At 36.0% G+C, this 108479-nt stretch overlaps 1 protein-coding gene across 2 annotated transcripts; it reads left to right on the forward strand.

Annotated features, from left to right (window-relative positions):
- The first annotated feature begins 8175 nt into the window (after positions 1 to 8175).
- Positions 8176 to 94252, forward strand: LOC134747029 (leucine-rich repeat-containing protein 24-like). Of its 2 annotated transcripts, none has more exons than XM_063681584.1 (2): positions 8176 to 8300; positions 91925 to 94252. In XM_063681584.1, the coding sequence occupies exon 2, from the start codon at positions 91960 to 91962 to the stop codon at positions 93724 to 93726; it is 1767 nt and encodes a 588-aa protein (XP_063537654.1). In that variant the 5' UTR covers positions 8176 to 8300; positions 91925 to 91959; the 3' UTR covers positions 93727 to 94252. The 2 variants fall into 2 exon arrangements, with proteins under 2 accessions (XP_063537654.1, XP_063537655.1); XM_063681585.1 differs by having other exon boundaries at positions 91929 to 94252.
- The last annotated feature ends 14227 nt before the right edge of the window (positions 94253 to 108479 follow it).

The raw sequence follows: 108479 nt of genomic DNA on the forward strand, positions 1-108479 counted from the left end.
TCCCTCGCTACGCTCAAGATTCTGACTTAGATCACTCGCTTCGGTCGTGATTCAATTACTCGGGACTCAAAATAAACACTCGCAAGAAAAACTAACTCTCCTCTCTTGTTGCACAAATAACTATTGACTGGGACCTTCAACGTCTCCTGAGGATGCCTCGTAGAGAGGCGAAACACCTGTCGAATATTATTCTTTTGGTGGTGGTTTGTTATTTTTATTTGCGTATTTATTTTTGCGGTGGGAGGGTGGGAATATTAATTTCATGTAAAAAAATACGCAAGTATAACGGGTTAGCATTGATTGACTAGCACGTTATCTTTTTGCGGATTAGCAAAGTAATATTTTCGTATTAATTAATATGGATTTCCGCAAACTAACGCCCGATTCTATTCATTAAATAAGTAACTTATTTGTAGCCTGTCGTGTCCTACTGCTGGGCTAAGGCCTCCGACTTATTTATTTGTAAGAAAGGGATAAAACATAAAGTAACTAACTGAGGCTTGTAGTGCATTTATGAATTAGGGACACTCTATCGGGACTAAAATACAATAAAATAACCAATTTCTTCACACCTCGCCCATGAAAACGTTTAAAACTTAAAAGGGAATCGCTGAAACCCATTCGTCTTTTTTACGACTTAGATGCGTTTTCCGATCCACATTCTATTTCAGTTCTTACGTTTATAGAAATAAAGTTAATATTCGATTGGAAATAAGTTTATCTTACAGCGTTTTCGATATATAGAACGCCGGTCTAACAAACGGTTCGAATGTTTTGCTCTACACGGTTTGATGAAGTGATATATCTACGAAAGGATTCCCTACTACCATATATGAGGAAAGAATTTGTTTTTCGCACTTTCACGTTAGACAAAATAAGTCGTGGCATTCATAAAAGTAAAACACATATCGCCACTACAAGTCTGAGTGACACTTACTTTGGGAACGAGGAAATTGTGTTTCTCTTTATATTTACGCGTTAACTTATACTGGCCTGTTTGTTTATCGTCTACTTTCGCATTCTGAATAGAAATCTTATTTCAGGAATTCGCTTTAATATTTACCTACTAGCTTCTACCCACGATGTCGTTCGTCGTGTCATTAACTTTTACATCAAATTACCTGACAATGCTTTGAGTATTTTAAGATTACCCTTTCCAGCTCTTAAGAATTACTTTTTGTCTAACTAAACTATCTTTATCTCTTTGTCTTTATAAAATTATACAAATAAATAATATCTACGAAAACCTGATCACGTGGTAGAATTTTTTTATCTCGTAGAGATTCAAAAAACACATTAACAAAAAGTTGTGTAAAATTGGGCAAGAAAACAAATAATTTTATTAGTAAAAAAACAGTTTTTTTAACTTACATTTTTTGCCATAAATAAAATTTGCCGCGCTACGGTCTACGGCGTAGCAATAAGGCTACAGCGTACGAATATACAGTTTAAATAAAATCTATTACTTTAAAAAATCAGTTCACTAACTAAATAGTACGACAAGTAAATATGACATATTTGAAACATGTTTTGCAACAGGTATAAAAAATATCAAAATTAAAATAAATCATGAACACTAATTATTTTATCTCTTTTATACAATTGTGCTATGATACGTAAACATTTTATTGACATCGACTTATAATAAATTTCACTTGCCCTCGCACTTTTTAAACATTAAACCACCTGTCAAACCGGTGGTCACAGTCTCGTCTCACGTGTCAAACTCGTCCTACCCTACCTAACCCTACCTATGGATGGTATAGAAAGGATGCCAATTTCTTATGGCAGAATTGTTACAAAAGTGACCGCTTTCAGCTTTAAATAATAGTTCCTAATCTCTCGGGTGGCGCTAGTTAGGCTCTGGAACATGAGTATAACATGAACCATATAAGGCAACAAATAACCCGACCAAATTACGAAGGTTGTTTTTGGTAGTATTTCGGTGTATGGTGGCGCCGCCTAATTACTGTTTTTTGATGGACACTTTTGATACATAGAGATTTGGCTCCTTTATATAGTCTCCATGACCCTACCTCTGTCTATCTTTCAACTCTTTTCATTATCCGAGATGCTTAGATGATATAAATAACTAATGTGAATGTTACCACGTGCATATGTTAGTCATTTTGTATTTTCACACCTCGGATTGATATGTTAATAAACACGTTGGTGTGATGAATGCCATATTTTAATAGCATAAATAAGTCAAACAGATTGATATGTTTGACTGACGGTTTCCACGTAGTGCTTTTATCTATAGATATTTATAATATAAATGCGTGTGTCCTGGCTGACAAATTCATCAACGCAGAGACGGAACTACAAAAGCTAGAAAGATGAAATGAGCACACCAGGTTACATTTATACTGTGTACAAGAGATAAGAAGCGATTTTGAGAAATTAAACCCCTAAGGGTGTTAAAAAGGGGGTGAAAGTTTGTATGAGGTTCAAGTTTTATTTTAAGCTAGGAATTAGAAACTTCGGAAAACAGTATTTTATAAAAATCCAAGAATAGTAAGACAATAACAAATACCATTCTGATGTCGTGAAAGTTCGAATAGGTCTGTCAGATTGATTTCTTTGAGTAAATGATTATTTATGAATAAGCAACGTTAACGCCCTTCTATTAGAGATTTCATTCAGGTTCTTACATAGTTCTTACATTAATATCTAACAGCGAACTGACAATTAAATCTAATATGACAGCACTGAGTAGGATTTAAGGACATTAAATTAAATCTACATTTTAACGGGAACTACTGAGAAATTCGCGTTGAAATTATAATTATCCGTCGTTTAATTCTATGGTCATTGTTCTGAAAGTTGAAGCCATGGAGACTGTATAAAGGAGCCAAATCTCTATGTATGAAAAGTGTCCATCAAAAAACAGTAATTAGGCGGCGCCACCATACACCGAAATACTACCAAAAACAACCTACGTAATTTGGTCGGGTTATTTGTTGCCTTATATGGTTCATGTTATACTCATGTCCCAGAGCCAAACTAGCGCCACCGGAGAGATTAGGAACTATTATTTAAAGCTTAACGCGGTCACTTTTACAACAATTCTGCCATAAGAGATTGCGATCCTTTCTATACCATCCATAGTTGAAGCTCGACCGCGACTTGAAGTTAATCAATCTGTCAAATCTTAGGTCTTTGACATTTTCATCTTGGATTAAGCGGGAACGTACAGTCGAGGACAAAGATATGTTAATGCACCCGCGGTCAAACCAGTCCCGGAGGGGTGAGGGCATGACGTGAGCATGCATGACGTCACGAGCGCGGCGAGCACTCGAGCAACTTTATTTTTGATCGAACTCATCAATTCCTTTTTTTGTTGAAAATTACTAAAAAATAACAATTTAATTACAATGTCCGGGACAGGACGGGAGAGGTATTTTTGTTATGCACCTTCATGGGTGCCAACCCAACCCAACCAGCCTATTGCTCCGGCCTTGAGTCCAGGCATTGTAACACACGCTACTGTCGGCGGTCAGAGAGTGGGATGCCACGCCAGTCCGTTGCCCGAGCGCAGGAGGGCCTACCACAAGCCTGTCGTATCGGGGTCGGGGTGACCCGTGACGTAGGTCCTTATTTTGACATGTCTTAAATTTAAATTTATATTTAATTATTGTATACACGTTTTAATTAAATTTAATCATGAAATAAAACTGTGACCCGTTGACCACGAACGCTGTAAAGAGTTCGAAACGTCGGGATGTATTATAAATTCAATATACGCGATATAATCCGTTTTCATAGTTTTATTTCATGAGTAACTATCGCGGTAACCGAAGACAATATTAAATTTAATCATATTTTATTATTAGTTTTAATACTGGAATTTTCTGGAATTAATTAATTTCTTTCATTCATTCATTGTGGTATCGTTTGCAGACGATTCTGCTTAGAACTAAATTAATTTAGTGAAATATAACACTGCATTTTGTACACATATTTGATATGAACGGGTCTACCGCGATATAGTTTCGTTCTTTTTACCATTTTTCTACCACGAACATTTTTATAAACTACCTAATTTCGGGAAGTTTAGTGTTGTTAGGGTTCCGTACACTAAGAATAAAAACGGGACCCTATTACTAAGACTCCACTGTCTGTCCCCCTCTCTGTCTGTCACCAGGCTGTATCTCATTTTCACAGACGATATATTTTTGTTGCCGCTATAACAACAAATACTAAAAAGTACGGAACTCTCGGTGGGTGAGTCCGCCTCGCACTTGTCCGGTTTTATTTACTTTATATCTCCGTTAACGTTTTACTGGGACGTCAGTCATCCGTTACCGCAATAATGTAATTAACTATATCGCAGTAGACCCGTTCATACTTATCATGAAATATGTTAATTTAGTAAAGTTCTACTTTACCCTTTATATTTGAATTCATAAACATATACGTGGGATCCAGCAGTCAATCAATCACATAAGGGGCCGTTCTCAATTTGAATATTTACATTCCCTCTTACCTTTCCCTTTGAACTTTATTGCTTGCGAGATCGAATTGAGTCCTTGAAAGGCACAGTCAAATTTTAGCAGTAAGTATATTTTTAGTACATTTATTTGGTAATCGAGTAAATCATTATTTATATTTTATTTATTTATATGAGCCTAGAGTGTCCCACTGCTGGGCAAAGGCCTCCCTCCCTCTTTCCACGTATCCCGGTCTTGACCCATCAAACCCTTCCTGTCAAAGGCGTCAAGGTCATCTCGCCAACGCCGTCGAGGTTTGCCGCGACCCCGGGTTTGATGTGGGACCCAATTGGTTGTTATTTTAGCCCACAAATCATCCGGCATACGGCAAACGTGTCCCGCCCAGTCCCAGTAAATCATACCCCTTTATTTTTGCTCGACGCAACGTTGGCGCAACTGAGCAGCAATGCCATATTCCATAGCGCTGACTATAGACGTTATCGTGCCATCATCAAAGTCAAAAAAAATCTAATAAAGGTATAAAAAATACACCTACCCACTTCCCTTAGTCTAAGGAGAGACTTCGCCTCCTTATGCGTGTTCTACCGCTTGTACAATGGGCTGTGCTCTGGAGAATTGTTTGACATGATGCCAACGACGGCCGCTTTCTATCACCGCACCGCTCGCCATCGGCAGGGTGTTCATCCTCACACCCTCGCACCTAAATGGTCGCGTACTGTGCGGTTTAAGAGGAATTTCCTCCCGCGTACGCTTTGGCTGCGGAATGAGCTCCCTGCCGAGGTTTTCCCGAGGGTCTACAGTATGGGGTTCTTCAAAAAAGGAGTGTACAGGTTTTTAAAAAGATCGGCCACGCGCGTGTAATATCTCCGGTGTTGCAGGCGTCCATAGGCTACGGTAACTGCTTACCATCAGGCGGGCCGTATGCTTGATTGCCACCGACGTGGTATAAAAAAAAACATCATCATCAATAACTTAAGAGTTATTCTCTTGTCGGTGGAGTATCTCCCAGCTTTCCCTATCCTGCGCCAGCTCTTTGACTTTTTGACACGACATGACCCCTACTTTTTCTTTCACTTGATCTAAAAAGCTGCGTCTGGGTTTTCCTCTACCCCGCTACCTTCCTATCCGCCCCTCCAGGATAGTTTTAAAGAAGTAATCGTGTCGTATTAAGTGTCCAATCATTACCTACCTACCTATATTAAATTTTTTGTACCTTGAAAGTAAGGTTGGTTACAATATCTTGTCGAAAATCTGATATGTTTTTAAACGCTAAACGGTAAACAAAGTCAAATTTAACTGATCTTTCAAGGCGGCTTTGCAAAATAAATATTTGAATTTTTGAATACAACGTTACCCTTACCGGGTTTAAATTATGAAACGGGGTTCAAAGTCCCTATACCAGCACTTACAAATTACCTCCAATTAAATTTTAATCATTATTAAATCGAACGGGGTCCTTATGTTTTGCGTTGTTTGAGTTTAATTCTATTTTCTAATAACAGGGCCGGGGTTCCGGTAAGAAAGGCTTCTTATTCTATCGCTCTTCGTTTTCTGACAAGTCTTATTTCTTTATTGGTCATTGCTCAGTGAACAGTTAAAATTGTGATGTTTTATCGATATTAAAACTCGGTCGCAACGGAGAAGACTACAAATAAACAATTTCATTTCGCTTATAGCTTAGCTGAACAAAATGTAAGGTTCCAATATCAGCCGCTTTAGCTTTTAGCTTATAGAACGGCCGAAATGCTTTTTGTAATTATAGATATTCTTGTTAATAGAAATTGTTTAACGCAAGATTGTTGTTTTAAATTTAATTTGTACACTTTTTAATCAAGAGCAAATGTCAAAAAATCACACGGAATGTAGACTATATTTGCAATGGCACAATCATCATCAAATAAAACTATGAAAACGGATTATATCGCGTATACTGAATTTATTACATCCCGATGTTTCGAACCCTTTACAGCGTTCGTGGTCAACGGGTGACTGAGGAAAAACTACAAAGTGCAAAAATACTAACATACTAAAGTTTTCCGTTTTCATAGTTTTATTTCATGAGTAACTATCGCGGTAATCGAAGACAATATCATCATCATCATGATCTCAGCCGAAAGACGTCCACTGCTGGACAAAGGCCTCCCCCAAGGATCTGCACAACGAACGGTCATTCGCTTGTCTCAACCAACGGTTTCCCGCGACTTTAACCAGATCGTCGGTCTATATAGTCTGGGACCTTCCCACGCTGTGTGGCACAATAATGGCAGATTATTAAGTATTAAGATTAATGTTGGTTCGATAAAAAACACAGCTTTTTTGCCGAGAAATAACACTTTTTTTAGAATAGGTAGATAATTGTTTCTTTAACTATTATGAAATTTTAAAACGACAATTATATCTGCGCTGAAGCGCTGGTGGACTAGCGGTCAGAGCGTGCGACTTTCAATCCGGAGGTCGCGGGTTCAAACCCCGGCTTGTACCAATGAGTTTTTCGGAACTTATGTACGAAATATCATTTGATATTTACCAGCCGCTTTTCGGTGAAGGAAAACATCGTGAGGAAACCGGACTAATCCTAACAAGGCCATGTTCCCCCTCTGGGTTGGAAGGTCAGATGGCAGTCGCTTTCGTAAAAACTAGTGCCTACGTCAATTATTAGGATTAGTTGTCAAGCGGACCCCAGGCTCCCATGAACCGTGGCAAAATGCCGGGATAACGCGAGGAAGATGATGACAATTATGTCTGTTAACAAGTGCGAGTTGAAGCGGCGGTATCATGGTCGAGTTTTCATCGCCTGTCGTGTCATGAGTCACTTTCGCATACATGTTGACATGCGATAAAAACGCGACCATGCTACCGCCGTAGGCATCAATGTACTCAACAACATCCATCTTAATAAACAATAGGTACTACGCTACTACACTGTTAAAATTGTACTGTTCCGTCCGTCAAAACTCATAATGTATTAAACGCATTGTTTATTTCTGATCGACACACGATCCGACAAGCAGACATGAGTATTTGCGTCCCTGTCATTATGTCCTTAAAAGACAGATATAGTCTGCATCTTCTCAAATGATTTTTACGCCTAAGCCGGTAATGTGTTAAGCAAAAGCCACTTTTGCTTTCTACTGAAAGTATCAATTAACTACAATTTCTATAAGAGGATTCGTGTGAAGTGAATACCTAGTTGGTTAACATTATTAAAATTTAAAGCCTTATCTAACTTAATAGTGAAACACGCAAAATTCAGTTGGTAGTATATTTCTTGAATTAAATAACTGATGAATGGGTATAATAGATAATAACCATAAAGAAAAAATAATTGCAATAACTTCTTAATATTATTTGTTTCTTTTATGTTTTATTTCAAACTATTTAACGCTAATTTTAAGTTACTAAAACTTAGGTTGACTGCAGATTTTTTAGCAGATAACTCTTGCAAACAACTAAAGTTCGAGGGTCTATCTCCTCACAGTTGAAAACAATACCTTACCTACATTTTTTTTTAATATTTTTTCACTTTGTATGTAGCTTTTGATAGCACAATTTAAATTCCCTTCCCATTTTAACTTTTAAGCTAACATGTAACATTTTCAACAGGTAGGTAACTTCAAGAATAAAATATATTATATATTAACGACATTACTGTCGAACGCACGTACATAAAATATTTTTATGTCGCGAGGGGAGCGGGGCTCGAGTCTGTTTCATACGCTGTCCGATTGCCGCGGCGCGCGATCGTGTCGCTCCCGTTCTCCCCTCCACGTGTTCAGTGCTGTGTTGAAATGTTGAAACTGTGAATATGTTGGATATACTGTACTAGGAATTGTTCCATGTTCTATGGTGAGTTATTGTTTTTTTTTACGACTGGCTGTTGTTACTCGGAATTGACGTGTTTGAAATGTTGTTTATTTTTAATGTTGGCGGCAAAATGGTTTTACTTTGAAACTTAAATATGGAAAATATTGAAATTAGTACAAAAATAACGGTTAATTTATTTTATTAGTTTTGTGCAAATTTATGTAATATAGTTAACCTTTATTTTTCAATTGATTTTTCATTCTACATTCGTGTTTATTAGGTTAGGCTAATAATGATATATTTTTATTAGATTAAAAATACATGTCAAAACTTAAAATCTGAAACAAAAAACGTATGCACATAAAAGAAAAAAAAATACAAAGATACTAAAACTAAATAAAAAAATATATATATTTTTATTTAGGTAGATGATATCGTAGATAATATATCTAAAATGTAATTCATTTTAAGAAAATAGGTATCAATGAACCACAAGCAAACAAGTAACGAATTAAGATATTTTTGTTTTTAAATAAACTTTGTTGCAAATCGAAATGCTGCGTTCTCTCCAGTATATTTGAGGATTACGTCGACGTAAAATTGGTGAAGCGAAAAAATCTAATTAATTAAATGAGCACTTACTTACACCTTACGTACAGTTAACAAACAAATCTATAAATAAGTTTAAAATTATCTGTGTTAAGAGATGGTAGAGATATTGAGGATTAATAATATTAATCTTTATTGCAACGTGACAAATTTATTTATTAACACAAACACTTAAAAATTAAAAAAACTTATAAATAAAAAAATTGACCTAAGTCGAATTGTCTCGGTAGGGTGCCCAGAAGGCTGGCCGTATTGCCCCGCTGGATAGCAATGCTAATCCGCTGGGCAAAATATTAGCCAGCCCGCTGGTCACCAGAAGCCTCTATGAGGCGCTTTGCCAGCCTCCAATGGACAATTTAATCTTTTGACACAAATTTGAACGACTTGGGGTTGACACTAACTGACTAGCACCTAATGTTTTTCAGAATAGCAGAACCATATTATTGCAGTAATTTTATAAGTTGTCTGGAAGAGATCGCTCTTTAGCGATAAGACCGCCTGTTGTTTACTTAGTAGTAATTTATATGTCTAATTTAAGTCTCATGTTTCTTTTGGAGAGCAATAAAGGACATTCGTATCGTAATTTCTTACAAAGTAACGCTGCATTCAATAAATTAAGAAACATAATAATATTATTTTAAAATCGTTTATGTTACTTATATAAGAGGTAAGTCAAGAACGGAAATTAAATTTTTTTTTTAGAGATGTAAAGCCATAATGATAAACGATGGGTTCCTTTACTTCCATAATTTCATTTTCTAATAAGCATACAGAGGTGATTTAGTACTTTTCCCTTTTTGTTCGCTTTTCTGTACTCATACACAAACAAGCTTCATAAATCAGAGCTTGTAACATGTATTTAATTTTAGCTAATTTAAGCCGTGCAAGATTTATCCATCTGTTTTCCTCTTCCATCTCAATTATGTTTTTTAGGGTTCCGTACCCAAAGGTTAAACGGGACCCTATTACTAAGACTCCGCTGTCCGTCTGTCTGTCACCAGGCTATATCTCATGAACTGCTCTCTGGCTATCTAGACAGTTGAAATTTTCACAGATGATGTATTCCTGTTGCCGCTATAACAACAAATACTAAAAAGTACGGAACCCTCGGTGGGTGAGTTCGACTCGCACTTGTCCGGTTTTTTTCTAAAAACAGTAATATTTACCGCAGTTTAACATTCAGCACCGTTAAACAGAAAAAATAATTAGCCAAGCTCATTGAGTAATTTAAAATTAACTCTTTAATAATAAATAATTTTGCTCAATATGCTAAAACCGATTCTGTAACAGGTACATAGTTTGCAAGTCTCAATGTTTGTGTTAGTAATTAGTATCAAAACTTTTTTAATTTAGCGGTTATACTATATTTCAGTGTATTGTATGCAGACGTTCTTACCTGTGTCGTTTTATGTTTAAATAAGGCTGTTTTTAGCCTGAGCTTTTGAAAAACAGGCGTTCTGTGTACAATTGTAGGTAGGGAATAAAATTCGGACATTTTCATCTTGGCCACTGCCCCTATACAGGTACTTACTCGTAAGTATATAAGTACCTACATAATATACTTATGTACTGGTTCATTTTAGTATTAGTACGACTAAGGAATTACATTTCAGTACCATTTCGTTCCTTGTCACAGTCACAACACAATAGTATGAGGTCCCTTAGCGACATTCAATTCTTTGATTATTCATTATGTACTTACGTATATACCACATGTAGGAAGGTAATAGTTATTTACGATACAAGTGCCGAAAAGAGGAAATTCGAAACGAGTGGCGATAAATTAAAACACGACCGCAGGGAGTGTTTTTAATCGACACGATTTGCGAATGACCTATTCGCACGTGTATCGTACAACGTTTTACAGTACATATGGCCCTTTAACTTTCGACATATGCACGAAAAGTACTCTTTTGCGCACTAGTGCGAGAAAGTAGCACCATATGTACTGTAAAAAAGTTTGCTTGATAGAACATTTAATCTGTAACATAAATCGTCGTGTATACTATGTATATATATAGTCCTCCTCATCGTTTTCGATGACGGCGACCCCAAATAAACATTATGGACGTTGTCTAGCGTGAGCCCTAATGTGGCTGGCCAGGCCGAACTTATTCTTAAATGTTCTATTGCACGCGTGACAATAAAGTTGGCCAGCTGCGTTGATACTATGTACTGTTAAACTGACAGTATTTTCACGCCCCATTTTTAACATGCATCATATAGGTATACACGTATTATACTTACGTGTCATTTTTCCGTACACATGCAATACAAATCAGGTCCCGGGACACGTATTTAATTTAAGCAGTACAGGCTTTATCCATCTGCTTTCCCCCTTCGTCTCAATTTGCTGAATGGCCGCCGCTATGGAGTCTTCCTCATTTATTATTTATTTCGATTGCTACTAAGCTAAGTGTACTTTTTGGCAAAATGTGATGAGTTTTAGTGTGCTTGAGAAAGAACATTGAAGGATATAAGCATTTACCAGTTGTTTAGTTTCAATAGATTTAAAAACAAATCGGCTCAAGAAACTTGGTCATCATACTACGTATCTGTGTATTACATAGATAGAAAAGCTAAGAATGAATTAGTAAGAACATTGGATTTTAATTTCCAGTTGTGACTAAATAGATAACCCAAAATCCGATGTCGTTTTCGTAGTAAATAATAAAAATTATTACGTACCTAGGAATTTTGACTGGAGTGATAGTTGGTGTCACTCGGTGTTAGATTATTATTTTGTGATCGTGTCAGAACCGCATAATAACACACAAATGACAAACTAAAGGGGCCCACTATCAGTCCGTCGGACGATATCGGCCTGTCAGTTAGAACAAGAAATTTACAGTTCCGAACAACTGACAGGCCGATATCGTCTGGTGGACGGCAACTTACAAACACGCCATTAAATTGTACGTTTCTGAAAATATATATTAAAAACTGTATGTTCAGTTAGAAATGTACATGAAAATAAAACCTCTATTGTAGGTATACTTACTAGAGGATAAAATTAGCAAAAAAAAAATAAGCCGGCTTACGACGAGCAGCGGGTAAAAACAGCAGTTATTTGGCTTAACATTTGTACTATAATTAGGACAGCGGGCTTACAGAGTAGTTAAGATCACAAAGGACGCGTTGAGGCCGTCAAGAACTTTGAACTATTTTTCATTGTTACCTAAATTACTTCTCTTTGTTTGCAAAACATGTTCTTTTATCTCTTTGTAACGATAGAATATTCTCATTATTTAGATGGTAACTCAAAAAAAAAACGATTACCTATCTACTTAGTTATAGCCTGTAACTTGTCTAGCAACTACATTTGTACTACAATTAGGACAGCGGGCTTACAGAGTAGTTAAGATCACAAAGGACGCGTTGAGGCCGTCAAGAACTTTGAACTATTTTTCATTGTTACCTAAATTACTTCTCTTTGTTTGCAAAACATGTTCTTTTATCTCTTTGTAACGATAGAATATTCTCATTATTTAGATGGTAACTCAAAAAAAACTATTACCTATCTACTTAGTTATAGCCTGTAACTTGTCTAGCAACTACATTTGTACTACAATTAGGACAGCGGGCTTACAGAGTAGTTAAGATCACAAAGGACGCGTTGAGGCCGTCAAGAACTTTGAACTATTTTTCATTTGTTACCTAAATTACTTCTCTTTGTTTGCAAAACATGTTCTTTTATCTCTTTGTAACGATAGAATATTCTCATTATTTATATAGAGAAGAAAAAAAAACGATTACCTATCTACATAGTTTATAGCCTGTAATTTGTCTAACAACTGTTAGGTTCGCCAACAAACGGTCATGCAATTTGGCGAAAATTATTTTACAGTACATATGGTGCTACTTTCTCGCACTAGTGCGTAAAGAGCACTTTTCGTCCATATGTCGAAAGTTTAAAGGGCCATATGTACTGTAAAACGTTGTACGATACACGTGCGAAAAGGTAATTCGCAACTCGTGTCGATTTAAAACACTCCCGGCGGTCGTGTTTGAATTAATCGCCACTCGTTTCGAATTTTCTCTTTTCCGCACTTGTATCGTAAATAACTATTGTCGGCTAAAACCGCAAGCCTCGTAGTCGTAACTCCATTTGAATGACATAAGAATTTGCAACTTTAGGCAGCAATATTTATAAAGTTGCAAAGTTCTTAACTCCTTTGGGGGAAATAAGTAAGTAAGTAAATATTATTTACTGTGCACCGAAAAGTACACAGTACAAAAAAAAATACACAGAAAGCGAAATACAATCGAAATAAGGAATTTGCAACTTTAACCAACAATCTAAAAAAAAATTTATTCAGTAAGTATCTTAATTAAATTACAATGTCTGATCTGGTGTCTCTGTTTAAATATTATGGAATATTTGTGTTAAGAGAACACAAATAATGTATATTAAATAATACTCGAATTTAAACTATCGTGAGACATATTAACTTAACTAACTTAGCGGTTTCACTCATTATCGAGCGAGTGGCTAAAAATACGTGAGTGAAACCGCTAAGTTAGTAAAGTTAAATAATAGTTTAATTTTTTTTTATCATTTCTAATCTTTGAGAAATCAACTTCATATAAGCCCAGGAATGCACCCTTGAAGTGAACGGAGTTAAAAAAAAAACAAAAGGAAAACACACCGATATAACAGATTCCACTTCACATAGCCCGGCAAAGCTTAACAAACTTCCACTTTCCGGCCGGCTGCACTAGCGCAATCAATAGTCTAACATTACCGTCCTATCTGCTCTATAAACCCTTTATACGACATCCCTTCAGATGTTACAGTTCCTTACTCGAGACGAGTCGTTGGGATCTAAGCCAATTTTTGCGCCTTTGAATTTGGAACTATCTTTTATTTCTTTAAGAGTTCACCGAAAAAAAATCTGGTTGGTGTAACGAGAATTCGGTAGACCCTACAACTCTACAGATAGTAAACACAACTATTAACTATTATATTAACAACAACATTGCCCGAACGAATTGTAATCGCTTCAAATAAAATGGTTGGCTAAACAGAAAAAAATGTTAGGAGAAAGCAAAATTTGTTACAAGAACAAATGTAGCATGATGCCTTCTGGTATTGTAAAAAATATTTTTTTCCGTTTTCAAAACTCGAATTTAATTTGTACTTTTACAAGTAAGCCGGGACTTACGAGGTTATAGCAATGTAAGTAAATTTTCTAACAATAAAAAGTATGGAAGTGCTATTTACGCTCATAATGTGCCCTAGATTTCTGTACAGACTATTTTGGCTCCACCTTTTCATCTTAGCGCCTTCTAGGTTGCATTTAAAAGCAGCGTGGGGTTGACTTTAAGGGCTTATTACACTTTGCTAAATTTAGTGACTAACAAGAGGGACGCCGCTATACTTGAGAAACGATAGAATGTATCTCTTATCGCGTCTCACGTATAGCGGCGTCCCTCTTGTTAGTCACTAAATTTAGCATAGTGTAAGCCCTTTAGCCAACGTACATTTATCCAAGAATTTACGCAGGTTTTAACAAAATCGTCTATTACCTTACCATCCAACCTTAAAGGAAATGTAGGCCTTGTAAGTATTTGTAGGTAGTGTTGCAACCTTGGATACGGTAGGTACACTTATAAAAAAACTCAAATTGCCCAATACGCATATTAGTTCCGAATGTAAAGGTCATTGTAAATGTAAATATTTGTGTTATCCATACTAGTCCATACTAATATTATAAATGCGAAAGTCTGTCTGTCTGTCTGTCTGTGTGTTCCCTCTTCATGCTTAAACCGCTGAATCGATTTAGATGAAATTTGGCATAGAGTTAGGTTGAGTCCCTTAGAAGAACATAGGATAGTTTTTATCCCGAAAATCATCCCTTAAGAAAGTAAAAAGCGGGGTGGAATTGAGATAATTAATGAAGTGTCTGCTAATTTGTGTGCATAATATGCTCAAATTGAATAATTGCTATAAGACTTTCTCCAGGCGCTATTCTTACTTTAGCTGGGGTTACTAAGTCCACGCAGATGAAGTCGCGGGCAAAAGCTAGTACATTATAATAAAACGAACTGACCAACAAGCTAAAGACACCTTACTGTCAAGGAATTTTAGTGAATGTTTAGTTATTTTTGCGCACCTTAGTCACTGATATATGTGATACACTGGATTGCTCGGAAGACCGACTCGTCCGCTTTAAGAATAAAGTGAGGACCGGGACTATTAGCCGGCGTTTTGCAATACAAATAATTCCAAAGAATCACCAACTAGGAAATTGGACTTTCACTGTAACCTTTTAAGGATGAATTTCGATTGAAGCGACGCGACAGTTGAGAATTTATGGTAATTAATGGGATTATCTTTATTGTTTTTTGCAATGGCGCTTAAATGGGTTATTTGGTGAATAAATTGTGAGTATTGTGCCAATTTTACGGGGATATAAAGCTACGCAGAGTCGCTTTAGCGTAAAATGATTTGCAAGTCGAAACGAAAAAAATACGCGTTATTTTGAAAACTTCCTGGTTATCCAAACAATGGGGTATGTGCGTCGACGTTGCTCATATACACGCTGCATAATACAGGGTGGACCTTGGGAGCGTTTTCACATTGTACGAGCCGATATCGGATGCCTACTTCAGCGGTCACGCACCCTATTTGTTATGGATGGTATAGAAAGGATGACAATCTCTTATGGCAGAATGAGGGCTATCGTTTTTTGCTCACCAGTTGGCGCCTCTGTTGATGGAGGTCCAAAAGACTAAAGAACAGCTGTCAGTCATTGAAGTGACAAGTGACATTTGACATTTCGAACTATGGAAAAGACCACCATCTACACTAGTTGCAAAAGTGACCAGCTTTCAGCTGTAAATAATAGTTCCTAATCTCTCCGGTGGCGCTAGGTAGGCTCTGAGACCAAGGAGTATTGTAATATATAGAGACTCTATGACATGAACCATAGAGGTATAATAATGTAGAGATGAAATAGGGGAGCGGCAGCAAATAACACGACCAAATTACGTAGGTTGTTTCTGGTATGTTGTCAGGAATGTTAAAATGTGTTTTTAATTTTGTCGCATTGCGTATGTTCACATCTATATAAAATACTAGGTGTATGATCTAGGTACTTCAGTGTATGGTGGCGCCGCCTATTTACTGTTTTTTACGGTCACTTTTTGATACATGAAGATTCATTTCCTTACCTCTACCTTCCATACTATTTGCGCTATAAACGCGCACTAACAAAAAATATCAGCTGACAGGGGTTTCAACATGTCTGAAATTATCGGAAGTGCCAATCCTATATCGGGTGTGTTTTTTTGCCATGCAGATTTCTTAAATGAATCAATAAATACTCCGATATTCGATATCGAATCGGAAGGTGTGAAAATGCTATGAAATAAAATCAAACAGTTTAAACAGATGACAGATGAGATCAACTATAATCCATTACAAAACTGACGCACTGCGCTTAAATTCAAACAGGCGGCCTAGCCAAGGCGACGATCGCTTACGCTTCGCCATCGAATCGCTTTGTGTCTCTCTACCACTCTTCCATATTAGTGTGACAGTGACAGTTGCGTTTCGTTCGCTACGTATCGTTAGCGATTGGCATGTTGTCTACGGGGCCTGGTATCATATTAAAAAAATTCGAATATACCATCTGTGATTATGTTATTATAAAAAGGTACTACAGAAAGAGTAATGATTGTTGCTTTCACCCAAAGTAAAATTACCTAAAAATTGTTCTTACTTACTTTTCTTTTGCTAGCATAAATTAGTTTACTATTTGGAAATTTTAAGGTTTCAATATCAGGAGCCCGTGTAAGAAAGCTTTATTTTAAAAGCGGCAGATTCCTAAAATGTTATTAGAGAAATTTTTAAATGTATATGTAGGAATGGAACGTAAGAGGATAGCGTGAAACGGAACGTAAGGGAGAGAGAATGATGACAAGAGGTGCGAAAAGGACGGGGAGAATGATTTGAATCGTGATGGAGCGAACGTGCGTGTTGAAATATTCTATAAAATTAGTTTTCCTTTCTTAAATTGTTTTTTTAATTTTATTCAGAGGCCTAACATAATCCCACATATACATGGTTATATATCTTAAAATAATTATGCGGGGATGTGTAATAACTTTGAAAAATTATAAACCTTCTACTAGCTGTACCACCGAAATATTGTTTCTTAGTGAATATTACCTACATGACTTAATCATTGACGCTCCTTTACCTAATATGAATAATATATGAGTTCCAGCGATGTCGCGATTGGGGCATTATTAAAGCAGCAATTTGAGCAAAGCATTGCAGTCCTTGTGTCATTGACATAAAGTTTCATTTTCAGTGTGCGAAAGGATTACTCAATTTACTATAGGTGCAATTCCGCACCGAATCTGAATTTCTGCATTTTACAGATGATAAGGTGAGAAATGACAGCACTGCGGCCTTTGTCAATTTCTTTCAGAAGCAATGCTACGCTGCAATGCTGTAGCAATTGGACTGTAACTTTGTATAGTCTCACTAGCTTTTTCCCGCGACTGCGTCTGCGTGCTATCAGTAACAGCAGCTAGAGTAAGTTTAACGCCTGGATAAAGTGTAATAATTAAATTTGAGCAATCATTTAATTTGAGCATAAGCTTAATTGCTTGACATCAATTATCAGACAATTCATTAAATCTTCTAATTTCACCCCCCTTTTCACTCTCTTTAGGGATGATTTCCGACATAAAAACTATCCTATGTCCTTCCCCGGGACTAAAACTATCTCTATGCCAAATTTCAACTAAATCGGTTTAGCGGTTTAAGCGCGAAGAGGTAACACACAGACAGACAGACATACTTTCGTATTTATAATATTAATTATGGATTATTAACTCAAGTATCAAAACAGTATGTTTTGGACCCAGACCCTGAGACCCCGACCCTCATAATATCGGCTCCTATCTGTTCATCGGCCCTTTTTATTCCGTGCGAATCTCTCCCTTGGGAGGCCTTCGGTTTTTTCCACCTAAAAGTACGGTTATTTAATAAAAATGTACCCTCAAAGTTGTTAAAATGGGAAACATGGAGAAGTTTTTACGCGTTATTGTTTTAGTATTTTGTGTGTTTCGCTTTTATAATGAGAGAACATTAATAGAGTTAGACCAAGAAGAGTCTGCAATGATTTTGATAGCTTACGCAGTGCAAGTGTCATTTATACGTCATAAATTCATAGAAGTTTGACGTTTGAAATAACACTTGCACTGCGAGGCCTATCAAAATCGTTGACTTTTCTTGGTCCAACTTTAGGTGTTTTAATTTGACTGAATTCGCCAGTAATAATTTTTAATGGCGAATTCAGTGTGTAAAGAATTTATATAAATTAGAATTACAGAATAATAAGGGGTCTATTTAGACCGATAGTGGGACCATATTTTTGACCTTAAAGTTATGATAATTCTAAAGAAGGAAAAGTGATGCTTATATGGCAGGGGACATGTTTTTAAGCATATTTGTAATTTAAGACGAAAAGTTAGAACGAGCGTTAGGTATAAATTAGGTATTTATATATTTTGATTGATGCTTTTTGAATATTGAATTAAAGTGCAAAGTTTAAGCTTCATTGTTTAAATTATGTATGACTCTTTAAACTGTTACATTTTTAGAAAAAAAATTAACGTGCTTCTTTGTCAAACTAAAATGAGCTTATTATTTTGTCGATATTGAATTAAAGTTTTAAAAATCCACAATAATATCTCTAAATTCTTAAGTTAATAGACAAAGCCGAAAAATTAGAAAAATAGGATTGCTGCTTAAATTTTAATATGCGTTTTTTGTCCTGTAAGGTCCAATATTGAATTAAAGTCTATAAAGATAAGTTTCATACTATAAAATAATATATGCAACCATATTATGAAAAGTAAGAAATTTCTGTGTGTAGCTTCCATTGTTATAGCCAAATCTATTTAAAAAGGCGCGAAATTCATACATACGCCGCGCTGGTCCGTCAAGGTGCCGGCGCGGCACGCGGGAGCCTATCGTAGCATTCGTATCTATCTATACCTATAGGTACCTCGCCCGGTCGCCCCACCCCCCGCTCAGCTTCGTAAGCGCGGCTTGACTTTTCTTGTCATTCATTAGTTTGTTTACCGTGTACATAAATTAGATGCCGATATTACGTGAAATTAATGTAATTATGACTTCAAAATGAGTACAAAATGTTTGTTATGTGGACTGATTATTTTTAGTTACTTAGTGGTCCGAGAGCTGGTAGACATTTTGGAGTAGGTCCTTGAGGCAAGCTGAAAATTTGCCTGATACTTCTCCTCATCATCATCATCACTTAAGAGCTTTGCTCTTGTCGGTGGAGTAATTGCCAGTCCTTTCTTTCCTGAGCCAGTCTTTTGATTTGCTCGTACGATGCATTCTCTTTTACTTGGCTCAGGTATGTGATTCTAGGCTTTCCACTGCCTACTGCCTCTCGAGCACTGGAGGTCTGGCTGCAGGGTAGCGGGGCTAAATCAACCCTTATATTTTTTAATATTTTTTAGGGCTCCAAAAAAGTTCGTGAGGCAATCTGTAGTTTTTACAGGTTGAAGTTAAGTATCTAAATAGTCAGAAAAAAATAAGCCTGAACATTTGGTCGGGTCTTTGACCTTGCCAGAAGATCTAAAAAGTAACGTATGGCACTTACTCGTACGTAAAATTAAGTTTGTCTACTATAGTAATTGTATGCATTACAAAGTTATTTTTGTAGTACAGTAAATTAAAGACTACTAGGTAGGATGTACAGTCAGCAATACTATTCGCTTAGCACCGTTGCATACAAACTTCTTTACAGGGGTGGTATCTTTTCTCTCCAGCTGACTGTACAATGTGATTGTAACTATGACGATGGTGTATATTTATGATGTATGTTATTTATTGTGTTTTTTGTATGTTACTTAAGGGCTTCTGTTAAGGGAACGAAAATTTGATTATTTTTGCGCTACAACGCACGGTTTAGGAGATACAGCCCTGTAAATATTTTTTTCTGTTTTTTTTTCTATTTGTTTTTTTTTTAATGTTTATTAAGGGTCCACTGCAGGCGAACGAAAATGTTTATTATTTTGCGCTACGGCACACGGTTTAGGAGATACAGAATTATAAAGGTTTTTGTGTTTTTTTTTAATATATTAATTAAGGGTTTCTTAGTGAAACGAAAATTTGATTATTTTGCGCTCCGTCGCACGGTTTAGGAGATACAGCCCTCTAAAAAAAAATTTCTTTTTTTTTTCTTTTCTTTTTAAATGTTACTCGTAATTAAGTTGAACGAAAATTTTATTATTTTACGCTACGACGCTATTATTAAATTATGTTAGATTTTGAAATTTTTATATTAAATATATCTACTTATATATAAAGTTGAAGTTTGGTTATTGAATTTTATATTATATAAATATACAAAAAAAGAAATATAGGGCTGTATCTCCTAACCCGTCCGTCGTAGCGCAAAAATAATAAAATTTTCGTTCCCCTTTAAAAACACTTTTAATATACAAAAAACACAATGAAACACAATAAGAAAAACAAACTCTACACGGCTGTATCTCCTAAGCCGAGCGTCGTAATATTAAAAAAAAAAAAAAAAAAACAAACAAAAATACCAAAAAAATCTTTATAAGGCTGTATCTCTGAACCGTGGGTCGTAGAGTAAAATAATAAAATTTTCGTTCAACTTAATTAACATTTAAAAAGAAAAGAAAAAAAAAACATAAAATTTTTTTTTAGAGGGCTGTATCTCCTAAACCGTGCGTTGTAGCGCAAAAATAATCTAATTTTCGTTCCCCTTTGAGAAACCCCTAAGTAACATACAGAAAACACAATGAAAAACTAAAAATAAAAACAAAGAAAAAATCTTTATAGGGTTGTATCTCCTAAACCGTGAGACAGAGCGCAAAAATAATCAAATTTTCGTTCCACTAAGAAACCCTTAAGTAATATATTAAAAAAACACAGAAAATCTTTATAAGGCTGTATCTCCTAAACCGTGCATCGTAGCGCAAAATAATAAAATTTTCGTTCCATTGCAGTGGACCCTTAGTTAACATTAAAAAAAAAAGAAAAAAAAAACAGAAATAGTACATTTCGATGCTAGTGCGGAAAGTATGTCATTTTTTTTTTTTTATCCTTGTTTAAAGAGCTTTGTCACTTTTGTGACGATGTCGCTCTGTGCGTATACAAAAATGTGACTATCTTCTATTTAGTCCAAGCGCAACAAGTTTGTATAAACATTTTGCATCCTCAGATAGTGGGTGCCCCAAAATTTGGTTGCAACCCCCAACTTCAAATAAGGTTACGTTCATATCCTTTCTCTCACTTTCGTTTCGGACACACTCCATGATGACATGGTATGCATCCTCCAAAATGTCACATTCGTCACAGTTTGGCGACGGCACCTTTTTCATTAGATATGCAAATTTATTTAATGGGATGTGTCCGGAACGTAGTCTAAATGCTAATACTAGTTCGCGTCGACCCATGGACGAGTCCTCAAACCATGGATTCCTTAGAAGTTGTGGCTGGATCGTTTTATACCATATCGCCTTATCTAGCGATCTACAATCAAAGTATTCACTCCACATTTGCCTACATTGTTTTTTGACTAGGTGAATTGAATCCATAAATGTAGGTACTATACTAAACGGGATTCCGTCGCTAACCGCCTCATTTGCTAAAATATCTGCCACCTCATTACCTGTAAGACCTATATGGGACGGTATCCATTGTAGGGTAATCGATTTATCGTATTGTTTTAATGTGCGAACTGTTTTTAGTATAGAATAGGCTATCGGTGCTCCTCGATAGTTCGAGGTGCATCGAGCCAGGTGCTGAAGGGCACTCCTTGAATCTGTCAGTATTACAAATTCTTTTCCATCCACTGATTCAATCCAAGATAATGCTTCTGCAATAGAAACTAGTTCGACCTGCATAATTGAGATATTGGCAGACATTTTGAACTTAGCCGATACCTTGCATTGGGGGTCATAAAAGGCAGCACCCGATATTTCCTTATTCTTGGAACCATCTGTAAATATTTTGTAATGCGACCCATATGTTTCATCTAAATATTGTGTGCATTTAGCTTTGAGTTGGTTTTTATTATATAGTCTTTTCGCTTGCGTTACGGTTTCTAAATTTATTTTAATGACATCAGACAATTTTATGTTATTAATCCAAGTATCTAAGGTAAACATTTCCAGTTGTTTTTTTGACTGAATTAGGACATCCTTTAGACAATTGTGAATCGAAACTAAAAGAGGTATTTTAATGCCATACTGACGAGAGCTGAGAATTTGAGATAAATTGCAAATGGAATTAATTGTAGGATTATTCAAAAGGGATTTAGATTTTAAATAGTATTTACCAGCCAGATAATATCTACGAATGTTTAGTGGGGGGATAAGCAATTCATTTTCCATTACATGTATAGGGGAACTTTTTATAAATCCACCAATCACTCGCATACATTGGTTTTGAACTTTGTCTAACTTGTATAAGTGACATTTTGCGCTCGTGTCATAAAGGAAGCTACTGTAATCCAATCGACTACGTATAAGAGCTATATATAATCGTCTTAAGTGTTTGGGATGTACTCCCCAACGGGGTCCTGTGAGAACTTTAAGAATATTGATAAATTTAGTCAATTTTTGTGTTATTTCATCTATATGTCGCTTCCATCTCAGTCCGCGATCAAGCCACAACCCCAAGTACTTAACATTATCAACTACTTGTAAGGCTGAATCGTTTACGCTAATGTTTATTGCCTCGGCCTTTATATATTTGCCAAAAACGCATATTTTGCTCTTAGACCCTGAAATTGATAGCCCCTTTTCCTTTAATAGATGGTTCATCATATTTAGAGCAGATTGTATCTCAATTATACCATCATTGACGTTCTTGGCCGCAGTGTATAAAACGAAATCATCAGCATATTGCGATACTGTTACATTGGTTATTTCTCTGCAGATGTCATACTTTACATACTTTCGAAGAATGACATTTCCGCACGTGTATCGAACGACGTTTTTTAATACCGTTGCGAAAAAATAAGAAAAACAACAAGTAAGGAATTCGAAACTTTTATATTATTCATTCTGTGACATTATTGACATTAGACTTATATTGACCGGGATATAGACCGTGATTACCTTTTGTATTATTTGTGAGCTCCCGATATTTCAAAACCACCGTGAATCATTCAAAACTCTAATTATTGACATTGACATTATGAAGAGGTGTTTTTATAGCTTTTATTCGACTAGAATGGATTTTGTTATTATTATTGAACCCACTTCATACAACATTATACACATTGTATTGTTTTACAAATATAAAACATTGTACTATTATTACCTAAATATCGTTATTAACGATTATTTCAATACTCAACACTCAGTAATCAACATAAAAACCTACTGTTAAAGTAAGAATACGAAAAATATACATATTTCATATTTTATTACTTACCTCTTCATCATTATAACACGTCTATTTTTTTATATATTGAATATTGAAAAACCGTTCTTAATAAGTTGTCTCAATAGAACGGAACGCCTGTCAAAGGAAAGGCGTTTTTTATTTCTGCTTTAAATTTCCAAAGGCAACATTCGATATTGTTTTTATAAATGTACGATACACAAATAATCGTAATTAACGATATTTGGGTAATAATAGTACAATGTTTTATATGTACAATTGTCTTATAGAACATGCATTTAAAAAAAAATCTTTCATTGAAGTGGGTTCAATAATAATAACACCCAGCTAAAAAAACACCTCTTCATAATGTCAATGTCAATGATGTCACAGAATTAATAATATAAAAGTTTCGAATTCCTTACTTGTTGTTTTTCTTATTTTTTCGCAACTGTATTGAAAAACGTCGTTCGATACACGTGCGGAAATGTCTAATAATGACATACTTTCCGCACTAGCATCGAAATGTCCTATTACAGGGCTGTATCTCGTAAACCGTGCGTTGTAGCGCAAAACTAATCTAATTTTCGTTCCCCTTTGAGAAACCCGTAAGTAACATTCAAAAAACATAATCGAACAACAAAGAAGAAAACAAAAAATAAAAACTCTTTATTAACATTAAAAAAAAGAAAAAAGGAAAAAAAATCTTGAGGGTTGTATCTCCTAAACCGTGCGTTGTAGCGCAAAAATAATCTAATTTTCGTTCCCATTTGAAAAGCCCCTAAGTAACATACAAAACACACAATGAAAAACTAAAAAGAAAACAAACAAAGAAAAAAATGTTTATAGGGTTGTATCTCCTAAACCGTGCGTCGGAGCGAAGAGCAAAAATAATTAAATTTTCGTTCCACTTTAAGAAACCCTTATTAATATTTAAAAGATACAGCCTTATAAAGATTTTTTTTTTAAATATAAATTAAGGGTTTCTTAAAGTGGAATGAAATTTTGATTATTTTTGCGCATGGACGCACGGTTTAGGAGTTACAGCCGTGTAAATATTTTTTTCGTTTTTTTTTTTGTTTTTTCTCATATTAAAAAAGGGTTTCTTAGAGGCAAAGAGGATATAATAAGATAGAGTGGTACTGTCATAGTAAATTTTGTAACCGCTTTAAATTCACTGCCATCTATCGACATACTTTAAAACTAAAAATGAAGATTTATAAAAATACGTTAAAATGTATTTAAATATGGATAAATGATTTTTTTATTTGCATTAATTATTTTTATATGATTTTGACCCATGTTCTTTCACTGATATGCGTTAAAATTATAAATAACAAACGAAACCGTCAACGCCATCTATACGAGAGTAAGCCAAAACTAGTGGCGCCCTCTAATCGAGAATCAAATTTTCGTGATTTTCGAGGCACGTTTTTTCCTTAGACTGTATCCATCTATTACGGAGTTATATCTATCTTTGTTAGAGGGGAACGAACATTTTACTTTTTTTGCGCTCCGACGCACGGTTTAGGAGATACAGCCCTATAAAAAGATTGTTTTCTTTGTTTTTTTCTTTTATGTTTTCATTGTGTTTTTTGTATGTTACTTAGGGGCTTCTGATAGGGGAACGAAAATTTGATTATTTTTGCGCTATAACGAACGGTTTAGGAGATACAGCCCTGTAAATATTTTTTCTGTTTTTTTTTTCTTTGTTTTTTAAAAAATGTTTATTAAGGGTCCACTGCAGGCGGACGAAAATGTTATTATTTTGCGCTACGGCGCACGGTTTAGGATACGGATTTTTTGTGTTTTTTTATACCTATATTAATTAAGGGTTTCTTAAAGTGGAACGAAAATTTGATTATTTTTGCGCTCCGTCGCACGATTTAGGAGATTCAACCCTATAAAGATTTTTTCTTTGTTTTTCATTGTGTTTTTTGTATGTTAATTAGAGGTTTCTCAAAGGGGAACGAAATCTAGATTATTTTTGCTCTACAACGCACGGTTTAGGAGATACAGCCCTCTAAAGATTTTTTTCCTTTTTTCTTTTTTTTTTAATGTTAATTAAGGGTCCACTGCAGTTGAACGAAAATTTTATTATTTTGCGCTACGACGCACGGTTCAGGAGATACAGCCTTATAAAGATTTTTTCGTTTTTTTTTGTTTTTTTTTAAATATTAATTGAGGGTTTCTTAAAGTGGATCGAAAATTTGATGATTGTTTTTGTGCTACGACGCGCGGTTTAGGAGATACAGCCGTGTAAAGATTTTTTTTCGTTTTGTTTCATTGTACGACCGGTCTGGCCTAGTGGGTGACCCTGCCTGTGAAGCCGATGGTCCTGGGTTCGAATTCCGGTAAGGGCATTTATTTGTGTGATGAACACAGATATTTGTTCCTGAGTCATGGGTGTTTTCTATGTATTTGTATATTATATATATCGTTGTCTGAGTACCCATAACACAAGCCTTCTTGAGCTTACTGTGGGACTGTCAATCTGTGTAAGAATGTCCTATAATATTTATTTATTTATTTTTTGTGTTTTTTGTATATTGAAAGTGGGGAACGAAATTTTTTTTATTTTTGCGCTGCGACGGACGGTTTAGGAGATACAGCCCTATATATATTTTTTTGTTTATTGTTGTTTTTTTGTATGTTATATAATATAAAATTCCATAACCAAAATTTAAATTTTTATATAAGTAGATATACTCAATATAAAAATTTCAAAATCTAACATAACTTTTAATAGAAATGTCCTCATACATCATAAATATACACCATCCTCATAGTTACAATCATATTGTAAAGTTAGCTGCAGAGAAAATATACCACCCCTGTATAGGTTTGTATGCAAAGGTGCTAAGCGAATAGTATTGCTGACTGTACATCCTACCTAGTGGTCTTTAATTTACTACAAAAATAACTTTGTAATGCATACACTTTGTTTAGTAGACAAACATAATTTTGCGTGCAAAAATAACTGCGATGCATACGCTTTGTATAGTAGAGAAACTTAATTTTGTGTGCAAAGATAACTTTGTAATGCATACAATTTGTATAGTAAACAAACTTAATTTTGCGTGCAAGTAAGTGCCATACTTTTTAGATCGCCTGGCAAGGTTAAAGACACGACACGACCAAATGTTCTGGTTTATTATTTTTATGACTATTTAGATACTTAATTTTAACCTGTTAAAAATACAGATTGCTTTTAGAACATTTTTTTGAATTTTGTAAAATATTATTTTACACGCGTCTAGCTAGGTTACCCGCTAGCCCGTTGATCTATATACCGTTGATCTACCTATATATCAATGCCGTTTGATCGCTGCCTCGGCGGCGCACAGCGCGGCGCGCGCGAACATGCCGCGCGTTTGAAATGTAACGTAAATATAAGCACGGAATGCATACGTATCAGTATTTAGTGACGCACAAATTTTATATTTCTAATCTTTTGTGTGGGAACTAAGATCATTGTCATGACCGTTTAATATTAACTCTACAAACTTTAATTCAATATTGGCTATACTGCTTAACCAGAAATCAATATCTAGAGAAGCACATTGTCTACATTTCTAATTTTTTACAAGTATAATAAGCTGATCCATAATATCGTAATTTTGCAATATCAGCTACTCTAATTATTTATTTACAAAATAATTCATGTTTTTAAGTTCACCAGAAAGCACATGTTCCAGATTTCTAAAAACCGAATATTGTGTATAAATTAAAGTGGTATTGAATATGTTAAAGGTTTTTGTAACTTTAATTCTATATTTACAAAGTTATTAGCAGAAATTAAAATATTTCAATATATCCGAACGCTCACCCTAAAAATTTCTAACTTTTTACGAAAGTCTTATTTAACATGCTAACAATGACATATCGAAAAAGAAAAAACTTTAATATTGTCAAAACCCATTTTTGTTCCACCGCTGGTCTAATTGGACTAGTTATAGTGATAGCCGTAACTTTCCACTAACGTGTATAAAATTAAATGATCTTTGTGAGGAAATAAACGATTTAATAGATATGTAACTAAATAATTAACATTATATACTTATACAAAATACAATTCAATTAAATATATAGACTTGCTAAATTAAATCTCCTTCAACGAGGTGGAGCGACGACCTGGTGAAGGTCGCGGGAATTCGGTGGATGCGAGCGGCACAGGATCGGTCGGAGTGGCGAGCCTTGGGGGAGGCCTATGTCCAGCAGTGGACGTCTATCGGCTGACATGATGATGATGATGATGAAATTAAATCTAACACAATTAAATTACCCTCCTATGAAAAGTCCCCAGGGTCTGTCTCCTGCGGAAAGGTGGCATAAAGGCTGGCTACATTCCCCCGCTGGATGGCGATGCCTATTCTTTTGTGTAGGAATAAGCCAAGCTAGAAATAAGAATTATTAAGAACACCGGAGGACCCTAAGTAAGGTATTTTTAATAATTCAAATAAAAAAATTCCTAAACAGCCTTGTCATACCAAAACAAGGGCTAAGACCGTAAACCGCGCGTCATCAAATTGCAGCTTCGGTGACGCAGCTCTACAGCCTCTACACTGAGAGCATGTCTAAATAATTACAAAAGGCCTGTCGACGAGCAAACTTGCGTAATTAATCAAAACCGGGAATATTTTATTAGGCCCTTTCATTGGTGCGCGGTTTCGGTGGAAATCGGCTAGACCTATTTACCGTACTCACTTCAGAAGCAGCTACATATTCGAAGACAGTCTCCCATTACACAAGAAGCCATAACAACCATTGGAATAATCATTAAACTTTCAACCGTATCTTTACGAAACAAAATCCAAAATCGAATACGTTTTTCAATAGCTGTTACGCGTGGGAGACCATCTGTCGTCCTATAAAGTTTATAGTATAAACACTACACAAGCGTTTGTAGAACTAGAACTTTACACTCTATGGAATTTGCACTGTGGTACCTTAAATACATCTCTTTGAATTTTTAGGGTTCCGTACCCAAAAGGTAAAAACGGGACCCTATTACTAAGACTCCGCTGTCAGTCTGTCCGTCTGTCCGTTACCAGGCTGTATCTCATAAACCGTGACAGTTGAAATTTTCACAGATGATGTACATATTTCTGTTTCCGCTATAACAACAAATACTGTATAAAAAAATAAAAAATAAAAAAATAAATAAATAAAATACAACAAACGTGATTTTTTTGCCGTTTTTTTTGCGTAAAGGTACGGAACCCTTCGTGCGCGAGTCCGACTCGCACTTGGCCGGTTTTTTTTTTTTTTTTTTTCTGTGAATTGTTTAAGCTCTAAACAATCGTAATAGTGCTACTTTGACATTCTGTAATCGTTCTGTAATCTTTGAAAATTTCAATGGACAGGCATTTATAACTTACAAAAGTTGACCATTGTTCACGATCGCATTGTTAACTTATTTCTCATTCAGTGACCGTAAACAAGAGCCATTTCTAGCATAAATTTAGCTTACTACAAAGTTAGTCTTTACCCTGAAAGCTGTGTCACCTCTAGACTGTGCAATGATTTGATAATAAAACTAACAGAGCGTAAATTTTACTAGGAAATATTTTGTGTCCCGTGCCTGTGCCCGTGCCAACAAAGTGGACCACTGGGTAGAGTTTTTGAGTGGAAATAACAAGACTTCTTATTTCCTAACGCAAAAGTGTAACATATCATGTGTTTTTTATTTGTCGTGAGTGAAGTTATTATAGAGATTTTATTAGAGCGAAACGTTTTATTGTTAGCCTGTTTTGAGCAAAAAAAGCCTCCCTCTACTGTCTTCAGTGCATCTCTGATGTCATGATCATGCCGCCATCTCCTGCGAGGTACCGTAAAATGGGGTGAGTAGGGTTCGCGGGGAGAGTTGGGTTATGAATGGGGAGAGAAGGGATGAAAGGGGGGTGAGATGGGATTTTAACATAATGTATTCCAATTTAAAATGGAGCTATAGTATAAGAGGAATTTCCTCCCTCGTACGCTTCGGCTGTGGAATGAGCTCCCTGCCGAGGTTTTCCCGAGGGGCTACAGTATGGGGTTCTTCAAAAAAGGAGTGTACAGGTTTTTAAAGGGTCGGCAACGCGTACCTCCGGTGTTGCAGGCATCCATAGGCTACGGTAACTGCTTACCATCAGGCGGGCCGTATGCTTGATTACCACCGACGTGGTATAAAAAAAAAGTAATACTCATAATAATAAAAACTCGATCCAACAATCTTCCAAAGTCACCGTTGTATGAAATCCCATCTCACCCTAATTACGAGGGACTACGGGGTGAGGTGGTATTTCCTGTTTATCGTCAAAGTTATGAAATGGAACTACCCAAAATAAAATAAAAACTAAAATACAAACGTCCGGAACACTTATTATACCACCACCACCACTTATTAACCATTCAGTTTGCATATGTACAAATTAAATGTTAACGAGGTTTGAATGTCAGTTTTGTCCCTACTCACCCCATTTTACGGTACGATACAGAAAAGCAGAAAATATTTAAGGCTTTCAAATGGTAATCAAATTCAAACGGTTGATCACCGACCTTTTTCAATCAAGAGATAGCTTCAAGCTGGGAACATAGATGGAATTTTACAAGATCGATGTTAGAAATGAAAGAGAATTCAATTTTACCTACTATTTACCTACGTCTTTTTATAGAAACGTCTCCTACAAGTTAAGTCTGAGAGTAAACAAAAACAAATAACTAGTTTATTTACAAAGCGCTCCCTTACTAGAAATACCTACGCTAGTAAAAAACATAAAATAATGTACTTTAGTGTACATAACACAGGTTAAGACACAATAAAACAAAATATATTATACAATGTACAAAGGTGAACTTATCCCTATTACGGGAACTCTTCCAGTCATCAATTGAGATGACGATGATTTTAAGGTACATACGATCAGGCGGTCTAGCATAAGTTGCGTTCTCGCGCGCGAGTCCATACTTGAAGTCGCGCTAGATGTAATAAATCATGCTTAGCAACGGCATTACAACCGTGAGTATTCTGATAGATTGTCTTTGGATAAAAGTTTGAACTAGGAATGTATTACAGGAATATACCTACGGTAATTAAGTTTTGTAACTTAGGTACCCACCGTTATTATGCTCGGTGAAGCAGAGTTACTATAGGTCCCTAAACGTAGACAGTGACTTACTAATGAATTAATGCCTAGCCTAAAATTTAGTCTTACATACAAAATATTCTAATATTCAAGTCGAAAAAACACCACACTGTTTAATTTCCATAATATTGTATTGTATTGTGTTGTTAATGAATATTGTACGCATTGTAATATTTTCTGGCCCTGATGGCACCATTCGAATTCGAGACCACAAAACTCTAAGCACAGAGGATTACTGAAGCGGTTCCAAAGTTATCTTTGCGCTACATTTTGCTACATAATTTAGTCGGAACTTGTATAAATACTCGTAATTCAGGGGAATCTGTATTTGTACTGCAATTCGACAAAGGCTAAAATTTTACTTTATAAAAAAAAATATGTTTATTTTCTTGAACAATCTCATCATCTTAAAAATTTGTGGTTGGAACCTCCTTTTAAGCTTTAAAAGCCTGTGCCAGGAGGTACCGCCCTTCCTTATCTGGAGAATATTAACAATAGTGCGTGCTACATTTATGAGTAGGTATTTATGCTAGGTAAATATTACATTAAGATTTACTTACAGTTACAAATGTTACAATAAAAATGCTGAGAAGCTTTATACAAGACATGCAAAAGGTATGTACATATAATTAGAAAAATAAACAGATGTAAAATCCCTCGTGTGTGTGTGTGTTAGTGTGTGTGTGTGTGTGTGTGTGTGTTTATTTAACAATGAATGTGTTAAATGTTAATGCCAGCGACCCGCTAGGCGGGTTCTCTCTTCGTAGGCTTTTTTCGCTACATACAGGTTCGCATGTTATCGACTACGCTCGTAGCGCGTAGCTTGTAGACTTTAATGTGTGTCTGCGCGCGAGTGACTAGAACAAGTGAGTCTAAACCGTGAAATTATTCAATGTGTTAATGTGTTTATATTTGTACTATAAATATTCTTAATGAACGAAGTGTCATTTTTTATTTTTCAATTATAAATATTATAATAGCTGTAGGTTATTATTAGCTATTAGTAAAAAAAAAAAAATTGAGACCCACCTACAGAATGCTGGCTTTAATAGCTATCTTTCCTTATACTTGAAGTGTTTTTAATAATAATATATTGGCACCAGTACAGTCAGACGCATGATTTTTTGAGCCATTGATGGTTTGTTTTAGATTTTCTGGAATTACACATTGTATGTAGCGTAGGTAGCAGGGTGGAGACAACTTCATCATGCTGCACCGACAAGAGCCCACACCCACAGCTCTTAAATTGAATGAATTAGCTATATAAACTAAAACCAAATTCAAAATATTTATCACTACGGTTTTTACTCACTATTATTTTTAGTCGCTTTTGGCGACATGTTTCGGATTCTTTGGGAATCCATCCTCAGGCACGAGTGTCTAGTGCACGACGTACAACCGCCGCGGACACTCGTGCCTGAGGATGGATTCCCAAAGAATCCGAAACATGCCGCCAAAAGCGACTAAAAATAATAGTGAGTAAAAACCGTACTGATAAATATTTTGAAATATGTCTCACGATAATTTAAGTGCGATAAAACCAAATTAGTCAGAAAAATGTAAGATATTTATCTGTACATGTGTGGATATTCTATCCAGATATTAGCTTCAAAAACAGTAACAGTATTAACGTTTTGGATTTCGAACCACGTTCTGCCCGTACAAGTAACCAAAATTTGTACAGAACGAAGCTCGCGTCCAGCGGACGTCCCACCCAACAGTTGCTCAAATATTAGCACTGGAACCGTGTAGTTTGTTCTCAACTCGTTACCACTGAATTACTGCCACTGTTTACTGTTTTTGACAGCTTTAGAATAACGTTATGTGGTTATTTTATGATAAGGAAAGTTTGTACGAAACTGGGATAGTTGGAGTCCATGTTTTTTGGGATAGACTGGTACTCGTAGTTGTACGATTTAAGCTTTCGACTTTAACTGTCATTTTTATCAAGCAGATTCATCTGCGATTGATAATACAAATTTGTATACTAACTTTTATGTGTAGTGGGTGATTTGAAAATGTGATGTCTACCTCGAACTTTAAATGCACTTTTCGTGGGGTAGCCACACAAATCTCTGTTTTGACATTTTGCTGCGACGTCAGTTAGCCGCGACCACGACCAGTGAAACCTGTGTCGAAACGTCGGTAAATAAAGGTAAAAAAAATAAATTCGCGATAGACCCGTTTCTAAATGTGATTTAATATGTGTTTAAACCGCGAAAGGTTTTAAATGTTATATTGTATACTAAAGGTTTTTTTTAATTAACCAATGCTTGCAAGATTCGAACTTCAATCTTTCGAAACACCGGTCCGGCGAGTCGGGTCGCTCTTACGCGCTATCCACGACATTGCGCGACTGGCTTAGGCTAAGGCGACAACAATAGGTTGGAGCGAGACACAGCAATCGGACCTTTCGTTACCACCTATGGTTGTCGCCTTAGCCTAAACCAGTCGCGCAATGTCGTAGATAGCGCGTTAACCAACTGAGCTACCGAAGCTTACTAGAAGCGTGCGAAACTTTTCATTATTTCTTTAATATAACAATAAATATTAGAGCATATAAAGTGATCTCGTACATTGGTGCTCCCATACTAATCTATAATGAGAGCATCGCCGCTCATATCATTTGCATCCACGAATTAAATTAAAATATAATTTATACAACATTATTTAAGAATATTTAACAATAACATATATATCTTACAAGTAAAGGAGCGCCTAAGTGTGAGGAGTGCCTTATGAGTAGCAGATGGGAAAAAAACTACGCAGGCTTCATTAAATGGACCCAAAAACAAATTATCTACAGGCTTCGACACCTACTAACAAATGTTGTAATCCGCAACAGGCTTTGCTAATCTTAACCAGTAAATTTAATTAGGCTAAGGCGCAACAGCGGATCGAAGCCGACCCAAATGTCCCTATGACAGTGGCAAGTGTGGCAACATTGCCCCGTTGAATTGCCAAGGAGTCCAAGGAGATCAACTTATACTTAGGTCATCATCATATATTTAAGAGTGTCTCTTGTCGGTGGAGCAATTTCTCTTTGACAGTCCTCTGCCTTCTCTTTGACAGCCTGCCCGCGCAGCATGGTTTCCCCTATCACTAAGTCCGTCACTTTCGCACTCACATACTTGTTAGAACGTGACAGGCATGGTGATAAGCGTACCGTGCTACGACTCCTGATACGACACGACGTTGAGTTTTTCCTTTATTTGATGCAAGTACGCTCTCCTCGATCTTCACTCCTTCCCCTGCTTCAACTTTCCTTTCTATGATGTTTTTGATAAATTCGTCGTATCATATCAGGTGCCCAAGCATCTTTCCTCTTCTATTATCTATAGTTCCTAACAAACTGCTCTTTTCTCCTACTATAAAACCTCTTCGTTGGTTTTCTTATACTTAGGTACCTAACACAAAATTATTGTCATATTTTGTATCTGAATTACCCCCATGTTTTAAAAATATGCACTCCTGCCTGACAGGTCTATTCCGCTATGCAACCGTTTATTTAAATAAGCTTAAACAAGCATGTTGACTGTGTGATAAACCCAGTTGGAAAACTACATAGCAAACATATTTTGCTGTGTAGTTTTACTGGTGATCGCCTGTCATGTCGCTGTGACGGATGATCTAAGTTCACAAGTTCCGGCATGTTGTATTGGAAAAACCGATAAAGAGTTTTTCTATGTTTAGGTACCTACTTATTCTATCGATTCTAATTTAACAATTTGTTGAAATTTTCTCGTCTCGTTCGCACTTTTTCTTTATTATTTATTACCTACATCTATTTCAGTTTATAAGATATCATGTTGGTATCCAATTTTAAAAATCTGAACAATGCTTCGATAACGACATGAGTAAATCTCCTCACGTCGTGGCAACCGTAACTCACGTTCGACTAACTCAAACTCACTCTAAATCTTGTTTTATAGTTCGCATAAATTATTGAGATTAAGGCAATAAAGTTATGTGTATTTATAGCTAGTATATAGCTTATGGTATATAGCTTTAGTGGCGTATTTACAGAGACTAGTGGAAGATTTTTGGATAATTTGGATTTAACATGACTTAAAGCTGCTTCAGACGGATAGTTTTGCTATATTGTCGACTACTGAGGCACAACCAGTTAAATCGCATAGCATCAGTTCTCGGACCGTTCACAGGACCTTTCTTTCATGTAATGTTTAGGACTATTGCGTTAATTGTGTACTGATATGATAGGTACGAGTACTACAATACTTAGTGGCTTTTTGAAACTGCTTAATGGTTGAGAGAGAATACCTAATTATCGGAACTATCAAATGATCTAACAGAATTATCGCCTTAAAATTAAATACAATTTATATTCCAAGGCCCCCTAAACCGGCGAGCGTGTATGAGGAATGTTATGAAAGTGAAGGAAGCGAAAGACGTATGTCAGGATCGTAGCAAGTGGAAATCCGTGGTCTCTGCCTACCCCTCCGGGAAATAGGCGTGATTATATGTATGTATGTGTATGTGTATATTCCAAGGGTACATATGAGGAGTGTCTTTTCAAAAGGACTTATTTTTGTATGGATTTCATAGAGAAATAAGCCCTTTTTAAAAGACACTCCTCATATGCAAGTAAATACGCCAACACCTATCGATATTATCAGCTTATCGATAGTTAAATTCTCGGTAACGTGCTAGTAACTCTACCGTAAACTATTCGCAAGTCACTAATAGGCTTGCAATATTCTGCACGTTTGCGTCGTAACTTAGTATGTTAACTTGGTAGCTTCCGATGTTAACATGTCTTATTACATATATGTTTAGGTTAGTTAATTGGCACGTAGAAAGAAGAAATGCAAAAAGCTACGAAATAGTAATTACTAAGAAAAAAGGAAATCTAACCAGTTCGTTCCGATCAAAAATATCAAGATTTTACACATTGTTTTGGTAAAACAAGAACAACAAGATAGTATTTTTCAAACAAAATTCCGATGGTTGAGTTAACTGCATTTAAATTTAGTGAAGTCCAGCGGGCGCAGCGTGGTTCAATTTTTATCGCCTGCCACTATATGATATGATATGATATGATATGATTTATTTATCTCACAATATACAATTGCACTTAAAATTACACATGGTAGATTCTTAGGAATTTATATTGTGATGCACTTTTGCACCCACATAGTTGTTAGAGCGTGACAGGCATGGTGACAAGCGATAAAAATGCGACCGTGCTACCGCCGCAGTTTTCTTCTAATCTAAATAGTGAACTCAAAAACTGTATCTTTAATTCGACATCGTACAAAGCACTGCCTACTGCTACTGGGTCAAATACCTTTAAGCACTTTTTATGTATATTTTTTCCTTAAGCCAGAATCATTAAGACTATTTGATCACCAAGTACGTTTCAACTTCACTACTTTTCTTTTTTGTGGCGAAACAAGTATTAAGGGCAAATATTCGAGGCTTTATACGGCTTGAATTTCATTGTTTATCAAAAGTTATAGTCGCACAATAAATTAGATAAAATTATTATCCTCCCTGTTGGTTTTGCGGTAGTCGGTACAATGTACTCAACATACAAGTGTAAGGGTAATAGAGATGTGAAATTTAAAATTAAAATAATATAAATATTATTTTCAAATTAAATTTCAAAGGGCATGTAAGGGCAAAGTCGATATTCAGGTCGAACCATAATACTCACAATCGATATGTGATAACCCCGTAAGAGTGATAAGGATAGATATATGTAAAAACAATAATGTTAGAGTAGGATAGCGCTTTAGAGAATAAAGAACACTTCCAATATGTCGTTGTTTCAATCACCAAGTCCTTACACAAGGTACATAAAAATATCGCCGCTCTGAACATCACCATATTTTAACAATATTTTGCTGGGATGATACTGTCAAAAATATAGGGTGGGACAGTGATAAATTCTATTTTCGTATTGACGTATTTCGTTAAAATGCATTTATCATTGGCCCACCCTCATCATCATCATCATCATGTCAGCCGATAGACGTCCACTGCTGGACATAGGCCGCCCCCAAGGCTCGCCACTCCGACCGATCCTGTGCCGCTCGCATCCACCGAATTCCCGCGACCTTCACCAGGTCGTCGCTCCACCTCGTTGGAGGCCTACCGGCAGTTCGTCTGCCGGTACGCGGACGCCACTCCAGAACCTTCCGGCCCCACCGGCCATCAGTTCTGCGAGCAATGTGCCCCGCCCACTGCCACTTAAGGTTTGCAATTCTGCGAGCCCACCCTATACTATAACAATCAAAACAATAATTTTGAATATATTGTAACAAGTAGGGTTCTTTTTAAAACAACAGATAAATACATAACTTAAATTTCAAAAAATGAATTAAAAAAAAAATTAACTGTTTATTTTTCATAAGGAACAAGAATTACAATATTCTTAGCTCTAATCTTATATTTCTTATTCTTCTTTAACAAATCTTTAACATCTTTAACAAATAGCGATTGCCAAAACAGTAGCACAGTAGCTTCAAATAGTAAATAGCTATGCATAAAGCATTTACGTCACGGCATTAAGCGACTCGTATCTATTGTGATCTTACGACATATACAGGCTGGCTAAAAAATAAGTGCATTCCCGTTGCCAGGGAGGTTTTGGGATTATACAGAGCAACTTTTACTATGGAACGGACCAAGAAATCGCGAAAAATATTTTACCCTCCCATAGAAAATGGACCAGCCAAAATGTATGAACAGCCAAATTTTTTTTCGCGACTTCGGTGTTTGTCCCATAGTAAAAGTTGCTCAGTATAATCCCAAAACCTCCCTGGCAACGGGAATGCACTTATTTTTTAGCCACCGTATATGTAGGGATATCAAAAAATCTCTAAAAGTTGAGTTCAACTACTACACTTAGTGTTGTTTTAACGTTACTATTCAAAGTTTCATAGCTTGTAATGCAAGTATTACTTCACATAAACCCCTTAAACGCAGGAAAAACATTCCCATAAAAGCAATAAAGAGCATTATCAGCCCCAAAGAGGATACGTCCGCGGCAGTCGACCGGTACTTAACCTTTCGTATAAAAACAATAAGATTTCTAAGACAATGGAAGGAAAACTGGGAATTATGGATGTCAGAGAGCGGTTTAGTTGCGTGGGTGATGTTACATGTAAAGATCACTAGTCTACAAGTTGTTGTTTAATCTTTCGTGCTAATATTGATACCCGAGCAAACGAAAGATTCCAAATTGAATCTCGAGCGCAGCGAGTGGTTAGAAAAGTGGAGTCTTGAGCGTTGCGAGGAAACACAAAATTTTTCGTTACACCAACGCGAGGAAAACGCTAACTGCAGAACATTACAAATGAAATCCAAATGTACGCTATATATATTCCATTACCATTCAAAACCACGATTCAACGGAGCCAAAATATTGTTTAGTTTTTAAGTTTATGAAATTTGCCTTGTTGCCTATATAGGTATATAAATAAATAAATAAAACCCATTTCTCATACCCATTTGAAGATTGTTTGCCCGATGTTTCATTTAGGAAATTTTCATTTGACAAAAGTGTGCGGAGAAAAATAGTTTGGTATAACGACAGGTTAGTTACCGTACCTACTCATTTGAATATTATACATTTAATATGAAACCGCGACCGCTCGTTTAAGTTGCGGCTACATTTTACTAGCTGCACTTCGTGCAAATTATAAATATCAGTAACAAATTATTTCTAGGGATATTTTTAGTACAATGATGTGTTATATTTATGTATATTGAATGCTGGACGTCGTATTCCATTACTAAAATAGATAGATTTTACTAGCTGCACTTCGTGCAAATTATAAATATTAGTAACAAATTATTTCTAGGGATATTTTTAGTACAATGATGTGTTATATTTATGTATGTTGAATGCTGGACGTCGTATTCCATAACTAAAATAGAGCCACGGTGTGGTGACCTCACGATCTTTTGTAAACGCTTCATAAAGCCAAGTGTGTGGGTAGTTCGTAGTTATATGTGTACCTAAACAGGAAAAAGTTCGCAGTACAGATTATATTCTTAGTACATTGTATTCTATCCTAAATATAATCCCATTTTCTCTGTTAAATCTTTGTCATTTAGGAATGTTTTTAACATATTAAATTTAGAAAAAATAGTAATGTGATTGTATTCAGGATTTTGTTTACCGTTGATTCAATGGTAAACAATTCTAGCCAACCCAAAAAAGCTAACGATATTACAATTACGTAACCTTACGCGCAAATTTCGACATATTATGTAGATTCTATTTTAAAAATCTCTTCCCGAGTAAAAAATATTTGTTTCACGTGCTATTTGTATTGAATTCTAAAACTTAATAGTTACTTATGTAATCCGGTGTTTTGCAATTTTTTTTTAATTAAACGGTTATCTTTTTTGGCAGGTCGTGTTAAGATCTGTGCTCTAAAAACTAGATGCATTTAAAGCTAATAGGCTCCACGCAATCTTTGCAAAATAATTGGCAGTAAGAATGCATACACATCCCTATAAACTCCATACTTGGCATAGCACTTGGTATGAAAACTTACTCTAAATTATCCCTTAAAACTTCTACTCAGCTGAAGCCTAACCTATTACAGGTACCACCTACGTCCCAGTTGCATTTAGGTCATTGCTGCATGTCAAACAGAACCTAGTTTACGAAATCGTGTCCGCTCGCGCCCGTATCATCAACTGTAAACTGTCCCATTGTCTCTTCTGATTGCTTCGACAGGGCCAATTGAGTCTTGTCAGCAAACAGTGTCCGTATCAACGTTAGCTAACTTTTCCTTTTCATGTTTATTCGGCATGCGAGAGAACGTAATAAGTCGGAAATGTGTTGGTCTGAGTAATTGAGATTTGTCGATAAATAGCGTGTCTGTCAGTGCTGCTATTTAACATCAATTGATTTTTAGGGTACCGTACCCAAAGGGTAAAAACGGGACCCTATTACTAAGACTCCGCTGTCCGTCTGTCTGTCAGGCTGTATCTCATGAAGCGTGATAGCTAGATAGTTGAAATTTTCACAGATTATGTATTTTTGTTGCCGCTATAACAACAAATACTAAAAACTACGGTGGGCGAGTCCGACTCGCACTTGGCCGGTTTTAGATATTACTATTATTTTTTGTAAAATGGTGACCATTATTTGTCGAACGAAAGCAAACGTACTCAATGAGTACTTATTCCTAAATGGATTACCTAAACGTACTAAACCTAGATGAGTTTAAAAGAGTGAGACTAGCAAGCACACTAGCTTATCTCCAAATTTCAATGAAATGTAAATTTCGAATCTAGAAGCGACTAGTTATAATGACTTTAACACATTATTAAGCACTCCAACTGTCCCTTTAACATATCTTTTTCGGTATCACAAACTAAATACTGCGTCAGATTTGTCGCAGGTATTTTATATTTACCATTTATGACAATGACTTAAATGATCAGTTTTTTAGCCTGTTCATGTGTCCCACTGCTGGACAAAGGCCTCCCCTTTTTTCCCGCCACTTGGCTCTATCCAAAGCACATTTCCGCCACTCCACATGATCAGAATATGACATTATTATTATAAATACACTATAACATACCTACTGTTGTCCACTATACACAGAGAACTGTGTTGAGCCATGCCATTCATGCGAACTACCTAGGTAATCATGTGAATGCAAATTTGTCCATTACCTATAACATAATAGGACATCTATCATCTATTATCATAGTCTCATATAGTCATAGTCTCAGTGGACTAACTATTAGGTACTAAATGTCTACACTACATAGATATTCGGTAGTATCTAAACGTAAGATGGTGACTGTTTGATGTTAACAAAAAACAGCAAAACTTTGTAGGAATCTTGTTCGTATTTATATCGTTACTATATTTGATAACAATGGAACAAAAATATACAGACTGTTATAAGATGTTATGCGTAATTATATGTGATCGAGTAACCTATAAAATGTATATGTATTTATCACAATCAAATAATGACCTTTATGCACATGAAGCATAACGCTTTGACAGAAAGCCACTTATGTAGATTAAAAGGTTTGCAACTTTAACCGACAACTTTAAACTTCAGGAACTGATATTTAATTATCAACAAGTAATTTTGATAATTGTATTAACCTAATTGAATCCTACACCAAGTCAGACGGGATTATTCGACGTTCAGGCCAATATCGTTTCTTCCTGTTCGCAAATCTGCACAATCTGAATTCCACACAATAGTATTTCACCACATTCGCTACTGTGCACAGTCATTGTTTGTGTACAGTAGCGATTCTTCCTGTTCGCAATTCTGCACAATAGTATTTCACCACATTCGCTATTATGCACAGTCATTATTTGTATACAGTAGCGATTCTTCCTGTTCGCAAATCTGCACAATCTGAATTCTACACAATAGTATTTCACCACATTCGCTACTGTGCACAGTCATTATTTGTGTACAGTAGCGATTCTTCCTGTTCGCAATTCTGCACAATCTGAATTCCAAACAATAGTATTTCACCACATTCGCTATTGTGCACAGTCATTATTTGTATACAGTAGCGATTCTTCCTGTTCGCAAATCTGCACAATCTGAATTCTACACAATAGTATTTCACCACATTCGCTACTGTGCACAGTCATTATTTGTGTACAGTAGCGATTCTTCCTGTTCGCAATTCTGCACAATCTGAATTCCACACAATAGTATTTCACCACATTCGCTATTGTGCACAGTCATTATTTGTGTACAGTAGCGATTCTTCCTGTTCGCAAATCTGCACAATCTGAATTCTACACAATAGTATTTCACAACATTCGCTACTGTGCACAGTCATTATTTGTGTACAGTAGCGATTCTTTCTGTTCGCAAATCTGCATTTTCTGAATTCTACACAATAGTATTTTTTTATACCACGTCGGTGGCAATCAAGCATACGGCCCGCCTGATGGTAAGCAGTTACCGATGAAGTAACGACAATAGTACCTTTGGTATACGCTCTGTTGCCCAATAAATTAGAACATACATACGTGTTGTTATTTTTAATTTTAAAAGAAAAACTTGCACTCAATGTTTGAAACTTTAAATGTGATTTTGAAATTACTGCCACAAATGCATTAAAAAAAGTTTTTAAAAGAGTGACATCGAAAGGGTATTTTTTGCACTACCAACAATCATTATGGAGACAAGCTGAAAAACTTGATGTTACAGAACACCCGATCGGAAAGAATGTAACTAGACAGCTTTGCAAATTGGCGTTATTTCAACCATCAGATGTACCAGAAGGTTTCCGTTGTATAACTGAACTCATGTCTGACACTGACGTATTCGCTAAATTTGCAAAATACTTTCGGGAAGAATGGATGAACAAAATAAAATCCGAGGTATTTAGTTGCTATAACGAGCAAAATAGAACAACCAATGCTTTAGAAGGTTGGCACCATCGAATTGGTGTTGGATTTGGTCGTCATCCAAAACGATTTCTATTCCTGAGTACATTAAAAAAAGAGGCCAAATAGCAAGATTTGAGGATCAAAAGAAACCTAGCTGGCTGTACAAATATAATTATAATAAAAAGACAACGGACTGATACTTACACGGATACAGATATAATTCAAAAATATACAAACCAAGAAATAACAATGGCAGAAGATTATGATGAATGATTATGATGACTATAATTTTCAAGACTATGACAGTGACAGTACTGACGGTGACGCAGAAGTGAATGAAAATTCAGATCCAGAAACAGATTCTGATTCTGACCAACGCTTTGGTGATCGCTTTGATGTACAAAAATCAGTTTTATTTAGTTTACTATGAAGTTATGAATAGTTAATTTGGTGTAGTATTTTATGCGATTGGTACATTGTTCTTCTTTTACCATCAACATTTTTTATTAGAATGCGTAATTCAGAGTAAAATGCGAATTTTTCCTCGAGGTCCCCAAATGTCAAATGGGGTGGACATCATTAACATATATACCAAATTTCGTCACTGTTCAAGAGATTTTGCAGTTTGTTCTATTCCGATTGTGCTATATTGTATTTATTCCTTGACAAAGCACAGAGTTTTTCACAGCTATAATTGAAAAGGTCGCAAAACGATTGAATTTGGAAGCTTGCCGAGTTGTTTATTTAGTGACAAGAAACCTGACCATCAATTTTTTTCGAACAAGTTTTAAAACTAAAATGAAACTTGGCATCTTAGACCATATACAGAACTGGCCTTACGCAGACTTCATGAGAGCGAATTTTGCAACTGTGTTCAGCATTGTGTTTGAAATGTTACTTCACCTCCCACAAAAAACGACAGACTTTTGTGCTTCGATAGTACATACAACTGCCTGGGAAGTTCTCTCTCTCATTCTCATTATTTATTTATTTAATTTTCTTATTAATGAAAAATTGACATTCACACGATTGACTGAAAACGAAAACAAAATAACGAATGTGTTGAAATACTATTGTGTAGAATTCAGATTGTGCAGAATTGCGAACAGGAAGAATCGCTACTGTACACAAATAAGGACTGTGCACAGTAGCGAATGTGGTGAAATACTATTGTGTAGAATTCAGATTGTGCAGATTTGCGAACAGGAAGAATCGCTACTGTATACAAATAATGACTGTGCACAATAGCGAATGTGGTGAAATACTATTGTGTGGAATTCAGATTGTACAGATTTGCGAACAGGAAGAATCGCTACTGTATACAAATAATGACTGTGCACAATAGCGAATGTGGTGAAATACTATTGTGTGGAATTCAGATTGTGCATAATTGCGAACAGGAAGAATCGCTACTGTACACAAATAATGACTGTGCACGGTAGCGAATGTGGTGAAATACTATTGTGTGGAATTCAGATTGTGCAGAATTGCGAATTTGTGTTTTCTCGTATCTTTGTATTTTTATTTGCTTTGTTGTTCGCAGTGCCTTAGTAGTAATACTGTAATGCTGTGTATCTAATTTGAATAATAAAAAAACTGTTAATTAAACGGTTCTCAATTACAACAGTTTATGTATACGATTCGAAGTTACCATAAATATACAGGTTGTCTAAAAAAATAAGTGCATTTCCGTTGCCAGGGAGGTTTTGGGATTATACTGAGCAATTTTTACTATGGGACCAACCACGAAATCGCGAAAAAAAAATTACCCTCCCATAGAAAATGGACCAGCCAAAACGTATGAAACAGCCAATTTTTTTTCGCGATTTTGGGGCGATCCCAAAACCTCCCTGGCAACGGGAATGCACTTATTTTTTAGCCACTGTGTAAATATAACCCAAAATAAATTGCCACATCAGCCGGGCTAGCACATGATTGGCGCGAGAGTATGTCGCGATAGACTACCCGTCCCCCTTTAATTCATACACCGCCATGCCATCCGGGTTATTGCTAGAAAACCTGCTGATTACCCGGCACAAGAATTATTTAAAAAACTCAAAATCTTAACTTTGCATAGCATTTACATCCTTGAGGCTTGCAAGTACGTCAGACTGAATCTAAGCTCATACATGAGCAGCGCGCAGCGTCTTGGCTGCGCCGCGCGCCGCCGCCCGCACCTGCTGCTGGCGCCGCGCGCGCGCCTGGCCAAGACGCGCAAGTCGCTCGCCGTATTTGGCGTTAAAATCTATAATGCTCTTCCGGCAGATATAAAAAATTCACCAAGTGATGCAATCTTTCTTAGAAAACTTAAACAATATCTCCTAAGCATGGCCTTTTATAGCACTGATGATTTTTTCAAATCGTAAAGTAGATATCATCACTAATCCAAACGAATTACAAGTAATTAATTATAGATATAAATATATAATAATTAAATGAATGTAAATATATAATAATTAAATTAATGTAAATTTATAATATTAATATAAATATGTAACAATAATTAGTTAGTACCTACCCAAAATGTGTTATGTAAATTATTGACTTGTAAAATGACTGCCTTTTACCAATAAAACATCTGAATCTGAATCTGAATCTGAGTTAGCAAAAGACGGGTAGTCTATCTCGCGGCGAGATACTGTCGCGTCAATCATGTGCTCGGCCTACAGTTAAACAACGTCAACTAAGATTGACAAGGGTCAAAATAAAAATAAAATTGGCTTCAATTTTCCACCTGAACAAATTATAGAATAGTTTTCTTATTTCGGCAATAGTAGATTGTTAACCAAGGGATGAAAGGCACTCATTTCTGCCGAGGTATTTTGGTGCTCGAACGCAGTGAGAGCGCCAATAGTCCGAGGCAGAAATGATGCCTTTCACCCGAGTTAAACACTCTACTTTTCATTTAGAATACGAGGAAAGTAAAATGCATGTGTTTTTTTTAAAACATGACAAGTATACATTTTTATAGTATTTTTTGAGGGTACTTTCAATTAACAATTCAGGCAAAAGTATCGTTATTTATGGAATGGAGAGTCAAATATTAGAATGGAAATTGTATAACAAATCCATTTAAACTCAAATTTCAATTGCGTATCGTAAAAAAATTAAAAAAATCGTACTTCGAACGTAAAATGCTCTAGTGCAGACACGTATCATTTTCTGCACACCTTTTAGAACAACAATGACCCTCTTTCAGAGCATGAGAAATGAAAAAGCTATTAAACTATCCCAAACTAATTTAGTTGAACCGTAAATCTCACCTACGCCGCAGGCCGCAAAAATTCTGTGGTACAAGTAAATAGATACTTGAGGTTTTCCTTGGTGACTCATATGTCAAGTGAACAAATGCTACACAAGTTGTTACTCACTGCTATTTTTATACCGAGGCTAGTCTAGTCTACAATTTTGGAATTTGCGCTTACAATATCGATAAAAAAGCCAATTTCTCAATTGCTCAATGGATGCGCCAGCGCAAACAGCTCATAGTTGCATCCGAGAAGTGTCCCAAGCTTGCGCGCCGTAGTTGCCCTATACTCGTAAGTATATAGATAATAATACATATATCGTCATAGAAGTAAGCATTTACCAAAGGATATTCAACAAGTTATAATTCCCGAGAACTACATATAGTAAATTTGGAAACGAACCATTTTTGATGGAATTTTATGTACTTGTAAGTACAGCCAAAAACTGGCATGGATGGGACATTTTTTAAATGGTTGGTAGGTAGTCGTTTTCTAAAATAAATATTGAAAACCTGATTCTCACGGATCCCGGTGTTTTTGGGTTCTTTCATAAATAATGTCCCAAAAATTTGTATGAAAATTGTACATTCCACTACGTCACGAACATACAAGTGAAAAAAAAATCACACTAAAACGTGACGTAATAGAATATAATGGACATTTTGGGACATCTTCATTTTTAACGGCAGGATGGAGAATGCTGTCGATTCTGAGTAGAATGAGCCCAAGAATGTCCAGATTTGAAATAATTGAAAACCTCATTATTTTACAAAATGGCCAGGTACTCCTAATAGTACGCATAAAATTGTACCACTAACATAATTACAGTGTGTTCCATAGAACACAGGCAATAAATTTAACCAGAATATTTATCAGTACGGTTTTTACTCACTATTATTTTTAGTCGCTTTTGGCGGCATGTTGCATTTTGAAATATGTCTCACGATAGTGCGAAAATTTAACCAGATATAGAATTATACTGTGTTATCATTAATTAAGAAGTTTTTTAAGTTGCACTTAATTATGACCACGTAATTAAGTTTGAAATTTTACCGAGCAGCAATGTACTGCAAACATTACGAGACAGCATGACCTGACATTACGAGATATGAGCTTTTTATATTAACTGCCAACAAGCGTTGACAATTACTTAAAAAAGCTCGTATCTCGTAACTTTTGTGTTGCTTTACATTGCGGGCCAAATTATTTTGTATGGTAATTTTTTTCATTGTATTTTTAAGAAAAATTGATCTCAATATACTTAAAAACTGTAATAGATGTCATATATTAAAGAAAAGATTCATGGCGTTAGCCGCGATAGCTAAAGACGCCGGTTCGAATCCGGACTTCACCACTGGAGGGCTTCGTCACTTTTTCTTTAATATATGGCATCTATTACAGTTTTTAATTTATATATAGTAGTGTGACTACTTAAAAAACACAAATCAAAATATTTAATAAAATAATTTGATTTGTTCCCAAACTTGCTCAATATACTTCTTAAGTCCTATGCTAACCACCGTTTAAATATTCGCCCGTATTGGCTTTACACACAGTATATTATGGTTTACCGTCCCACACCCACAAAGCAGAAAAGAGCTACATGATCTAACTAGAAATGATATAGATATATAGTAAACAGACGCGTAACGAAACAAATACAAAATTAAATCTGGATAAAATATTAATGGATTTTGAAGCAGCCGCGGCCATGACTCCCTATTACAAAGCATTCCCGGTAAGCATTAACAGGTTTTTCTTTTTCTATCTAAACCAAAAAATATGGCTTAGGGTCTGGTGGATTTGCTCACCGAAGGCGACATACAAGTCAAGAGCTCCGGCATTTTTAAAATCAACAGGGATTAGCGAAGCTTTTACAATTATTCTAGAGGATGTCATTCCAGAAAAATCAATAGCATAGATATAGCGCCCAAAAGCCATAAAATACGAGGTAGGGTAAAGTTTTTAAAACGGACATAATTATGTAATAGAAGACCCAGCTTTATAGATACCAGTGCTATTCCTTCTGACCATTTTAGTACCTACTGTTCGCGCGCGAATTCCGTGCACGGCTGAGGAATGTTAGGAATGTTGGGCGTCATGACAGAGTGGTGTTATTTTGTTACGTACAGGCGCGGCGCACACCCTCCCACTTCCTCGACCTCCGAATATGCACGGAATGGGCGCGCGGACAGTACTCAAGGGGTTTCAAACATCAACATCAAACATTTATTCAGCAAATAGGCCACAGGGGCACTTTTACATGTCAATTTTTACAAACAATAAAATTAACCCAAAATTACAAAACAAAATAATTACATAAATATAAATGTCAAATTACACAAAAATGCAAATAAAAAAATATACAAACAACAGAAGTACTAAAATTGTTTAGAGATGTAAAAGTCTCTAGGTGTCGAGAGATAAAATGTATATAATAATAAAAAAGATCATCAAATTATCCAGAGATGTAAAGGGTCTCCAAGACTTGAATTGTTATATAATTAATAAAAAGACAGGATATTAAATCAGACAAACAGACAAGAACCGAATGAAGTGCCTCACGTTAATGCCACTCAAAAGTGAAGTTACATAGGTAAAATGAAGCCCGTGTAAACATAAACAGACCGGTCTCCACAAAGTTTAGTACCCTAGTAGGTTTATCCTAGAGAGTATGCAGATTTTCCTAAAACACCTAAATATGAGACAAAATATTTGTATAGAATCAAAATAATAACTTAATATTGCTTCCATTAGACACTATCAATTAGTGCAAACTAGCACAGTCGGTTCCCTAACATAATCCGTACATGCACGTATATATGTACGACTTGTGGTTTCTAATGTTATCGATTAGGCACAAGCTATTACTCAGGCCGCCTGCGGTCGTGCACTCGCTTCACTCAATTAAATGTCCCTCGACATTCCGCAGAAGAGGTTAATCTCCCATTTGCTTGGGAAATTTACGTGCGTAACTTCTAATGTAACTCCTAGGGGAGTTAAGTCAGGAACAAAAATTTTACTTTGTGGAAGAATGACGTGTTTTTGGTGTTAATGCGTAATATTTTGACTGTGCTCTAAGATACTGAGGACGATATCGCAAAATGTAATGGTAAATATATCAAATTTTGTATTTTTATTCTGTAAGGAAAATATACTACCCCTTTAGACTTATATTGACCGGGATATAGACCGTGATTACCTTTTGTAATATTTATGAGCTCCCGATATTTCGGTCTATATTTCGGATATTACGGCCTATATCCCGGTCAATATAAGTCTAGTGAAACTAACCGTGAATCATTCAAAACTAATACTACCCCGTTGTCGAATCGAATTAAAAATGTCCATTCCAGCCTCATTGCCATCTCAAAATTTATGTAAGGATAAGATACCTACTAAAAGATGACGATGTGATGAACAATCTAGGCATGCTTTTCAGACTTATTTGGAGAAGCAAAATGCTCCGAACGAATTTCTCTTGATAGTTACCTACCACATTCATACGCTACATTAAAATTATAAAAAGATTACTTACACGTATCCTTCAGTCTGTATATAGTAGGTACAAGTACACTATTGTATATTAATAACCAATAAAGGTACCTATAGTATAAATGCTATAGTTATTGATTGTAAAAGAGATGTAAAATCTAATCCCACAAAAAAAAACATGTAAAATTGGCGGCCAAGACTCGTCAGCTTCTAGGCCCCAAAGGGCTAACTTTACTTACTCTACACCTTGGTTTAAAAACTATGGCTTGGCCGCCTTAGGCAAAATTAAGGTATCTTTCCAATGGCTGCTAAACTGATGTACATATGATGGGGAACATAATTGACCGAAGTCTTTGTTTCTGCTTGGGCGCAAATTTTTTCACCTGAAGATTCTCGTCTACAGGTCGTCGTAATATAGATTTGTTGTCGATTCATTATTTGGGTGATTTTTCAAAATGGCGTAGCCATGGATATTTACGAGGTCTTCAGCTCACAGAGGCACAAGGCTAAAGCCTAGGGCGTAAGTACCAAAGGGGCGCGCAAGGGGGCGCGGCGGCGGCTCTGAGTTGAGTCAAGCGGGGGGCGGATATACATAGTCAGCCTAGGGCGGTCAGAACTCTAAGTCAGGCCCCGGCACTAGCATATAACATAGTAAGCTGCCTATAAAGCTGTTTCAAGTGTAAAAAATAATGGACAGGACAGGACATATTGTGTTCCTACGGTTTCCCCATTCCTGCACGTTTCTTCTAACTTAACCCTCCTGCGGCCGGCACACGCGCACCTCGCTCAATTAGAGAGGATCCCTCGATATTCCACACAAGAGGTTAATCTCCTATTGACTTAATAAATCTTCGTCCGTAATCAAGTTCATCCCTGAGGACTTTTATTCGGAGATATACACGTTCGATTAAATGGTTTGTTCTGCTGTGAATTGTAAGTAGGTATTGCTTTTAAAAGGGTTTTATTTTATATTGGTTTAATGCAAGCTAAACATTTTAAGACAATTGCCACTTATTTGCAATTTTTTTTTCATTTTCTATCTCAACATTAATTTAAAATAAAATCTTAATTATTTTGGTCTGTTTTAAGATAAGGCAAATAACGGGATTAAACGATATTATGTTAGCCCCATATATTTAGATCTGATTATCTGTATCAATATTGTCAAGCTGAGCAAGACCCCGCCGATCCGGCTGGAACGCATCCAGCCATCGTCCCGCCATCTCTTTCTCGGTCTGCCTCTGCCACGACTACACTGGGGATGCCAGCTAGTGGCTATTTTGGCCCATCTGTCATTATGCATCCGGCAGACATGTCCAGCCCAGTCCCACTTTAGCCTTTAGGGGAGGCCTTTGCCTAGCAGTGACACACACACACACACACACACACACACACACACAATCGAACGATGCCATCGATTGATTGGTGTGGTAACACTTACCTGTACCTACTAGAAATCAAACAGTCAACTTTGGTATTACCTTCGTCCTGATTTTTCCATAAGTATCTATCGTGGATTGTACGTGCCTCCATTTTCCAATTAATTTGGGTTTTGCTCGGACCTCAGCCTCAAAGACAATTCTAAAAGGAAATAAGTACGCGTCTATTCCTGTATTTAAATTACATTTGTATAATATGAGAAAATTAGCCTTGAAGTTAAGAACCTTTAGTAAGATTTATTTTGTTTCGTGCTTTTAATTCTCCACGTGTAGGCGATTCAATTCGAAAAGATACAATTCGATTCAAAAGGGCCGAGTTTTATTTTCCTGTCGTATTTTTTTCGTTACAAAATAAAATACGGCAGGTTTGATAAGCTCCTCATTGAGGGCGGAACATATACGAAATCACAACTTGTCCCGAAAAAAAGTATGTCGGTATGTAATTATCCGTTGTTACGAAAATACCATACTTTTTCGTAAATAAGATAAGTCCGTCGGCGCAGGGATGTGCATGTCTTGTCCTTACTGTTCAACGTCCTATTCAATCCGACCTACCCTCCATATCTCTCTGAGAGATTTACTTATCTGGCAGATGGTAGTGGTCATCGCTTGAGATCGAGTGCAAACCTGACTCTCGCTGTGCCGTGTAACAAGACCCGGTCATATGCGAAGTCTTTCACAGTGCGCGCTGTACAGTTGTGGAACAAGTTGCCATTATCCCTTAGACAGTCCCAGTCGGTAGCATCACTCAAGGGAAAATTACATAAGTTGTGGCTTTCTGATGACTTGTGTTGTACTTAGTTGAGTACTAAGATTATTTATTTAGTTGTGATAATATATATATATATGTATATATATGTATTTATGGGTATATATTTGTGTTTATATGGATATGTATTGTATATATATGTTTATTTTATATTCTAGATTACAGGTTTTAATTATTTACGTTTGTAACAATTGAACCATAATTTACTTTCTGTTCATAGTGTTCGTTTGTCTATCTTGATCTGTTTATTGTTTCATTCTCAATTGCTCAAAGGTTGACTGGAAGAGATCCCTTATAGGGATAAGTCCGCCTTTGTACATTGTATATATTTATGTTCTTTTATTGTGTTTGTAATCTGTCTTATGTACAATAAAGTGTTTACATACATACATACATAAGAGAAATATTTTGTAGGACATACTGTGAAATTGCACTTAGGTATATTGTACAGAATAGGGAAATCCTAATTAAATAATAATGGCCCAAAAATCTTTTGTAAAACACCAGATCGTGCTATAAACAAAAATAAGCCAAACCTTTAACTGTTGCCGTGATGTTAAAAAAAGAATAAAATGTTATGGTCATATTCATAACTCGGTGTTAGTATTTACGTAATGTTTTATTTTATTTTATTTATTTTGAAAGCAAACAGAAATAAGCTTTAACTTTTGCCGTGATGTTAAGAAAATAACAAAATGTTATGGTCATATTCATATGTCTGTGTTAGTCTTTACGTAATGTTTTATTTTATTTATTTTGAAAGCAAACAGAAATAAGTGAGCAGGAGATGAGTTTACAATAACACACTAAGGACATTCACTTATTTCCTTAACAGCTCTCACTATAACATGTAATAGAAATATACTACACTTAAACTACTCTTAGGGTACCGTCTTAATCAATGAACATTCTGTATTACTTCATTATTTATTAGGTAATGTACGTGTGTGTTTCGTGGCACTTTAATCTTATTTTATGTTTATTTTATATTATGTAATGACTTGTTTGTTTGTGCTTACGAATAAAATCTTATTCTATTCTATTTTGTATCAATACTTTGACTATATTGTATAACTCAGGATGAAATTATTTAAAGGATTAACTACACTCACATAGAATTCCTCTATAGCTACATTTCACAAAGCCAACGGAAACAAATGTAATGCCTACAAAAACGGGTTTCCTTCATAAGAAATGCTCAAAACTTTTGATATTTTGTACACATAGCGACATATTAAGCATTAATATGAAAAGGTAGGTCCTTGACATATGGAGAAATTTACGTGAATAGCAAAATGCCTAATCCCCCATGTTGTCAAAGAGATTTGCTCGACCGAGCTGACCGATATTTTGTATTAAGAATTTCGTAAGTGATATTACGATTTTTACGAAAACGTAGGCCAGTTTTTCTCTATTTATCGTTATTATGTTTTTCAAGTTTGCCCTCGATTATGATCAAGGGACAGTTATTTAATCTCATTTTTTTGATATAAGCTAGCTTATACTGAGAGCCTGATTCTGATTTAACAACATGTTACGGTTTTGATATTATTTTGACACGATATTGAAGATTGCTTACGTTGTTTGGTGCATGCAAAATAAACCAAGACTATCGTCAAGGTCGTGTCAAAACCAGTACAGACCCGTGACAAGCTCCAAGTTAAATAATATTTCAATAACATCCAATAAATCGGGGGACTACCAGAATTTGGTTACATTAGGCATAATTCATCCTTTAAACATATTATTGTATAAATAATGTAGGTAATTAACTAGAAAATTGCAATAGTATCAAACATGTACGTGTATAATGCAATGCATGGACACATTGGACACGTTATGAATGAATTCATTAAAGCGCGCGGTTGTTTTATGCGATAAACGCAACATTGAATACAATGTTAATAATGCAATGTATGAAAAATGTACAATGCGCTTACCGCTGAGTTTATCGCGCGTTACGGCCCGGCCACGACATCGCGCGGCGGCGGCGGCCATAGGTGGGAACGAAAGGTCCGATCGCTGTGTATCGCTCCAACCTATGGCCGCCGCCGCCGCGCGATGTCGTGGCCGGGCCGTAACGCGCGATAAACTCAGCGGTAAGCGCATTGTACATTTAGATCTAATGTAAAATGTAATGTTTCCTACATTCCGTTGATGTGGCGTTCACGCATGCGTTTATTGCATTAAAACCGCGCGCTAAAGTCTCAATACTCGGCTAGCACTGTGGTATATTATATTTCCTTACAAATTCTAAGCTGCCAAAAAAGTTGAAAAGCAAAACTTTCTTATTTTTAGGAGAGGTAAAACAAACAACATTTTTCTAAAATACGAGGTCTCTTAAGAATTCATCAAGAAATGTGTTAGGAATAAATAGCTTATTATTATCCTGTTTTCTCTCACCCATTAAAAGGTCAAGATATATTTAGACGTTAAAAAGGTATAAATTAAGCTTTCATTGAAATAAAATAATTCTTAGCTTAAGTAGTCTTACTAATGTTCTTGAATAGGTACATGGGTTTAAATATTGCTTTATCATTTGACAATACATAATAAATATTAAAACAAAATAATTCAAACTGACATCGTATTCATCATTTTGTCATTATTAATCCTTTCCCTCTGTGGATACTAGCCGTCAAAAGCTTGTTTGTTTACTGAGATACGAAATTGTTAAAGTAAATATCGTATTTTGTGCTTTAAAGATAAATTTCTATGTAACTAATGACAAAGTCCATTTCATTTGCGGTTCGATTACAAACGAGTATTCATTTGTTTAGGCTCCACAGTTATTTATTGTTGTTTTTCTGACTCCAGCAATATTTACGATGTTGTACATTTTGTGACGTTATGCCTTGGCGATAAGGTTCGAAATTGTTGAATTTGTTTCTGATTGTACTCTGAACCATTTGTTGTTTATGTTTTGTATTCGTAACGGATGGGTACTTTATTTGTTATTAAACATCGCTCGGGAATATCCTGCCGAAATCGTTTTTATTGACGGAGTCAGGGAAATGAACAGTTAGGAGTATTGCGTCTAACAGACTTATTAAATGATGTAAAGGTCGCTCAATATTGAATGAGGGTGAAACGGGGGACGAAGGCTTTTTATGTTGGAGAGAGAGATTTATTTCCTTGATTTTACTTGACGACTTTAAGAGGAAAGGGGACGGCCGGTTCTGGGTATAAGGGTTAGGTAGGTAATTAGTCAATCTGAAGTATAAAGAGCAAGTATTAGGTAAGTATTTATCTATACATTGTGCAACAATTTATTGGTGTAAGTAATGAAAAAGGTGCGGATACAGCTTGCTGGATTTAAACCCGCCCTTGGTCAGCTAATTGGAAAGGGATTAAGATTAGGATTTTCGTCTTTTGTAATCCGACAGCTGACGGTCCTGACTAGAAAATGCATCCTAAAGGAATAACGATCTCTTTTTCTGGAAGTAGGTCACAAGTTAATACAAAACTTACAGTGTCATCAAATAGAATTAACAGTGACATGAAAAATAAATGACAATTTTACCTATCTACCTAAATTAAAAAAAAAACCGGCCAAGTGCGAGTCGGACTCGCGTTCCAAAGGTTCCGTACATTACACAATTTAAACAATGTATTTTTTATGTATGCATCAAATAAAGGAAAAACTCAACGTCGTGTCGTATCAGGCTGTCAAAGAGAAGGCAGAGGACCGCGAAACATGGAAATTGCTCCACCGACAAGAGACTTACTCTTAAGTATATGATGATGATGATGATGATTTTTTATGTGAAATGTCTTTAAAAAACCCGTAGGGGTCGGATCAAAAACTAAGTAATTAAGTCCGACTGACGCTTGACTGCACATTTCTAATAGGTTTTCCGGTGATCAATAGATAAAGATCTATTTTGTGTATTTTTTTCAAAATTTTTGACCCAGTAGTTTCGGAGATAAAGGGGGATTGGTCATTTTTTGCCTATTTTCTTGAATAACTTCTAAACAATTTATCTTAAAATTATTAAAAAAATATATTTGAGATTCCCACAATGAGCTCTTTCATTTGATTATGTAACACGATATAGTTTTACACACTTTATTTTTTAATTTTCTCATTTACCCCCCAAAAGTGGCCCCGCGTTTAAAATTAATTTGTTTACGTTACATGTCCATCTTTGGTTCACAAACTTACATAAGTGTACCAAATTTCAACTTAATTGGTCCAGTAGTTTCGGAGATAATAGGCTGTGACAGACGGACAGACAGACGCACAAGTGATCCTATAAAGTTTTATAGTTATAGTTATAAGGGTTCCGTTTTTTCCTTTTGAGGTACGGAACCCTAAAAACCGGCCAAGTGACCTAACCTAAGACCAAAATAGGCTCTATTTTTATGTACTCAGTCTAACGTCCAAACAAATCGCAAGACTTTGTTTTCTAAATAAGATAAAGGGCTCGAGATTAAATTCGTTTCAGATTTGAGTCGGCCAGTATGTGATTTCCCTGGAGCTTACCTTAAGGCGGTGGCAGTCAGTGGATTTATGTTGAGACATGCAATGCCAGATTACGGGGTGGAAACTCATTTGTAGTATTATGATGTTGATGTACAATGTTTATTGTTGGTATGTTTGGTAATTTTTTGTACTTTATTAAAATCTAATACTTAATCTAACATGCGTCAATTTAACTACTTAAAAGAGAAATTACATAATGTCATAACAAAATATCACAAAATTCATTACAAAAAACCGGCCAAGTGCGAGTCGGACTCGCGTTCCAAGGGTTCCGTACATTACACAATTTAAACAATGTATTTTTTATGTGAAACGTGCGTGAAATGTCTTTAACAAACCCGTAGTGGTTGGATCAAAAACTAAATAATTAAGTCCGACTTACGCTTGACTGCACATTTCTAATAGATTTTCCTGTGATCTATAGGTAAAGATCTATTTTGTGTATTTTTTTCAAAATTTTAGACCCAGTAGTTTCGGATGCTCATTTTTTTGCATATTTTCTTGAATAACTTCTAAACCGTTTATTCTAAAATTATAAAAAAATATATATTTGAGATTCTCACAACAAGGCTCTTTCATTTGATATATAACACGATATAGTTTGGAAAACTTTATTTTTTAATTTTCTCATTTACATTTCTCATTCTCATTACATTAAAAGTGGCCCCCATGTTTAAAATTAATTTGTTTACGTTACATGTCCGTATTTGGGTCATAAACTTACATATGTATACCAAATTTCAACTTAATTGGTCAGTAGTTTCGGAGAAAATGGGCTGTAACAGACGGACAGACAGACAGACAGACGCACGAGTGATCCTATAAGGGTTCCGTTTTTTCCTTTTGAGGTACGGAACCCTAAAATGGATCACAAAATTCAATACAAAGTAATTATTAAAATTAATTGAATTAATTCACGTTGCCAATTGTTGCGTTCCTAGGTTCGAATCACGGGGGCCCGATTCTAATTTAATTTAACTGTTTTGATTTTGTTATGACCTTGACTCGGCTTTACTCGGCTAGACTTTTTCCGTCTTTGTCTTTAGTAGGGAAAATTGACAAAAACAAGATCCAATAATTCCATGATTTTTCAAATATTTAACAATGGCCCGGTGGGTTTTCGAGGACAGAAACTTGAATGTAACAAGAGGATTTTGTCACTAGTCTATTAGCTTAGAAAAAAACTGGCCGACCCTTTTAAATGCAAGGTACTTACCCTTTTTGTCTACCTGTCTGTTGTCTATTTTAAAAGTGTAAGTAACACTAAAACCTCGGAATTAGAAAACTGATCGGACCCTCGACTCAAGCCCGCACTTAAATGAAGACGCGTATGTGAAGTATGTGATTTCCCTGAGGATGCGCCTGTCAGTGGAGTGAGGCATGCAGTGTCAGATTTCATTCGGTGGAAATAATTCGTATTTTGTTTTATGCGTATTTTTCTGTTATAACTTTGTTCTTTCCGTGCATACAAACTCTCGGGACTGTTAACGCATTGAGTATCAAAATATAGATTTCGCAAACTCAGAAGGCGTAACGAAAAATAGACTTCTCAAAAGTAAATTTATTTTTCGTTTCAAACTCTGATCATGTATGAATTATGAATACCTATATGTAGTTTATTTATTTCTTACTGTAACTTACAATTGACACATAGCTGCAAAAGTTCACACCCACTTTATGAATGAATTGCGTTCATAATTATTCACTTCACGTAATATGTATATACATCAAGGCAAAGAACTCAATAGTAAACCAATATTTTACTAACATTCCAGGAATACCTATATATCTAAAACGTTTAACCTGTCAATAGCAGTGGAACTCCAACGTAGCTTGACGTTACTTTGACGTGTGTAAATCACGTATTTTGGTTACTATTCTGACTTTGACACGTTTTATGCAATGACAATAGGTATGAGGCGAGGCGAGTATGTTTGCAAACACATAATATGCAAGTCGTACGAGTGATGTTTGTGCACCTTTGTATGATATTTCACTAGTTGACAGGTTAAGGGACAAATGCAGCTCCAACACAGTGCATTACTAATAAGAGAGAGCGAGATATAGGTACTCATTATATCGCGTGTACGTGACACCCACATACAAAAGTGAATGGCCACTTTATGAATGAATTATATTTACAATGTGTCCATGCGGGTGACGAATCTTACTTCACCGTGATACAGTTTTAACTAGTACGGGGAGTAAAGGACTCATTCTTCTCATAATGTATAACTTTGCAACTAAATTAGTTTATTTACGTACCTAAATCAGACTGATGTATGTACCACCATCCGTAACTATTCCGTAACTATTTATAAGTAATGTAACTTTTAGTTGTGTTATTGAAATAAATAAATTTATTATTATTATGTAATTTTACCTATAGATAACATTCTAACCATATTCTAACGTAGATATATAAGTATTCCTTATACTGACTATGCGTGTAACTGTACGTTATGTAATAATGTAAGCATGTGTTATGCACGTCAAGTTGCAATGTGCATGGAGTTCCAACTATGTTTGCACCGACGACGGGTTGAAATTCGAGTCAATGTTAGCGTTTAGCTATGGAGTTGCAGTTTGTATTTCAAGTATCTCGCATTAAGCATGCGTTTAATATAAGTTTGCCGTTTCCGAAACAATTTAAGTTTCCTAATTGGATTCCTTAAATTTCATGTAAGTTTCTGCATGCTATATTAATTATTATTTGTATCTCATATAAACTCACGGGTATATACATCCCGGTCATTTGATAGGCGTGCGTGGGGATACAGATCCAACACGTAGAGGCCCTTTGGAGAAGTTTGCTGTTATGTAATACACCTGCTAGAACCCATTCACGGGTACAAATAGATACCCGTAAATCGGTTCCAACAGGCGTAGGGGCTATTAGAAAAACAGTGGAAAAGAGTGCCGGTTATGGTGTTGAAGTTTGGCTGGTCAAAAGATTGGGCTATTGCTGAGAGGTCCGGACACCTGCCATAACAATGTTGTACACGTTATCGAGGCAGGCGGTGACGCGCCGCTGACTAGATGGGCCCCTGAAACTGCCGTCGTGAAGACGACCAGGAGCAACACCGGTGTGAGCGGCTCAGGGGTGTCGAGAGGTGTGCGCCGCTTTCTACCCAGTGGCTGTTACCAGCCACTGTGCCAACTCGCGTCTTATGCATCTTTCACTTCCACCCCTGGAGCATATAGCTCTAGCGACTCCTCTCTGGACAGCCAATGAAGGCAAGCCAGAGCTGAGAGTCCTGCGGGTCCCCTTGGGGTCCACTCCGACCGACGAAGACACGCCGGAGACGGAGACCCTGACCGACTCTCGGGAGCACTCGGGTCCGTGGGGTCGTTACTCCCCAACAGCTCGCCACAAGCTGCCCTGCGGGGTAATTATTATTATTATTATTAATTCTTTATTTCAGATAATTATTTTATTAAAAGGAAGGTACATGTATAATCCACCCTGTTTGCTATGACCTTGAGTATACTGTTGTGACTGCTCCGAACCCGACACAACAGAGACGCTATTCGCTTACGCCTGACGGCATAGAAGTCGTCAGTTCGTTCCGCGGCGAACATCCCTGAAGCGCTGCAGTAACGAGGCAGTCCCAACAGCACCCTGAAGGCGTCGTTATATTGGATTCGAAGGGCGTTGTATGCCTTTTGAGTATAGTTGACCCATAGACTGCTCGTGTAAAATACTTGACAGTACGCCTTGAAAAGGGTAATTAATGTATGCAGTTTCCAGTTATAAGTTCCCCGATAAAAAAAGTTGCCCGTATTTTTTCGCCAATAAACAACAGACATTGCTGTACTTTGACATATCGCGTGAAATAAGAGTTCAATAAAAAAATAACAGAAATTAATATTTTTAAAAATAAATTTTCAGGAACTGAATTTTAAACCTTAAAAAATGTTCAATAAGCATGCTGGTCTCGAAAACTCTTCCATTAATATTGAGTTTATTTTTTCGGCTAGCTAATTCAGAAAAAGAGGCCAGTATTACGTAATTTTTTTTAATAAACAATATAAAAGAGAGTTGTTGTTAAATGAATTACACGTACAAAATATTGCAGCTTCATAAATTTCGTGTGTATCATTATTAATATCATATTAAATCATTTTACGGTTTAGACACACTTAATGATTTAATATTAGTATGTCTCACAACAGTTTAAATTCGATTATTAATATCATATTAGAAAACAAGTGGCTAGATGTGAAAGATAATTGCTTGTTAGAATTAATTTCACAATAATATAGTTTTACATCTGAATTTATTAGAATAACTCAAGTTAGATTATCACACGTCATATTTTTGATTATGACTTGAATAATACCAAAAAAGTCTGCTCAATTCATCCATTTACATTTTATTTGAATTTATTTTACATTTATGATTTTCTTTACATTACTTTATCAAATGTCATAAAAATTCAAATGACGTCTTGTTAGATTATTTCTTTTATGTAGGTAATTGTGTCTTTGATATGTATGTATTAAACTTTAAGAATACAATATTAAGGTTCAAATTTTATTATTTTCGATATCTATTCGAATATTCTTCAGATGTAGTGCCCTTTATTCAGTCTAGTCTAGAAAATAATACATTTCTATCACGTATCACGATTTACTTTAATATTTGGAGTGTTTCTAACTACTTCATTAATATTGTAAAAAATAGATCTTAGTCAGCGTTTATTATCATGTTATTTGGATAAAATAATCATTATACTTGTCAGGACATTGCTATTAGGCCGTAAGAAGTATAATAAATAATTTGCTTAATTTTCAAGAATCTTTATGTTGATAATTCGTGCTAATGCGTGTATGTTATTAAAGTTTAGTACATTTTTCCAGGGGTCGGAAACCGGTATTTGCTCCATACAAAAATACCGGTATTATTACGTTCTTTTTCGTTCTTTTGTTTATAATTTCATTTTTAATGGGACGTTTTAATAATGCAAAATTGTTTCCTAAATACATGATTCAGTCCTACGTAATGAGCATAAAAAAAAATCAAAATATTGGGCTATTTCGGGGTTTTTAAAAAATACCGGTTCCGAGCCCTGTATTTTTCACTACAACACTTGAAAGGGCTCCATTTTTTTACGTCTTAGGTAATTGTCTAATGTCAACCTGTCTAGATACAGATTTTTTTCAATAGCACACTTAATTTTCAAAAGTAATCTTTGTCACCCGGCCGCGAAAACAAATCGATTGACACCTCATTCATCAAAAGCTCAGTGATTTTCAAACTCCGGTGAAATACACGACATACACAATACACAACCCACACACACACACACGCTACCTTGGAAAAGATCGCGTATAGCGATAAGAGCCCCTGTTGCTGCTACTTTTACTGTAAAGAATAGATAAAGAATATTTGCTTTCACTGTAATACTAAAGTCAATTAGTTACTTTAAACAAGTTTAGGTATTTTATTTATTATTTATTTAAACTTTATTGTACAAATTTACACAAAAAGAGTACAGCGATAAGACCGTCTGTTGCTGCTACTTTTACTGTAAAGAATAGATAGAATATTTGCTTTCACTGTAATACTAAAGTCAATTAGTTACTTTAAACAAGTTTAGGTATTTTATTTATTATTTATTTAAACTTTATTGTACAAATTTACACAAAAAGAGTACAGCGATAAGACCGTCTGTTGCTGCTACTTTTACTGTAAAGAATAGATAAAGAATATTTGCTTTCACTGTAATACTAAAGTCAATTAGTTAATTTAAACAAGTTTAGGTATTTTATTTACCTATATCAAGAAACTGGCATTGCTGATTGCTGTTAATATTATTGAAACAATTTATTTCGTTAATTATTTTACAACAACTTGATCTTAACCCTTTCGTTTTGTTTTGTCGAAGTCGGCTAAAAATGTAGGTAAATGTAGGTAGATTATTAGTGTGATAGTGACAGTTGCGTTTCGTTCGCTACGGAGCGTTAACGATTGGGCATGTTGTCTACGGGGCCTGATAAGGTAAAATAAAAATAAAGTGATTGCGCAATATTACCCGCGCAATCACTTTATTTTGATTTTACCTTATCAGGCCCCGTAGACAACATGCCCAATCGTTAACGCTCCGTAGCGAACGAAACGCAACTGTCACTATCACACTAATATGGAAGAGTGATAGAGAGACACAAAGGGTTTCGATGGCGAAGCGATAGCGATTGTCACCTTGGCTAGGCCGCCTGGTACACTAAACAGATATCGTACAATATCATGAGAAACATACATTTACTTTGTACAATATTACACTCATTACATATATTCTCAGTGATTGTATAATATTACCCTCATTTCAGCAATATCACGTGTCGTACTAAACACGCCGATCACGCCATGACATAGGTAACTTTCCTTTCCAAAATCCTCACTTTATGTAAACGATTTACGTTTCCGAAATTAAATTTCCAGGAAAGTTCTTGAGAACTCGTCAATTACAAATTTTGAACGAGTGTTATTGAAGCAAGCTACATTTTCTTCGCACGTCGTCACTTTTCAGTTGAAACTCGTGACGATTACTTCCCTGCGCTTACATGCTGATCTCAGTCTTACTCGTGCGTGCGAAGTGTATTGTATCTGTAATCCAAAACTTAAGATCTATTAAATCATTTTACGAAATTAATTGACTTTAAAAGACTCAAGCCTAAATTGCACAGCGGTTCTTCTAAATTCACCTTTCTTTTTAATTTTCTTATCATGTTCAGTTACTATATTGGCAGATTATGCGATTTTATACACACGTTACGGACATCGATATTGCGCGGAGGTAACAAATAGAGCCGCAATCCGGTGCCACAGTCCCTTGTTACTCATAACTAACAGAACTCCCGACAATGGAGAAAACACAGTAGGAATGATACACATTTTTCATAAGTGTTATTTATCTTTTTAGGGTTCCGTACCTCAAAATGAAAAAACGGAACCCTTATAGGATCACTCGTGCGTCTGTCTGTCTGTCTGTCCGTCTGTCACAGCCTATTTTCTCCGAAACTACTGGACCAATTAAGTTGATATTTGGTATAAATATGTAAGTTTGTGACCCAAAGATGGACATGTAACGTAAACAAATGAATTTTAAACATGGGGGCCACTTTTGGGGGGTAAATGAGAATATTAAAAAATAAAGTTTTTCAAACTATATTGTGTTATGAAATAAAACTATGAAAACGGATTATATCGCGTATATTGAATTTATAATACATCCCGACGTTTCGAACTCTTTACAGCGTTCGTGGTCAACGGGTGACTGAGGAAAAATTACAAAGTGCAAAAATACCCACATACTAAAATAATGAACAATCATAGACTACAAACTTTAAGGCTGGTTGTACATGCAAAATCGGTTCATAAGGCTAGTTATACACTATAATTATTTTTCAAGTAAAGATATATATATATACGCGATAAAAAGAGCGAAGCGGGTGAAGGAACACATAGCTGATGTCAAGCACCGTCGACCTAGGTCTGCTGTCTGTGAGCATGTCATGGATAAAGCCAATCACTCAATCAAGTTTGATAAGCCTCTGGTTCTTGCCAAGGAGAAGCGTTACATACCCAGAATGCTGCGCGAGGCCATTGAGATTAAGAAATATCCAAACTTTAATAGGGAAGATGGCTTTTCTCTACCACCAGCTTGGGATCCTGTAGTCCACCTGATAAAGGAGCAAGCGAGACATAGACTGTGAGACCTTAGTGTTGGATGATGCTGGACATTCTGATGTTTTGAAAAGATGTGTCCCGCCGAGTTTGTTGCCGGTCCCATATTGGGATACCCTCCTACAATTTAGGAGGGAATTAAATCTTCTCGGGTCCGTGGTGTAGGGTTGGAGCCGGCATAGTTTTTATCGCGTATATATATATATATCTTTACTTGAAAAATAATTATAGTGTATAACTAGCCTTATGAACCGATTTTGCATGTACAACCAGCCTTAAAGTTTGTAGTCTATGATTGTTCATTATTTTAGTATGTGGGTATTTTTGCACTTTGTAATTTTTCCTCAGTCACCCGTTGACCACGAACGCTGTAAAGAGTTCGAAACGTCGGGATGTATTATAAATTCAATATACGCGATATAATCCGTTTTCATAGTTTTATTTCATGAGTAACTATCGCGGTAACCGAAGACAATATTATATATTGTGTTACATATCAAATGAAAGAGCTCATTATGAGAAACTTAAATATATTTTTTTTATAATTTTAGGATATACAGTTTAGAAGTTATTCAATAAAATAGACATAAAATGACCATTCCCCCCTTTATCTCCGAAACTACTGGGTCTAAAATTTTAAAAAAAATACACAAAATAGTTCTTTACCTATAGATCACAGGAAAACCTATTAGAAATGTGCAGTCAAGCGTGATCCGACTTAATTACTTAGTTTTTGATCCGACCCCCACGGATTTTTTAAAGACATTTCACTCACGCTTCACATAAAAAATACTTTGTTTAAATTGTGCAATGTACGGATCCCTTGGAACGCGAGTCCGACTCGCACTTGTATTTTTCTAACTCAGATTCACGAGCTCTTTCGATCCTAAAAGGAGAAAAAAGTATCCCAAGTTTTATATCCATTCAGTTACATCCATACAGTACTAAATTTTATCGACTTTCTTTGACTGTAATGGAATGGAAGGAACGAAAAATGTATGGAAATTTCGGGAAACTTTTTCTCGTATGAGGATCGAAATAGTTTGTGATTCGGAGTAAAAATAACATAAAAGTATCCAAATAAAAAAAAAGTGTAAAGTACAACTTTCAATAAAAACTAAGCATTTCTTTGTTAATTTAACGTTGTGTCCGCTGACTATATACTGATCCCGTTTTCAAACATCTACAGGATTTAACAAATCCACAACCACCTCAATTACTACCAATTTATTGCCAACTCTTTGTTTTAACTGTTTATTGTACCTATAGTTTAACACCTTTTCGTGTTACTTCTATCAAGTACTTCGCAAAATCGATGTAAGGAGCATAAACTCAATGTGATGTGTTATCAAATGATTTCATTGTAATTGGAATTACTGAAGTAGGTATGCTAAGTTCCAACCCAATCAAACACGGGATAGATCAAATTTTAGCTACAAGATTGTAATAATTGTCAAATTTATAGAAATACCGGGTGTGGCAAAAAATTAAACTCCTCATACTGACCAACATTTGTTCAGCCACTTAAAAATAACTTGTGTTTTGATTTTTAATACACTAAAGTTCATTCTAAGACGCAATGTATTGCGTATTTTGTCGTTTAAGGCGTGACAAGCAACGTCAATCACAATGGTAATGGCCTACATTGGAGATAATATTTATTTTGTACGAAAAATAGGAAGTCTAAAGACATCATTTTTAAAAGTTATTGAACAAAAGTGTCACCGCTTGAGTACAATCTATGTTTTCATTATTTTCTCGTGTTACAAGCGACACGCGGTAGGTATATAGAGTACAGCTCGATAAAATGCCATGGCATCAATTTCTTTTATTTTAATATTAACGCAGTCTTTCGAACAACAAACGATAATGAAATGAATAAAAACAAGGCACTTTCTACTTTTCCTTCTTTGTAGTAGGATTCGACATGCGATATCGGATTCGACAATATGAAGACGCTCACTCAACTTATTTGCGTTGTGAATACAAAACAAAGTAAACAAAACAAGCTTGAAACACTAATATTTGCCTATTTCCCCAGAGCAAAACAAAAGCCCGCGAAACTCCGTTTAACACAGCTGTAAGTGGGACACAGTTTAGTTAAAACTTTAATACCGACGATGAGGCAAGCTGTCATCGGATGATATTTTTAGTGGTTATTGTCTGCTTTGACTTTTTATTTGTAACGTTAAAATATGTAAAATATTTTCGTTTGTAATTAACCTAATTTAAGTTCGTGGAATGTGGTTTATCTATAGAATATTGCTTATCTCGTAATCGTTTTATCTTCAAAATATTTATCAGTACGGTTTTTACTCACTATTATTTTTAGTCGCTATCACATACACACGTACAACCGCCGCGGACACTCGTGCCTGAGGATGGATTCCCAAAGAATCCGAAACATGTCGCCAAAAGCGACTAAAAAAAAAAAAAGTGAGTAAAAACCGTACTGATAAATATTTTGAAATATGTCTCACGATACGTTTTATCTTCGTCTAAAGAAGTATAAACTAGTACAAAGTTTTCCACTTAAATCTTCTTATTATCACAACACACACAGACGTTAATACATACGCTAGGGGTATATTTACTTATTACTTTATGAAGTTTATAATTAGATAACTTTTTTAATAATATATTCTTTATTGTGTGTTGTTTCATGATAAAAACAACTAATTAAAGTCTATGATTGGTACAATGTAGATCAAAAATTACAGAAATAATTTTATTAACTAAAATACTTCAAGTTTTGAAATTCCATTAAATTTGGTACTCCTTCTCTCTTCTTTTTTATTAGGGTTCCGTACCCAAAGGGTAAAAACGGGACCCTATTACAAAGACTCCGCTGTCCGTCCGTCTGTCTGTCCGTCTGTCACCAGGTTGTATCTCAAGAACCGTGATAGCCTGGGACGTCACATATTACTATTTAATATCTAGTGAATCTCTTATTCATTTCCCGAATTGCGCCGTTCGTCTTTCCAGCGGTATCTAGGGCTTCCAGACGGACTTCGGCCACTTGCAGCCGCAGTCTGGAGGGCGTACTCTAATACATTTAAATTAAATAAATCTAGGTAAACTCAATGAAAAGTTTAAAATTGAGCAAACAGTTGACCGAAGAAAGTCAACTAGAAAGGCAATTATTTTACAAACTTCAGATATAGTCTTAGTCCTTTTTTATTCAGACAGTAAGTTTCAGTAACTCAAAATTGTATTCTTAATGAACTTAAACTAAATATTTAAAAATGCCTTTAAAGTAAGAAAACGGAAGATGGGTTTGTATTAACCAATTCAATACCTAGTTTTGTCGACTATATGTATATTCTATGAAACATGTTACTTATTCAATACAATAATAAAACATAGGTCGAGACAAAGGGAGACGAAACTATTTTGTCGCATAGAATAAAAAATACAATGCGAGTGTGTTCGAACGTGCGACGCACTATAGCACAATCGAAATAGGACAGTAGTCGAAATCTCCAGAACAGTCCTGAAATTTGGTATATAATAAATAATTGCATGCCCAGACTTCTGGCGACCTCGAGCCTCGACCTGGTTTGAAGTATCACAATAATATGTGACAGGAAAAAAAAATGTCCAGTTTCCAACCCACTGTTGCGTTCTATCCCTTGTCCTATGTCGTACTAGATTTTATAACACGCGTGCTGGTGTCTGTACTAAATTTATATGGACCAAGATTCTGGCACATTTATTTTATTGCTTTTGTTAGGCGAAGGTCGAAGGTACTTAATATATTGGTGAGATTATGGAATAAAAATATATTTGAGATTCTCGTAATTTTATTTTATGTTGTAACACGATATAGTTTGAAATACTTTATTTTTTAATTTTCTCATTTAAGTGGCCAAAAGTGGCCCCCATGTTTGAAATTTATTTGTTTACGTTACATTTGGGACACAAACTTACATATGTGTCCCAAATTTCAACTTAATTGGTCCAGTAGTTTCGGAGGAAACAGGCTGTGACAGACGGATAGACAGACAGACGCACGAGTGATCCTATAAGGGTTCCGTTTTTTCCCCTTGAAACCCTAAAAATCAATCAGTTAAAAGAAAAGCAAAGTAATATACTTATGTATAAACTACATATAAAACATAAATACAAACATACATGCACATTACACAGTATAAATATAATAGACACATAAATACATAATATAAATATAATACTCGTATTGATGAATATTATTCGAACTTGTTTTAGCAAATGCATACGTAAAATCCGCACATTATGTACACTCGATTACACTCATTTCAATGCATAAATTTTTTTCGTGCATAGTAATTTATAAGTAGTGAAATATAAATATAGAATAGGAGATACTTTATTAAAAAACGCTATAACTAAACTTAAGTAAAACATTAATTTTTAACAAGCAGAAACGTCTGCGATCGATGCTATTAAGCTTAGAATAAAATTAAAAGTGGAAAAATTACTGCCTTGGGTGAGACTTGAACTATCCAGAGGCCGTGAGTTCAAGTCTCACCCAAGGCAGTAATTTTTCCACTTAAAAAAAAAACTTAAGTAAAACATGAGACATAAACAACCAACATATTATTCGGCGTCACTGAAATGGTCTCCACTCAGCTATATTTAAGGCTATTTGTAATACAATAACACAACTAATTTATTTTATGCGAGTACAACATAGTATATTTCATCTTTTATAACACAATAACCCTTATCTGAATTGCTAAAAAGAAATGGAACTGAAGACGACAAGAGTCGAGAATGAAATGTAATTCTTTATTTTCTGGCAACTATAATTGGCCCATAGATTTTTGGCCGGTTTTTCTTCTTATACTCGTACTCTCGTATGACCTACGATATATGACTCGTCTTACCATATTCAAAATATTTGCATAGCTACTTATAAATATGTAAGTGAAACCTACGCTTACCTTGACCAAAATATTCAGGTATGGGCAGGCACAGATCACCAATCCACTAGATGCAGCACTTTCCGGCAATAAAGTATCGACATAACTTATGTCATTACCGGGTCTAACGCGATGGAAGACATGACCACATGTGTCTTCCGTGACCACAGCCTAGTGCAACCCAGTTGAAACGTCGGGAAAAAGGTAAAATAATGAAATTTAATCGCGTTAGACCCGGTAATGACATTAATCATGTGTACAAAACGCGAGAGTTTAAAGTGTTATAATAAAGTATCGACACTTGCAATCTGCTCGTGCTTAAAAGAACAATATTTCTTATTTATTTATTAAATCTTTGTAACACAAAAGAAAAACTTAATGCCAAAAATCATTCTCTACCAGTAAACCTTAAGGGAAAGCAAAGAGATTGTGGGCGGTGCTCCTACTACACAAAATATAAAAACACAAAGCTACATTAAAAAATATATATAATTGGCTGTCCCGAAGAAAAAAATATCGTTTTAGTATAAAATGTATTATAGATATCCAGTGCCAGTGGCTCCGTCGGACTGTGGAAGGCTGGGCATGTCGCGCTACTTATTAAAATTTTGTTTTGAAGACGCTTTAAGTATATTGTCACACTGAGGGGTTTTGGTGCTGCTATGTTTAAGCGTAAGGCCTGAGTGGACGCTCGAAGCGGAGCGTTCGGCGGGGTGTGCAGCGTGGCGTCGGGCTCACAAGTGATTTGAGCCCGACGCCACGTGCATTTGTTTAACATGCACGCCGCCATTCAGGCCTTACACTAACGCTAGTTAGAAGATAGGTGAAAACAGACTAATATTTTACAATAAACGAAGTTATACATACAAAAAATCATTCCTGCGCGAAAAACCCATGCTCATAATGCGCGGTCTATATGAGGTAGTCAGTGCTTTCACGCCACATAACTCATGTTTATTTAGGCGCTGAGTAAAAGCCTTTTCAGGAAACTTCTCAGAAACCTTCTCAAATATACGGGCCATATTAAAATTGGGTAATGTTAATCATACTTTAAATTACCACTTTGGGTTCATTTAAGTCAGCGGTCATACAAATTAAAACTTTTTGATTAAGTAGCTTCATTTGACCAGTTTCAAACAACGTAGCGGTTCGTAGAGTTAAACATTTACTTCAATGTAGGATTTCCTCTGCGTATTACCCATACTATTACAATACCCAAGTACAGGAGAATCCATACTATCCATACTAATATTATAAATGTGAAAGTCTGTCTGTCTGTCTGTCTGTGTGTTCCCTCTTCACGCTTAAACCGCTGAATCGATTTAGATGAAATTTGGCATAGAGATAGGTTGAGTCCCTGAGAAGGACATAGGATAGTTTTTATCCCGAAAATCATCCCTTAAGAAAGTAAAAAGCGGGGTGGAATTGAGATAATTAATGAAGTGTCTGCTAATTTGTGTGCATAATATGCTCAAATTGAATAATTGCTATAAGATTTTCTCCAGGCGCTATTCTTACTCTAGCTGGGGTTACTAAGTCCACGCAGACGAAGTCGCGGGCAAAAGCTATAATATTATAAATGCGAAAGTGTGTTTGTCGGTCTGTCTATTACCTCTTCACGCTTAAACCGCTGATTCGATTTAGTTGAAATTTGGTATAGACATAGTTTGACTCCCGGGGAAGGATATAGGATAGTTTTTATAACGGAAATCACCCTTATTAGGGTGAAAATTATCTCACTTCCGGGGCGGCTCATTGATGCATCGCCTAATAATTATTGATCTAAGCATTATGCTCAAATTGAATGTTAGCCTTTACAACTGCACACTTTATATAGGCGTTATAGTTGTCTCTAAAATAAATAAGTTTGTATAGGGAATCAATAAAAAGCAGATTGGATAGAAAAGCAACCCAAATTACTAATTCCACTGAGACGAAGTCGCGGGCAAAAGCTAGTAAGTTACAATATTAAGTTATAGTATCTTGTTTTAAATTAAAGTAAAACCGCACTTCAGTCGGACTCGCCCACCGGCAACAGAAATACATCATCTGTGAAAATGTCAACGGACAGACGGACAGCGGAGTCTTAGTAATGGGGTCCCGTTTTTACCCTTTGGGTACGGAACCCTAAAAATGGAAAAAATGATCGCTTCGAGCAAGACCGAAACTGCGACCTTTTGGAACACCGATCCAATCACCAACTGGTGTTCCAAGAAGTTAAAAGTTCGAATCTTGCTCAAAGCGTTGAATTTTTCCATCTCGCCTTTAATTTAAAACTTTTTACTGTCGCTTGCATCAGACGCATCTATTTATTTTTATTTATTTCATATTTAAGGCATATTTTCTTTATATTATTTGAATTTTGTCCTAGTAATATTGATTTGTCTTCAATCATTTTATGAACAAATGGCAAATCCAACTACATAAACAACTATATAATTAAACAAACAATAAACATGAAGTCATCTTGTGATTAAAACCACACTTCCAAAGCTTACATCCACGCCAAATATTTATAAAAGCCCTCATCTCACTACAATCACCAAAAAGCGAAAATCCAGGCCAGTGGTCAACTGCCATTGTCTGCTTGCAATAAAAACCTATTGTCTGAGGTGTTTCAGAACGACGTATCTTCATAGTAAACTTTTGAGTTATTCAGAGCACTTATTATTCAAAGAAAACCAGTATAAATGTAGCATTGAGTTATATATCAACAATACGCAGCCTAAGCTCAGACATATTTCTAAAGCAAGCGCTCAGTCTTTAAGAATAGGCCTGGCGCTTACGCTTTTACAACATTTCAAAGTATGACTATGTATACATTAAGGGATTAAGTTTATAGGTAACTTATGGTGGTTAAGACCTTATAGAACATGTGTTTAAAAGAGGTCATCGCCCGGAATAGCGAGATGGCATCGAGCCAGCGTGCGAATGCTTTTGCGCAACTGTATCTGCATGCGGAACCCATTGGTTAAGGATTTTTTGATTAAGGATTGACGGGTTAATGTCATTAATCTTTTTTTTTTCTAAGTTATGATTGTCTATTAGGAAAAAATAAATATAAAAAACAGTAAATTAGATTAGACTGTATCTACTGTATCTTTGGTTGAAAATAAAGATTGAATTGAATTAAATTAAAAAAAGGAAAATGAAAAATTCAGTATAAATTCAAATATGCCACACAAACATATGTAAGTTTCGATTAGAATATGCAACATTATCACTAGGCATTTTTGATGAAAAATATAATTAAGTACTTGCAGGCTCAAGTTGTAAATTAACAGCTAGGCATTTTTACGTATAAATACGTTTTCAGCATGAGAAAGAACCCACAAAAGTAACATTTAAAAAAATTGTGCACTTGATGCAGTGTAAAAATGGGGGTCCCTTTGTTTGACATAATTATTGAAAGTCATAATGTAATGATTGTCATATTATCATTAGTCATAATTCCGAAACCGTTAACTTTTCAGGATTTTCCTCGGGTTATCCTATAGATAGGTTAGGTTAGGTTAGGTTTGTTTTATGGCAATCCTGAAAAGTTACGCGTTTCTGAGAAAAACCAAATTATGACTAATGATAATATGACAATCATTACATTATGACTTTCAATAATTATGTCAAACAATAGAGACCCGTAAAAATGTTATGATGTTAACTAAAATGATTATAACAATATGATATAAATTTATTTACATACAAGATATATACAGTGGTACCACGTAAATATAACAATAAGTTACAGCATCAAGTTCCTTGTTTTAGGAACTTCAAGTTTACTATTGCGGTATAGTAAATTAATCTAAAAACATATCTTACCTATAAATAGATATGGACGCTGTTCCATATCCTAAAAATAAAGATATCAGTCACGGCAGGTAAACGAAAGATAAGCCAAAGCGTCATTAATCATCGCAAAATTGTGTTACCACAAGCTTCCTTTGCATTATCCGTTGGGACACTTTTTCATTATTAATTGTGAATAATTTTTGAAACACTATAACTTTGTCCATTTTTAAAGGACCGAGTAAACAAAGACGGAGTGGCTTTGGTTAAGAATGGGAAAAATGCTGCAATAGTAGATTGTTAACCAAGGTATGAAAGGCACTCATTCCTGCAGAGGTTGTTTGGCGCTCGAACATAGTGAGAGCGCCAAAAGTCCGAGGCTGAAATGATGCCTTTCACCCGAGTTAAACACTCTACTTTTCATTACGAATACGAGGGAAGTAAAATGCATGTTTTTTAAAAACATGACTACTTAAGTATAAATTCTTAGTGTTTCTTGAGCGTACTTTTTCAATTAACAATTTAGGCAAAAGTATCGTTATTTATGGAATGGGGAGTTAAATATCAGAATGGAAATTTTATAACAAATTAATTTAAATCCAAACTTCAATTGCCTATCGTAAAAAAGTAAAAAAAATACGTACTTGGAACGTAAAATGCTCTAGTGCAGAGACGTATCATTTTCTGCACACCTTTTAGAACAACAATGACCCTCTTTCAGAGCATGAGAAATGAAAAAAAAGATACGGTAATACCGATTACATGACAAAAACGAAGCATTAAATGACAGAAAATCATAAAATGGACTCCAATTTTTTTACCATACCTATATTTATCATCATTATTCATAATCATTTATTGGCGCAATACATATACTTATAAATATAAGAATTTTACGTTTTGTCTGTTTTTGATCAAAAAATCAACTGTATTTTTCTGAAATAAAACTATGAAAACGGATTATATCGCGTATATTGAATTTATTCGTGGTCACCCGTTGACCACAAACGCTGTAAAGAGTTCGAAACGTCGGGATGTATTATAAATTCAATATACGCGATATAATCCGTTTTCATAGTTTTATTTCATGAGTAACTATCGCGGTAATATTATGTATTTTACTGATCAAACCTCGGGCTATTTTCATAAAGAATTTTATATGGTCTATTTTAAGTTTTAGATGGGCCGCACGATTGCTTGCCACCGTCAATATAAAAATACTGTAATTAAGATGTTATTATAGCCTCGTTTGGTATAAAAACGAGACTTTTCAAGGGTTATCTTACCCCTGTTTGCGTTTCAAAATTATGTTATGTTTCCCCGCTTAGCAATTAATGTTGAATACAATTATGTACATGTGTATGTCTCGCTTTGTTTTAGACCATAAAATACTGTTCTAGTTGTGTAGTACAGTAATTTATGAACAAAACACAGCCTAATAAGTAGTAAGTAGAGTAAACTTTATGTTTTTGACGTATGAACATTCTTGCACAGTTCATTTTTATTAATATATTATAATTATGTTTCAAATACTTTAACTACTACTTGTAGGTGTTTTTGTATTTATCATAATTTAAACGTTCAAAATAAGATTATCCTGTAAAATATGAATAAATAAATTATTGAAAATGTACTTAATACGGATACTGACATTCCCAAAATAACCTTTAATGTTAAATATATGTGACGTTTTTAACCAAGTACCCTTTTGGTTGAAAATGGCACATATGCTTTAACCACTTCAAAGCTCAACGAACGAGCTAATTAAGTAAAGCGAAGTTCAAAATTAAATTCATTTTAAGCTAATTTACCTTCAACTGATTATTATAATCGCGTTTATAACTTAAATTTATATTTTATAGTCAATGTTAAAATAAAAACACTTTCTAGTCCGAATGTTGAAAAATATGATCATATAAGGAGATTTTTCGCCTTCTGGCTCAGGGAACCGCCTTAAATCATTATTTAAAACACACAATTTTATTCATTATCCAAAAGAATTAAGAGCTCATTACAAAAACATGGAACCTTTTCGTAGTCAAACAAAAAGGGGACTAGGTACCTAGACGCGTAATGTCGCGAAAAAAATTGGAGCGCCCTTTGATGAAAGAACTGTATAATGACACCAACAATGTCTTTTGGGTCACATCAACAGCTTCAGAATTTTTGGAATAACGTTTGTGGACGCTTTTATAAGCAAAAAAAAGTGAAAAGCCTAGGGGTCGCGGGACAACATGGATAGGTCTTGTAAAAAAGAACCTTGAAGAAAAAAAAACCGGCCAAGTGCGAGTTGGACTCGCGCACCGAGGGTTCTGTACATTACACAATTTAAACAATGTATTTTTTATGTGAAACGTGAGTGAAAGGTAAATTGCGGGTTACGATTTATGACGTATTAAAAAAAAACTACTAATTTGATCTCGTTCAAACCAATTTTCGGTGGAAGTTTGCATGTTAATGTACATCATATATTTTTTTTATTTTTATCATTCTCTTATTTTAGAAGTTACGTGGGGGGGGGGGGACACATTTTACAACTTTGGAAGTGTCTCTCGCGCAAACTATTCAGTTTAGAAAAAAATGATATTAGAAACCTCAATATCATTTTTGAAGACCTATCCATAGATATCCCACACGTATGGGTTTGGTAAAAAATATAAGTTTCAGTTCTATGTATGGGGAACCCCAAAATTTATTGTTTTTTTTTTTTCTATTTTTGTGTGAAAATCTTAATGCGGTTCACAGAATGCATCTACCTATACATACCAAGTTTCAACAGTATAGTTCTTATAGTTTCGGAAAAAAGTGGCTGTTACATACGGACGGATGGACAGACAGACATACATGACGAATCTATAAGGGTTCCGTTTTTTGCCATTTGGCTACGGAACCCTAAAAATAATACCACCAGAACGACCCAGGACAGACGCTCCTGGCGACGTCGTATAAGGAGAGCCGACCCCAAGTATATGGGATATAAGACTAGGAAGAAGAAGAAGATGAGGAGTTTGTGTACGCTTTTACATATAACATCAGACCCTACTCATAGTGTTGTGTTCCTGCCGGTAAGTAAGGTTGCCAGAGGTCAACGAGGGAGAGGAGTGTTAGGGTCGGCAACGCGCGTGTAATATCTCCGGTGTTGCAGGCGTCCATAGGCTACGGTAACTGCTTACCATCAGGCGGGCCGTATGCTTGATTGCCACCGACGTGGTATTAAAAAAAAAAGAAAAAAAAAAGAAAAAAACAAATAAAACGATTTTATAAAACAAAATACCTTAAAACTTAAAATCATGTGTTACAATACAATACAAATCCTCTTTATTGCACAACCTCAGAATAAATGTATATGGAAACACAAATAATACATGAACCATGTAGCATGCGTTTGTGTGTACCATGTTACCTATATATTTCGTTAAATTTCACTGGAACACATTACATATTTAATGCTTTTCTTACTCTACATATCATCATCATCAACATGACCTCAGCCGAAAGACGTCCACTGGTGGACAAGGCCTCCCCCAAGGATCTCCACAACGAACGGTCATTCGCTGCCCCCAACCAACGGTTTCCCGCGACTTTAACCAGATAACGTAACACTCCCATTAACCGTTCACTAGGCTGACAGTTCAAAAATGACAATTGAATGTCTTACTGATCGAAAATAGAACACAACAAGTGCCGTATGTGGGAAATATATATCCCTTAGCCTGTTAAGGGTTAAGTGTCGTTATCTTAACTACTAAGACTGATCTTAATGACTGTTCTCGCTGTACGTTAAGCTACCTATCAGGTATAGCCGGTGTAATTGATGATCTCAATAGTTTCCTGCTTCTCAATTTGGGATGTTCGCAATCAAAAGGTACCATATTGTCGCTTACCATAAGGACGCTCTGACAGATTATTTGTATTAAGATACAAGCAAATTTCATCTTTCTGGTAAGCGACAAAGTGGTACCTTTTGATTGAGAACGTCACATTTAGTTACAACTTACAACCAATAGGGTAGTTGACATGTTGAATTTTATAACAAAATCTAGTTAAATGGATAGAAAATGAGCAATTTATCGCAATAAATTGGAAACTTAATAAATATATGGGAATAATAAAAAAATACAAGACCTCAGTTTCGAAAAAAAAACTTTTTTTTTAACTTTCAAATAGGAAAAAAATAACGATACCATTCGATTTCTTACATTTTATTTAAGAGGAATTTCCTCCCGCGTACGCTTCGGCTGTGGAATGAGCTCCCTGCCGAGGTTTTCCCGAGAAGTTACAGTGTATGGGGTTCTTCAAAAAAGGAGTGTACAGGTTTTTAAAGGGTCGGCAACGCGCTTGTATTATCTCCGGTGTTACAGGCGTCCATAGGCTACGGTAACTGCTTACCATCAGGCGGGCCGTATGCTTGATTGCCACCGACGTGGTATAAAAAAAAATGTGCAGTAAAACAACAAACATTTTTGTTTTACTTTAAAACATAAATTACTATATTTCACTGTCAGTTAGTCACAGCTAAATTTATATCATCATCATCTTCCTCGCGTTATCCCGGCATTTTGCCACGGCTCATGGGAGCCTAGGGTCCGCTTGGCAACTAATCCTAAGAATTGGCGTATATACTAGTTTTTATGAAAGCGACTGCCATCTGACCTTCCAACCCAGAGGGTAAACTAGGTTTTATCGGGATTAGTCAGGTTTCCTCGCGATGTTTTCCTTCACCGAAAAGCAACTGGTAAATATCAAATGATACCTAAATTTATATCTGGGTGCTGTTTAGCAAAAATGTGTCAACCCACATTAATTTTTTAATAAAACGTCAACTCTAAGCGTATTTTTTTTGAGTTGACATCTTATTGCAAAATGTATGGGTTGGACAACTTGACACATTATTGCGTATCAGAATCCTCCATTCCTATATTATGTATTTATTGGTGAAATATATCAATTATAATGTTTTCCTACGTAAGTACCTGTAAGTAAATATTCTTTACGGTACCAATAATTACATTTTACTTACAAATAACAAAGAAATAACAGTAAGTAAGAATAGGCGGTCATATTGCTAAAAATCGATCTTCCTGACAACTCTTTGGGTAGCGTCAGGCTTTTAATTAGCCAACATTTTTCAATTTCTACCTAACAGCGGACCATAAGTAGACTTCTACTGCGATGCTAGATATAACATCGTATTAAAAAATTGCAAAATCTTTTGATCAGACCAAAGCATAGAACGTAGCCATGACAAAACCTTTGTCAACCTAATTAAAGACGTGCGGTGTGCCACTCCTTTGATACTCGTACCGACAGCGCGAAACGAGACCCTTTTGATCTGCCTTCGATTTTCCTTGTTGATTGTAAGAAGCAATAGCTAGTAATTGTGGCTTAAAGTCCGGTCTTTGAACGTGTACTCAATAAAGGGTAGGTTTTTGTCATTTTACGAATTGATTCTGAAAATCAGTAATTTTAAAAGGACAGGTACGGAACACGGTAGTTGGTTTTTGGATTCTTACCTAGTTATTATTTTTTCACGAATATTTTCTATTTAAAAAACAAATGCAATCAACATCAAGCTTTGGTGGCCTTGCTTAAGCGAGGTTCAAAGACTAGCAAGAATTTGCATGCAATTTACGTTACATTGCTGAATACTAAGGTAAACTGCATTCAAAATATTAATCAGATACCGCAATGTAATGAAAATTGCATGCAAGTTCTTGCTAGTCTAAACCTCACTTAGGGACTAAAAGTGAATACTTAGGTATAACCGGTAACGCAACAGAGTCGGTATATACTGTAGACATCGCAAACTTAAAGGAATCTAAAGCTAATTTTTACGCTGTACCGCAACAAATGATACATTTTTTTCAGTAAGTACTTATATGACATTCAAATAAGGAAAATGGGATTATGTACATAAATGTACCAGAGTCGTTAACTTTTATTGTATTTTCCCCAGAAGTAACCTTTTTCTTAAATACGTTTGACCCTTTTGAACGGTGGGGTTATTCAGAAAGCTATGTTTTGTAATGTGATGAAAATTCCCCATATAGGCTCTTCTAAATTTGAGTGAGGTAAAGTTTTACTGTACTATACCTAGGAAAGAAAAGGCTCAACTAATGGCCGAAAAGGAGATGGCGGGACGACTTGGACGCATTTTATCCGGATTGGCGGGAAACTACAAACAACAGGGTCGAGTGGAGGAAGCGAGGGGAGGCCTTTGCCCAGCAGTGGGACACTAAATAAGGCTAGTGAAAAAAAATACCTAGGATACAACTACGCTAGCTTACACAGCATGTCTGGTCAGTTGAACATAACCATAACACCGCACCGCATCTCGAAAGTTCTGCTGTCGTATTACTATTCGGAAACTAAATTTTAATACCAAGACAATACAATGTTATTTTCTTAATCGTGTACGTACGTGTTTTACCTGGGGCTAATATCTTCCATATTATTGTTTATTTAACATGCCTTGGGCCAGATAGCCTCCTTCGAAAACAGGCAAACCATAGAGGTCAATAGACGTATTGACAACGCCTGGAAGAGCTTCTGGTCCATGAAGGCGCTATTGAAGGGCGACCTTCCCCTGTGTCTCAAGCGCAAACTCATCGACATGTGTATCCTGCCTATCCTAACCTACGGTGCTCAAACATGGTCATTAACTGAGGCGTTAAGGTCCAAACTCAAGGTTTGCCAGCGAGCGATGGAGCGCAGTATACTAGGTGTTCGCAGAACTGATAGAATCAGAAACACGGAACTGCGCTCCAGAACTCGAGTTGTAGATGTAGGTGTCCAGACCGCTAAGCTTAAGTGGGACTGGGCTGGGCATGTCTGCCGCATGCACCCTGAAAGGTGGGCCAAAATGGTTACCGAGTGGGACCCACGGAACACCATAGATGGTGCTGGCCGGGGTGCAGGCAGGCCGAAAAGGAGATGGCGGGACGACTTAGACGCATTTTATCCGAATTGGCGGGACACTACAAACGACAGGGTCGAGTGGAGGAAACGAGGGGAGGCCTTTGCCCAGCAGTGGGACACTAAATTAGGCTAGTAAAAAAAAAAAAAAAAACATGCCTTGGGGTGAAAATAAATAAGTAATGCCTAATGTTTATTTTATTATGAAATACAAATAGGTAAAACCATGGTAAAACATACTAAAAACATTGAAATTAAAAACTTCTAAATATGAAATATGCCCTAAGGCATGGTCGCTCGGTAGGGTGCCAAGAAGGCTGGCCGCATTGCCCCGCTGGATAGCAATGATAATCTGCTGAGCGAAATATTGGCCAGCCCTCTGGTCACCAGGTGACTTGCGCTAGGCCCCCACGTAACTATTTCTTATCATTTGTGTGTCTCAGTAATTTTCTTGTAATTGTTTGAGGAGTGCAATAAAGAATTGTTATATTGTACAATATTTGTTCTACCTATACTTAAGATCGTAATATACGCAAGTATATACAGGGGTATTAATTAGATTGTTTTTAATAAATCCGTATTAAAATTTAAAGTAGAAACTTAACTAACATTCGGACATGTTAAAAAACCGGATAAGTGCGGGTCGGACTCACCCACCGAGGGTTCCGTACTTTTTAGTATTTGTTGTTATAGCGGCAACAGAAATACATCATCTGTGAAAATTTCAACTCTATAGCTATGTTCATGAGATACAGCCTGGTGATAGACATACGGACATACAGACAGTGGAGTATTAGTAATAGTGTTCCGTTTTTACCCTTTGGGTACGGAACCCTTAAAACAACAAAACGCACGTTGTCTAGTGCGGGCTAGACCGCGCTGTGTAAGGTTCCCAGATTAAAAAAAATACATTTAAGAAAAAAGTGTTCCAGTGTTCTTTAAATCATGTTTTACATTATCTGTGCTAAGATCGTCGTGTTTATTTGGCTTATATTGCAGCTAAACAAAGAGAACTATAGCTTCTGAAATTTCTGAAATACCTGTTCAAACTACGTAACTTACCCATATTGTTGATGCATAGTTCATAACTCCACATATTAGTCCAGGGAAACCTAAAGACGTACATTCATGTCAAGTAGTCCATGTAAGCTTCCAACAACTTGTTGTTGAATGTTTGAAATTAGCTTCAAACTTTTACTCTGGTATTGAGGAAACATATCAAAACTATGACCAAAATCGGAATGCTGCAAATTTTACAAGTCATATTTTACATAAAAAAAATGTATATAAAAAAATAATTAACAATAATAAATATATTCAATAAATATATAATAACTAGCGACCCGCCCCGGCTTCGTACGGGTAGTTCAAGTAATTTACACAAAACCTTTACAAATTATACATATAAACCTTCCTCATGAATCACTATCTATAAAAAAACCGCATCAAAATCCGTTGCGTAGTTTTAAATATCTAAGCATACATAGGGACAGACATACAGACAGCGGAAAGCGATTTTTTTTTATGTAGTGATTAAAAAATAATATGTGAGTAATTGCATATTATCATTTATAATATTTGCTTTTATATTTAAAAAATATCTCCTGAATACAGCTTTTTGTATTTTCCATTTTAGCGGCCGCTATGAAGCTAAAAAGTGACTTTTTTTCATTTTCAGTCTGCCTCTATCGCACTTATAAATAATCGTAACACCACCTTCTTGACATTACACAACAACAGATCTAACAAATATTTTTATAGAAACGAGAAACGTTATTGGTTTTCTTATTTACGTATGTTCTGTCTTATCTGAATCCCGACCGATCTAAATGCAATTTGCACCTCAATAAAAATCGGATCCCAATCAAATAAGAATTTGTAGCACAATATATTTCACTTGGCTTTCTCGAGTTCAAATGTTTGAACCCTCAACCAAACTTGAAGCTAAATATGATCGGATAATATTTTCTCTTTATCCAATTTAACACTAATTTAAAAACAAAATTATCAGTGTGTCTTTCAGCTCTCATTTTCTTTACCATCAAAGTATCGGCAAAGAGGATATAATAAGATAGAGCGGTACTGGTATAGTAAATTTTGTAACCACTGTAAATTCACTGCCATCTATGGACATACTTTAAAACTAAAAATGAAGATTTATAAAAATACGTTAAAACGTATTTAAATATGGATGTTAGTTTTTTATTTGCATTAATTATTTTTATATGATTTTGACCCATGTTCTTTAACGGATATGCGTTAAAATTATAAATAACAAGCGAAACCGTCAACGCCCTCTATACGAGAGTAGGCCAAAACTAGTGGTGACATCTGATCGAAAATCAAATTTTCGTGATTTTCGAGGCACGTTTTTTCCTTAGACTGTATCGATCTATTACGGAGTTATATCTATCTTTGGTATCGGTTAAGTTGTATTTACAACTAACCTTTGAGCTGACAAGGTATAATTTGATTACGAAATGTTATTTAAAGTGAAGATGAAGAAAGATCTAGTCGACATCCATTTTAGTAATTACAATATTTTGAACTGACCCCACATTCTAATTATTCCATAGTGGTAATTCCGGACCGATTTGACCTTCAAACCTTCAAGAAATAACGCAGCGTATAATCTGCATCTTCTCAAATTATTTTTTAGCCAAAAACCCTAATCTGGTTAACAAAAGCCTTTGTTCTTTTTTTTTGCGTGCGCGTGCCCATTGTTGCGCGTGTAAGCGCACTTCCGTATTAAAGACAACGCACTTGCAACCCCTCTGGTTTTGCAGGCACATCAAATCAGGCATTGCGATCAGGCACGCTTGTTACGCTTGTTAGTCTGGCACCTATGTCATAAATAAATGCAGCATCCCATGTAAAATAAGGTTTAAAAGCAAATTTTAATCATCGTGTCACCAAAGCATTGTTGACAGGTTCACCTGAGACTCAACATGAGGTTTCAAATAAAAGTTTGCCGCGCGTCGCTTTCGTAATTAAAATTAAACATATATCAGCGTTATCTTTCTAATTAATAAGCACAAAGGCGTATGTAAGACGGTTATAACGAGGTTAATCCCGGAAACGTTAAGTTTGAGTGTTAGGAACGGCCGTAATTCCGGACTAAGTGTCAGTTAGCGTCGAAAACGTTCGCAATTAGCGTACCTTGCCTTTTACTGCTCGTACTCAACCGGTTCGAATTTTAAAGTTCTTGTCCGTCACGTGTTCTCGTTTTTAAAGACAAAGGTAATTGAAATCAAAGCTTGGCCCAGAAGTTTGATTTTGTTAATTTGTCGGCACGAGGCATTGCTTGAAATATTTATCTACTTTGATTGAATTACTTTTTGTTATATTAGTGTCTAGATTTTAATGTTAAAATAACCGAAGGGTTGGATATTGAATCTGCTTGGGTCTGATATTTTAAACTAAATTAAGAACAGTTGCAAAAATGTAAGATAGAGACACTTGAAAATTACTATAATATACTAAAATGTGTTTGAGTGTTCGTTTTGTAAGTCTTTCACTAAAGAATAAAAATAAATACCGTCACTGTATAACATGTACTTAGTTAAGTAACTAGGGAACAAATCAAATTAATTTATGATTTTTTTAATAGTTTATGACAAAATATTGGATGCGTGCTCCCAGGGATAGTCTGTCAGGGACAGAAAAAAGTATGTCTTGCATTTTTTACCTGCAACATTTTTGATGGCATACCTTTTCTAATTTAAATACCTGCGATTCCTAACATTTACCAATTTGTTAAATATAAAGTTCTGAAATCAAATTCCATTCATACTAGGTAAACATAACAAATACGCGATTAGCAAACACATAATTCACGTCCCTTTCCCGTACATTAAACAGACATTAAACAACAATTAGCTAAGACTGCCGGTTGATAACTGAAGTTTGACTTATTACTCGTCATTTATCACCGCGGTTGTACACGAGGCTTTTGTTTAATAATTTAGACATCACTCATATGGTTGATGTGGTATGTAATGTAATCCAGGGAACCGTTCTCATGGCGAGATCTGGGGGATTACCCAATCGTTTGTGCAGAACAGTGCCTACTATGGATGGTATAGAAAGGATGCCAATCTCTTATGGCAAAATTGTTGCAAAAGTGGTCGCTTTCAGCTTTAAATAATAGTTCCTAATCTCTCCGGTGGCGCTAGTTAGGCTCTGGGACATGAGTATAACATGAACCATATAAGGCAACAAATAACCCGACCAAATTACGTAGGTTGTTTTTGGTAGTATTTCGGTGTATGGTGGCGCCGCCTAATTACTGTTTTTTGATGGACACTTTTCATACATAGAGATTTGACTCCTTCATATAGTCTCCATGGTACCTACAAGAAGAGGTTGACAATCATAGACCTAGCATTACATAGATGACCTATACGCGTGCGCCCGTGAGGGACAAAACATACGCAATGCGACAATATGATTGGTCGAGTAGATTTGTAGCCCACCATAAACCATACTAAATTTACGGTGGGGAATTAAAAAAAATGTGAGACTGACAATAACAGCGCTTTCTCTGCTACTCCTACTGAAAAATACATAAGACTATCCCGTTCGGTCATTTCCCCCCACCCTACATGACCGATCCAGTTTTACTAGATTCATGTTGACAATCGTTTGTAGAAAACGCCACACGTAATTTAAATAGTGTATGACGAATGTCTTACGTCATTTTTCGTTATCCCGATATATTTCAAATGTTTGAGTATATGAGCAATTCTGTCGTTGGCGTATAAAAATTGTTTTTTTCTTTTTTCGTTTTCCAAAATTTCCATATTCAGTCCAAACTCTATTATGACACTCTTCAAGAAGCTGTTAGTAGAACCATAGTTCTAAAAGTGTGTACGCTGAAAAACGTGCCTTCCATCCGTTAAAGTGACTTACTACTAAATAAAGGGAAATAAGGCCAACCAAATTCTCCCACTCCGATTCAGAATAGTTCGGATTGGGAAATATTAAATTCTTCTAGCCGTGCGGGCACAGTAATTTGGTCGGAACTAAAGGAACAAGTTACAAACGAAACGCTATCCAACCCACTTCTCAATTACATTTGTTTCAAACTGCTTTTCTTAGACCTTATTCAGAAACGAAAATTTAACACTGGGTTCCGTTACCACATCAATTCCATGTAACTGTGGGTCACGTTCATATGCGTAGATTGCCTTAGATTGAGTAAGCGCTAGTAACGAATTTGATTTCAATATCATTTTGATACGCGAGATACTTGAGAATAAGGCTTCCTTGGGCTCGCTAACTCGAAGGCTGTGCCTGTGGCTTTATGCTACATTGAGTTTCTAACTTATTTAAATTGTAACAAAGTAACTATTTGCCATTTAGTATCGATTTTGGATTAATTGAACAGAGGCAGTGGGTTGAATTGGGGAGGATTGAGAACATTTTCGGTATAAACGATCTTTAAGCTTAGAATAAATTTAAAAGTGGAAAAAATACTGCCTTGGGTGATCTTGGGATCCACAGGCCGTGAGTTCAAGTCTCACCCAAGGCAGTAATTTTTCCACTTTTAAATTTATTCTAAGCTTAATAGCATCGATCGCAGACGTTTCTGCTTGTTAAAAATTAATTTAAACGATCTTTAAACTAAAATTAGGCGCTAAAATAAAATGTATAAATTATTTATTTCGTCTTAAATAAATCATATTAAACAATTAAAAATTACAACTACAAATTACGACTAAAAATAAAAAATAAAAATTAGTTTTGAAACATAAACGTATATCACACACACGGTTTAAAGAACAATACAATGAAAACAACAACAACGTGTTTTTATTGAATTCCGTTAACTTCGGGGTCCGTTTAAGGAAACTAAATGGCATAGTTTATAAAAAAAAATGTTTTTTATTTATTTATAAAAAGTAATAAAATGTTGCATTATAGCGTTGTTGTAAGATAAGATAAGTTAAGATAAGATAAGATAAGATAAGATAAGATAAGATAAGATAATATAATATAAGATAAGATAAGATAAGATAAGATAAGATAATATATATTTATTTGTAACACGGGCGATACCCGGGCTAGGGGACCCTATAGTGGGAAGATTTGCTGACTATGGATGAGGTCTTGGAGGCTCAGTTAGCAGAGCGCTGGAGTATCGATCCAGAGGCCGTGAGTTCTACTTGTTAAAATTATTTTAGTAGGTACTACTTATCGCCGCTATACCTCGTATCTGCAACACTCATTTGATGACAAAAACACCCGTATTCCGAATGAAAGAAAAGCGACATTTCCATCAAATGATTGTTGCAGATATGAGGTTGAGTAAGTATAGCGACGTTATTTATATGTTTTATCAGGTATTATTATATCTCACAATACGAATGCTATAGATGTAACAGAAAACTAGGTCACTAGACTATTGTACTCCGAGATTCCAAACGAGAAATCCTTGTTCTTTCGAACATTGTCCTTGTTTTGTCTATTTATCCCAAATAAATTTCTCCCGTGAAAACTATTTGAAAGTTATCAGTTGTCCAGAACGTCCACCAATAGAACCTGGGAGATATTTACGAGCCAAATACTGGAAAATAGTAAACAATATAAATCACTTACCGTAGAGTTATTGGTGAAAATATTTTCGATTTTCAAAGACATTGGAAGCGCTTTGTTTGTTTAAGTTCTGAATCGTATTTCATAGCAGCGAATAAGCATTCAATACTTAATTTGTTTAGAAATTTGAGTCTTATTACATCTTATGAAGTATGGTTTTACTCATCAGTTTCAAGGCAGTGACCCAAGCTTATTAGGGTCCATTTTCTTTTGTGTGCGCTAATATTGTTCGTTGTACACAAGTTGCTCTTTAACGCCCTTTCTTTTCGGCAATAAAATAGACCTTCTTAAGTAGTGTTGCCGGATCGTCCCAAATAGCACAATTATCCGCCCTTTTTAATGCCACACTATCCCTTTGTCGTCCCTTCCGAACTAACACCCATTTTGGGTATCGAGCGTCCAGTATGAAAGATTTTGAAAATCTTTACCGAATAGGCTTGTGTAGTACATGTCCTAAAATCGAAGACACGATTCTCTCCACTGTACTAGACCGAACTATTCCCTAATGATTCTGCTCTTAGTACGTTTTAGTACATTACACGCGTACGAAACAGAATGGGAGCGAGGACCGAGGAGTGACAATGACAGCAAAGCGATCCGAGTGATCCGACCGAACTAAAACTAAACGTCGACTCTCTGTGTACTACTGTACTAAAAGACCGAACTAGTATAGTTGTAAGATTGTACTAGTTGGGAGCGAGCGTCAACGAGCATGCACAACTCTATTACCGAAATTCCGTCCACCAACGGTAAAAATCCAGTACCTAAGTAGCATTTGCATATGTATCTGATCTGTCTATGCTATCTGATATATTAACAACAACACTAAGCTTGATCATTTGCATTGATCGCAGATATATAAATTATGATAAAAAAAATCCAAGTTTGGTTTTGTCCCATTGTAATAAAAACCGTCCCTGTTTAGGGTTCCGTACCCAAAGGGTAAAAGGGACCCTATTACTAAGACTCCTCTGTCCGTCTGTCTGTCACAGGCGGTATCTTATCAACCGTGATAGTTGAAATTTTCAGATGATGTATTTCTGTTGTCGCTATAACACTAAAAAGTACGAAACCCTCGGTGGGCGAGTCCGATTCGCACTTGGCCGGTTTTTTTTTAGATAACATCGCCCGAAACTGGGGATCCGCGCTGGTAACACTGTTCTTAAGAGTACGTCGGAGACGAAGTGACTATATACTTGTAGTGGCTAACGAAGAAGAGAGTAATGTTTATTGTGTCTCTTTTGGCTTTGCTTACGTCCATTCCCCTGCCCCACTACCCCACCACGCACAACAGCAGCAGCAACCGTGTACTGTATTTTTTGTGCCATAAATTCCAAATTCAAAATGGTTTGGCAATGGCAATGATGGATGTTATATGTGGACGATACGACGGCTGTATAAACTTTACGTCTAAAAACTCCAAAAAGTATCGATAAAATATTTTTAACACACCGTGGTGCGAGTAAAGAGTTTTTAGAACACAACCTATCAAATACAAGGGTGTTTACAGAAGTCTATTTTCAAAGTGTAACTTAAGGATCAACAAACCACGTTTTAAGAGCAATATACGACTTATTAGAAGATCAGTGGCAGCTCTTATAGTTTCTCTAAAATTTGCAAATTTACTTACATAAGTGGTGGCTCTTTCAAACCCCGAATCTTATTTCTACTGCCATTTTTTTTTTAAATTTGGTGATGTCTGGCCTAGCCGCTAATAATTTTTTTTATGAAGCATAGAAAGTCCTTCATTGATTTTTTATGTTAGCTACCCGGATATTTTTTTATTTGTGCCATTCTCATTCAAAAGGGTACTTATTGTTGGTTGTCAATAAGGCGCTATTTCCATATAGCTTCAATTTGAAATCAACCTTATCGACAACCGACAATGTGGTACCTTTTGGTTGAAAACGTCACATTTATGGCACAAAGATAAACAATTATGTACATATTGGGGACTTAATGCCAAAAGGCATTCTCTACGGTTTAGTTTATCATAATCGCGTAAAATTAAGTTTTAAATTTACCGTCGAGTCCAGGACGGCTTTGTCTCCGTGATTTCGGAGAAGACTGGCTAAAGGTGACAGTTATCAGTCGGAGGTAAATTTAAAACTAAATTTTACGGGATTAAGTCCCGTTGTTGTAAATAATAAAGAGTAAAAATCGTGAAAGTTTAAATCGCTGTGTAATTTACCATAGCTTTATTTAGTAATCGCTGAATCTATCTGCAAAGCTATTTTCCAAACAATACCGTTGAAGCTTCAACTATTTCCGCTTTGTAGGCCAGTTTCGTATTTAATACCAACGTTTAATGTACAGATAAAGTCTAAATCACAGACGAGGGACTATAAAATCATTCCATAGATAATATCTATTGATAATTTAGTAGCTATGCTTTGAATATTTTGCGGCAATTGATCAAATCAATGTTCATAGGTACTTATTTTGTGGTTTTGTGCACTGTTTCAGCTTATAATTTGTTCTGAAATGTAATTACAGTTTTGTTTAATTTTATCTTATACCTAATATAAACGAACAATTCTTGTATATAAATATTACGGGGATCTCGGAATTACGGCTCTAACGATTTCGATGAAATTTGCTATATGGGGGTTTTCGGGGGCCAAAAATCGGTGTAGCTATGTCTTATATCTGGGAAAACGAGCATTTTTGAGTTTTTATATGTTTTCCGAGCAAAGCTTCGTCTCCCAGATATTGTATATTAAATAGGCATTATGAAAGTAGAGTTTTGAATGATTCACGGTTAGTTTCACTAGACTTATATTGACCGGGATATAGACCGTGATTACCTTTTGTATTATTTGTGAGCCCCCCGGTCAATATAAGTCTAGATTATGAAAGTACTTGTATTTTATTTTTCATTTGATACTGAAACTTTATAAGGTATGTTTAATAGAGATTTTTGATACTTAAAGTACTTATTAGTTATTTCGGATATAGGAAAGCTTACCATAAATAATTAAAACACCGACATAATGACGTAAGATAATCCACTCAATGTATCTCTGAATATATATAGCCAATATGTAATTATGTAAATATGTACATATATAACTTAATGATAGATATAAGTATGAGAACTTAAGATAGTATGCTATTTTAAGGATCTTAAATTTAATGTACGTTGTCCTTAAAAAACTGAATTCCCACTGACACCATGTAGAAAATTTTGTATTACTCGTATTTTTCTCAGTACTATCATTTTGGAACGGTCCTAATAAGAACGACTACGCTGCTTACAAAATATACGAAAGATAGTAGCAACACATCAGTCCTTGACGACCGGATTTTGTACCTTGTGAAAAAAATCTAACTTTTTTATTAAATGACGACGAAACTGAACATGACGCCTAAACTGATACGATCGCTAGTGCTCTATATTCTGATTCCCGATAAAAAACCATATCCTCTTTTTGAGAGTCTGCAGGTCATTTGCAATGAAAAGGTGTGGCAATCTCTATCAAAATCTGATGCATACCCGACACTTTGTTCTGTTCAAGTCTGTGTAAAGTTAGCTTAGATGGACACTATTGCTTTTATAAAAAAAGCCCTTAAATCATTTTACGGTTTAGACTCACTTGTTTTAGTCACTCGCGCGACATGTTTCGATGTTTGTGTGATGAGTTCGTGCTGTGTGGCGCTACAAGTGTTAGGTGACCCAAACACACCACTGTGCCCGCCTACAACGATGGCGCAAGACCTCCCCCAACCGGTTTTCTCGGCGCGCGCGCAGCGAGCGACGCGGCGCGCGGCAGCGGCAGTACGCAATACACGGTCGTCGTGAACGCTGCTCGCACTATTAGTGCTTGAGAAAGGAGACCTAGGCTTTCCGAAACATGTCGCGCGAGTGACTAAAACAAGTGAGTCTAAATCGTAAAATGATTTAATGTTAGTATGTCTCACAACAGTTTAAATTCGAAAAAAAGCCCTTATCTTATGAATCGTCATCATATAATAGGAAGCTAAGCTAAGTTAGCCATTGCAAACCGATCAGTCACCCAAATGATTCAAATTATACAGGACACGCCGGCTATTTGTAAACAGATCAATTGTGCGGCCAGCCGGCTCGAGACAAGACATCAGTCCTTGACGACCGGATATTGAACATCTGTAGCTAATTTATACCAAATATTTTTTACTTTTGAACGAGTAACGTGGATATCGGTAAAATGTAGTTAGTAATTAATTAACAACTTATACTACGAGTCCTAGTCCTAAAGTTCCCAAAAAATATCTGCAGGCGAAGTAGGGACGGCTTTATTCACATAAAATAAGTGTCACTCTATAACACCACGCGATTAAAATAGATAGTCACGCTGTCACAGAGACAAAAACGACCATCATATCCGTATTGTTTTTTCATACATTTCAGTGAATCATATTTCATCTACCATCCGATTTTTCCCCGCGATTTCTTAGTTGACTTAAAAGTTATAGTTGTTCGGTAGTACGTAGGTATTTTCCCCTCTTGAGAGTTACACGTTATAAAATTAGTTTGTGTACATGTGATGTCCGAACTGACTGATTAATCATCGCAGAGCCAAAACAGTTACTTAGAACGACAGCAATATTTTTGATGATATTTACGGTACAGGGTTTTACAAAAGCGAGAAATTGATTTAGATATTTATTTTCACAGACAATTATCGTATTTCGGTGTAGGTATTACGCTTTTGTATAAATCAAGATATTTATTTACGAATTAAAATGCATTGGTTCCTGAGTTTTAGGAAACTATGTATAATATTATGATTTTATTTATCTACCTATGTAATGTACTTAATTACGATTCAAAAGAGATTGTAAAATCCTACTTGATTAAATGAAATTCTATTCTATTCTATTAATTCTACCAATCGCCTAACAATTTAGCTTCTAATTACCTATGTATTCCCTTCTTTTGAGCACTTTCTTTTACACCAAATATGTGATTAAAAATATACAGAATAAAACTAATTTCTATCAAGCATCTGCTACCGTAGGTACTGCTGCTGTAGGTATCTACAAACGATACAACACATTTTTAAAATAAAGAAAAAAATTAAGAAAAAAATCACTGCAGCGCTTCGGGCATGATTGGAACTTGCCAACTTTTGAAACATCTATCCCGAAGCGGTGAATTTTAATTTTTTTCCTTTTTAATTTAAAAATGTATACAGAACAACTTAAAAATATCCTTTTTAATTAATTGACAGGTACGAGTAAAATTGACGTCCAATTAACAAATTGGCACAGAAAGGCCACATTACCCCACGTGGAATTAGTTTGCCGTGCTCGTGGCAAGAGCTCCTATATTCAGCCCGGAATTAATTCGCTAGTGTGTCCTAATTGGATGCAGTTTAAACAACGCTTGTTTGCTGGTTTATTTATTTTTTACCTGTTGCGAGAGCGTTAATGGAACATGTTATATCTTTAGTTTCAGATTTTTAACTTGATTTTTTGCCAAATGACTTTTGAAAATTTTACAAGGGTATCGTAAGAGTAAAATTAAAGTCGCAAAAAGTCTCTTTTGTCATACGTTTCGATTGTATTGAGTTCTATGGAATAGCTAATTTATTTTTCGTGATTTTGTGGTTGGTCCGAAGAGAAAAGTTGTTCAGTTTTGATGTTCGGGTCATAATCCTTTTACCGCTCTGTAATAACTATCTTCCAAGCGCAGAATTTCTAATCGTGGATGCTCTAATTTATTTATCTGCCTTACATTTTTAGTAATAAGGTTTTAAATAGTTACAGTAAAAATGTCTGAAAAATGCAAACTACTGTCATTTACCCAAAATTAATCATTAAGTTACTTTATCTGTATTTGCCTAATTATCAGGAAGGCTTTGACCCTTGATTATTCAAACACCTATTAACACCCTTTAAGAGTAACCACCTAAGCCCAACAGGGTAAATACGGTTACACAATTAACTTTCCCATTGAAGCCCTATTAATCTTTTCGTGGCCACTCTTTCGAATGGTGTGGTAACGAAGTGGCTAGCGTTGAAAACTAATTTAAGTCTGAGATGAACTTTTGAGGTACATATATCGAGTGTTTAACAGCTGATAAAATGGAAGACTGACGTATAAAATAGGAAGAGTTCCCGCAGGAAACAAGTGTTGATAAAATATATTTTGTATTAATTGGAACAAGTCATAATCATAATAATTGATTTGTGCTACGAACCGATTTAAAGTTTTATGATTATTGGATGGTTTTTACTTGTATATAAAGGTATTTTTAGATACATTAAGTAGAGTTTATTTTAATGATCAAAACTAAATCTCATAATCTCCTGGCTTCAGATTAAACTAAATTAATTGACGTTTACTCAAAGATAACGGTTTTTAGATTTAAATGTTAGTCGGCTTCTCATTGCGAATATTTAGTGAGAAAATTATTAAAGGATAAAAGTAGTAATGATACAGTAATGTGATATGATATGTCTGTTCACAAATTAAGATATTATATGACATTCCATTAAATGTGTACATCGTAAAACAACTAGAACAGTTATTTTCATTTAATACACCATTTGTTCCGCATACGTTTGATTAACTTATTGTGTTCCACTGTTTATACGTGTCAATTTATTTTAAGCCTAGACGTATGATCGCACGTGCGTGTATTCATAGTAGTTATAAATAACCAAAGCACGTGCGTCTTTGATCCGCTAGTAAACTGACACGTTACTGCTCTAGCGGTTTACCAAATCAATCATTACAAAAACGTGCTAAGGCCACGTAAACAGAGTAACGATAGCCAGCCATTGTTCCCGAAACCCTGTTGTTTAGTCGAATAACGCGCGTTTGTTGTTTCAGGCAGCCTGCCGATGTAAACACACGCCCGAAATGAGATGAGCATGCGCGTGGCTTGGGCCAGGTGGTACTGGATTGTGATCTTCACGACGTGCACCGCGAGGACCGCCAGCGACTGGCTCGACTGCGCCCGGTTCGCCGCCTGCGTCTGCAAGTGGTCTTCCGGCAAAAAAACCGCCACCTGCGCCTCGAGCGACCTACGCCGACCCCCGCCACTCTCATCCGACATCCAAGTATTAGACATACACGACAACCCAATCAGAAACCTCCCTGCCGAAGCCTTTGCTAATATCGGCTTATTAAACCTGCAGAAGATCAACTTACGAGCCACTAAACTTCGATCGCTGCATGCGGACGCATTTCTCGAATTAAGAATTCTGATTGAAGTTGATTTAGCTGAAAACGACCTTTCCAATCTGCCGAGGGATATATTCAGAGGCAACGAAAGACTGCGCTTGGTAGTTCTGACCAACAACCCTTTGACGACGCTAATTGCAGACCAGTTCCCGCCTTTGCCGCATTTGCGCATACTTTTATTAGACGGTTGCCGGCTGCGGACGATACATAGAAACGCTTTACGGAATTTGAAATCTTTAGAGAAAATAGATTTGCGTAGAAATCAGCTTACATTCCTTCGTTACAGTACGTTCTCTTTGCCGACTTTGAAAACGATTTCTTTGTCAGGCAATCCGTGGCGATGCGACTGCCGACTACGTGAATTTAAAGATTGGTTTTTACTGAGGAAGTTAGATACAGAAGAGTTAGTTTGTGTGGAGCCCTCCACGAAGGCAGGGAATAAGTGGAGGAGTGTCTCTAACGAGAGCATGGTGTGCGCGCCCGAGGTGCGCTCCAGCACGTTGGTTGTGAGAGCTGAAGTCGGAGTGGCGACTTCCTTCGGCTGCTGGGTTCACGGGATTCCAAAACCTCAAGTGACATGGTTATTTGACGGTGTAGATGTACATAATAGCAGTTTAGATTGCGATTTGGAAGAAACGCAGACGGATATAGAAGACGATGATTCCGATGAAAGAGTACCGAGTAGCGTAAGATGGGTGAACATCACGCTGTTGAATGTAACTTCCAGTGCAGCCGGAGAATGGTCATGTGTAGCCAAAAGTAGCGCTGGAGAAGCGAGAGCGATTATTAGTCTCGTGTTACCACGATCCCAAACGGCTACAGCGAGAACAGCTCCCGGTATTCCTCAACTTCTAGGCGTCGTTTTTGGTGCATTAGGTATCTTAGCGTCCCTGGGCTTTTTAGCTGCTGTGGCCTGCTGGAGATTAAGACGACGCACAGTCCCACCAAGCAGAAGCTTCACTGACCAAGAAAAGAGATTATTAGACGCATCAGTAGTCGTCAGTTGCGATCGTTCTATAGGTGATATGGCGTCTCCCTGCGATTTTGAACTGACAGAGAGATCTGGTGACGATCAGCCTAGAGGCTGTGGCTTCGACCCTGTACATATAACTATAGAAGGTACTCCAGGGGCTTTTCCTCCTCCGCCTGCAGAATTTTCTGTCCCAGTTCCGTACGGAAACATCTTTATATCAGTGCAAGTAGCTGGGAGAGTTGGTGAGCCGGGGAAGTACCCTGATCTACTGAATGGAGGAGCGACGTTGCCACGTAGAAGTAGGACGTGTTGCACTGCACCAGCGTATGACAATATGGGACCCAGAGTGACCGCGACGGGGAGTTCTTCAACATGGTCTTTACCTGGACCTAGCGCGGAGAACGGTGGAGTGGACAACACCGAAACCCCCGTCCTGACCTTACCGCCTCCGCCACCTGAGTTTGTGTCCCTTTAGCCTCGGCCCCTGGTACTGGACGCCTCTGCCCTGAGGTGACCTGGTACCACACGGACTTTCGGTCAATTAGACTTTTCCCCAATTTCTTCATTATAAATTATTAAGTTTTGTAAATACTTAATTGCTAAGAGGGAGATGTGTGACATCCTGTGAGATTTAAATACGTAAGGTTGTTATCACTATCGATGATGATGAATGTTATTTATCATTATTAGTTAGAGTAAATCTTGTTGCTGCTATGTTGGGATTTTATTGAAGTAAGAATCTATTCTTTGCGTTGATTCCCTAGGACATTATTTTTAAATACTTTTTTCATATGTGTGTCTTCCCAACTATTGTAAATATAATTATTTATTACTTATAAACTTCCCAAACATAAGACTGACCCTTTTGTCTTGTTTTCGTCTATCTTTATATTATTAATGATGTATAAAAGCTATACACTCCACTTAGTCATACAAGATAGCTTCTAAACAATTTCTTTGAGAGCAAATAATGTAAAAATAAACAGATCACAAGCATAGTATGTAATCGTTTCATTTTGACCATTTCAACGCTACGATAATGTAAAAGGTAATAGCCTCTTGACCTGCACAATAATATAAACTCAGGCCAAAAATTATGTAGTCAATGATCACTGACACTATACTGTGGTCTTCGGAGTAATTTAGATAGAAGAAACTGATTATACTTCATGATATTACCATTACCACTAAATGCTTTTTTTTAATGATATCATCACTTCTTACCATTATTTACCATCACCTGATGGTAAGTGATCACCGCCGTCCATGGATACCCGCAGCACCAGAGGGGTTTTAAGTGCGTTTCCGGCCTTTAAGATGGGAGTACGCTCTTTTCTTGAAGGTTTGAAGGTCGTAACCATTGACCACTTAGTGGTAATATCATGAAGTATAATCAGTTTCTTCTGTCTAAATAATAAATCAGTTTCATCTATATAAACAAAGATAGATATAACTCCGTAATAGATGGATACAGTCTAAGGAAAAAACGTGCCTCAAAAATCACGAAAATTTGATTCTCGATCAGAGGGCGCCACTAGTTTTGGCCTACACTCGTATAGAGGGCGTTGACGGTTTCGTTTGTTATTTATAATTTTAACGCATATCAGTGAAAGAACATGGGTCAAAATCATAAAAATAATTAATGCAAATAAAAAATCATTTATCCATATTTAAATACATTTTATCGTATTTTTATAAATATAGGTATTTATTTTTAGTTTTAAAGTGTCGACAGATGGCAGTGAATTTACTAGGGTTACAAAATTTACTATGACAGTACCGCTCTAGTATAAGTTACACTATGATATAAATAACTAGTAGGCAGAAGTATATATCTGATTTTATGAAAAGTAGGTAAATTAAATTTTCGAAACTCGCCGTTTTCTAACTAAAATTTTGACTAGGTAAAATATGGCCAAATCACAAAAACAAAACATTTATTTAACTGCTCTGAATTTACTCTATTTGTAGATACTTTATATATTAACGTTCTAGTCCAGCATTTTCATCAATATACTGCCTCATTTTGGTAACTCAATCGAATTCTGTTGACACTCTCATAGACACCGTTTGTTGTGGAACAATGGAATTTCTATTAAGTCGAGCTCGGCGCCGTGAATCAATTAACCATATCGGCGTCGTACGTTAAACAATTGTTGTCATACACCGTCTATGTGCTTTGAGGCAGGAAATGGAAAGGACGAACTAACTTCTACTGAGCTGTAGACTTCGCGAACCCCCTATTCGGTCAAGTTATGATCTAATGTATGGGGAAGACAAACAAATTACAGCCAGCATTAAATGAACTTAGTACCTTTGGGTATGGTGCTAAAAGGGGAGGTTGCGTCAGGGGGAGGGGGTGGGACACGAGTGTGCGTAAAGCACCATATACCCAAAGGTATACACTACATTCATTTCAAGCTGGCTATATTTTGTTTTTCAAAAAACACAATTTGACCGAATCATAATATGTAAATATAGAAAACTTCAGACATGTTTCTTTATTCTGCTAAATTTAGTATAGTCGTATTTTTTTTGTCTACTTTGGTGTCCCACTGCTCTGCCGTGTCAGACGTATCTCTGCTATCTTTAAATAGCAGAGATACGCCTAACCAGTGCAAAATGAAACTAGACACTATGCTTTATATAATACTTAAACAAAATTTCAAAAAATGTCTTTAGTTACTGAGATATTTCATGTTTTAAGATAGACGTTTACGAATTTTTGGACATTGAGTTATGCGTATCTCTTCTAACTCAAGTTAGAATAATTATGCGTAACTCTTCGCAGTTTTTTTACGGCAAACTGGATATCTACTATCTCGAGTTATCATAGTTTCGCGTAACCACACGCAGGAAGTACGGCGATAGGCGGCTCGCGGTGAGGCGGGGGGCGGGGCGCGGAGAGAGCGGCTCGTCGCTCCTTGCCACGTGTATTTGTTTATTTGTGTCGTTTTCTAACAAAAGGTACCACATTGTCGCTTATCATAAGGACATTCTGACAGGTTTTTCGTATAAAGATACAAGCAATTTTAGTCCTAATGGTAAGCGACAATGTGTTACCTTTTGATTGAAAACGTCACATTTACATTTCATTACGTACGTAATATTGACCCGGTTAAGTTAGTGTTCCGGTGTTTTTTTATGTTGTTTGTTCAAAATATGATAAATTAGTCTTTGAAATGAGTTTTTTACGAAGTAAAGCCTTGTTACGAATGTGTAGTGATAGAAATGTGGTAGAAAACAAAGGTTGTGCGACTAATTATCTTAGCTAATCTCACTTTGTAATCATTGCTGAAAACCCTGTGAAAAACTAAACTATTTCTTTTTTTTTTAATCTTAAGATAACCTACATAGGTACTGAACTGTTTATCGTCGTCCGCTGTCTGTCATGAACTAGTCGTCAACTGGTCTTGTGATTGTCATGTCTAATTTTGAATTTAAATGTCGGTCGTTCCAAATGTTCCAATATTCCAAATATGTATGTCAGTCAGCCAGTCAGTCAGTCGGTCTATGTCAGGTCGCCACGGAGGTTAGAAGCCCCGACAGGTACCTACTTACAAAAATCTTAACGTAAATAAAAAATGACAAACACAAAATTAATTGAAATAACTGACAATTTAATATAAGTAATGCACGAGTACTATCTTGTTACATACTTCTGTAGTAGTTTCTTTCTTCTGTAGAAGATAACTAATAAATGCATAAAAAGTAAGTAAAGTTATGAACATAATTTATAAAACATATTTTTTTACTCTTCTTTTCATTTTTATTACTAAAAGCAAGAAAAAGTTTCAAACAGTGTCAGTAGAGGCAAAATATTAGTTTAAACATATATTTGGATCGCTGGAGTGTCTTATTTTGAAATACATAGAAACGTATAGTTAATGATTCTGATTCTGAATATTTTTTTTGGAGTAACTGACCTTAATATTTTTACTATATATCTTCTAATACGCACAATAAATTTACACCAAACCTGAACCAAAACCTGAGTTCCACTAGGTACAGCCGGGGTTCATCATCAGCTCTATCTTGGGTACTGCTCTCCCAAGTGCTCATCAAGGCGTGTCGGATGACCAAAACAGCGTGTGCCTATGTTACACCAAACCTGAGTTCCACTAGGTACAGCCGGGGTTCAGCATCAGCTCTATCTTGGGTATTGCTCTCCCAAGTGCTCATCAAGGCGTGTCGGATGACCAAAACAGCGTTTGTCTACGTTGCACCAAACCTAAGTTCCACTATTAGGTACAGCTCTCCCAAGTGCTCATCAAGGCGTGTCGGATGACCAAAAACAGCGTTTGCCTATGTTACACCAAACCTGAGTTCCAATAGGTACAGCCGGGGTTCAGCATCAGCTCTATCTTGGGTACTGCTCTCCGAAGTGCTCATTAAGGCGTGTCGGATGACCAAAACAGCGTTTGCCTACTTTGCACCAAACCTGAGTTCCACTAGGTACAGCCAGGGTTCAGCATCAGCTCTATCTTAGGTACTGCTCTCCGAGTTGCTCATTAAGACGTGTTAGATAACCAAAACAGCGTGTGCCTATGTTACACAAAACCTGAGTTCCACTAGGTACAGCCGGGGTTCAGCATCAGCTCTATCTTGGGTACTGCTCTCCAAAGTGCTCATCAAGGCGTGTCGGATGACCAAAACAGCGTTTGTCTACGTTGCACCAAACCTGAGTTCCACTAGTTACAGCCAGGGTTCAGCATCAGCTTTATCTTGGGTACTGCTCCCCCAAATACTCATTAAGACGTGTGGAATGACCAAAACAGCGTGTGCCTATGTTGCACCAAACCTGAGTTCCACTAGGTACAGCCAGGGTTCAGCATCAGCTCAGATCTATGTATACTAAAACCTTCTCCAAAATGTAACAAACATTTTTCTGAATATCATTACTCAATCAATATCAAACTCGGTTCAGCCAAACGCGAGATAATCTCGGACAAACATACGGGTCAAACTGAGAACCTTTTTTTTAAGGCGGTTAAAAATTTTGGAGTAACTGACCTTCTGCCGTTAATTCCGCCTTTTACACTTACTGGGATTAAATATTAAATAAAGTACATACAAACAAACACACACACACACACACACACACACACACACACACACACACACACACACACACACACACACGCGCACACACACACACACACACACACACACACACACACACACACACACACACACACACACACACACACATACATACACACATACATACATACATACATATATACATACATACATACATACATACATATATACATGCAATACATACAAACGCTATTAAACATAAGGCTCTTTCCACCATACGATTGATCTACTCCATATAACCAATGATGTAAGGACTGATGGAAATCGGGCTCCTTGTATGTAATGTGAGTTAGCACAATATAAAATGGATTATCTTGTGTAGTCTGGTTACGCGTTTTACTAGGAGCACTAATACAACGAACTCTTATAACTTAAGATAAAAGAACTACGCGTGACCACCTCAATATTCCCCATGCCCTGGTTACACGTTTTACTAGAAGTTGATACAATGTAGTCTTCTAACTTTAGATAAACGAAAACCGCAATAAGCCCGCGAGCCGTGGCCACGCGAAATAGTATGAGCGCTCATACAACGAACTCGTCTAACTTTAAGTTAACATAGTTACGCACAACCACCAAATGTATGAAACAGTGGTTACGCCAAACTATGTTTATGCGTTTATTTCAAAAACTATGTACTTTTACAAAAAAAAAGTAAAGAAATATTATTCTTCACGTCTATTGAAACACAAAACACATATTAGAAATGACTTAACTCAATAAACTCACGAAATATATGAGTTTATTAGTTTTCACGCTCACCAAAAACTTTAAAGTCGATTTACTCAAAACTATGTTTTTTGAGATAGCAGAGATACGTCTGACACGGCAGTGCTGGGCAAAGGCCTCCCTCGTTTTCTCCACTCGACCCTGTCATCGGCATTTTCCCACCATTTGGGGTATAATGCGTCCAAGTCGTCCCGCCATCTCCTTTTTGGTCTGCCTGAACCCCGGCCTGCACCGTCTATGGTGCTCCGTGGGTCCCACTCAGTAACCATTTTGGCCCACCTTTCCGGGTGCATGCGACAGTAGACGAAAATTCCGTACAGACAAATTTGTGTCGTAAATAAAATCAGATCTAACAGATCTGATTTGTTTACATCAAATATAGCTGTTGCTGCTGTTGTGCAACTGCTGGAAGATAATGATAATTAACGATTAAATTGTACATTTCGATGCTAGTGCGGAAAGTATGTCATCCACGAGGACCGAGATATCTTGCCACGAGCCGTAGGCGAGTTGCAAGACTCGGGACGAGTGAAGAATGACCTTTCCGCACGTGTATCGAACGATGTTTTTTAATACAGTTGCGAAAAAATAATAAAAACAACAAGGAAGAAATAAAAACTTTGGAAACTTAAAACGCCTCTTATTAGTAGGTAGTAAAAGTAAGAAAAAACGCCTTTGACAGGCGTTTCGGCAGCTATTCCGTTCCATTCAGACAACTTATCAAGAACGGTTTTACATATTCAATTTAAAAAGACAAACGTGTTATAATGATGATGAGGTAAGTAATTAAATTATAAAATATGTATATTTTTCGTATTCTTACATTAACAGTAGGTTTTTATGTTGATTACGACGTTTAAAGGAAACTAATATTAACACTCATCAATAAGTAGTCATGAATTGGAACAAGTATAAATTTAAAAAAATTGGAAAAGTAAAAAGCACTAGTTCGCGAAAACCAACTTTCCGCACGCTAAACAGCTACGTAAAGTAGCACTTTTTGAGCAACTGTATTAAAAAATTACTTTCGACTGTTTTAATGTAAAACCCTTATCCTCTATAATCCTAATCCGCCTTTCCTTTGATAAAATGTTCAAGACACACATGATATGATGTGGATGGCGATACTAACACATAACAAAAGTAAGTATGGACAGTCAGCTGAGAAATCACATGGAAAAATTATGAATGAATTAATTGATAAAGCCGCCATGCACTTTTACGGCTGATGGTATAATACATAGGCTATGTAAGGCAACTAATTAGCAAAGACTATCAGACTTTATCAGTGTTTTAAGGGAGTCCCCTCTGCCAACAAACTGTCTTGCAGTTTGGCAGATGAATTAAATGTAAAAATAGGGTTTATTTCGCCAAAATAAATGTTTTTTTTAGAGGCCAAGAAACTGAAGAAGTAAGTGAAGAAGAAGAAAGAAGAAGAAGGAAGTGAGTTTTAAGGTAAAAACAGGTTGAGAGCTGTTAATAGGAGGAAATATTTAAATGACGGATACATCTTTAGACTATCTGCAGTTACTTTCAATGTTTTAGAATTCTACCGTTTGTCTTATAGTCATTTAATTTAAAGCTGCGATCTACAAGTAATGGAGCTTGAACTAATAAAATGTGTGGCTCGTTAGTGATAAAATAATGAGGTAGATTAAATTAATTTACTAAATTAGATTTTATGACTTACAAAAAAAAATTGCAAGGAAAGTACATAAACATATTTATAATTACTCCGCTGACGTAACTTGGCGTACAACTTCAGGTTTTTCTTGCAAAAGGTAATATTTTGCTCAAATCACTTAAAAACTTACTGATGGGCTAAGTAATTTATCGTTTTAATTTTTGTTCGTGTTCCAATTCTCATTTTTTATGTCTATCACAGGAACGATGTAACCCATAGACATAGTATATACAAATGTAACCAAACATAAGTATGACAGAAAATATGGAAGTCATCACAATCATCATAATACCACTGGAAAGGCTTTGACGACTTTTGCAAAGAACATATAATATGAGACTTATGTTGAGCGGGATATAGACCGTGATTACCTTTTGTATTGTCATAAATTATCTAAAAGGTAATCACGGTCTACATTCCGGTCAATATAAGTCTAGCGAAACTAACCGTGAATCTTCAAAACTCTAACATATAATATTTCTTAGAAAAATAATAACCGGTGGCGAGAAATAGAGCTTACAAAGGCATCTTTTGTTCACACTAATAGACAGCACTTATAACAGAATCTGACTGAAAGCAGACATTCGATACTGAAAACAACGGTGTGGTTTCAAGCTTTTTATTTGTTATTTTATGATATTTGAAAATTGAAAAATTTGTTACGAATACGAGGCTGGCAATCCTTTTGGCAATGTTTGTTTTTTTTTTAAATGATGCGGACATCACGGTATTTTATTTAATTAAGTTTTAGCTACATAAATAATTTTGGTACCCTAAGGTACTACAATAATACAATTACATCGAGTTACAATTTGTACGTTATCTTAATTTTTAAACCGAAAATTTTACATGTAATTTTTTTAACCTGTTGATAGCAAACAAGTATACGGCTTGAAGCAACCGTAGCCTAGGTATTTGGAACTCCATAGGTGTCACATGCGCGTTACCGACATAATAAGCTCCTTCGAAAAGCCGATACATTATTCCTTGAGAAAACCTAGGCAGAACGTTAATTTTACAAAATGTTGACAGAAATTTGATGCAATTATTGAGTAGTTACATTAATATTTAGATGACTACTTTAAAGCCAAAGGTAGGGTATGTTCGTAAGCCACTGGAGTTTCAATTTTGTTTCAGTAAAGCCTAGGTACATCAAATTCAAATTGACTAAACAGGCCCCTGTGACACGACTTTCAGGTACAACAAAAAGGGCTTAAGTGCTATATAATCGTAAGGGAGTTTATACTTTTCATGTAACCAGGATTATTGCAACGCTGCTTAACTGAATTCTGAACGAGGCGCCTCGTGACCGGGTTAATAATAAACTGGCATTTGCTAGCTCAGTACTGTACCTATCTTATATAAGCACACCTACGTAATATTACCTAAGCGAGAAAAGTTATGGTACAGTCGCCATCAGATATATCGGAGCGGCCGAGGCTCTCACAAATATCTTAACGCCTCTATTGTCAAGGCGTTAGAGTGCGTGTTCAGATATTTTTGAGCACCTTGACCGCTCCGATATATCTGATGGCGACTGTACCTACAATGCACCAGTAAGAAGAAGGGTCCGATAGATTTTCTTAAGAACATGCTGATTCATATGAATCATTATCGTCTTCGTAGTGTTACCTTTTTCTTACCACGGCCTGCTAAAAAAACCTAAATATCTCAGAACCCAGAAACTTGACGTCAAAAGCCGACGCCTTCAAATTTTCCATTATCGATCTGAATAAGTATACACTCTATTTTTGATCTGTAATAATTTGTCAAACAAACTTTTTGATAAAGGCGCTAAGTGAGAACATACATAAATGGGAACTAGGCCAGATTGTTTAAGACAGAAATAACAAAGGCTATTAATGTATTTACACTCCAATAGAGAATAAAGGAACAGGAAAAGGGAACAAAACAACAAAACTAGAAGTAACTTCCTACGCAAAACAGTATCACAAAATAAACTACGCGTAAGTATCCAGTCCGTCCGTTTCCGTGTCACAGACGAGTCTGTTATAGAAATGTGTGAGAGAAATAAACCCTTTTCAAGAGGGTTTATTTCTCTATGAACACCATACAAAAATAAGCCCTTTTGAAAAGACACTCCTCGTTTATTCTCAAGATCGCTTCCATACTAAGTTAGTATTTAAGCGCCAATAAATGTTTGACTCAAGTCTTTTTACTTTCACCTCGTAGCTAAGTGATCTTTACCTGAATATTCATAATTATAATCTTCGGTTACAGCGATATGGTTACTCATAGAAAATATGATTTCATGAATATGTGTACCCTGAAAGAAATATTGGCTTTATTTTATTTTTCTACGAATTATCACATGATAAGACAGTTATTTCTGAATAATAAAAGTTTATAATGGACAAAAATAAAAATTCTTCTTCAAATAAAATAATGTAACAACTCACTTAATATCGTGATCTAGCAGAGGTGACCGCAGAGCTGGCAGCTTCCTCGCTCAAAGAATTAGTCTAGCGGTACAGCGAGGAAATGCTGCCAGCATCTACGGCACCATGCCGCAGGGGGATATTTTTAGGGTTCCATACCCTAATAAAAACGGGACCCTAAAAACGAGCTACACCGGCCACGCATAGATGTCCAAAGACAAACCTTATATCAATGAAATAAGGTGCAAACACCGTGTTACATGGCGAGAGGACAACGCACTGCGGTAAACAGATTTTATGTATCGACTTTCGGAATTCTACTAGAAACTAGGACTTATGAAATGGGCTATTTTGCTTTCATCTCCTAGGTTCAGGGAGTTTTTAGATAGTATAATGTAACACCTAAATATTGAAAAAGGCTACCCCGTTTAATTTCGCCGCTAGGAGGGCTAGAAGTTTGGAGGTTTCAAGCTTTTTTATCGGAAATTATTACTCCTTATTCATAATTGTGGTAAATATTTGTCCATCTAATCATGGTAAACAATAGATATAGCTCAATAAAATGTTAGTGGTTAAAAAAAAGTGCCAACTAAAATATGCAAAATTAAACAGGTTGAAAAAATTACACATTTAGACGTCAATATACCTTTGTGTATATTAGAACCTATTGATTTTATAAAAATAATCATAGAAGAATTTTGAGATCTGTTTTTCTGGACCCACATCTACAGTGGCGCCAACTGGTGAGCACAAAAACGGTAGCCCTCATTGCTTGTTATTTTATATTTAAACGCAACTACTGACATTATCTATCTAATCATCTGACTTGACAAAACTGTTTAAAATGTCACTAATAGTATTTTATACAATCGTGATATAATAGAGAGCTTTTCAGTCGAGTACCGTGTTTAAGCAACGAAGCTTGCTGAGTTGCTTAAGTTAAGGTACGAGATTGAAAAGCTTGATTATATCACTATTGTATACAATACTTTTTCTACGAGACAAAAAAATAATACTTTCAACTAGTAGAATCATATACTTAAGTAAACAAACTTAACAAACCAAAAGTATACAGCTAAGATACGCGAGCTGCCGCGACCCGCGATACCTTCATACTCGTACGCGCCCGGCCGCCGGGCCCGGCGCCCCCGGCGGGTTGGTCAACGACACCTCCTCGTAACTCATGAGGCCCTGGTACCTGCTCCGCACTAAATTCAATTTTAAGACAGTTTTATTCTCGATTTTGGCCACCGTAGCCTATGGAGGCTAACAAGCAACGCTAAGCGGTTTTCGTAGGATATGGATGTTGCTATATGAAGGGTGTCACATGCGCGTTTATGACTTATGAAGCAATTGTTGGCCAACCAATCACAAAGCAGATACGACGCAGCAGCGTGTTTAAGTAGACTAATTTGCATTGAATTGAGTCTCCTTAAACAAGAAATATTTTACTGAAATGTATGAAGTTCTATTTTCAAAATTTTTATAACTGACTAAACCGTATCGATTAAATTCTTATGCTTGAGTCGGAAGTGCCATAGACTATCCAACGTTGAAAAGAGTAAGGTTGTAGTGTTGCATGTGAAGTCGTAATACACAGATTATACTCGACGAGTAGAAAAAACAATTTTTAGCTATTGTGCATCTCATGACAATTAGAATGAAGTTAACTTAAGAGTCCCCGGCAAGCTCGGCCGAATTACACTGCTCATACAAACGTAGTTCCGCTTTCATTTTAAAACTACGTATCGGATTGTAATAAAACTATGCACATACAATGACATGAGGTATATCTAGGTCAGAAATTAGTTTATATAGCTCCAGTTTATGAAACAAACGAACTAGAGCAAAACCAAGCTTTGTATGAATCAAAATTCCCTGTATTTTTTAACTATGGTATCTGAACTATCTGAAGCTACATAAACTAATTACAGACATAGATATACCTTATCCTATTGTAAGTACAAAGTTTCAGAGCAAACTAGCTAGTCGGTTGAAAATGAGAGCAGAACTACGTTTGTATGGAGAACCGAGCTTGCCGGAGACCCTTAACCACAGATCCATTTCAGTAATTATGATGAGATGAATTATATTATATTATAGTGAGATGAATTAATTCTGGAGTACGTTTAATTAATTTATGATCTTTATCATCAATTCTGGGGAATTACTAATAGTAATATTATTATGTACTTCATATATATTAAATTAGGGTTCAGAGAGTAAATGTAATGAAGTCCCGGCGCATTCGAGAGTGGCGTGCTTCCTTGCGAAGCCAAGGGCCAAGATCGACCGTTTCAGGTAATAATACACTTCAAAAGAAATCTACTCTAACGATGTCGTTGGCAACCATCAGCTTATTAGGGTTCCGTACCCAAAGGGTAAAAACGGGACCCTATTACTAAGACTCCGCTGTTCGTCTGTCCGTCTGTCTGTCTGCCTGTCACCAGGCTGTATCTCATGAACCGTGATAGCAGCCAGACAGTTGAAATTTTCACAGATGTATTTCTGTTGCCGCTACAACAACAATTACTTAAAAGTACGGAAACCACAGTGGGCGAGTCCGACTCGCACTAGTCCGGTTTTTTTTTAATTAATAACATCTACATCTTCTAGACTGCTCCAAATATCACCATAAATTTACTAGCTTATATCACGGGTCAAAACTTTTGAATAAAACGTCAACATAAATTAAATCTGAGCCAAATTGGATTTCATTCATCTACAAGAAGCAAAACGTACATTTACCCGATTAAGGGAAGGGTAATATAAATACATATATACAGTATAAATATGTAGGTAGAGTAGCCATCAGATATATCGTAGTGGCCAAGGTGGTCAAAAATATCTGAACATGTTTGTTCAGATATTTGTGTACACCTTGGCAGCTCCGATATATCCGATGGCGACTGTACATACATACTTACATATGTGGGTCCCATGTTTGTATCGTACGTTCTACTGTAGCGTCAAAATTACTAGCAAATATTGGTGAATGATATGTCAGTAGATTTCTTTTTATGACATGATATAGGCCAAGTTTTGAGCCGATACAAAAGAGGTGTTTTTAGAAAAAAATAAGTGGTTTTCGAAAACGATTTGCTCATTATTCCCGACGGAATGGTGGCAGTGTAGGTATAGAATAGAATAGAATAGAATAGAATAGAATATTTATTGCTCTCATGTTGGTGTACAGGTCTTACTCTAAGTACAATAGTTCCGTTACAACATGTTACCCTAAAAGGGTATTGCAATTACACGTACATTAAAATATGCAAAGACAGGGGTACATAAATCTTTCAATTATAGTTTGTCAAGGGACTGTCTCATTTCAAACATAGACAGAGATAATCAAACTATCTTTGTCTTACACTAGTACTAGCACCCAAAAGAAAAGGATGAGTATAGTTTTCTTTGTTCCTATTTACTGACAAGATTTGCTTGACCAACTATAATACTTAAACACGTACAGTATTAGTGTTTTAATATTATTTTATAATTTTAGAATAATACTTATTTGCATTGAAATACTCTTGCAGTGGTCTATTAGGTAGGTTTTCAGCTTGTTAACGAATTTTGTGTATGTTTGCTCTTTAGTTATTTATTTTGGAAGGTAATTGTAATTGTATGTATTTAGTATGACAGGTTCTTTGTTCATAATTCATAATATACGTATTAACTGAATGATTCCAATTGAACTCCAAAAAGGATCGACCGATTTACTTACGGTTGTCTGTAAAGGATTTGTGCTACAAAAGCGACGGTTCTGGGAAAGGTTTTAACGTGATATTATATGATTTTATGGACGGTTTTTAGGGTTCCGTACCCAAAGGGTAAAAATGGGACCCTATTACTAAGACTCCGCTGTCCGTCTGTCCGTCTGTCTGTCACCAGGCTGTATCTCATGAACCGTGATAGCTAGACAGTTGAAATTTTCACAGATGATGTATTTCTGTTGCCGCTATAACAACAAATACTAAAAAGTACGGAACCCTCGGTGCGCGAGTCCGACTCGCACTTTCCCGGTTTTTTATAATAAATTTAGTGTTATTACCTTTTCCCTAGACTTAAGAAAATTGAGTGCCCTGACAGGGTGTCATGTACCTACCATCCTCAAACTGTAACACCTAATGTATTATGAACATGACTGCAATACAATAAAGAATAAAGAATAAAGAATAAATTTTAAAATCCATCCTAATCCATACAAATATTATAAACGCGAAAGGGTGTCTGCCTGTCTGTCTGTCTGTCTGTTACCTCTTCACGCTTAAACCGCTGAACCGATTTAGCTGATATAGACCGATATAATTAGTATAGAGATAGTTCGAGTCCCGGGGAAGGACAATTATGGTAGTTTTTATCCCAGAAATCATCCTTTATGAGGGTGAAAAGGGGGGTGGAAGTTTGTATCGGAAATCGATAAAAAGCAGATTGGATAAAGAATAAGCTACCCAAATTACTAAATCCACGCAAACGAAGTCGCGGGCAAAAGCTAGTCACTAATAAAACGATAACCAAAAAATCATTTTTAATATAATATTGTCTTCGGTTACCGCGATAGTTACTCATGAAATAAAACTATGAAAACGGATTATATCGCGTATATTGAATTTATAATACATCCCGACGTTTCGAACCCTTTACAGCCTTCGTGGTCAACGGGTGACTGAGGAAAAATTACAAAGTGCATGTATGTGGGTATTTTTGCACTTTGTAATTTTTCCTCATTCACCCTAGTTTTATTTCATTTTTAATATATTAGACTACACAACCAAGAGGTCCACGAACTATATTGGCCTTATTGCAGAAAAGTCTCTCCAAAGAGATTTCTTTAATAACCGGGAGCGTATAAAGAAAATTAATTTTCGGTAAGAATAGGCGATATTATCGCTAAAAAGTTGTATTTTCTGGTTAACTGCAGTGCAACCGGGTGTTTTATACATACATTTTAATACGTACTTAAATTAAATACATTAAAACAAATCGATGCTGAAAAATCCAATAAAATTCTGGTTGGTAACCCTAGCAAAAGTTAAAACAATCCCTAATAAATCGCTATCCCGTTCGACCCATTTTCTGGGCTGACCGATTTCGGCTTGTTTATTATTTTAAATTATTTCAACCCCTCGCTTGAGATGGGGGTGAAATTTCCTTCCGTGTTCTTAATTATGGGAGCATGAAGGTAAGGGATTTTGTGAAAATTTGTGTAAACAGGATTTATATTTGTGATCTATGCAGGTGTATAGAAAATTTATTAATACGAGCATTATAGGTAAAAAAAAACCGGCCAAGTGCGAGTCGGACTCGCGC

The sequence above is a fragment of the Cydia strobilella genome, chromosome 14 (assembly GCF_947568885.1).
Source record: "Cydia strobilella chromosome 14, ilCydStro3.1, whole genome shotgun sequence".
Lineage (NCBI taxonomy): Eukaryota > Metazoa > Arthropoda > Insecta > Lepidoptera > Tortricidae > Cydia > Cydia strobilella.

What these genes read in the sequence shown, in the direction of transcription:
- LOC134747029 (XM_063681584.1), top strand. Translation starts at nt 91,960, where the DNA reads ATGAGCATGCGCGTGGCTTGGGCCAGGTGGTACTGGATTGTGATCTTC.